Source organism: Cryptomeria japonica, chromosome 10, assembly GCF_030272615.1.
Source record: "Cryptomeria japonica chromosome 10, Sugi_1.0, whole genome shotgun sequence".
NCBI lineage: Eukaryota > Viridiplantae > Streptophyta > Pinopsida > Cupressales > Cupressaceae > Cryptomeria > Cryptomeria japonica.
In genome coordinates, this window is record NC_081414.1 from 55300082 (window position 1) to 55444260 (window position 144179).

The 144179-nt window shown below is 35.5% G+C and overlaps 1 protein-coding gene across 1 annotated transcript; it reads right to left on the reverse strand.

Moving 5' to 3' along the window:
• Window positions 1-132749: 132749 nt before the first annotated feature.
• Window positions 132750-136303, reverse strand: LOC131030013 (protein terminal ear1 homolog). Its single transcript, XM_057960696.2, has 7 exons — window positions 136026-136303; window positions 135037-135931; window positions 134532-134783; window positions 134189-134441; window positions 133838-133954; window positions 133593-133734; window positions 132750-133445 (listed from the first exon to the last, which is right to left on the reverse strand). Exons 2-7 carry the CDS (start codon window positions 135917-135919, stop codon window positions 133035-133037), a joined length of 2058 nt encoding a protein of 685 aa, XP_057816679.2. The 5' UTR covers window positions 135920-135931; window positions 136026-136303; the 3' UTR covers window positions 132750-133034.
• Between the last annotated feature and the right edge of the window lie 7876 nt (window positions 136304-144179).

Below are 144179 nucleotides of genomic sequence, written 5' to 3' on the forward strand. Positions count from 1 at the left end.
CATACATGTCTCTCCCCCTTTGACATCAAATGCCAAAGTTACAAAAATAAAGTTCATATACAAAATACCAATCAATTCAATATACCAACTACTCCCCCTGAGAAGTAGCTTCCTCTTCAAAGACCGGAGTAAAAGATTTGTCTTTTCATTCTACCGGTTGATGACAATCATCAACTGTCTAAGTCTATACCGGTGGTGGTATGACTCCAAGATGATCTCTGAGATATTCCAAAGTCTCCTTAGGCAAATTTTTTGTGAAAATATCTGCAAGTTGTTCTTTAGTATTCACATAAACCAGTTTTATCTCTTTTTCTTCAACTTTTTCCCTTAGAAAATTCAGTTTGATAGAAACATGTTTTGTTTTAGAGTGTAATACCAAATTCTTAGATATATCAATTGCTGCAGTGTTATCACAATATATAGTAATAGGTTCTTTCCATTTTACCTTTATGTCTTTCAACATTTTCTTAAGCCATGGTACCTATGTACAGTTAGTTGTTGCTATAACATATTCTGATTCTGCTATTCATAAATATGTACAACTTTGTTTCTTACTCAAACAAGAAAATAATCTCTTTCCAAGAAAGAATGCTCCACTGGTGGTGATTTTCCTATCATCCACATCTCCTACCCAATTTGCATCTGTGTATGCACATAGATCAAAATTTTCATCTCTAGGATACCATAATCCAAGATTTGCAGTGCCTTGTAAGTACCAAAAAATCCTTTTTACTGCTGATTCATGATTTTCCTTAGGATTACTTTGAAATCGTGAAACAATACATACTACATTCATAATATCAGGCCTGGTTTGTGTTAAATACAGTAAACCTCCTATCGTAGATTTGTATCTAGTTGGATTAACAGGTGTAGATTCATCCCTTTGAGATAATTTGTCATTTGTAGTCATAGGTGTGCTTACCAGTTTAGAGTTCTCCATCTCAAATTTCTTTAGTAACTCTTTTAGGTACTTGGATTGACTCAAAAATATACCTTTGTCAGTCTGTGAAATCTGCAATCCTAAAAAGAATTTTATTTCTCCAATCATAGACATTTCAAATTCTTGCTGCATTTTAATAGAAAATTCCTTACATAATCCATCTTCTCCTCGAAAGATTATATCATCAATGAATACTTCTATAATCAATATGTCATCATTAGTTATTTTGTAATATAAATTGGTGTTTGCATTTCCTTTAGTAAAACCAATCTTTAAAACATACTTATCCAACCTTGCATACCAAGCTCTTGGGGCTTGTTTTAATCCATACAAAGCTTTTCTTAATCTGCAAAAACCATATCATTGTCATTTGTCAAAGAAAATCCATCAGGTTGTTCAATATAGACTTCCTCTTCAAGATCTCCATTCAAGAATGCACATTTAATATCCATTTGATAAACTTTGTAGTTCTTGTGAGCTGCAACAACCAAGAATAATCTGACTGCCTCAATTCTAGCTACCGGTGCAAAGGTTTCATTGTAATCAACTCCTTCTTTATGAGAATATCCCTTACACACTAATCTTGCTTTATTTTTGACAACCTTACCATCTTCATTAAGTTTGTTTCTACATACCCATTTGGTTCCAATTACATTGTTATCCTTGGGCCGGGGAACTAATGTCCAAGTATTATTTTTCTCAATTTGTCCTAATTCTTCTTCCATAGCTTTAATCCAAAATTTATCTTCACATGCCTCATTAATAGATGATGGTTCAATTTGAGAAATAAGACATAACTCTTCATTTTCCAATCTTCCTCTTGTCATAACTCCTTTAAATTTGTTTCCAATTATTTGATGTTCAGAATGATTCAATCTTACATACCGAGGTGTCTTAGTTTGTTGTTGTTCTTCAATTATTGTGGAATCCTCTGATGGTACCAGGGTAACTGGATCTTCATTCTGTACTAATGGATTTATTGTAGGTTCATTTGTCACAACTTATGTTGCCAGTTTAGAGTCTATATACCTTGAAGTTCCTCTCAATTGTTCATCAATCTTTACATTTATGCTCTCAACAATTTTCTACAATCTCTTGTTAAAACATCTATATGCCTTGCTCTTAGACGAATAACCAAGAAATATTCCTTCATCACTTCTAGGATCAAATTTTCCAATGCACTCATCTCTTCTAATATAACATTTACTTCCAAAAATTTTGAAATACTTAAGAGTAGGAGTATTACCAAACCATAGTTCATGAGGGGTCTTAGCGGTTTCACCTTTGATGTGAACTTTGTTGAATGTATAGACGGCTATGCTGATTGCTTCTATCCAATACACATGTGGTAAATTTGCTTCAGATAACATACTTCTTGTTGCATCCAAGATACTTCTGTTTTTCCTTTCAACAACTCCATTCTGTTGTGGTGTCTGAGGTGCTGATAGCTATCTTTTGATTCCATTCACTTCACAAAATGTATTAAATTCCTTAGATGTGAATTCTCCCCCTTGATCTGATCTTAAACATTTGATTTTCTTACCGGTTTCATTTTCAACCATTGCTTTGAACAGTTTGAACTTTCCAACTTCTTTTGATTTTTCTCTGAGAAAAGTAACCCAACACATTCTAGAATAATCATCAATAATTAGCATGAAATGTCTATCGCCTTGTAAGCTTTTAGTTCTAGCAGGACCACATAAATTAGTGTGAATCAAATCAAGAGCATTATTGGATTTTTATGGAATACTTTTGAAACTAGCTCTAACTTGTTTTCCAAATTGACATTCCCTACATATTGTATTCTGAGGTTTCACAGTTTTGGGTAGATCTCTAACTACCTTAGAAGTACTGATCTTTACCATACAATCAAAGTTTACATGACATAGTCTCTTATGCCATAACCAACTTTCATGTATATGTGCAATCAAGCATGCCTTCTCACTATTATTCAAATGAAAGATATTACCTCTAGTCTGATTATCAGTTGCAATCTCTAAACCAGTTCTATTCATGATTTTGCATTTTCCATTCTTAAATTGTAACTAAAATCCCTTCTCAACCAATTGACGAACACTTAAAAGATTATGCTTTAATCCTTCAACATAGTAGACATTGTCAGTGTTATGCTTACCATCAAGAGATGTTGTACCCTTACCTTTAATTGAACAAGCTTTGTCATCTCCAAATCTTACTAAACCTTCATTGTATTCTTGAAAGTTCAAGAATTTACCTTTGTCTCCTGTCATATGATGTGAGCATCCCAAGTCAATGATCCATTCATCCTTTACTTCAACTTTGGCTACTCAGGCTTTTTCTACTAGTTGAGCAGTAAGTGTTGGTTTATCTTCTATTATAGCAACAAAAACCCATCCATTGTCTGTTGGATCCTCATCAGAATCATCAGTCACACCTTCATCAGCAATGTAACAAGTTTTGTCTTTGTTCTTCTTAAATCTATATCTCTGATATTTAGGATTAGGCTTGTATGTTCTTCTAGCTTCTTCTCTTAGTCTAGCATGTCTATCAGGGCATCTCGAAGCCATATGACCAATCTTATTGCAATTAAAACATTTAAAGGGTGCTTTACCTTCATACTTACTTCCAACTAGACCTTTTGGCATTTTCCTTGCAAATAGTGCTTCAAGTTCATCAAGCTCTTCATTCTCCTTCCTAGTTTCTTTAAGTTCTCTTGCATGAAAGGCTTTCCAATCTGATTTGTCAAATGATGGAGTAGATGATGTTGATGCTTTAAAGGCGAAATCTATCTTTATAGTAGCAATAGGACCAAATTCCTCAATTTCAAAAGCTGAAAGTTTTCCAATCAATGTATCCCTAGTTATTGATGTATTAGGCATTGTTCTCAACTCATTTATAGCAGTAACCTTCATTTTATATGCCAGTGGCAATCCTCTTAAGATTTTTGAAACAATTTCATCCTCACTCAAGGTTCCTCCACAACATTTAATACTCAAAACAATTTCATTTACTCTTTCCATAAAAGAAAAAATCCTTTCATCTTCTTCCATTTTCAGATGTTCATACCTGACTCGGAAGCTTTCAAGTTTTGCAATCTTGACTATGGAATCTCCTTCATTTAATGTTTCCAAATGATCCCAAATAGCTTTAGCAATAGACCTATCTGATAATCCCATGATTTGTTGATCTGATAAAGCACTTAAAAGTGCTTCTCTTGCACTGCAATCATTCTCCTCATCTTTAGATAAGGTAGTTGGAGTAGTCTGACCAGCTACAGCAGCAGTATAACCATTCTTTGTAACTTCTTAGATGTCCTTACCAATGCAATTTAGATGTGTCTCCATTCTGATCTTCCATATCCCATAGTTGGTTCCATCAAGTTTAGGAATGTCCTTCTTGAAATAATTAGTAGTCATTGGATCTCCTCAAGTTGTTAAACTTCTACAAAAAGAGGATGAGGCTCTGATACCAATTGTTAGGTCCTAGAGACAACTGAGAGGGGGGCGGGGTGAATCAATTATCTAACAAATTCAAATCAAATACCATTAAACCAATTTAATGCTTAATACCGGTAAACCAGTTAAGTATGCCGATAGACAGTGTTAATAGTAAATTGTTATATCGGTAAAGATTAATGCATGAAACATGAACATAAAGTCATCCACAATACATAACACCAATATTTGTATGTGGAAACCCTGTAAGGGGAAAAACCATGGTGGGAAACCTTACCCACAAGCAGATGACACTATTGCAAATAGCAAGTGTACATAAATGGGGTATGCACATGCAGAAAAACCAACAGCCTAGAGCTCACTGCTCAATCACACAATGGGAGTCACACTGACTACAGTTGGATGGTTAAATCCAATAAGAATGTACTGCACAAAATAACATCTTCATTTGCTGGATTCAGTACCAATGTAATGCTGATATGCTTCTACAAAAACCTAGCTTCACCTTCAAATAATGTCTTCATGTATACCTCTGCTTAATCTTGCATATAGCTTCTCACAATCCTTTTTTTGCATTCCATATTCGATCTTACATTTATACCATAACCTAAGACCAATTTTAGTAGGTCGGCTCCACAAGATATTACAATAAAATCATTTGTAACTAATATAATATCCAATGCAATAACCAATTAAACATGTCAGCTTAATGTATTTACAACAATAATAAATCATCTCTATAGCGTGCCATGCTGATCTGGAAAAGATAAACCTACCGATGTAACCCTAGGTAACCCTGGACCTATTTGCTGGTAACAACAAATATGTAAATATGAATATACCAATGATTAATTCTTCAAAACAAAGTGTCCACACAATGTCTTCAACATTACCAAGTGTCTTCTGTATCATTCCAAGTGCCGGTGATCATTATATCCTATCGATGAACATTATATCCTGGCGGTGAACATTATACCAATAATTGTACAATAGTTACTTGCTTGCCAGTGAATGCTGCTAGATCTCCAAAGTGCTAGTGTTTTAGTAGGTGTTGACATCAATGACAAAACCATACCAAAATACCAACATGAAGTAGTTACTTCCACCATATCATGGTGATCCTTGCACCTTCCTGTTGGCAATCGACACTCTATTAGTCGGTTTCACTATGTTGTCATTGATGGCAACATGATTTTGTGTTCCAGATTCATATGGTGTCCCGGAAGGTACTTCACAGATTCTACACTAGCACTGGCAAGTCAGAAAGATTTTTTTGGTCACTCGCAACATAGGGCGACATGGAATAGTAAAGGTCATCAATATTGGAGACCGGCATATCTTAGATCCCACATCGACAACTTGTTTTAATGTTTATACATTTATGTTATCTGGCCCACATGTAATATGATATTATATATATCTTTGTAAGCTGACATAAGGCATAAAAGTTGTATAGGGTATATAGGTTAGTTTGATTAGACCATTATGAATGGATGTAATGGATCATGATGCAAATGTAATATGATGCAAATTTTTTTAGAGAGATTATGTATGTGAGGAAATTATTGTAAGGGTTATTCTGGCAAAGGGATTTAGGGTTTCAAACCAGAACTATATTCTAGCATACAAGATGTTATCTTAGCAATTCACACTTCTCCAGATTGTTGTCTGGAATTTTATGTAGTCAGTGAGGCTCCTATTGTGATTGACCAGTGTGTTGTAGACTGTAAGCCTTCCTGCAAGTGCAGGCTCCTCATATTTTTTAATTTCTCTTTATATGGGAAGTTGATTGATATTGTGGGTGACAAATCCCACTGTGGTTTTTCCTCTTTAAGGTTTTCCATATATAAATTTGTCTTATGATTCTCATTTATGTGTTTATCTTATTGGTTGCTTTACTTCTTTCAATTCTGTTTATACTAGTATACCAGTTGGTGTATGAATGTTTTGTTAAAGATAAAATCTACTATTTCGGTATAACCCTGATTCACCCCCCTCATAGTGTTATTGGTTTCCAACAATTGGTATCACAACCTTGTGCCTTAGAGGAAGTTTAACATCTTGAGTAAGATCCTAAAACCGAAATCCATGAATATGGCTTTGGAGAAACAACTTGAGATGACATTTTAATATTATGATGCTGAAAGGTTGAAGAACTTAAACCTACAAGATGAATTGAATTATGGTAAGGAATTCATCCTTGTCTACAAGAGAGGCTATCATCTATTCAAGCTAGGAGGAATGAACTTTTGCAAAATCGGGATGATGATGAGAAAAATGCACTTAAGGAGAAATGTCTGAAGTTGAGTCAGGAGAACATGGTTATGAAGAATGAAATGTAAGTTATAACTATGAGGATGTCTAAGGAGATTGAGGACATAAAGACAAATGAATAAAATCTTCTTGTAGCCCTGAAGAACAAATTTGAAGAATTTGGTAGGTTGGTTCTGATAGTTCTGATACTTAATATAAGTACAGATTCAATAGCCAACAAGATGAGAGAGGGGGGTGAATCATACAAACTTAATCATCCATAAAAACATCAGATTCAACCTCAGTAACATATATTTCAGTAATATACCCAAAATTGTTAAACATGCAAACTCAAAAGCATATAAACATCATAAACCTCATAACACCAGATTTAGTGTGGAAACCCAAATAGGGAAAAACCACTATCGGATTTCAGACCCACGAAGAAATATACTCTTCTAGAGTATGCTCAGTTAAAAGAAAATCCTGTTAAAGATTACAAATACATTGCTAGATGTGACCCAGTTAAGGGATTTCCCTCAGATCTGTTAGGATCTTCACCTTGTTAGAAGTGACCTTGTTAAAGGATTTCAAACACTCAATCAGAATGTCACCTTGCTAGAGGGTTTTACAAATAAGATTGTTAAATCCACTCGGTTAAGAGATTTTCTATCACTTTCACAAAATAACAGTAATAAAATCTATCCGCAACTTCACATCTAAAAATGCTAAATCAGATTCTTATTTGTTCAATACAATCTGGACATAGAACTAATCTTGTCCATCTGCTAGGCTTCTATACTCTATTATTCAAATAGGTCTTCAAGCTTCTGTGCTTTGTAATCACTATATAGCATCCCTGTGCATACACTTGCCCACATACATTGTTTATCAACCGTTTCCTATTTATAAACAATTAGGTAACCGCATAATCTCCTTGATCACATTTCCCATGATCAATCATAGCCATCAAATATTTGATCTTGTCCAAGTTCAATGCATCTTTCAATCTGAAAACGTTTTACCCCACCTAGGAACCTACATACATTTCTTGGTACTTGTGCCAGGTTATTGCGATTCCATTTGTGCTATAGATCTTCATGCCAACTTTCCTTTGCCTTAGATTAATTAACAAACTATATTAATGACATACCAATCATTCAATCAGTTCCAGCTCATCAGCTTCCTTCATTAAATAACTCATGCAAACATTTAATGCATTCTGTTATAGCTCGGTTACAACTCGGTAACAACTTGGTGAATATTAAAATTTACTCGATAGACATTCCACCTTCATTAACCGATAGTGATAACCTTAGGGTTTACCGACTAGGTTCCTTAGGGTTTACAAACATCTAAAACATCATGATCTCATCATTGTCTGACTCGGTACTAGTTGCCCATTGAATACCTAATTCATCCCCTTATTCATCATATTCTTTCCTATGTCTTTTACCGACATCTTTATAATCTTCAAATCATACTTCTCAAGATATGGCAGCATCATACTGAATTATAAAATCAATTTCTTGACATCAATGACAAAATAATAATATCAAGACAGTGAACATCCTTAATCAGTTATATCCATAATCATCAACAACCTTCTCAATATCCTTATGAAATGCCAACAATCTTTTCATTGTCTGTTACAATGCAATATTGCCAACAATCTCCCCGTTTGGCATTGATGGAAAAAACAATTGATTTGACCTTAAAAGATTTGGATTGCTGTGATTCTGAAATGCTGAAATGCTCTCCCCCATACATTAGAATTTTCCTGTTTCTTCATTTTTCTTTCCAATTTGTAGTCTTCTCATTAGTCTTCTCCCCCTTTGACAATAATTCCAAAAAGTAAAGAACTAAAACATAATTTCTGTCTGTATGAAGTGATTTTCTGCTATTGTGTATCAATTCAGTCTTGGTCAAAGCATTTTGACTTCAATTCCTGTTCCCTGTATTTTTTCCTATACACCTTTAGAAAACATCCTAAAGTGTATAAATCAACATCAACTCCCAAAAGATATTTGATAGAGTCATCGAATTGATGCTTTCACTGAACTCGGTTAGTGAGTAGAAGATAGGGGTAGGACCCCTAACTTACTTCTGAGATATTCAAAAGTGTCCCTTGGTAGTGGCTTGGTGAAGATATCTGCTATTTGTTCCTTTATGCTAACATACTCCAACACCACTTTCTTCTCTTGAGCTTCTTCTCTAAGATAATGATATTTGATAGAGATGTGCTTTGTCTTAGAGTGCATAACATGATTCTTTGAAATATTAATGGCACTAGTATTGTCACAGAATATAGTTACTAGCTCGGTAACTTTCTCATTTATACCTTCCAACAATTGTTTGATCCATGCAATGTTGGTACAATTCAGTGTTGCAGTAACGTATTCAGCTTCTACTGTTAACTGTGAAGCACATCCTTGTTTATTGCTAAGCCAACTCACTAGTATTTCTCCTAAAAAGAAAGCTCCTCCACTTGTTCTTTTTCTGTCATCAATGTTGCCTACCCAATAAGCATCAGTATAAACTTTTAAATCAAAATCATTTCCTTTCTGATATACTAAGCCATAATCCTCTATCCCTTTCAAGTATCTAAAGATTATTTTGATTGCTGTCATGTGTGTTTCCTTAGGATCTGCAGACAATCTTGCAACTATACCTACTGCATGTACTATGTCTGGTCTATTGTGAACAACATATTGTAGCTTTCCAATCATGGATCGGTAAAGTGTCTCATCAATAGATGCAGATTCATCATTCTTTGATAATTTACAGTTGGTAGTCATAGGAGTACTTACTAGTTTTGAATCCTCCATTCCAAATTTCTTCAAGATTTCCTTTATGTACTTAGATTGAGTAATGAAAATCTCATTTTTCATTTGCAGTATCTATAAACCTATAAAATACTTTATCTCACCGATTAATGACATCTCAAATTCTTTTCTCATTGCATTTCCAAAGTTCTTGCATAAAGAGTCATTTCCACAAAATATAATATCATCAACAAATATGGCTGAGATCAGTATTCCATTATCATCATTCTTCATGTACATATTGTTGTTCTCACTTGTCCTTATAAAACCAATCTTAATCAAATAAGAGTCCAATCTTTCATACCATGCTCTAGGTGCTTGTTTCAAACCATATAAAGCTTTGTTCAATTTACATACCTGATCTTTATTATTGTCTTCAACAAATCCATCAGGTTGTTCAATAAAAACTTCTTCTTCTAATATACCATTCAGAAATGTAGATTTGACATCCATTTGATATACCTTGAAATTTTTGAAAGCAGCATATGCCAACAATGTTCTTACTCCTTCAAGTCTAGCAACAGGTGCAAACATTTCACCATAATCAATTCCTTCTTCCTGAGCATAACCTTTGCAAACTAGTCTTTCTTTGTTTCGAATGACCTCTCCTTTTTCATTTAGCTTGTTTTTGAAAATCCACTTTGTACTGATTACATTTTTGTCCTTTGGTCTTGGGATTAGTGTCCATGTGTCATTCTTCTTGATTTGATCAATCTCTTTTGTCATAGCATTTATCCAATCTTCATTGTTAAATGCGTCTTTCACTATTCTCGGTTCAAATTCAGATATCAAACATGTGTTCTGTCTCAGTTTGTTCCTTGTCATCACTGAATCCTCCTTATCTCATATAATCTGACTTGGTGCATGATGTCTTCTGACATACTTGGCTAATACAGGCTCGGTAGGCTCTGTATGATCTTCTTCATCACTAGGTAACTGAATATTCTCTTCATTTTCTTCAACAGTCTTCTTGGTAAGACTTCTCTGTTGAACATAGACAAATTCATCATAGTCTTCTGGTTCCTTGGAATTTCATTCATCATTTCTTTCTACAAATTCATCAATTTTCACATTTGCACTTTCTACTATTTTGTTAGATGATTTGATCAGACATTTAAATGCTTTGCTTCTACAAGAACAACCTAGAAATGTTCCTTCTTCACTTTTCTGATCAAACTTTCCATTTCTATCATCTTTATGAATATAACATCTCCTTCCAAAGATGTTAAAATAACTTACATTAGGTTTCTTATCATACCAAATTTCATATGGTGTCTTCAAAGTACCTTTCTTCTATTGAACTCAGTTCAAGGTGTAAACAGCAGTGCTTATTGCTTCTCTCCAAAATGTCTGTGGTACCTTCTTTTCAATCATCAGTGTTCTAGCACAATCCACAATAGATCTATTTCTTCTCTCAGCTATTCCATTCTACTGTGGAGTTCTCAGTGCATAGACTTGTCTTTTAATACCATGATCATTGTAGAATAAGTTGAATTCATCAGATGTGAACTCTCCTCCTCTATCTAATCTAAGACATTTCAGTTGTCTTCCTGTTTCATTTTCAACTCTTGCCTTGTACCATTTAAACATTTGAAAAGCTTTTGATTTTTCTTTTAGAAACATTACTGACATCATCCTTGAATAATCATCCACAAATAATATGAACTATTTATCACCATAATAACTTTGAACTTTCATAGGACCACAAAGATCAGTGTGCACTAGATCTAAAATTCCCTTATAAGTGTAAGACTTACTTGTAAAGCTTGATCTCATCATCTTACCCATCTAGCATCATCGAGACATAGCATTCACAAGTTTTTCAAGACTCGTTAGACCTCTTACTTGGTGCTTCTTTCTTAGTTTGATCAGATTATCAAAATTTACATGACAAAACCTTTTATGCCATAGCCAGGTATTATATATCTTTGCATGCAAACACTTATTCCGAGTTGAGTCAAGGTGAAATGTGTTACCTTTTGTTTGTGTCCCAGTAGCAGCTAACTTTCCATTCTTGTCAGGAACTTTGACAATTCCCTTCTAAAATTCTATTCGGTAACCTATGTTATTTAGCTGTGCTACTCTCAACAAATTGTATTTCAAACCTTCAACCCAATAAAAATGATTGCATCTTGCATTATCAAGAAGTGTTATAGATCCTTTACCTTTCACCGGACATGGTGCATCATTACCAAATCTGACATAGCCCCCATCATAATCTTCTAATATAACAAACTTGTGTTTATCTCCTATCATATGATGTGAGCATCCACTATCTATGATCCAAGAATCATTAGTGTTTATGTGAGATATTAGGGCTTTTTCTTCATATCTTTCTTCACCTGATCCATCTTTGATAGCCACATAAACTACTTCCTCTATATCAGTCTCAACTAATTTATCATCGTTAGATTCCTCATCAGCTATTAGGCATGTCTTTCTATCTCTTCTTCTGAAGTCTCAGTATCCTCTGTAATGTTTGTCTTTCTGTCTGTCATCTCAATAATCTCTCTTTTCAGTAAAATCTTTGTCAGGACAGTTAGAAGCCATATGTCCTATCTTATCATAATTGAAACATTTCAAAGGTAGTTTTCCTTTATACTTACCTTTGCCTCTCGGTAACCTTTTGGCTAATAGTGCTTCAAACTCTTCTTGCTTTCTGATTTCCTCATACAGTTTGTGTACTACCTCCATGTTCTTACGAAATCTTTCACTTGCTCCATTGTGATCTCCTTTAGAGTACTTATACTTTCTTTCATTGAAATCATTAGATTCATCAAGATGAAAAGAACTAAATGCAAATTCAACTTTATTTACCGAAGATCCACTATTATCAAAATTACTTAACTCAAATGCATGTAGCTTACCAATAGTAGCATTTAAAGAAACTGACATATTAGGTACAAACCTCAATTCATTGATTGCAGAGACTCGGATTGCATAAGCTGGTAGAAGTGTTCTTAACAACTTACTTGTTATATCCTTTTCTTCAATAGTTCAACCTGCTCCTTTGATTTGATTGACATTCTCCTTTAGTCTTGTACTATACTGTGTTATGTTCTCACCTTCATTCATCCTCATAGATTCAAGTTGTCCTCTTAGACTATCTACTTTTTCTCTTTGAACATTTTCATCTCCTCCATATACTGATATGAGCTTATCCCACATTGTCTTTGCATCATTGCAGCCTTCTAGATCGTTAAACTCTGAGCCGGTCAATGCAGATGTTTTTTCAATCATTGCTTGAATATGTTCTTGCTTTGCCTTTATCTCTTCCATAGTTAATGGATAGGTGCTCAGTGTAACAAAATCATTCTCCAAATAGTATACAACATATTTTCCAACTCCTAATAGATGTAGCTTCATCCTTTTCTGCCATGTAGAGAAACTTAACTTGTTTAGCTTCAGTGCACCCTCTTATACATCTTTGGATCTTTAACTCAAGTGCCTTTAAACTTTCCTTCTGGAGTCCAAAGCTTTGATACCAATTGATAGTTCTGATACTTAATATAAGTATAGATCCAATAGCCAACAAGATGAGAGGGGGGGGTGAATCATACAAACTTAATCATCCATAAAAACATCAGATTCAACCTCGATAACATATATTTCAGTAATATAACAAAAACTGTTAAACATGGAAACTCAAAAGCAAATAAACATCATAAACCTCATAACACCAGATTTAACGTGGAAACAAAAATAGGGAAAAACCATTGTGGGATTTTGGACCCACTAAGAAATATACTCTTCTAGAGTATGCTCGGTTAAAAATAAATCCTGTTAAAGATTACAAACACATTGCTAGATGTGACCCGGTTAAGGGATTTCCCTCAGATCTGTTAGGATCTTCACCTTGTTAGAAGTGACCTTGTTAAAGGATTTCAAACACTCAATCAGAATATCACCTTGCTAGAGGGTTTTACAAATAAGACTATTAAGTCCACTTGCTTAAGAGATTTTCTATCACTTTCACAAAATAACAGTAATAAAATCTATCTGCAACTTCACATCTAAAAATGCTAAAGCATATTCTTATTTGTTCAATACAATCTGGACATAGAACTAATCTTGTCCATCTTCTGGGCTTCTATACTCTATTATTCAAATAGGTCTTCAAGCTTCTGTGCTCGGTAATCACTATGTAGCATCCCTGTGCATACACTTGTCTGCATACATTGTTTATCAACAATTTCCTATTTATAAACAATTAGGTAACCTCATAATCTCCTTGATCACATTTCCCATGATCAATCATAGCCATCAGATCTTTGATCTTGTCTAGGTTCAATGCATCTTTCGATCTAAAAATGTTTTACCCCACCTAGGAACTTGTGCCAGGGTATTGTTGTTCAATCTGTGCTGTAGATCTTCATGCCAACTTTCCTTTGCCTTAGATTAATTAACAAACTATATTAATGACATACCAATCATTCATTCAGTTCCAACTCATCAGCTTCCTTCATTAAATAACTCATGCAAACATTTAATGCATTCTGTTATACCTCGGTTACAACTTGGTAACAACTCGATGAGTACTAAACTTTACTCGGTAGATATTCTGCCTTCATTAACCGATAGAGATAACCTAAGGGTTTACCGACTAGGTTCCTTAGAGTTTACTGACTAGGTTCTTTGCCTGATAACATAGTATAGTATTAACCTTTACATTTTACAACATATGTATGATGTTAAAACAATCTAAAACATCATGATCTCATCATTGTTTGACTCGGTACTAGTTGCCCATTAAATACCTTATTCATCCCCTTATTCATCATATTCTTTCATGTGTCTATTACCGACATCTTTATAATCTTCAAATCATACTTGTCAAGATATGGCAAAATCATACTAAATTAGAAAATAAATTTCTTGACATCAATGACAAAATAATAATATCAAGACAGTGAACATCCTTAATCAATTATATCCATAATCATCAACAACCTTCTTAATATCCTTATGAAATGCCACCAACCTTTTCATTGTCTGTTATAATGCAATATTGCCAATAGGTTCATGAAAATGACATGTTGAGAACTGATTTGGTACAATCCCAGAGTAATGAGCAAGAACTCAAGAGACAAATCATAATACTAAGAGAAGATTTAACTGCTGCAAGTCAATACAAAGAGAAATTCAAGATCAGCTCAACACAACTTGATGAGTTATTCAAGAGACAGAGGTAGATTGGAGATTCCAGTGGACTTGGATTTGAGAAAGGATAGAGTTCTGGTACTACTAATATAGATCAAAACCATAGGGCACTGGTAAGACAATTCAATGCTTATAAATTCAATGGTAGATGTTTTGTTTGCAATAGATTTGGTCACATGGCTAGGCAATGTAGAAATAGAGAAAATCAGAACCCTGATTCTACTCCCAATAAATGTTCTATCTGCAATAAGGTTGGTCATTAGATAGAAGATTGCAGAATGAATGTAAAATGCTATGCATGTGGAGAATTTGGACAAATGGCTAATCAGTGTAGGTCAAGCAATTTCACCAGTTTTAGTAAAGCACTGCAAAAGAACAATGTTACATGTTATGCATGTAATGAGGTTGGACATATTGCTAAGTTCTGCAGAAGCAGAAATTCACCAATTAGTAATGGAGGATCAAATGAAAAAGAAAAAGAGAAGGTTAGTGAAATCCGGAAAGATCATACTCAAAGATTGGTTAGGAAGATTGAAGAACAATCATCAGATGGTAATGTCTTAGTTACTTATCTAGCAGAAGTGGTTTCTCCTACACCGACATTGAGCTCATCCCATAACTAAGGTAGATGCCTTAGGGGTAGGAAAAATTCATGAAGATGTTCTAGATATTGGAGAAAATTATCCTGCATGGATATGTTCTGAGAAAGATTTGGTATCTTTCACCGACAACATTTATGTCAATGAAAGATTAGGGTATTTATTGAAGAATAAAAGGTTGAATACACTTAATTTTTAATCACCCTTTATTCAAAGTGATTTCAGAGTGATTTCAGAGAAATTCAGAGTGACTAAGTGGGATCATAGGCAATTCAGAGACAATCAGATTTCTTCTTGAGTGATTTCACTAGCATCTGAAAGAATTTATTGAATATTTTCACCAAGAATGATCAAAAGGTATTTTTCTTGAAACATGGAAGTGAGATAATCTTCTATTCCTATTTTTTTTTGTAAACCCAATTGTCATAGAGGTCAAGGACCACCCCAGGCTAATTTTCAAGTGGTATCCACATGCAGCTACTGTGGAAGACTTGGTTGAAGGGTTTTCTCGCATTTCAAGGGGACTACTATTTGTAGAAGATATTAGGGAATATATTCATTATCATATCAAGGACTTGGGAACTTTAGAAATTAAGGGAATGTATATGAGTGATCTAATAGGAGAATCTGGAAAGATTAAACTGACATATCAACATATTGAAGAACTAGGGTTTACATACATTCTTGATGTTCTGGAGTTTGAGGATGAGATAATTAGATATGTACTGAGCATACTGCATGGGGAATTCATATGGCTAAACATACATTAGAAAATCACCAAGGAAGCCATCTGGGCAATCACTGGTTTGCCATCGATAGGGAAACATCTAGACAAGAAAGTTTCAAACAACTTCATGAGGAAGATCACCGATGCTACATTTGATAAAAGATCCATGAAAGTGAGCACTATCATCGACATGGACATAAAATATGGTAGCATGATTATCAAATATAAGGTAACTCAGTCAAACTAACTGAATTCTATTTCTAGTTCCTGCATTTTGGCTACATACAAAATGATGAGAGATAATGTAAAGTTAGATCTATGTGGTTGGATGCTTGATGAGTTGTTAATCAAATTTGGAAAGATTAAAGGGGAGAAGAAGGGAACTTTCTAGTATGGGAACTTGTTATTCTTCTTGATGCTATATTTTCTAAATAATACACCCGGTTCTAGTAAGAGACAATGGGCTTTTGACATTCCACTAGGAAGACAATTGAAACAATAAATTTATGCATTAGGAAGCTAGATAGATGCTAAGATATGGGGGTATTTTAAGGCATTTCAAAAATATATGAGGTCTAGGGTAAGGGTACCTGATAATATAGTAGAAAAATACTTTACTGACATATGCTTCATGGTAAAGAAGGATGAGACTCTCATGGAAGCAATTAAGCCCCAAAAGATTTGGATTGAGGAAATGGGCTATGAGGTAAATGCACAGACTCTTAATGCCCTACGGTACTGCACAATAGAAAACTCAAGAGGTTGAAATAGAGTTCACCTGAAAGAAAAGAGAGAAGCAGGAAGGAAAAGAAAGTATGTTTGTGCAAGAGGTCTCAAAGGACATCAAGGCACTAACTGATGCTGTCTCAAAGAACAATACAGAGAATGAACAAGCTAACATTATATAGGATACTAATATTAAGGACAATTGTCCTCCTGATACAAATGTATAGGTTGAGGATACTGTTCCTACAAAGGAAGAAATAGTTACACAGACTGCACCGAGTGGCGAAGACACCAGTGCAAGTGAGGAGGTTATAAAGGATAAAACATCAGAGGACAAAATGGAGGAATCTGACAGGGAACCAAATTTTGGCCCATAATTATTGTCAATTGACACTTCTCACGTAAAAAAGAAAACCATCACACAGATGAGTCCTACTGAAGTAGTGATTATGGCTACTCAAAAGCTTATGAAGAAGGGATCCACATACAAGGGGATTATAGATCAATCAATCATTATTCTACATAGATTGGTCTCAGAGTGTAAGATTGAAAATGAATTGAGTCCTTTCGGAAAGCTTAAGGTAATCACTAAGCATATATCAAAAGAATTTCAATCCTTACAACAAATCTCAAACTGACAAGCACTAGAAAGGTTTACTCAGGCTAAGAGAGCTGCTTTCGATCAGCTAATTGAAACAAAGAAGAAAAAAATTGAGGAGAAGGTAATCCTAATAGATAATTCTTTGAAACAATGTACAAATATATATAGGGTATGTTGTAATACTGAAATACTTACAACAAATGTAGATAAAAAGATAAAAGAGATTCAGGAGAAAATTGCAAGTATTGCTAACTCTTTTGATGGTTAAATTTTTATTTTGGAAAACCAAATTTCTGTTGTTAAGAAGGAAAGAGATAAAATAATTTGAAGAGACAGAATTTTGAGAGGCCTGGTGAGTCCAGGATTGAATTAAATCTATATAAGCAAGAAAGAATGCACGCATATGGTAGAAAAGCCCACATTGACAGAGGTAAATGAGAAAGAGTCATTTGTATTTTTTTTGAGTGGACTTGTATCTATTTCCATCACATTCAAAATGGGCTCGGATACTTATGTGGAGTTACTGGATAAAGCTTATCCAAAAAAATTTAAAATTGGTCAAGCTCTGGTAAGACATTTTTAGAGGTATTCATTGTATAGATTTTATTCTTTGACATTTTTTAAATGGTATTGATGTCAAAGGGGGAGTAGTATAGATGCGAAAAAAGAAAAAGAGTTGTATACACTAGGGGGAGTTTTAGAGTTTTGGAGATATGGAGTATTTTGCATATTTAGCTCAGGGGGAGCAGGGCAGGATGAAACTGGAAGATGAAACCTTGACCATTTTTCACATGAGCATTGCCATAAATGCCAAAGGGGGATATTGTTGGCAATTGACACTCTATTGGTTGGTTTCACTATTTTTTCATTGATGGCAACATGATTTTGTGTTCCGGCTTCATATGGTGTATCGGGAGGAACTTCACAGATTCTTCACCAGCATCGGCACTGACAGGTCAGAAAGTTTCTTTGGTCACCAGCAACACAAGCCAACATGGTATAGTAAAGGTTATCAGTATTGGAGGCTGACATATATTAGATCCAACATCGGAAACTTGTTTTATTGTTCATACATTTATGTAATCTAGCCGACATGTAATCTAATATTGTATATATCTTTGTAAGCCGACATAAGGCATTAAAGTTGTATAGGGTATATAGGCTAGTTTGATTAGATTATTAGAAATGGATGTAATGGTCATGATGCAAATGTAATATGATGCAAAATTATTCAGAGAGATTATGTATGTGAGGAGATTATTGTAAGGGTTATTCCAGTAAAGGGGTTAAGGATTTCAAACTGGAACAGACAAAGCTTAAACTAGAATAGTATTCTGGCATAGAAAATGCTATCTTAGAAGTTCACACTTCTCTAGATTGTTGTCTAGAATTTTATGTCGTTAGTGAGGCTCCTATTGTGATTGAGTATTGTGCTCTAGGTTGTAAGCCTTCTTGCAAGTGCAGGCCCCTCATATTTTTTAATATCTCTTCATATGGCTAGTGGATTGATATTGTGGGTCACAAATCCCACTGTGGTTTTTCCTCTTTGAGTTTTTCCACATATAAATCTATGTGTTATGATTCTCATTTACGTGTTTGGATTATTGGTTGCTTTACTTCTTTCAAATCTATTTATACCGGTAATACCGGTTGGTGTATGAATGTTTTGTTAAAGCTAAATTCTACTATTCTCGTATAACACTAATTCATCTACCCCTCTCAATGTTATTGGTTTCCAACACTGCCTAACAATAAAATCTTGATGCAAATCATAGCTTGATTCATGAACTATCATGGAGGACATGCGACAACTCAGGGGGAACCAAAAATGACCGTAGAGACAACATCCGATCGTGCAACGTGGAGACACCAAGTGTCTTTACCTTTACGTGATGGATGGTGGGGTCGAGAGCAGTGAAATGCCCTAAAAACCAAAGCCATGCTACAACTATGCATTGTCTCAACTCAGAATGAGAAAAGCAAGCGATCAGAGGCAACGCAAAGATGATACCTGGATTGTGTGTTTTGTATGGGAAGCATAGCTAGAAAATCAAAAGGAATGGGTGCCACTCAATCAAAATGCTGGCTATGGACAAATCTGAAATAATGCTAATATTTCTTGGTGACTAAATGGGGAATTCTATTTGTGGAATGCTAGAACCCAAAATTTATGGTTCGGAGACTAGACTTCATGCCATAATAGGGTGGAGTAGATCGAAGACCTGCTGCAATACAAACCATTCATCCTCGGAGGGAAACACTCGCACTTCCAAATTTTGGTAGTATTGATCTAAGAAAATTATCTTGTGAAATGGCAAGCTTGCTGGTTCATCATGAACTAGATTCAAGAGTGCATAGAGCTAGGCTAGGGGATGCAAGAGATACTCGACCTCTTCCGCTAAAATGGGATTGTTCAGGCGCTGTATGAAGGTCCTATCTTTCTATAACTACTCTACCTAGTTTAACACTTTCTCAATTCCTAACACATAACCATCCACATGAAATGGAGAAGGGAGGGCCACTGAAACAAACCTTTCTATTAGTTGCTTGATGTCTAGAACTGAAATCTATAATGGCTCAAGCACTGTTGATACATGCATAATCACCCTATGTTGGTTGATGAATACATTGGTCTTCCTAATTAATTGTCTGTGATCTGCAATCCCTTTCTCTCTCAACTCTTCATCTTGAGCAACATACAACATCTGAATTAAGGCCTAGGCTATAGGGAGCTTGGGACCTATAACAAGCATAGAGTTGTTAATGAGGGCACCCACCTTAGTATAAAGGGATTGTGCTTCTTTGAGAAATCTTGAGAGACCTCCATGAGGAGAGGAATACTTAACAACCATGAGACTTCCTCATCCTTTTCTGTTATCTCATTTTGTAGTTCCCTACGCTTGTCTTGTTCAAGGACCACTTGACTCTCCAGAGCGAGGATTCAGGAACTTCCATCTTACACTATTTGTTGGAGTCATGACATGCGATCTCATTCTTGACACAAAAAACTTTCCATATCTAGGAATTTCCTTTCAGCTTTCTCTAGGCTACTCTCTTTTCCATGGAACGTTGTTTCAAACTTTTCTTTCTCTTTCGAAAGCATGACCTGTGCATCACTTAGCTGTCGAGCGTACACTTCTTTTAGGTGGATCTCCTCACACAGCTATGCATGCATTTGGGTGGGATCTCTGGAAGTTGCCTTTAGCTGCTGAATTTCTTGGTCCTTCTCCTACAATTCTTTCAAGGCCATATTTCTTGTTGGCTCTTGGTCTTTCACTAAGAACTCACATTGTTCAGGGTGGACTGCAACTTTCCTTTTTTAGAGTTAGCCTATGTTAACAATCCCTACAAGCGGTTGATTTCAACATTCCTAGCTTTGACTTCTTTTCTCTATTGGTCTAGGGATTCTTAGTGGTTTTCATTCTCCACTTGTATTTTCTCTAGACGAAGGCTCTTTTTGATGAAATCTAAAGACACGACCTTCAAAGTTTCTTCCATCATTTCAACCTTTTCAAATGTCATAGCATTTAGGAGGTTGACCCCGATAGTGTGCAAACTGTAATCATTGGGTCTCATTTGGGCTTCCAACTTGCCAATGTTAGAGAACATGGTCGCAAAGAAAAGACAATTATTCTCTTCACTGAAGTGTGTCTACAAATGTGGATGGGATGGCCTGGCACCATCTTTTTCCTTTCTCTTACTAGTCTTGCCAATACTAGAAGTCTTCAAATAGGTAACCTATTGTTGATAAGCATCTCGGTCGGTAATAGCTTGGCCTGAAAAATGCCGCACCAGGAGGGATTCCAAAAAGGAATTGGGAAAAAGAGCCACCAAAAGAGGCCTAAATACGGAGTGCAAGTGTGGTTGGAGAAAACAATGGGATGAAAGGAGAGGCTCCTAAATAAAATGGATCAGTGGACGCTACTCCAATATTTGGGGGAGGAGTGGACTCTCCAAAATCAAGCCTACACGAGACAATGGCTTCTTCAGGAATCTGTGAGGAAAATATTGGAGGAATGAAATCAAGGGTTAGCAACAAAATGGAGACCTGCATAAACACTTCTTGAGGGTCAACCGGTGCCCCAACATGCGCTAATGTAAGGGTGGTGGGAATTTGGGTATGCATAGATACAAAATGGGAAGCAACAAAAGAAACAAATTAAGGAGAGGGAAAAGGAAAAGAAGGGTGTACCTCAACTATGGAAGTCATTGGCTACTGAGGAACTGAGGGAACCTCTGGGACTTGAAAAGATGAACCTTTCTTTGTAGAACCTAGATATTGCTTCTTACTCAAAGGGGAGTCAGGTACCTGCTTCTTAGCTTGTCTCTTACTAGCTTGGGAATGGGGTCTTCGAACAGAACTGACAAGAGGAAGAAGAATATGAGGCTTGATTTCTTGCTTTTCTATACTTATAACTTCTATGTACTACTACTAGGCCACCTCAGGGGATAAGTATCCATGTGGGGAGTCATCGTCTGTCTCTTCATTAGACTTGTTGTACTGACACCATTCAAACTCAAAACGCTCGTCCAAAGGAGTGTTCCCAATGTTAGCCTTGGGCTGAATCACTTCTTGTCAGTAGATCAAGAAATCCTACCTCTTTTTCCTAGGTCATGAATCTAATATCATGGCTTCCAGCATACTCTGGGGGATGGGTTTCATGGGATTGTTGTTTTGCATGACAGAGTAAAAACTCAACCATGAGGGTCATTTTAGAACAGGAAAAGCATTGAGACCCACATCGAGATTTGGATCATCCACTTGTAGGTTAGTGCGCCCTTCCCACGATATTCATGGTTCATGTTTCACTACATTCTTTCTCTTAGAAGGGAACCCATCTAGGTCATAACTCCATGTATTGTCAATCCCTACTAAGTCGAGTTGCGCTAGCTTAGATGTCACAACACTTTCTATAATGTTTCTCCGAACAAGAGTGATGGGGCCAATAGCTTTGTGGTCCTCTATAATGGAAGTATCATGCTTCCCTTCTCCTATGGCTCTTTCAATTTTCACCAACTGTCATGAAAGTTTGAGGGTGAGGGTCCTTTCTGTGATATAGGTAGGTAGGTGGAAGGGCTCTTTTGCAAAGCCATGCACTCGGATAAAGTAAAAAATACTACCTAAGAACCAGTCACAAGGAGGGTGCTCATTGTACATCCAATTCATCTAAACTTGAGAAAAATGGGCAAGAGGCTCCTCAAGGATTGAACCGAGGTCTCTAAGGATGGGATCTAAGAAACAATCAAAAAAATGATAGGTGTCATAAGAAGCCAACATAATGGGTGTCCAGGCCGACACCGACATCTTGTTCCCTGACTCATCATAGATAGCCAATCGCATGAATTGGCTAAATAAAACCTCATTTTGATGTAGGAATAGGTGAACAAGTACTGGGGTGAATCTAAAATGCCTAAAATTCTCAAACTTGGTTAGCTACTTTACCATTTCTCTGGCTATGAAGATAAAAAAGTAAAAATTAAAAGACCCCTTTTGCTTCCGACATTTGAACAGGAAGCCCATCATGGTAGTAGTGATCTCTCGGTCATTGTCATGACTACATAACCATGAAAAAGTGGATGAAATATCCTTGAGGTCATCGTGTCTCAAGTCACTTTAAGGAAAGTGGAGTCTTGGGAGTCTGGTTGATTGACTTTGATTGAGTGCACCATGACAAAAATAGACATCACTTCTACTGTTCCAATATTCCTCCATGGCAGTTTCAGTGAACACCTCCATCCCTTCAAAAATGGGACAACACATCATGTCCCTTATGGCCTCTAGGGTTATCACCAATTTCAAGAAGGAGCCTTTAATTGAACAAGAGATGGGGTCGAATCTATTGGCACATGCACTCACAAACTCAGGACAGTGCGGGACTATTGGGACCACAAATTGAGGTGCACCACTATTCCAGAAATTAGTTGTCAGCTTTGCCCTATGATGAATCATCCTATTGCATGTGGCCTCTCTAAGGTTCTTGTGCTTCTTATGGACCTCGAGCTCAATAACACTCTCAAGAGAATCTATCACTGCAGATGTGTTGCAAGCGGCCATCTTAGACTTAGCTTTAATTCTCAGATATTCTGGCTTGGAAGAAATGGCATGAGAAGAATATGAGAGTTTGCCAAAAACATCCACCCATAATCTTCCCTGAATGGAACCTAAGGGAGTTACTTTTTCTTCCATTTTTTGCAAAATATCTTTTCTCTCTGACCCTTCTAAGTATTTTGGGTGCTTTAGGTTGCAAATGAGCAATAAGATGAACATATGGTGGCGGCCTTCTTTTAATGCACTGCATTCGTAGATCTTCGTGAAAGAAGGTGTTTAATGACAAGAACCCATTGCACATATGCCAATTTATTTTCTAGTCGTAATTAATCCTAAGGAGGACAAGATCTACCATCTATGTTTCCCAAGAGAAAACCTTTTCAATCCTTCATTAATTGGAGCCACTTGAGATGATTTTCTTGTCTAGATAGGTCTCCCTATAATGAAGAATATTAATAGCCAGCAGGGCTCACACAAGTTAAAATAGACTTGCAGGGATTATGGTTTAAATGCGATGTACCTATTCATATGCACAGGATATGAGGACATCGCCTCTTTCTTTGATGTATAGGGCAGGACGTTTGCCACCTTCAAACCAGACTTCGCCTACTTGTACGAATTGATGAGGAATGACAGATGCGTCGAAAATCAAGAGCACTGGCCTATTTCTTCAATTGTCACCTAGAGCTGAGAATTCATTATAAATATCTTTCTAAACATTCCTTTACATACTATCAGCTTCAACGATGGAGTTTCTCAAGGAAATGGATACTCTCGTCAGGCTCATCAGTAGTATGGCTCAGGTCACTTTCCTTGGAAATATTTTAGACCGGAGGCTACAAAGGATGATAAGATGAAAGAATCCCTTGATCATCGCTGCCATTAAATGGGTGCTTTACAAGGAATTTATCAACAATATGGACAAATACAATGTAAGCATGGACATCTGTTCATGCTTCATGGCTTTGTTGGTAGATTCTCTGATGACTAAGCTTTTGACTTCGGAGCTTACTAAAGCACTCTTCTCCCAGGATTATCTAGGGGTTTTGGAAGATGTCATGGCATACCACGTCCCTTTCAGAGGCCTACCTTTGGCCTTGGATTTGAGGTGTTTCATCACTTCTAGGGAGGAGGTGACCTAGCACCTACTTATCGACAGTCTAAAAACCATGTCATTGCCATCTCATTGCTTTTGAGTGGAGTTTGCTGCAAAGTTTCTCCTCCAAGTTCACCTGATAGTTTCCATTCCACATGGTGTTGGCATTTTTAGATTGTCAGCATTTTGCATGTAGATTGCATTAATGATATGTTCTGATTGATTTCAATTGAACTAGTGTAAAGGGTTAGACCTTTCTATATTATGTAACTAGTAAACTCTACCAGTTGTTTTCTATTAAACCTTAACTAATCAAGTTTGTTGGTTTAAGATCTAATGTTGAGCGATAATGATGGAGACACGTGTGACCATTGAATAAGGATTATTTTAGATTGATTTGGCATGTTTGTTTGTTATCTTGGAAAGGAGCAAGTAGATTGCATCTAATGCATTACGTGTGATGAGTTACAAAGTCTAATGAAGTGGTGATCATGGAGTGGTTGGAATTTTCTTGATTAATGTGAAGAGATTGTTATGATTTCTAATGGTCAAGATTTTAGCAACTTGTTTGTAATCTCGATGATGAGAATTAGGTTTTTGTTGTATTACCAACCTAGTTGATTTGTATTTAAGGTCAATGATATTGTTTTGTTAAGTGTTGACAAAGTTAACAAGATTGGTAGAAACCAGTTGAGTGTGTGGTTTCCTAACCAGTGGATGGATCTGCAGTTTGAGTAAAGGCAAATTGAAGCTTAAGAAGGATATGATCAAGGAGATGTAGTGCTATTCAGACAGATCAAGAAAACCTATTGTTTTCTAAAATTATAACATAAATTGAAATCCCCTAACCAAGTAAGCTCTAACAAGCTTGGTTAGTTTATAAATCCTCTAACAAGGTGGTCCATTAGTTTGGATTCTCAAATCCTCCAGCGAGGTTACTCCTAACAGGGTATCGTGCTTTTCATCAAGGCATATTTGTAAATCCCTTAACTAGGTGATTCCTTATCGGAATTAGTTCTTAACAGGACTTATTATAAAATATTTAATAGGCTTGGCTCCTAATAGGGTGAACTTCAAAAGAGTTCAAATTGCTATCCTTGTGAGTCTCATCTCACCATGGTTTTTACCTATTTGGGTTTTCCACGTATAAATATTTGTGTCAAGTGGTGAATTCTTTTTTGGTTATGATCTTATTTGTTGATTTGATTAACTACTTAACTACTTTGATAAGGCATGATAATTGGAAGCATTGAGAGATGAATATGTTGACATATGATTAAGCATTTTTAATGTTTACAAGATTGAAGTTGTTTACTGTTAAGTTGTCATAACAGTCAAACCGATTGATGTTGGTTAATGTTGAGTATTAATCTTGATAAGTGAAAGTTTACTTTGTGAGTTTGAATTTGAGTTTGGGAGTTTGTATCAGTTTTTTAGTATACTGATTCAACCCCCCCCTCTCAGTATTCTACCAGATACTTATTCTTTCATCATACCATCAATTGGTATCAGCACATCTCAGGTCCTCTTTAACCTAAAGCCTAACAACTTGAGGAAAAGATCTTGTAGATCATGATGAAGAAAGAAGGTCAAAACTTCAACAAAGATAACTATAAGGATGGAGAGACAAAATAAAGATTTACATTAAGAGTCTTGGTAGTCAGTATTAGGATCATATAGAAACTAAGTATACTACACCTACTAATGAGCAGAAGAAAGAACTTCAAGAGAATCATCAAGCATTAGAGGCTATTATCAGTTCCCCATCTAATGCTGATTATGTAGATGCATGGTCTTGAAACTGCATATGAAGTATGGAAAAAACTTGAAGAGATTTATAGCGATGATGAACATATCAAGATTGATAAAGAGGAGAGTTTAAGAGGAAAATTTGATGACATGAGAATGTTTGAAGGTGATAATATCCAACAGTATGGTCAAAGGATAAAAGAGATAGTTGGTGAAATAAAGAGTGTAGGAGGGAAAGTGGAAAATACCATAGTGATCAGTAAGGTACTAAGAACCCTTCTACTGGTCTATGCTATCAAAGTTGTAGCTATTCAAGAGCTGAAATCCATTGACAAAATAAAGGTAACTCTTGACTCTATCATTGGCAAACTTATTGGTTTTGAACTAAATAACTATGATGGTAGTGTACAAAAATCAGAATCTGCATTCAAAGCTTCTATTTCTAACTCATTTGTGAGAATAAGTAGAGATATCAACCATAGCTATGAATATAAATCCAATAGAGATACTAACGATGAAGACAGTTTAGTGGAGCTTGAAGCATTGTTGGCAAAACAACTACCTAGAGGCACTGGGAAATATAGAGGTAAGCTACTGTTGAAATGTTTTGCTTGCAGTAAGATTGGTCATATAGAAACTAATTGCCCTAATGGTAAAAATGAATACAAGAGAGACAAATTTAAGAAATATAAGGGTAAAGGCAAGAGAGATTATCTTGTTGCTATTGACAATGGTATTACTGATGATGATGCTAGTGAAGATATTGTGTTTGTAGCTATTACGGAAGAGATATCATATTAGAAGGCACTAGTGTCTATGATGGATAACTCTAATGATTGGATCATTGATAGTGGTTGTTCACATCACATGATCAATGATCAAAGCAAATTTCTTTCCTTGATGGAATTTGATGGCAGTGTTCTAAGATCTGGCAATGACTCACCCTGTATGGTTAAAAGTAAGGGATTTATTTCTCTTAATGGGAAGAGCAGTGCTGACGATGTCTATTGGGTTGAAGGCCTAAAGCACAATCTTCTAAGTGTGGCACAACTTAGTGATAGAGGATATCCACTGGATTTTATAAATGGTACGTGCAAAATATTTGACAACAAAGGTGAATTGATTGCAACAAGGAAACAAACTAGAGGTAATCTATTTCATCTTAATCTTAAAGTTAGAAACTATTTGATTGCGAAAATAGATGAGAGATGGCTTTCGTATAGGATATTTTGTCATATAAACTTTGATAACATTGTTAAAGTGAGCAAGTCTAAGACTGTAAGAGGTCTACCTCAGACAGACAAACTAGTTAATGCTCTTTGTAAAGAATATCAGTTAGGAAAGATGACTTCTTCAACTTTCTAGAGCAAGTCTTTCTCAGTAGAGCACTTATTGGTATTATGGATGAATTTGTCATGTGTTTCATTGGTTTTGTCATTTATTTCAACACTTGTCTTCTTGAAGGTTTACATTATGTTCACCGGTATGGTTAGTGGCTTAAGCACAGTCACCAACATATGGTCACCAACAGGTTATATGGTTCACCGAAAACAATGATAACTTGGAGACCATTTGGTTATATCGAAGACATGGATTAGAAGTTTGGTTTTGGTGTTTTTCTTATTGGTCTAATCGGGTTGACAAATTTGCCTTTACTGGCAGAGAAGTCTAAGTTATGGACCGATATATGTTATCTATTCCAGATCAGCTTGATACGTTATGGGGATTGTTTATTGATTAGATATTGTGGTAAATGTATTGAGCCGACATGTTGTATCGCATCAATAATTATTTGTATTTGATTTAAACATAATATTTTTAGTGAGCCGACCTATTCATTTGGTCTTAGGTTTTGTATATATGATCGTAAGATCTTATTGAAGATCTGAGATATGGTTATGGTATGAATGTGTTCAAATATTGAAGAGCGAAAATAAGCAAATCCTTGTGCAAATCACGCAGACATTATTTGAAGGTTGAAGGAAGGTTATGAACGTGTTTTCACACTCATGTTCAGAGCTTAACAGGTACTAAATCTAGCATTGGAGATGCTACTTTGAGCAGTACATTATCATTGGATTTAACCATCCAATTGTGTAGTTAGTGTGACTCCTAATTTGTGATTGAGCAGAGAGCTCTAGGTAGTTGGCCTTTCTGCATGTGTAGACCCCATTTGTATACACATACTATCTGCAGTAGTATCATCTATTTGTGGGTAAGGTTTCCCACCATGGTTTTTCCCTTACTATGTTTCCATGTCAAAATCTTTGCGTTATGTGTTGTGGATGCTGTTTTTGTTTCTATTTCATGCATTAAATTAAACTGGTACTGCTATAACTGTTAATTTGTTTTACTAGCATTAAAGTTAAATTGGAATAACTTACATTTGGATTACAATTTATTGACAACTGGTTCACAACTTATTCAACCCCCCCCCTCTCAGTTGTCCTTCTTGGGACCTAACGAGTGGTATCAGAGCCAGGTCCTCTTTTTGTAGAAGCCTAATAGCCCGAGGAGATCCTATGGCAACAAATATTTTTAGGAAGGACAATCTAAAGCTTGATGGAACTAACTATAGAATATTGAAGATCAGAATGGAAACACATCTAAACTGCATTGGAAGAGATATATGGGATGTTAGAAAGAATGGCTATGTTGCTCCTCTTCCAAATCAACCTCATCCACCAACATTGGCTAAGGATATGGACAATGATTGCAAAGCAAGAGAAGCACTTCTGAGCACATTATCAGATAAAAAAATCATGGGATTATTAGACCAATCTACTTCTAAAGCTATTTTGGATAAACTGCAGATATTGAATGAAGGAGATACCACTGCTAAAATTACAAAATTAGAATGTTACCAGGTCAGGTATGAAAATTTGAAAATGCAATAAGATAAAATAATTTCTGCATTTTTGGAAAGAGTTAATGAAATTTTTTTAGGAATACAATGTTGCGAGGGATCCTTAAGTGAAGATGAAATTGTGTCTAAAGTTTTAAGAGTATTGCCACTGAATTACAAAATGAAAGTGACTGCTATTAATGAAATGAGAACAATTCTTAATACTTTAGTTTCTCAAGATACTTTGGTTGGAAAACTTTTAGCATTTGAACTTCAAGAATTTGGTCCTATTGCTACTGTAAAGACTAAATTAGCTTTCAAAGCATCATCATCATCTTCATCTAATAGAACTGATTGGAAAGCACTTTATGCAAAAGAACTTGAAGATAGGAGGAGAGACAATGAAGAACTTGAAGAACTTCAAGCACTATTTGCAAGAAAAATGCCTAAAGGTCTAGTAGAAAGTAAGCATGAAGGTAAAGCACCTTTCAAATATTTTAATTGCAATAAAGTTGGTCATGTGGCATCTAGATGTCCTGATAGACATGCAAGATTAAGGGAGGAAGAAAAAATATCATATAAGCCTAACCTTGAATATCAGAGATATAGATATAAAGAAAACAAAGATAAATCATGTTACTATGCAGATGAAGGTGCTATAGATGACTCGGATGAAGATCCAATAGATAACAAATGGGATTTTGTTGCAATAAAGGAAGACTAATTGACACCTATTGTCAAACCAGTAGAGAAGGCACTGGCAACAAAAATTGAAGAAAAAGATGAATGGATTATAGACTTCGGATGCTTGCATCATATGACTAGTGATAAAAACAAATTCTTATCTTTTCAAGAAATTCATGGAGGTCTAGTAAGGTTTGGAGATGATAAAGCTTATTTAATCAAAGGAAAAGGCACTATATCTTTGGATGGTAAGCATAATACTAACAATGTTTATTATGTAGAAGGTTTAAAGCATAATCTTTTGAGTGTTGGTTAGTTAGTTGAGAAAGGATTTTAGTTATAGTTCAAGAATGGGAAATGCAAAATCATAAGCAAAATTGGATTAGAGATTGCAACTAGTAATCAGACTAAAGGTAATATCTTTCACTTGAATACCAGTGATAAAACATGTTTGATTGCACACATTGATGAAAGTTGGTTATGGCATAAAAGACTCTATCATGTAAATTTTGATTGCATTATAAAGATCAATTCAACGGAGGCAGTAAGAGATTTACCTAAGATTGTGAAACCTCATAATCCGATATGTAAGGAATGTCGAATGGGAAAGCAAGTTAGAACAACATTTAAGAGAATTGCTAAGAAGTCCAATAATATTCTTGATTTAAGTCATACTGATTTATGTGGTCTAGCAAGAACAAGAAGTCTACAAAGAGATAAATACTTTATGCTAATAATTGATGGTTATTCTAGAATGTGTTGGGTTACTTTTCTCAAGGAGAAATCAAAATCTTTTGGAAGATTCAAGATATTCAAGACAATGGTAGAGAATGGAACTGACAAGAAAATAAAATGTTTAAGATTAGATCAAGGAGGAGAATTTACATCAAGGGAATTTAATGTATTATGTGAAGTGAATGGAATCAAAAGACAATTATCAGCACCCCAGACACCCCATCAGAATGGAGTTGTAGAAAGGAAGAACAAAACTATTCTGGATGCAAAAAAAATAATGTTAATGGAAGCAAATCTACCTCATTTGTACTAGAGAGAAGCAGTGAATACAATGGTTTATACTTTCAACATAGCTCACATCAAAAGTGAAACCGGTAAGACCCCTTATGAAATATGGTTTGGTCATATTCCTACTCTAAAGTATTTTAGAATATTTGGAAGCAAATGTTATATTAGAAGAGATGAGTATGTTGGCAAGTTTGATCCTAGAAGTGATGTAGGAATATTTCTTGGTTATTCATCTAAAAGCAAGGCATATAGATGTTATAATAAAAGGTTACAAAAAATCATTGAGAGTACTAATGTGAAGATAGATGAACACTTTAGAGGAGATTCAAGATTTGTAGAACCCGTAGTTGAAATGATTATAAATAAACCGACATAGATTGTACCAGTACAGAATCAAGACCCGGTCACACCAACATCATCAGAAAACTCAATAGTGACTGAATAACAACAACTTGTGAATGTTAATTAGAACAAACCCAGGTATGTAAGATTGAATCATTCAGAGAATCAGATAATTGGAAACAAGAATCAAGGTGTTATAACTAGAGGAAGACTAGCAGATGAAGATGTATGTTTAATTTCTCAATTTGAACCAACATCTATTATTAAAGCATGTAAGGATGAACATTGGATACAAGAAATGCAAGATGAATTAGAACAAATTGAAATGAAAAAAACTTGGACATTGGTTCCCCGACCTAAAGACAAAAATGCAATTTGGACTAAATAGGTATATAGGAAAAAACTTAATAAAGATGGAGAAGTAATTAGAAATAGAAAGAATGAATTGATTATAATGAAACCTTTGCACCGGTAGCCAAAATTGAAGTAGATAGACTATTTCTTGCATTTGCAGCTCATAAGAACTATAAAGTTTATCAAATGGATGTAAAATGTACATTGTTGAATGAAGATCTTGAGGAGGAAGTTTACATTGAACAACCTGATGAATTTTCTTTGACAAATAATAAGGATATGGTTTGTAGGTTAAGGAAAGCTTTATATGGATTGAAGTAAGCTCCCAGAGCTTGGTATGCTAGACTGGATAAATATATTTTGAAGCTTGGTTACACAAAAGGTAATGTTGATAGAAATTTGTATTACAAAGTTACCAATGATGATATTTTGGTTATTGAAGTCTTTGTAGATGATATCATTTTTGGAGGTGAAGATGGATTATGTAAGGACTTTGCTAATCAGATGCAAAAAGAATTTGAAATGTGTATGATTGGAGAGATAAAAAAATTTCTAGGTTTGCAGATTTCACAAACAGATAAAGGTATATTCATATGTCAAACAAAGTACTTGAAGGAACCTATGAAGAAATTTGGTATGGAAAATTCCAAACCGGTAAGTACTCCTATGACTACAACTGATAAAATTGACATTGAAGGATGATTGAGCTCCTATTAATATGACAAGGTACAAATCTATGATTGGAGGTTTACTATATTTGACACAAACATGACCTAATGTAATGAATGTAGTATGTATTGTTTCAAGGTTTCAAAGAAATCCTAAAGAAAATAATAAATCAATAGTTAAAAAGATTTTCTGGTACCTACAAGGCACAATAAATTTTGGTTTATGACATCGTAAAGACGAAAATTTTGATTTATGTACATACACCGATGCAAATTGGGTAGGAGATGTAGATGAAAGAAAGAGTACCACTGGCGGTATATTATTTCTTGGTAGCAAATTGATTTCATGGATAAGTAAAAAGCAGACTTGTACATCATTATCAACAATAGAATCAGAATATGTTGCAGCAACAACTAATTGTACTCGGGTAATATGGATTAAGCAAATGTTGAAGGACATAAAGGTAAAATGCAAAGAACCAATAACCATTTATTATGATAATTCAACATCAATTGATATATCAAAGAATCCGGTGTTTCACTCTAAGACAAAGCATGTTTCTATTAATTATAATTTTCTGAAAGAGAATGTTGAAGCAAATGAAGTGAAATTGGTTTATGTGAATACTAAAGAGAAAATTGCAAATATCTTTACAAAGCCTTTTCCTAAGGAAACATTTGAATATCTCAGAGAGAAGCTTGGGGTAACTTCCCCATCGACAGAGACTTAGATGTTGAGATTGGCATCAAACCAACAAGAACCAACAAAAAAATATTTTTCCGCGTTTGATGGAGGAGAGCTACTTCTCAAGGGGAGTAGTTGGCACAATATTATATTTTGAATTCTTAACTACTTTGGCATTTGATGTCAAAGGGGTAGATATATCTATGTCAAAACATTATTCCTTGGGGGAGAGATTATTCATTAAGGAAGAGATATACTCTTTGGATATATGTATTTTTAGTTCTCTTTCCATCACAGAACTTTGTATTGATCTCTCTTTGGGTGATTGATTGGTTTACAGGTTTTGGCATTCTATTTTTGGTACTTAGATGTTTTTCCATCTAGTGTTGCCATCAATGCCAAATGGGGAGATTGTTGGCATTATGGATGACTTCATCATGTGTTGCATTGGTTTTGTCATTGATGTCAATAATTATCTTCTTGAAGGTGATGAATAATGATGAACATTAAATGCTCAACAGATACTAAGAGGGGGGGAGTGAATCAGTATAAACAAAAACTTATTTCTCAACTTAAGCACCAAAAACTGCACTAACTGGCAAACCGTACCACCGATCTAAATCATCGCACTATCGATAAAACACAGTGAGACTGTGAAAGACATAAACCGGTAACACTTATATCTTCACAAAATATAATGACCACTGGATCAACATGCTTTACCACTTAACAAAAATATAATGACCACTGGATCAACATGCTTTACCACTTAACAGAAATATAATGACCACTAGATCAACATGCTTTACCACTTAACAGAAAACACTAATCATGACATGAAAAAGCATCACACATGACGCACTAATTTTTCACATGGAAACCCAACTGGGAAAAACCATGGTGGGGATGAATACCCACAAGTTGTTCTTGAACTCTTCTGAAGTTCACTCTGTTAGGAGCCTAGTTTGGTTAAGGACTTTACAACAAGTTCTGCCAGGAACTGATCCTGCTAGGGATCACCCAGTTAAGGGATGGCAAAATATCCGGTTAAAGGTTAGAACCCCGTTAAAGGTTACCTTGCAAGAGGATTTGAAGAACTCAATGATTTTGAGTCACCCTATTAAAGGATTTATAGAAAGTCTATTAAAGCTACCCAATAAAGGGATTTTCAACTGCTAAAATGGTTAGAAGTCAACAGGTAATACACTGATTTGATAACAACACTTAATGCCAAGGCAGATCCACTTTAGTTCCTTCACACCTGCAACCACACTCTATAGATCTCAACTCACTGCACCGGTTTGGCAAGAATCAATTATCTCTACACTTGGATACACACATAACATTTGCCAACAACTTTACAATGCAAATCATGATTGACCTTATATACAACAATTAGGTCGGTAGCCAAAAACCTAAAACCCTAAGCATCTAGGTTATCAATACAGTCGGTCCAATCCTGATTGTTTAATCACATTGCATAGAGTAAAACAATCTTGAACAAATATTAAGATGTTCTCTATCATTTGTTCTTTTCTGCTTTTGGAAGCTGATAACCCATAACGCGTTCTTCACCCTTTATAGAGACTTCGCACATTCCCAAGGTAGATAGGATCAATCTTCTTCATGCAAGATCCTCAAAGAAATTCTTCACGCACATAAGGCTGACGTGGAAACATGATCTAATCTTTATTTTGATGCTAACTCATCACAAAATGTCATTGGTTGAATCACACAGACTTGGAATGCATCAACCAGAAACCCTGAAGCTGAGACTACCAATCGGTAGTCATATCAAATGACACCCCAATACAAATTTTGCATATACCGATTCACATTCCAACATACCGGTTCACCTTTCACATATACCGGTTCACATCCTCATACCGGTTCACTTCATACCATCATTTCGGTTCATACTTCAGAATATTGACATCAATAACAACATACAATATCATGATGTCATCAAACTCTGCACATATGCCAACAATCTCCCCTTTTGGCATTGATGGCAATATACAAAGATATTTCTTCGCTTCACATCTTATCCCCATATTATGTCTTCAAAACTATAGATATCTTCTCTGCTTCACATCTTCTCCCCCTTTGACAACAATGCCAAAGTGGAGGCACAAACATCTATGTCCCACTATGTTGCTCCCACTGAGGAGTAGCATCCTTCAACACGCCAAATGTGAAATGTTTTGACAATGGAATACCTGACTGATGTGGAGCACATACCTTTAGTTCACCTCTTGAAGGGGCAGCACCCCTAATTCACCTCTTAGATAGATGAATGTAGCCTTTGGAAGAGGCTTGGTGAATATATCTACTAATTGCTCCTTACTGGAAACATGTTCCAATACAACCTCTTTGTTTTGAACTTTCTCCCTCAAGAAATGATACTTGAGATCAAAGTGCTTGGTTCTAGCATGCAATACTAGATTTTTGGAAATATTAATTGCACTTGTGTTGTCACAAAATATACGCACCGGTTTAGATACAAGGACTTTGAAACCACTTAATACATGCTTCTTCCAAATTTTCTGAGTGTAGTTCATAAATGCCTCTACATAGTCTGGTTCTATTGTATACTGAGAGATACAACTCTGCTTCTTACTCATCCATGAGGCTAGTCTACCACCAAGAAAGAATGCACCACCAATTGTGCTCTTTCAGTCATCCACATTACTAGCCCAATCGGCATCGGTAAACACTTTAAGATTGAAATCTTTACTGTATGGATACCACAATCCATAATCTATAGTTCCCTTCATATATCTCAGAATCTGCTTGACTGCTACCAAGTGGGATTCTCTTGGACTTTTCTGAAAGCATGCAGCAATGCCCACTGCATGTGCTATGTCCGGTCTGCTGTTTTCTACATAGTGCAACTTACCAATCCTTGACTAGTAATCTTTCTCTTTCACCAATGTTGAGTCATCTTCTTTTGACAATTTACAGCTGCTCATCATTGGTGTACCAACTGGTTTTCTTTCTTCCATGCCAAAGGTCTTCAACACCTCTTTGACATACTTGGACTAAGTGATAAAGATTCCATCTTTCATTTGTTGAATCTGTAGTCCAATGAAGAACTTAATCTCTCCGATTAGTGACATCTCAAATTCCTTCTTCATTTCATCTGCAAATGCATGGCTCATCTTGTCATCTCCACAAAAAATTATGTCAGCAACAAACACTTCAGAGATCAGAATCTAATCTCCTTCTGACTTTCTGATTAGTGACATCTCAAATTCCTTCTTCATTTCATCTGCAAATGCATGGCTCATCTTGTCATCTCCACAAAAAATTATGTCAGCAACAAACACTTCAGAGATCAGAATCTAATCTCCTTCTGACTTTAGATAGATATTTCTATCTTCACTTGTTCTTTCAAATCCAGTCTTCACAAGATGTGAATGTAAATGTTCATACCATGCTCTAGGTGCTTGCTTCAATCCATACAAGGCTTTATGTAACCTGCAAACCATATCACTGTCTTCTGATAGGGAAAACCCATCTAGTTGCTCTATATACACTTCCTCTTCAAGTATTCCACTCACAAATGTAGATATCACATCCATCTGATATACTTTGAATCCCTTTAAGGCTGCATATGCAAGAATCATTCGAACTCCTTCCAATCTAGCTACTGGAGCAAAGGTTTCTACATAGTCTTCTCCTTCTTCTTGAGAATATCCCTTACATACCAATCTTGATTTATTTCTTACCACTATGCCATCTTCATTCAACTTGTTTCTAAAAACCCATTTGATGCCAATAACATTTTTATGCTCTGGTCTAGTACCAAAGACCATGTAACATTCTTTTCTATCGAGTCAAGTTCCTCTTCCATAGTCTTAATCCAGTCTTCATCTTTGTGTGACTCTTTAAATGTTTTGGGCTCAAATTTGAAAATCATGCAAGAACTTTTTCTGACCTTTCTTCTTGCAAGAATTCCTTCATCCTTATCTCCTATGATCTACTTTCGATCATGATGTAGCTTTACATACCTAGGAATGATCTTGGTTGATTCCTTTTGTTTTTCCTCTTCATCCTCATCTTCATCTTCATCTACATCAGTAGCTACTAGTGCAGAAGCACCGTTACTTGTACTTGGTTGTTTTGCAACCAATTCCCAGAAGGTTACAACCGGTTCATCTATCGCTTGCTCACTACCAGTTTCCTCAGGTTTCTTAGAGGTTTCACCAAATCTAACATTGATGCTTTCACGAATTCTCTGAGTCCTATTGTTAAAGCATTTGAGATCTTTGCTCTTGGTGGAGTATCCTAGGAATATTCCCTCATCACATTTTGCATCAAACTTGCTCTGGTGTTCACTCCTCAATATAACACTTTCTACCAAACACTCTAAAGTAGCTTACCAGTGGAGTTTTACCAGTCCAATACTCATAAGGAGTTTTATCCTTACCTTTCTTGATGAGTACTCGGTTCATAGTGTAGACTGCAGTGCTCACTGCTTCTCTCCAAAAAGTGTGAGCAACCTTCCCTTGAATCAACATTGTTTTGGCTACTTCAACTATAGTCCGATTGTTCCTTTCTGCTAGGCCATTCTACTATGGAGTCCAGGGGGCAGATAGTTGCCTCTTGATGCCATTCTCTTCATAGTACTTATTGAATTCTCCAGAGGTGAACTCACCTCCTTGATCGGTTTTAAGGCATTTGATCCTTTTACCACTTTCCTTTTCAACTGGTGCTCTGAAGGCTTTGAACTTTCCAAAAGCTTCAGATTTGTCTTTCAAGAATGTGACCCACATCATTCTTGAGAAATCATTAGTAAGAATCATAAAGTACCTATCTCCCTAAACACTCCTAGTTTTCATAGGACCACACAAATCAGTATGCACAAGATCAAGTAAATTATCTGCTATGAAAGATTTACCTTTGAAGATTGAGGAAGACATTTTCCCCAGTTGACATTCTCTGCACAAAGGATTCTCTGGTTTGTTCAACATAGGAAATCCTCTAACTGCCTTGATCTTACTGGCCTTCACAATGTTATCAAAATTAACATGGCAATGTCTCCTATGCCATATCCAACTGTCATCAAACTTAGCCATTAGACATTGATTGATATTTGTATTTAACTGAAATAGGTCACCTTTGGTCTGCATACTGGTGGCCATCAGTTCACCATTCTTTCCTTTGGTTTTGCATACTCCATCTTTGAATTCCAAAGTGAACCCTTTATCATTCAACTGAGCAACACTCAAAATGTTATTCCTGAGACCTTCTATCCAGTACACATTATCAACACTTCTTTTTCCATTTAAAGAGATGGACCCTTTGCCTTTTACCATACAAGGTGCATCATTACCAAATTGGACTACACCTCCATCATACTCTTCCAGAAATAGAAACTTTCTCCGGTCACTAGTCATGTAAGGAGACTAGCCACTGTCAATAATCCACTCATTAGAATTATCCAAGTGGGAGACAAGAGCCTTCTTGTCTGACACATCTTCCTTAACAGATACAAACACTATGTCTTCACTTTCTTCATCTTTTAATTCATCATCAGTGACATCTTCATCAACTGCAACAAGATAGTTTCTCCTATTTCCTCCTTTGAACTTTTTAAAATTCTCTAGTTTGTCCTTATTATCACTATTAGGACAATTTACAGCAATGTGTCCTATCCTATTGCAAGAAAAAAATTTCAAAGGGAGCTTACCTCTGTATTTTCCAGTTCCCTTAGGAAGTCTCTTGGCAAGAAAATCTTCAAATTCCATCAAGATCTCCTCATCATCCACATCTCTTCTTTGTCTTGGTTCACAACTGGTACTGGATTCTTTTCCCTTTCTAGATAGTGCAGCAGATTCTTTAAAGGCTGAATCAATCTTCTGAACACTGCCATCATAACTGTTTAGCTCATATGAGGTCAACATAGAAATGATAGAGTCAAGGGACACCTTTGTCTTGTCAATAGATCTCAACTCCTAAATAGCGGCAACCCTTATTGCATAGACCAGTAGTAAAGTTCTCAAAACTTTGCTAACAATGGTGGAATCATCCATTGTACCTCCTACACTCTTGATGTCTCCAACAAAAGTTTTAATCCTTATCCCATATTGTTGAATGGTCTCTCCTTCAACCATATGCATATCTTCAAACTTTCCTCTAAGGCTTTCTTCCTTAGCTTTCTTTACATGCTCATCACCGCCATAGATAGACTCCAGAGTATCCCATACATCTTTGGGATTGTCTTTTTCCTAAACATCTATAAACTCAACATCAGATTGACTGCTGATAAGAGCTTCCATGACTTGCCCATTCTCTTGAATTTATTTTCTTTGATCATCGGTGAGAGTGTCAGTAGGGATAACATAAGTATTCTCAACATAGTTCTAGTGTTGAGCACCCATGCTTTTAATGTATATCTTCATTCTGTCCTTCCATAGCTTAAAGTTATCTCTATTGAACTTAGAACCTTCCCTCTTCATCATTAGAGTAGGATCTTTTCCTCAAGTGGTTAAGCTTATAACACAGAGGACCTAGAGGATGCTCTGATACCAATTGATTAATAATGATGAACAATAAATGCTCAACAAATACTGAGAGGAGGGGGGTGAATCAGTATAGACAAAAACTTCTTTCTCAACTTAAGCTGCAAAAATTGCACTAACTGGCAAATAGTATCACCGATCTAAATCAAGGCACTACTGGTAAAACACAATGAGACTGTGAAAGACATAAACCGGTAACACTTAGATCTTCACAAAACCTAATATCTTATTACCACTTCACCCATATGCATTAACAAGTAATACATCATCATAAATATAATGACCACTAGATCAGCATTCTTTAGCACTTAACAGAAAACACTAATCATCACTTGAAAAAGCATCACACATGACACACTGATTTTTCACGTGGAAACCCAATTGGGAAAAACCACAGTGCGGATGAATACCCACAAGTTGTTCTTGAACTCTTCTGAAGTCCACTCTATTAGAATCCTAGTCCGGTTAAGGACTTTACAATAGGTTCTACTAGGAATTGATCCTACTAGGGATCACCCAGTTAAGGGATGGCTAAATACCCAGTTAAAGGTTAGAACCCTGTTAAAGGTTACCTCACAAGAGGATTTGAAGAACTCAATGATTTTGAGTCACCCTATTAAAGGATTTATAGAAAGCTTGTTAAAGCTACCTGGTAACGGGATTTTCAACTACTAAAATGGTTAGAAGTCAACAGGTAATACACTGATCTGATAACAACACTTAATGCCAAGGTAGATCCACTTTAGTTCCTTCACATCTACAATCACACTCTGTAGACCTCAACTCACTGCATCATTTTGGCAAGAATCAAGTATCTCTACACTTGGATACACACATAACATTTTCCAACAACTTTATAATGCAAATCATCATCGACCTTATAGACAACAATTAGGTCGGTAGCCAAAAACCTAAAACCCAAAGTCGGTCCAATCCTGACCATTTAATCACATTGCATAGAGTAAAAGAATCTTGAACAAATCTCAAGACATTCTCTATCATTCATTCTTTGTCACTTCTCCAATTTGATAACCCATCATGTGTTCTTCACCGTTTACAGAGACTTTGCACATTCTCGAGTTAGATAGGATCAATCTTCTTCATGCAAGATCCTCAAGGAAATTCTTCACGCATACAAGGCTGGCATGGAAACACGATCTGATCTTCATTTTGATGCTAACTCATCACAAAATGTCATCGGTCCAATCACACAGACTTTGAATGCATCAACCAGAAACCTTGAAGCTGAGACTACCAACTGGTAGTCATATCAAATGAAACCCCTATACAAACTTTGTATATATCGATTCACATTCCAACATACCAATTCACCTTTTTGTATATACCGGTTCACATCATCATAATGGTTCACTTCATACCATCATACTAGTTCATACTTCAACATATTAGCATCAATGACAACATAGAATATCATCATGTCATCAAACTCTGCATATATGACAATAAAAGGTTTACATTATGTTCACCGGTATGGTTAATGGGTTATTCACAGTGACTGGTATATGGTCACCAATAGGTTATATGGTTCACTGAGAACGATGATAACTTGGAGATCATTTGGTTATGTCAAAGACATGGATTGGAAGTTTAATTTTGATGTTTCCCTTATTGGTCTAATTGGGTTAACAAATTTGCCTTTACTAGCAAATAAGTCTAGGTTATGGACCGGTACATGTTATCTATTCCAGATTAACACAACACGTTATGGAGATTGTTTATTGATTAGATATTGTGGTAAATGTATTGAGCTGACATGTTGTATCACATCAAGACTTATTTGTAATTGAATTAAATGTAATATCTTTAGTGAGCTGACCTATTCATTTGGTCTTAGGTTTTGTATAAATGATTATAAGATCTTATTGAACATCAGAGATATGGTTATGGTATGAGTGTGTTTGAATATTGAAGAGAAAAAATAAGCAGATCCTTGTGCGAATCACACAGACATTATTCAAAGGTTCAAGGAAGGTTATGAAAGTGTTTTGACACTCATGTTCAGAGATTAACCGGTACTGAATCCAGCATTGGAGATGCTACTTTGAGCAGTACATTATCATTGGATTTAACCATCCAATTATGTACTTAGTGTGACTCCTAATATTTGATTGAGTAGTGAGCTCTAGGCAGTTGGCCTTTCTACATGTGCAGACCCCATTTGTATACACATACTATCTGTAGTAGTATGATCTGATTGTGGGTAAGGTTTCCCATCGTGGTTTTTCCCTTATTGGGTTTCCACGCCAAAATCTCTGTGTTATGTGTTGTGGATGTTGTTTTTGTTTCTGATTCATGAATTAAATTAAACTAGTACTGCTATAACTATTAATCTATTTTACCGACACTTAAGTTTGGTTTACTAGCATTAAGTTTACAACTGAATCACCCCCCTCCCCTCTCAGTTGTCCTTCCCAAGACCTAACACTTGTTAGATTTGATTCATACAAATCTATGTGGACCAATAATAACTAGAAGCATTTCAGCTGATAGATATTTCATGATCTTCACTGATGACTACTCAAGGATGATGTGGGTCACATTATTGAATGATAAGAATGAATATTTTGGTGAACTCAAGGCATTCAGACCCTTAGATGAGAAAGAGAGTGAAAAAAAGATTCAATGTCTGAAAACAAATCAAGGTGGTAAATTTACTTCTAAGGAATTCACTAAGTACTCTGATGAGAATAGTATCAAGTGGCAACTTTCTGCACCAAGGACACCACAATAGAATGGTATAGCAGAAAGGAACAATTGGTCAGTGGTTGAAGCAGCTAGAACTATGTTGATACAACGAAATGTAGAAAAAACATTTTGGAGAGAAGTTGTAAGTACAATGGTCTACACAATGAACCAAAATCTAGTGAAAGGAGGTAAGGACAAGACACCTTATGAGTACTAGTATGGAAGATCACCTGATGTTAGCTATTTTAAAATCTTTGGTAGTAAGTGTTTTATTAAAAGAGATGATATATAAGCAAGTTTGAAACTAACAGTGATGAAGGCATATTTCTTTTCTATTGCACCAAGAGTAAGGCCTACAAATATTTCAACAACCGGACACAAAGAATTGTTGAGAGTGTTGATGTTCGTGTAGATGAATGTCCTGAAATTTTAGATAGAACAGATTTAGACAGAAATGATGAATTACTTTCACTCGATCAGGATCAATGGAGACTCCTTCCTTGACACTACTTGCCCTAATAATTTTCCTTGTGAAACCCCAAAGATGCATTTCTTCAGGTTTAATGAGATGCCAAAATTCTAAGTGCATGTGTATGAAAAATGAATTGGTATCTAAAAGATATAAGACACAACACTTCAATAAACCATTATTTGCATGGGTTAGTTAATCAAAAACAACAAAATGAAATCCATTGCAAGTCAACTTATTGCCTTCTAGTAGATGCGAGTTTAGATTTCTCTCAGATTGCTAAGCTATCCAGTGACTAGACAACAACTAAACGAAGGATGTTTATCTATATGAGCATAAGATTGAGCTAAATGAATGCAAGATTTAAGCTAGATGAATGCATGATTTGCAAGAATTAATCTAACACGATTTAAGAAATAAATGAGATAAATGATCTAAATGTATGCAATAACTAATATATGAATATCTAAATGCACATATATCAATGAACCTAGAGCAAAAACAGCATGACAACAATATATTCTCTAAGATCTTTGATTAGGAGATGAGAGCCTGAATTTATAGAACATTTAGAAAGAAACCAACGGCTGAGATCAAATGCTAATGAGCGGTCAAGATTTTCCAAGAGGAAGCACAATTCAGGTGAATTGATGTGATTGGCTTCTTTTCTTAGTTTTAAAGGAAATTGAACTAAAATTTAAATAAAATCAGGAAAAAATTGATGTATTCTCTATTTCATTCAATTTTGAGATTTAATTGTTTTAATTGTTTTTTTAAGATTTTTAAGATTTTTAATTTGTTTTTCAATATTATCTCCAATTGATTTCTTTTCTCAAATTTTAATTCTTTTTTTCTAATTAATTTCTTTTTTTCTAATTCATTTCTTTTTTTTATTTGTTTCCTTTTTTGAAGATTTGTGCTCATAATTTCCAATTCCTTTTTCTTGATTTCTTTCCTTTTCTGAAGAATTATGGAAATTTTTATTTATTTGTCAAATTAATTCCTCTTTTGATGATTTAATGGCAAATTGATTTATTTAATTAAATATGCAAAAGATATTTAATTAAAATAAATAAGATAATTGTTTAAAATGATTTACTTGGAATAATTTAATTAATTAAATAAATATTTAATTAATATTGAGTGATTAATTTTGCCATGTGACATTGATGATTTTAGAAATTAAGTGTGTGCTCAAGATTTATTTAATTACCTTTGGTTAGGACCTCGGTGACATTGTTGAGATTAGGGGCTCATGGTTTAGATGACCATTTTTAGGGTATTACATTTGCCCCTCTTTGAATTAATGTGTGAGCAACGCGTTGGTTCAAAGAATAGTTGATGTCTACGAGATGTCAGTTTTGAACTTGATTGATCATGAACAAGATGAAGAGTGAGGTACTCAGTTTGCTTTGAAGTGATGAAACAAAACAGAGTTGATTAAAGCAAAACTGATCCTAAACTTGATTGAACTAGGACCAATGAAGAGCAAAGATACCAATCTTGAACTTGATTGAACTAGATATGATGAGCGAAGATAAACTATCTAGCTTGATTCGATGCAATGAAATTGAACACCTGCTTAGATTGAGTGTGTGAGGAAGATACTCTTTAAACCCTTGATTGAGTTTAAACGAATAATCAACTTGATGAAAAACTATGAAATTGATTAACGTTAAGAGACTAATTCAGACAAAGACAATGTCAGCTTGATATGAAGCAATAAAATTGATATGCCCCTAGCGATTGATTTGATGAAGCTTAGCTACTCGACTTGTAATGAAGATTTTTGAAAGAAATTCTCAACTTTGAGGTCATAAGTATGCCCCCTCGGGAGCGAAATCGAAAGATAGTGAGGGTTGCGCAATGATTTTAAGCATTTATTTTGAGTGATTATAAGTTATTTGAGCACAAAGACTAATGTTGAAGATTAAAATCAGAGTTAATGTGAGAATTAAATTGAAATTTAGCATTGATTAATGAGAAATTGAGCGCAAATTGAAGAAGAGAATGAGCAGTTGATGAAAGTGCTAAGTGGTCAACGTCATGAAATTTTGATGAGAGAATTGATGTCAAATTTCAATTTCGATCCCAAAAATGGACTTAGGACAACCGATTTATGAGCTCTTGATTTGATTTCATTGTACTTGTGTTGATTGATTATGAGATGTTCATCTAAATGCTTTATTCTATATGTATGCATATATTTTCAATATTGATGTATGTAATGCAGATGAATATGGATGTTTGTTGTTTTGTTTCTTTTTCATATGCAAATAAATGATGAAAATGAGTAATGATTAATGCAAATGTTTATTTTTCTTCATGCAATAGTATGAATGCAAATAAGTAATAATGAAATGCAGTGATAACTTTAAGAAAACCCATTGTAAAAAAAGCTATAAAGTATTGGTGAATATTTATTTATTTTGGATAAAAATAATAATTTTTATTGGCGAATCCTTCATTTTTTTAAAGAAAAATATTAATTTTATTGGCAATTTTTTTTACATCAAAATTTTTTGGTAGAAAATCTTGGCGAATCTTAGAAAATAATATGAGTATGCATTAATTACTATTGCAAATAATTTCATTTTAAATAAAAAATTATAGAAAAGTAGAGGCCTAAGGTGGAAATCATTAATGAGTTTAAAGGGTAGACACTACTTTATTTAGTTACTACCATTAATTTAAATTAATCTAATAGCCCTCTTTGTATTTTGTCAAATAAAATGTACTTAAAATTTGTAATACTCGTGGGGCCTAGATTTTTGTTTATACCATTGATTTCTATTGAGGTCAACAATTGAGAAGCAACTCAACCCTCATGAGCATTACAACTTGTAGGTGCAATTTACCTCATGGAATGCAATCATTAGATTATATTTTGAACCAATGGTGGCAACTAACGATTGCTAATAAAACCCTAAATTACCTAATAATTATGATGTATTATTGATGAATTAATTTAGTTTTTTATATTAATTTATAAAATTCTGGCAAATCTTTGAGTTCAAAAATTTAATAAAATAAATTCTATGGTGATTTAAATAAGACTAAAATAAAATTTTGTAAAAATTTGGCAATTTAGGTCACCTTAAAACTTGAAATATTAGCAAAATTTTGATTTCTAAATTTAAAAAAATAGCCAATTGGCGAATATTAGCCACTAAAAAATTCACTGATGAAATGTATGGATTTATATGAGATGCTTATGTATGCAACTAAAATCTCAATACACAAGTACTCGATTAGAGAAACAATGATGAAAAAGAGACCACTTAGCTAAGAAATGATGATGCTTTAAACTCTCATTCAAAAGATAAAGAGATCATTGTTAGCATGCCAAAATCACTTGAAATGCATAAAATTTAGGATGAATGCAACCTAAACCTAGTAAGTATATTTGGAATGCTTAATTTTCTTCACTGAGCATTTTACAAACATAGCAGGCAAAATAGAGTTCATTTCTTTGCATATCCAATATTATTTATCTTGTCCGCGATGACCCTTTTTTTGTTCATATCCTTGGATAGATTACGCATGCATCTGGATTGCACTTTAAAGAAATTCTCTCAAAGTAGTCAAAGAAATGACTCCAACCTCCCTGTAGCATACAAATAAGTGGAGTCAAGGTATGTGGAAATTTCACCTTGATGTGAAGGCACTTATCATAGACACCTAGTTGATTAGATATTTCTAGATCACCAAAATCATTCCTACAAGCAGAAAACAAAGAAAAGTATTATGCCCCAATCCTTGCTCCTCTTAGTCAAGATAGACTTCCTAGAGTTACTCAGAGGGAATAATAAGCAAAAGCCAATGTAAAAGACAACACACAAAGAAAATTTCATGCATATCTCAAACAGTTTAGTGATTGTTTTCAGTAGTCCTTTTTTGCTTGTGTACTCAGTGATAAAACTCTACAGTAGTTAGGAGATAGGTTACTAACTTAGAGTGGATGAATGGGTACCACTGACTAAAAGATGACTTGGTTGATATTGCTTAGGACATGTAAATTACTCAGTCGATTACCCTAAGACTAGGACATTGATTGGTTTCAAGCCACAAGAGTCCCAAAAGAACCAGGATGTCACGAAAGTGACTAAAAGATATGTACAAGCTAAAGAAAATGGTAGCATTTCACAAAGGGAGATTTTTGGCATTCTAGTAAGTTTGTTGGTATGAGGATATTGAGAAGGTTGTTGAAGATTATGGATATAACTGAGAAAGGATGATTACTGTCTCAATAATATTATTTTGTCATTGATGTCAAGCAATTGATTTTTTGATTCACTATGATGTTGCCATATCTTAATGAGTATCTTTTGATAAGTATAAAGATGTCGGTAAGTGACACAGAAAGAATGAAAATGAAGGGGAGTAATAAGTTATTTAATGGGCAACTATTACTGAGTTAGACAATGATGAGATTTTGTTGTTTTCATTATTTTGATATCCTATATATGAGTATTCTAAGAATGAGAAAAGATTTCATTCAATAGATGAGTTAAGGTTTGATAATGTTCTATGTTACCGAGCATGAAGCTAGTCAGTAAACACTAAGGTTATTGATATCAGTTAAAACAGGTAGAATATCTACTAAGTAAAGGTTAAGTATTTATTGAGTAACAACCGAGTAATAACAGAATGCATTGGATGGATAAAAGCATTATTAAATGAAGGATGCCAATGAGCTAGAGATGTATAGATGATTGGTATGTCATGCAAGAAGTTTGTTGAAGATCTACGACAATGAAAATACAGGAGTTAGATCTACAACATAGATTGAATGGTCATAACCTAGCACAAGTTCCAAGGAAGGAATACAAGTTCCAAGGTGAGATAAAATGTTTTCAGATCGAAGGATACAATAAACCTAGTCAAGTTTGAAGATCTGATGGCTAAGATTTATCATGGGAAATGTGATCAAGGAGATTAAGTGGTTAGGAATTGTTTATAAATAAGAAATTGTTGATGAACAATATATGTGGGCAAATAGAAGAACAATGATACTACAGTAGTGATCACCAAGCATAGAATATTGAATATCTAATTAAAGAACAGATTGAGAAGCCTAGCAAGGAGCAAGATAAGTCTTATCACAAGATTATTTTGAGCACATAGAGTTTGATTTAGCATTTCAGATGTGAAGTTGCAGATATATTTTATATTGTTATTTATTTTGTAAGTGATAGGAAATCTCTTAACCAAGTGGACCTAATAGTCTTATTTGTAAATCTTCTAGCAAGGTAACATTCTGAATGAGTGTTTGAAATCCTTTGACAAGGTCCCTTCTAACAAAGTCCAAGATTCTAACAAGTCTGAGGGGAAATCCCTTAACCGGGTCACATCTAGCAATGTGTTTATGTAATCTGTAATAGGATTGGCTTTTAACAGAACATACTCTAGAAGGGTATATTTCTTAGTGGGTCCGAAATCCCACAGTAGTTTTTCCCTATTTGGGTTTCCATGTTAAATCTGGTGTTAAATGTGTTATGATGTTTCAAGTGTATCTGTTTATGAGTTTGAATGATTTACAGTCATAGTTGCATATCAGTAAAGGCTACCGAGGTTGAATATGATGAATACATTGATTATTGAGTTTTTATGATTCACCCCCCCCCTCTCATCTTACTAACAAAAAAGATGTAGCATTTTAGTACAAGAGATAAGACTACCCTTGAAAAAATCCAATAGCCATATTGATCTATGGCATTGTTTTGATTTGTGTGATCAATGATAGGAATATCTAGTTTCAAAGAGTAAGTACCTTATACAAGACCGATCTGTCTGGTTTCAAAGAGTAAGTACCTTATACAAGACCGATCTATCTAGTTTCAAGTGTACCCTTCCTTGTATAAGACATGTTGATGTTTGATAGAGTTTGATAGATAGATTAAAAAGACATGAGATGAGTTTGATTGCAAACTTTGAGAGTTTTTCTGATGTTGATTTAGTTTGATGGATAGTCTATTCTTTCTTGCTTCGATTTTTTAGTTTTTTATTTTTATTTTATTTTGAGTTTTTTTTTTAGGATTTTGTTCAGGACATTTTATGATTTTTAGGAGTTTATTTAGAACATTTTATGATTTTTAGGAGTTTGTTCAGGACATTTAATGATATTTTTAAAAGAATTTTCTCAGTTATGCTCCCAGTATGTAGACCTATATGACATGATGATCTGTAGGATGCATGTGGAGACAATGAATTTTTGATATGACCTATGTTAATGCAATATGCATGATGAAGATGCATTTCCTATTCCAACAAGGATGATCGTGCTTGTTCATTATTTTGTAATACACCAATTGAATTGGAGGTACTAAACATTTTATAGATAAGTGGTCAATCAATCCTTAAGGTCCCTTGGAACATCCAAATTAACACACTTAGTGACTAGGATTTACAAATAGAGATGCAAAAAACTTCCGCATTGGTTCTTGAAACTTTGATCTTATTTTTCCCATGTGAGTGCAAATGAGTTAATTCCTACTCTTGTGTTCACTAAGGATCCTTAGCATCCTATATGACTAGCTACATGGATTATCCTAACTTCAAAAGCATCCCAAATAGAGTCTCACTGCAAGAAAGCTTTTAGAGCTTTGACAAGGTTATAGACCATAATTTCTTGAATATTTCTCCATTGCTAGTAGGCCTCCATAGCCCTGATGGAGTTACTTGCATGTTCCCATAGTCAAGCTTTTTGTCACACTTGTATGCATGATATTTCAATTATATATCATTTCCTTTTTGCCTTGAGATGAATATTTGGCATAACACTTTTCTTTTTCTTATTTTCTTTCCTTGACTTGTAAGTAATGAAACCTACTTGGGTGTGACAATTACAACGGTGCTAAAGTAGAATTTTTTATTTTTCACTAGTCATATGATCAACTAGGTATCTAGAATGAATTAGAGATTTTGTTAATGTGTTTGGGATATAGAAATTTATATATTTTGGGTTAGCAAGTCTCAAATAGTGAAATCACTACCCAACCATAAGTAAAGTGTCGTCACAGGGTAATGTTGAAAATGAATGACCTTAGGACCTCAAGGTCTTTATGTCTGAATATTTAAAAAAGGAGATGACCCTTGTTTGTATTGAATGCAAAATCATGATAAACTTGGACATTTTCCTTGTTTGATTAATGCTTCTATATGCAAATCCAAAATTTTGTGAATGTGATGCATTTGAAAAAGAAACTATATGCAATGCAGTGCTTTTAAAAAAATGATATACAGTGCAAAAAGAAAAACCAAAATGAACCCAACCCTTAGATATATATCATTTAAGGTGTATGTTGTTAATAGGGTCAGGGAGGTTTTTGTAGGTAGTTCATTGGTCAAGCATAAAGATGTATTTCCAAGAAGGACTCAGCTAAGTGTACATGTCCAACATCTCCAATGTTGATTTCCTTAGTTTTTGGATTTTGTGAGGAAACTAGGGTAAAGTCACATGCAAAGGATCAGATAAGCGGTATGGAAGGATGAAAATGAAGTGTTGGATGATGGATCAAATATTGAAAGTTTGGTACATGAGCGAATGGAAACATTTGCAGGATCACCATTGGCACATATCTTAAGGGATGGTGGATTGATGGAGGAAAAGTGGATCTCATATTTTGAGATTTGGATGGAGAAACAACTAGGGATTTTGGGACAAAAGGATCCAAAATGGATGAAGGAGCTGATGGAAGAATAGATTTGGAAGGTTTGGATGGAGGAACAACAATCTTGCTTGTTGATTTGGATTTTTCTTTAGACTATTGTGCTTCAAAGAGATGCTTAGGGATCCACATGGTTTTTTATTTTTCATGCTTTTGTAGTTTCTTGGAACACAATGCTTCTACAAGTTCCTTAGGAACCCATATAGATTTTATTTTTGCTTTATTTTTCTCAGCGAGCCTTTGTGTTCTTTAAGATGGATGGAAGGTATGTGAAGATGTATGCCTTTGTTGATCCTGCACAAGGGATGGAGGGATATAGGGTCCTAAAATGGATGAAAGAGATGAAGGAGAAGCTGTTGGTATTTTTAATGATTATGTTGTGATTGTCATTGATGGACACACACTTGCATTGAGATCATTTTTGTATGTATAAGTTAAAGCTCAACCAGTACCTGTTCCAACTAGTATGATGCACTATAGTCCTTAGACTATTGGTGTTTTGAAGAAAGTGATTACCGATCTGAATCGGTATGTTGACCCCAAGCAGTTTGAGGATCTCAAGTGGTACGAAGGATCAATGTGGTGGAACACATATTTCCCAGTCTTCATTTTGTCAAACTGGCAACTGGTATTTTGCTTAAACCGGTATTCTGTATGAACTGGTAATACTCTATGATGAGTTACCAACCGGAATTTTGTGATGAGTTACCATCCACCAATTGTTTGATGGTGCCGACACTTCAACGGTTCTTTTTGTGTCATGTCATAGAATATGTCTAGATGCATTGAACCTAGGAAATTGTATTGTAATCCTATTGGACCGACATGAAATCAGATTCCTTTATAAGGACATCATGTCTAGGGTTCTAAGTAGTTGATGTTGTTGCGAGGGTTTAAGGTGGCTGATGAGTTAGAGTATGAATGTGTAGAATACTAAAGTAATGCTGGAATGCATTAGGAATGAGCTATCAAGGATCTAACCAGGCAATCTGTGGTATTAGCTAGATCACTCACTTGTTGATTACTCACATCTTCGACAAGTCTGAAGCCCTTAATCGGGTAGGCCTAAAAATCCTTTTGTAAATCCTCTAACAAGGTGGTTCACATCTGTGGATCTAAAATCCACTAGCAAGATAGTCTTTAATCAGACTTATCTCCTAAACAGGATCTGTTTTGGTAAAGAACATTGTATGATCTTAACTGGTCTGGTTCCTATTCTGCAGATAGTTACTTGTGAGTTCCATCTCACCATGGTTTTTCCCATTTGGGTTTACACATCAAAATCTCCTATGTTATGGTGTTTGTGCTTCTGTGGGTGAATGCATTTTTTGCTATTTGGTTTGCATGTGTGCTAACGGGTTTGTCTACTAAACTATTTTACCGGTTTACTGTTAGTCTAGCAAGGTGTTTAAGTACAAATATTTTTGGCATACTAATTCATCCCCCCTCTTAGTATTCATCAAAGGCATGTACCTAGATTTTGGTTTAGTAGGGATACCACCATATTGAGGAATGTCACTGAGGCCATGACCCTTAATATTGTCTTTGACATGGAGGGGTTCTTTCTTGTGAAGGTCTACCCCTTTGCGTCTATAAATATTTTGACTTGTAGGATCATGAGAGGGCTTTGTAGGAATGATAGATCCTTGAGGTGAACATGGAGGATTATGACAAGAATATGAAGGGATACTTTGATCTTGACATGGAAGAGGACCATTGGATAGAGTAGGAAGGGTGTTTGACTCTGCATTTTGAATAGGATCATTTGAAAAGGTGGAAGAGGCATCATGATCCTGTTTAGGAAGGATGATTTCCTCTTGATATGGAAGGGGATCACCTTGGAAGGAATGGAAAGGTATAATGGGATCATCATAGGATTCTAGAAAGGTAAGATCCTTTTCAACCATTGGATGAGATGGCCTTTGAGATAGCCCTAGAGGATCAACATGAGAAGTTTCATCATTAGGTTCATTATTGGAGGGATATGATATGGACTAATGTTTCGATGACTGACAAAGAACAGTTTGGACATGGAAAGAGTTTTGATCACTGAGTTGTGGATTTTTTTTCTCTAGTTTTTGTATTTCAATTTCAGTTTCAGGGATGAAAACATAGAAAACATGCAAGATATATAATAATTCAATCATAGTATGCTAACCCTACAAAAGTTGGCTTAGAGAAGAAAATATTTTCTTGCTGACTTAGGTACACACCCAATAGATAATCAGAATATGGTCATTGAGTCTCATGAAATGGATTCTCAATGTCATATTAGCCAACTCCAAACACTGATGGGGGCACGATATGGCAAGTGTCTTGGGAGAGTTACTATCTCTCTTGCACAATGATTATCCCCCTTTCAGAGGTTAATCAGGTAGACTCTATCTTATAGTTCTTAGTAAGGGTTCTATTTGGAAGGATTGTCTGACTGTCACGCAAGCGTGATTTAGAAACAAAACCCAGCAGGATGTTGAAACCATGTAGTCACGCAAGCATGATTTAGACCGCAAGGGCCTACAAGATGCTCAAAATGAGACACTCCTCATAAATGAAGGAGTGCCACCAATTATTCCATCTCCCAGGACTTTCTCCCTAGAAGCATTTTATTATAGTGAGTTGGATTCCTAGCTTTGGTCGGACTCGTTTGGGTCATTCCCTCTCACCGAGCCTTAGGGGATTCTCGGGAGGCAGGCCCTCTAAAGGTATCAATAGATCTCAAACTCTAATAGAAAAAACCTCAAGGTCTGGATTTCTGATTGTCCAAATGGACAACAGCATACTCTCCTACTCTCGATTTCTCCCAAAAACAAAGATATCAGTAGTTCAAGTTTATAATCTTTGGCAAGCGTATGTTTAATGATTGAATTATTTGTCAAGCGAACTAGTAAACATTAAAAGCCCAAAATTAGTTAAAAAAATAGAATTTAAAAAAAAATCATCAAAATAAAATTCTAGCATGCAAACTATAAATTAAACTAATCTAACAAGAATTTCCATTTTTTATGACTATCCTAGTTATGACAGTTTTGATATTACTGTACTCTGTCATTTATAACTTTCAAACCAGACATAATTAGGAAAATCGCTTTAGTGGACATGTGGAAAACTTGGTTCTCAACAACATATAAATTTTTTGTTTAGCTCCAATAGTTCAATACCAAGTTATGGCCTCCGAATAGAGACCATTTTTTACTGTCACAGAAGAATAAGTAAAATGATAGTACTGCACTTTGTCATTCATTACTTTCCAAACAGAAGTATTTAGGAAAATCTCTTCTAGTTAAAATGTAGAAAACTTGGTTTTCAACACCATATCAAAAATTGGTTTAGATCCAATAGTTCAATAAAATGTTATGCCCTCCAAACAAAGAGCATTTTTTACTATCACAGAAGAACAAGCAAAAAGAAATATTTTTATTTGCAAATCTAACACATGTTTATTAGTTATAAAAAACAAACATTACATTTGTTTGAAGAAACATTAGAAATATTGTAGTCATGGGTTCAAGCCCCATGGTGGGCACCCAAAATGTGTGTGTGAAAAGTGAATTGGTATCTGCAAGCTGTAAGACACAACACTTCAATAAACCATTATTTGCAAGGATTAGCTAATAAAAAATGATAAAATGAAATCCATTGCAAGTTGGCTTGTTGCCTTCTAGTAGATGCAAGTTTAGATTCCTCTCAGATTGCTAAGCTATATAGTGACTAGACAATAACTAAATGAAGGATATTTATCTATATGAGCATAATATTGAACTAAATGAATGCAAGATTGAAGCTAGGTGAATGCATGATTTGAAAGATTTAATCTAGCATGAGTTAAGCAATAAATGAGATAAATGATCTAAATATGTATGCAATAACTAATATATCAATATCTGAATGCACAAATATCAATGAACCTAGAGCAAAAATAGCATGATAACAATATATTCTCCAAGATCTTTGGTTAGGAGATGAGAGCCTGAATTTATAGAAAATTCAGAAAGAAACTAATGACCGAGATCAAATGTTGATGAGCGGTCAAGATTTTCTTAGAGGAAGCACTATCCAAGTGAAATGATGTGATTGGCTGATTTTCAGAGTTTTAAAGGAAATTGAACTAAAATTAAGATAAAATCAAGAAAAAAATGATTTATTCTCTATTTCATTCAATTTTGAGATTTAATTGTTTTAATTTCTTTTCTCAATTTTTTTTCAATTTTTAATTTGTTTTTCAAGATTATCTCCAATTGATTTCTTTTCTCAATTTTTAATTCTTTTTTTCCAATTAATTTCTTTTTTTAATTGTTTCCTTTTTTGAAGATTTATGACAATTTTAATTTATTTTTCAAATTAATTCCTCTTTTTGATGATTTAATGGAAAATTGATTTATATAATTAAATATTCAAAAGATATTTAATTAAAATAAATAAGATAATTGTTTTAAATGATTTACTTAAAATAACTTAATTAATTAAATAAATATTTATTAATATTGAGTGATTAATTTTGCCATGTGACATTGATGATTTTAGAAATTAATTGTGTACTCAAGATTTATTTAGTTGCCTCTGGTTAGGACCTTGGTGACATTGTCGAGATTAGGGTCTCATGGTTTAGATTACCATTTTTAGGGTATTACACTAAGCACTTCTGAACACCAGTTCAAGATGGTTGAAATGATCTTCTTTGTGTGCTAAAAATATAGTCAAGTCATCCAAATATATGAGGATGATTTTGTTAATGAGCTCCCTAAAAGCCAGTTCCATCGCTCTCTAAAAAGTTGCACAGGCATTTGACAACACAAAAGGCATCTTCTGATAAGAAAATGTTCCCTATTTGGTCATAAAGGTTGTCTTATGTTGATTTTCTATCTTTACTATCACTTGGTTATAGCCTGAGAAACCATCCATAATTGAGAACATCTCTAACCCTTCCACCATACTCAACAACTGTTCCATTGGTGGTAATGGATAATGGTCCTTTAGAGATGCTTGGTTCAAATCTCGAAAGTCTACACAAAGTCGAATATCTCCATTTTTCATCCTGACTAGCACCAAATTAGACACCCATGTACTGTGCTTAATGGGATAGATGATTTTTTATTCCATCAGTTTCTTTAATTCCTATGCCACGAGGGACTCAATCTTGGGATTGATAGGTCTCGGCTTTTGTTGGACCAGCTTGGCTTCTAGAATCATTTCAAACCTTCATATGACCATGCTAGCATGCCCATATATTCATCACAATATCCAACCAATCTCTCTATCTTTTGAGTCAACTTCCTTCACAACTTTGAGTATTCTCCCATTTCCTATTGACATTTTCGCATAATCACCCTTATTAGCCGTAAGTTTTCATTTGTCATTCTTAACATCACCATGCTCAAACAAATTTTATAGGGTGATCAATCCATTTGAGATCTTATTGGATTTCAGTTGAATGATTTGATCTCTACAAGCTTATTTTACTTTAGGCTTCAATTGGTCAACAAACTCTCTTGAGTTTTGAATGAACAAAGCGATTTGCTCATTGCTTTCAAAAACTTTCTAGTGGGTATCATTATTAGGGATAGCTAGTCGAACGATCACACCAATCACGTGGGGATTGACGAGCAAGTCCACAACGGGGTCAAATTTTGATCTGATAGTGGCCATCTGATCAGCAGATGCATTTGTCTTTTGAGGAATCCTCTGGATGTTGAAAGCATCAAAGCTTTTGATTAGATCCCATGTCCTATGGTGGTAAGATCTCATTCATATGTGTTTGGCATTGGAGATCCCTTGAACCTGATGTACTATCAACTTGGAGTCACCTAAAAGTTTCAACTGCTTTATACCCAACCTTTCCGCTAAGCTTAGGCCTTGAATCAACCCTTCATATTCTGCTTCATTATTGTAGCAAGCAAAATGTAGGCAAAAAGACTTCAGAATCTGTTCACTCAAAGGTGAAGGCAAATCCCAACACCTGAACCTACTTTGCATCTTGTGCCATCAAAGTGCAAGGTCCAAAGTGCAGAGGACTAATCTTCTTGGGTCAAGAGGTCTTTAACTAGTTTCCGAATAACCCGACCTTCATAAAAATGCAATAGGTACCAAGATCTATGGCATGATAATTGGAGTACAAATCATAATCAATGAATTCATCAAGAAAAACCTCCTATTCTAGTGGGATATCTCCAGTTATCTCTTCATCTTCAAGAAACTCTATGATTCTTCTCTCTTTATTGGAGATGGAGGTATGAGTGGGATCAAAATTGAGCATGGCTTGAACCACTACTGATAACTCAATGATGAACAGTAAGTACCAAACCAGTACTGAGAAGGGGGGCGTGAATCAGTACAAGCACAAATTGTTTTCCTAAACTGGTTAATTGCAGACTATAAATTACTGGCAATCCCTAACACCAGTCCGAACCAAATTACTACTGGTTAAACACAGTGCAACTGTGAAAGACATGAACTAATCAATCTTCTTAACTTTCCATACAACCCACTCCCTCATTTCCACTTTGTCCTTATGCATAAACATATAATATATCCTTAGAGATACAATGATTTACCACTAAATAAGAAATAACAAAACATCACATGAAAGAGGCATCACACATGACACACATATTTTTTCACATGGAAATTCAACTAGGAAGAACCATGGTGGAGATGAATACCCACAAGCTGTTTTAAACTCTTTAGAAGTCTGCTATGTTAGGAGCCTAGTTTGGTTAAAGATTGTTACAATAGGTTATGTTAGGAATTGATCCTATTAGGGATCGCTCGGTTAAGGGATGGCTAGAATACCCGGTTAAGGGTTAAACCCTGTTAGAGGTTACCTTGTTAGAGGATTTTATGAACTCAATGGATTTGAGTCACCTTGTTAAATGATTTGCAACAAGCTGGTTAAAGCTACCCTATTAAGGGATTTTCCAACTGTTGAAGTGATTAGATATCAACAAGTATTACACTGATCTGGTAATAGCACTCAATGCCAATGCAGATCCATTTTAGTTCCTTCCTTCTGCACACACACTATGCAGGTATCAATCCTCTCAACTAGTTGATGCAGAGCATCTATCACAAACCATAAAACCTTCATTCAAGGGTAAACTTTAAACTTGAATCAAGAGACATATAAAAAGATAAATCACTCTTCTCACTTCAAAAGAATTTCAAATGTTATATTACATCCTTAAAACCCTTCATTCAATATATTAGATCATAACATTCACCATAAAATGAGAGAACAAATTCTTTATTCCCATGGAATACCCTAGTTTAGGGTTTCATCCCTTAACAACTATTTTCACAAAAATAATCACAAAATATTCAATTCTTAACCAAATAAAGTAAGACCAAAAGCAATAGAAAGAAGATTCAGAGACCTTTCCAACACATATATCCTTTCTTCAATATTATCCCTCATGTGACCACACCAAATGCTACAACTGGGTTGTTGCTGCCTTCACCAATTTGCTTTTCACCGTGAACTGTAACAAATAGTCATCCATAACATTTTACATATTTCTCATAAAGAAAATCGCTTTAGTTAGAATTTATATTACTGAGTTACACAAGTTATCTCAAAATTTCAGCCAGATCCAACTGTTTAATCAAAAGTTATGATCATTTTTCCAAAACTAGGTAACCCTTGGTAGGGTTTTGACAATCATTGAAAAAACAAACATATCTTGCCAAATACTCCACAAAAATGCACAAGAAAGGATTCATCTGAAAGATATTTCATCAATCTATCATTAAATAACATCTAAATATAAAAATTACATCAAATGTGATCCTCCATGGATCTATGACAGCCATAGATTCCTTAAAACCTCATGACAGTTTGAGGGTTTGATGGATAATCTTTGTCAAATCCCCTCCAAACTGATCTCCCCTCTTGATTTTGACCAAAAATGGTTTTATAAACCATTTCCAACTCCTTTCTAACTAATCCAACCACCTCATAACCAATGGATTTCATTTTTTTACACTTGTGTTGCACTTTTTGGCAATATTGCAACTTTGCAATTTTTACAATTTTTGACATAAATGACTTGAACTCTTACATGGACACTTTTAAAACTTCAATATGGACCAAATATGATATCTTTGGATAAAATGGCTCATTTATCCTTACATATTATGATTCAATTGACTCAAATAACCTTAATACATTATGAATGACTCAAATACAATAAATTGTTCATCTTATGACTTTTAACCTCCTGGTATGCTTGTGTGCTTAGGTGTCTCTGCACCACTAGTCTAGAAAGAATTGCATATCTCTGTACATAGATACACACACAACATTTTCCAACAACTTCAACATGAAACACAACATCGACCTTATAGGAAACAGATAGGTCGGTAGCATAAACCCTAAACCCTAAACACTTAGGTTGAGAAATTTAGTCGGTTCAATCCTGACCATTGAACACTTTGTATTTGAATACAATGGTCTTCAATAGATCTCAAGACATTCTCCATTGTTCGTTCTTCACCGCTTCTTGGAGGTGATAACCCATCACACGTTCTCCACCATTTGTAGAGACTTCGTACATTCTCAAGGTAGATAGGATTAATCTCCTACATGCAAGATCCTTCACACCCACAAGGCGCATGTGGCGACATGATCTGACCTCCATTACAATGCTCACTTCAAATAGAAACCCTAAGACTGAGACTGAGACTACCAACCAGTAGTCATGCCATATGAACCCTTGATACAAAACATTCTATATAGTAGTTCTTATTTCGACATACCAGTTCCAATTCATAATGTTGGCAAATGCACACTCCAATGAGATATTGTAGGTGATTCAAGTTTTTGTCATTGATGGCAACTTTACAATCCTATGACACCGGCAAGAAAATTTACTGGCACCAGTAATGATAGACTCTACACCAGCACATAGAACACTGGCAGTGAAAGGAAGTATACGAGCACCCAGACTGACAGGAATTTTGTTTATTATATAATTTATAATTAATTGTAAAATCATTATAAGATGACTTGGCAAGTTGTAAAATGACTCATATATGTATGAGATCATTATAGAACATTTTGTAAGAAAGAAGATAGGTGAAATAAGGCAGACCTATTATGTGAATTATAGGTTAAGGGTTTATGTATGAAGCAGAGCTAAAACCGGTACTAGATCTGGCATAGTAGATGCTATTTTGAAGCAATACAAGACATTGGATTTGCATAATCCATTTTGTAATTCAATGAGACTTCCCATTTTGTAATTGAGCACTGAGTTCTAGGCACTTGGCCTTCCTACATGTGCAGGCCCCTATTGTAGCAGTAATATTCTCTTATTGGCTAGTAAGTGAATATTGTGGGCCACAAATCCCACCGAGGTTTTTCCAACATAGGGTTTCCTCGTTAAACTACTATGTTATGGTGTGCTTTTCATGTGGTTGATGTCATCTCTGTTTATTGCATTACATTTGTTTACCGGTATACAGTATTGATATGCTTTACATGTTTTAAGTTAAGAAAATTATCTAACCGGTTAGATACTGATTTACCACCCCCCCCTCTCTCAGTATCTTTGGGAATCCTAAGAATTGGTATTAGAGCTTGGTCCTCTATTTTCAGAAGCCTAATAGCTTGAGGAAGATCTTGACACCGGTAGAGATGGAGAAATTGATGAAGCAATTAGAAGCAACTCTCTCAGACTATGATACAGAAAAGTTGAAAAATATCAAACTTGAAGATGATCTAAAAGCTGGACAGGACATTATTCAAGCACTTCAAGAAAATCTTACCATTGCAAGAAACAAGAGAAGAGAACTTTGTGAAAAGATGCAAAATGAGAATGATGAATAAGATGAAACAAGAAAACATGACAACAAAGAATGAGATGCAGGATATGACTATGAGATTTTGTAAAGAAATTGAAGATAGAAAGAAGAATGAAGAAAACTTGACTAGAAGAATGAATGATGCTTCAAATGAAAACACAAGACTTAGTTAGGAAAATGGTATGTTGAAGATAGATCTGATGCATGCACAAAATGACTAAAATGAACTTAAGAGACAGAAAGGTATCTTGGAAAGAGAACTGGCTACTGCAAATCAACACAAGGAAAATTCAAGAAAAGCTCAGAAGAACTTGGTAACTTGTTGAAAAAGCAGAAACCAAATGGTGATACTAATGGCCTTGGCTTTGAAACTGGTGAAAGCTCTAGTACTCCAAACACACATGATCATAGCAAACTGGTAAGGGAACCTACTGCTTATAAATTTAATGGAAAATGCTTTAACTATAACAAGTATGGTCATAGAGCAAATAAATGTAGATCTAGAAATTATCAGAGCACTAATGCACCCACCGGTCAATGCTCCAAATGCAAAAAAATTGGTCATAACTCAAAAAACTATAGAATGAATGTAAGATGTTATGTTTCTGGAAGATTTGGACACTTATCTAATTAGTGTAGAACACAAACCGACATAGGATATGGGAAAGCTATTCAGAAAAACAATGTGACCTGTTATGCTTGCAATAAGATAGGACATATTGCAAAATTCTACATAAGTTAGGCTTCATCGGCAAGTAATAATGGTGCTAGCTTGAAAGGTAAAGAAAAGGTTGAAGAGGTAAAGGAAGAATTCTCAAAACAATAGATCAGAAAGTTAGATCTAAATATTGATAGGAACACTCCTCCACTGGCAGAATAGAGTAACACTCCACCGACATGAGACTCTTCATCTAACTAAAGAAAATTCCTTTGAGGATTTAGCAACCAAATGTGAAACATGCTATTATTCCCTCAGTTGATGGTGAGAAGTTGAAATTACTTTTATATCAACAGATAAGTTAAGTCATTACTTAATCGAAAAGCATTAAATGTGGTGGTTGGCGGAATTAACATTATAAAACAAGTGTTTTGGCTCCATTTTCACTTCACTGAGCATTCAAATCTTTGAGAGCATGAAAATTCCCAAGTGAAGGAATTCCAAGCAAAGAAGTGAAGAAATTGATCAAGCAATCATTCGTTAAGGCAGATAAAGGCATTTATAATCATGGCTTCTTCATCTATTTTTGAATTCATTGCAAACCCTACTATTGTCAAAGTTATTAAATGCCCTAGACCCGTATTCCAATTAGTTCCTAAAATTGCCAAGAAAGATGATAATATTGGTGCATTTTCCCAAATCCCTAAGGGACTAGTTTTTGCTAAAAACCCTAGAATGTATATACATTGTCATATAGAGGAATTTGGTGATGAGGAAATTAAGAATATGTATAAATCTATAATTTGTGATGAATCCAAAAATATCAAACCTGAACACAAGATAGTAGAAACCCTAGGTTTCACTGAAATTCTCAGTATCCCAGATTTTCCCAAGGATGTTATAAGGATAGTACTAAGCAGGGTACATGGTGCATTCTTCTAGTTGGACTCAATTCACAAAATCACAAAAGAAGCAGTAAAGGCTGTGACAGGGTTACTTTCCACCAGTAACAAACCTAATAAAACAAAGAAGGTCTCAAATGACCTAGTGATTAACCTAAGTGGTGCAACATCTGATAAGAGATCCTTAAGGGTAAATGATGTAATAGATATCAATGTCAAATTCATCAGTATGATCTTAGGCTACAAAACCACACATGCAAATAGGTTAAACTCAGTCTCTAGCCTATGCATAAAGAGTGCCTATGACATGGTTAATGATAATGCAAAAATAGATGTGTGTGAATGGCTTAAAGATGAACTAATTGACAATTTGGGAAAGATAAATAAAGACAAAAAGGGGACATTCAGATTTGGAAACCTACTTGTCTGTCTAATGCTACACATAACCAAACAAGTACTCGATATCGGTAACAGAAATCTTGGTTTTGATATACTGGTAGGCAAACAATTGTCAAATTTACTAAAAAACATGGGAGAGAACAGAGAAAAGAACATAAATGAGTATTTTCAAGCACTGAAGGCCCAGATGAAGACCAGAGTCAAATTGTCACAAGCAATTGTGAACAAGTATAAGGATGAAATCTGTTTTGGTATAAAGAAGGATAAAATTTGGATGGAGGTAGTTATCCCAAGAACCATCTAAGTTATTGAAATGGGGTATGAAAATGATGAGCACATAATAGAAAGATATGCAAAATCCCTCCTAGAAGCACCTAAGGAACCCAAAGAAGAGGTATTTGGCAGTGCTGAGACTATTGAAAACCAAATTCAATCAAAGAAAAATGTTAAAAAGATTGAAGCAATAGTTAGAAAAGGATCCAGGCAAGCAAAAGCTATTAAGGAAGATGTACTTAAACAAACCAGTATTACTGAAGATGAGTTAGAAGCACTTCAACCAAAAATTCACCTTTCACCAGTTGGAACTTCTTTAGAAAGTGACATACTAGCTGCATTCAAAAGAGTTATGAGAAAAAGGAAATCTTCACCGATATCTTCACCTTCTCCTAGAAGAATAAGACAGAAACAATAGGCAGTAAGGCCCCCATTAAAGAAATTAACTCCAAAGAAGAAAAAGGTGATTCCTAAGAAGAAGTCCATAGCTCCTATTGATAAATTACTAGATGAAATTACTGAGGATTGTAAATTGAAAAATATTAGCAAAATGTATAACACATTATCAGATGATAACAAAGATAAAGTAGAGAACAATGTAATATTGCACTTAGATATTTTTAAGAAATTTTTGATGCAAGTTGTTGATGAAATACCGACAGATCTCTACAATAGACTTGAAGATAGGAGAGTAGGTATTATTGAACTTGATAAGAAAATAAAAATTGAAAAATTACTTGCTGTACATCCTGTCAACTCACTTGATGAGATAGATAAATTGATCTCAGAAGCTACCCAGTCAGTATTTTCAACTGCTCACTGACATGTAGCACTAATGGTAGGGAGAGTAAATGAGGTAACAGTAGAAACTGCTAATGCATGGGACATATTCCTTGTAGAGAAGGAAAAGCAGGAAGAGTATCGAATCCCTAAACCCATCAAGGTATATCAAAAGGATAAGGGAAAAGGTAAGGTTGGTGGACCCTCAACATAAAAATAACAGACAATTTATCCCCACCGCCTCTAGATACTCCACCAGTAGTTAGCACTGACAATCAACTGGCTAGTGAGAGTATGGACATACCACATGAGGATACACATCCTAATTCTGAAGTGTTATATACAATGAACATTGACACTCATAAAGTCAATGTTGTGGTAGATAAGGATTCAACAGGGAAAATAGATGTGGCAAATGTGCCACTAGCAACAGATAGCACAGAAGGTAAACCAACAGGTGACAACATTGAGAAATAGGCAAAGCAACAGGCTCCCTCACAACAATAGGTTCATACAGAGACAGTGCCACTGGTAATAGCTGAGCAATCCAAACCTTTTCTTAAAGAAATGCAAACACAAACTGACCTACCAGAGGTCACCACAAGAAAAGAAATTGCTCCCACTGGTGGAATACAGATTGTTGGTTCTTCCATTGCAGAAATCAGAGCAACAAATGTGACAAAAGTTCTTTTGGATTCTATCAGGAAAATAATAGAGTGTAGCTCACAAGCATACAAATCTATCGATGATACAATCCCTATTTTGAAAATGATAGCACCCAAATGTAATGTGGATAATAAAGATTCTTTGAATCAACTTGACACATTGTCTAAGTATATTACTGACAACATTGTGATAGTTGAACAAATAAATAAGGAAGCATTCCAAGAGAGACTAGAAAAGGAAAAACACAAATTCTTTGAAGAGGAAATAAAGAAGTGCATGAGACAATTTGACACTCTTTTACCGACACTATGTAATACACTAAAAGAATTTAAAACTTTGTATAGAGATACATGTAAAACAAACTTCTTGACAATAGATATAGACAAGAAGATCAACAAGGTACAAGAAGAAATAAATCAACTAGCTGATAATTTCATTAATTCATCTGAACCATTATCAGTTTTTGAGTAGAAAATAACAGGTTTTGAGGAGGAACTTCTAAAGTTGGAAAGAGAAAAGGAAAGAATAAAAGGAAAGGCAAAAGACCTAAAATGGAGACTTAGTCAAAAATTGGACTACCTCACCTCCTTAAGAAAAGAGATATCTGAGGCTTTAATTCAAGGATAGAAAACATCAGAACAACAAATGCAACACCTCACTGGTACAATTCAGAAAACAAAGGCCGCATTAAAGGATAGTGAACGGTTCACTCAGAGCTTGAATCTAGTATTGACAAACATTTTTCAAATTGTAACCAACCAGTTACAAGGATGAAGCTGGAAACCACACTCAATTGACACTTTGACAACCTTTGTCATTGATGCCAAAGGGGGAGTGGTGGTAATGAGAAAAATAATTAGCAAATGGATCATCACCTCAGGGGGAGCACATATTTTTTTGGTACACAATTTTTGGTAGGACAATTCGGGCAGATTATTTTTTATGACACTTTTTGGATTTTTCTCATGAGTGTTGCCATCAATGCCAAAGGGGGAGATTGTTGGCAAATGCACACTCCAATGAGATATTGTAGGTGATTGAAGGTTTTGCCATTGATGGAAACCTTAAAATCCTATGACACTGACAAGACAATTTATCGGCACCAGCAATGACAGACTCTACACCAGCACATAGAACACCGACAGTGAAAGGAAGTATATCGGCACCTAGGCCGACATGAATTTTGTTTATTATATAATTTATAATTAATTGTAAAATCATTATAAGCTGACTTGGCAAGTTGTAAAATGACTCATATATGTATGAGATCATTATAGAACATTTTGTAAGAAAGCAGATAGGCAGAATAAGGAAGACCTATTATGCAAATTATAGGTTAAGGGTTTATGTATGAAGCCGAGCTGAAACCGGTACTGGATCTGGTATAGTAGATGCTATTTTGAAGCTGTACAAGAAATTGGATTTGTATAATCCATTTTGTAAGTCAATGAGACTTCCCATTTTGTAATTGAGCAGTGAGCTCTAGGCACTTGGCCTTCCTACATGTGCAGGCCCCTATTGTAGTAGTAATATTCTCTTATTGGCTAGTAAGTGAATATTGTGGGTCACAAATCCCACCGATTTTTTTCCCACACCAGGTTTCCTCATTAAACTACTGTGTTATGTTGTGTTTTTCATGTGGTTGATGTTATCTCTATTTATTGCATTACTTTTGTTTACCGGTATACAGTATTGATATGCTTTACATATTTTAAGTTAAGAAAATTATCTAACCGGTTAGATACTGATTCACCCCCCCCCAAGTATCTTTGGGGATCCTAACACACAACATCATTCTAGTTCTCTTGTTCTCTTTGCGACATACCAGTTCACTTGGACAAGCATACCACTTCACTTTTTCACATATGCCCATTCACAACATCATACCGGTTCTCTTTGTGAGCTGCTTAGCTTTAATATACCGGTTGACTCATCATATTGACATCAATGATAACATACAATATTAACATGTCATCATGCTCTATACATATGCTGTATATTGGCATTGATGGCAATATACAAAGATATCTCTCTTTCTGCATCACATCTTCTTCTTAATATAGCAGATATCTTTTCCACTTCACATCTTCTCCCCCTTTGACAACAATGCCAAAGTTCCACTATGCTACTCCCCCTGAGGAGTATCATCCTTCAACACATAAATCCTGAAAAGATATAGTAGAGCAAGATCTAACTGATGTGGAGCACAAAGCTTTAGATTACCTCTTGAAGGGGCAACACCCCTAACTCACCTCTCAGATAGGTAAAATTAGCCTTCGGTAGAGGCTTGGTGAATATGTTTACGAACTGCTCCTTATTGGAAACATGTTCCAATACCACCTCTTTGTTTTGAACCTTTTCCCTCAAGAAATGATACTTGAGTTCAAAGTGCTTGGTTCTATCATGTAAAACTGGATTCTTGGAAATGTTAATTGCACTTGTATTGTCACAAAGTATACTTACCAGTTTAGATACAGGAACTTTGATGCCATTCAATACATGCTTCATCCAAATAGTCTGGATGCAGTTCATAAAAGCTACAACATACTCCGCTTCTACTATAGACTAAGAGATACAACTCTTCTTTTTACTCATCCATGAGACCAGTCTACCACCGAGAAAGAATGCACCATCGGTTGTGCTCTTCTGGTCATCTACATTACCATCCCAATCAGCATCTGTGAACACTTTCAGATTTAAATCATCATTTTATGTGTAGACGTCTAAAAATGGTCAACACTTGTGGAGTCATACTTTAACATTTGCGCATTGCCTTATTTTAGGGTTCTTGCATTGCATTAACATTTCCTCTATGTTGCGCACTTGGTCTTTATCATTTGCGAGCATCGAGTCCTTCTTCTGCATTCCTCATTTTTCTCGCTTTCGAATTAGGTCTTGTTGATAGCAATCTTCAGTCATGATTTTGGTCGATCTTATCCTGTCACATCATGGTGCGTGCTCATTTATCATCATTTTGGACATCGTCAATCCTTATCAATGATAGAATTAGGGTTTTGTCCTCTTGTCAATCTTTCAATCATCTTTAGCTTGTTAGTAATCATTTGTGATTATCAACTTGTCAATCTTGTCATTTTGCGATTGATTCATCATCGATCCTTGTCCTTTTCAATCACATCAATTTGGATCGATTAGTCATTGTTCCTCGTCAATTGGTGCCTATCAATTTGATCTCCTTGTCAATCTTGGTCAATTTGTCATTGATTTTTGTCAACAAATCTCAATCATTTATCAACATTGGTCCTTTGTCAATCAGAATCATTATCGAACCTACATTAATTTCTTGTTGTCTTGACCTAATTCCTTGTCCTCTTATTTCTTGGGTTTTAGGATTTGTTCATTTAATTATTTTCTTCTTCTTTGTGGGTTAAATAAATCTATTTATTTAGTCCTAGGTCTCTTTCATGAATTAATTAATGGATGAAAACCTATTAATTAATTCACTTAATTTCTATTTCATCTTTTTCCTCAATTTTCTAATTTGCTAATTTCTCTAATTCCTAATTTCTATTTCTCCTATTTTCTTTAATTTTTCTAATATTTCCCCTAATTTCATTCCCTCATTTTCTCCTATGTTTATGCTTCCATTTTTTGCAATCATGGAGGCTATTTTCTCTCTTTCCTTTTGTCATGGGAATGGCATTTCAATCTTGTCATAATTTGTCATAATTTTTCATACACCTTGCATAGAAATTGTCATACATTTGTCATAATTTTTCCATTCTTGATTTGAATTTCCTTTCAAATCTCTTCATGCTAATCTTGTCCTCTCTCCAATTTGTCTATAAATTGGATGATTTTCTTCAATGAAAGGGGAGATCAATCACATTTTCGAGTAACCTTATACTGCGAATTTCATCAACAACTTGCTTTCCACTCGCATTTTGCACTTGTAGGTGAGATCCACATAAAATTTGAAGGTGAAAGAAGAACAATGGAGCCACATGAAGGAGATATCTGCATAGGTTTGCTTCAATTTCATTTGATTTGAATATCTTGTCTTTATGTCTTCATTGATTGGATTGGGATTGCTTTCATAGCAGCTTTAGGTTTTGTGGCTATCCTAATTGCTATTGATTTGATGATTTTCAATTTCCTGATCTACAGTATGGATACCATAATCCATAGTCAATAGTTCACTTCAGATATATAAGAATCCTCTTGACTGCTACCAAGTGGGATTCTCTTGGGCTTTGGTGAAACCAAGCGATAATACCCACTGCATGTGCAATGTCCGGCCTGCTATGCACTACATAGTACAACTTGCCAATCATTAATCAGTATTCCTTCTCATTTACGAATGTCGAGTCATCTTCTTTTGATAGTTTACAACCAGTCACCATTGGTGTACCAACTGGTTTTCTATCTTCCATGCCAAAGGTCTTCAACACCTCTTTGACATACTTGGACTGAGTAATAAAGATTCCATCTTTCATTTGTTGAATTTGTAGTCTAATAAAGAACTTAATCTCCCCTATGAGTGATATTTCAAACTCCTTTTTCATGTCATCTGCACAGTCGTGACTCATCTTGTCATCTCCATCAAAGATTATGTCATCAACAAATACTTCACAAATCAAAATCTGATCTCATTTTGATTTTAAGTCGATATTGCTATCTTCACTTGTTCTTTCAAATCCAATCTTCACAAGATGGGAGTGCAAGCATTCATACCATGCTCTAGGTGCCTGCTTCAGTGCATACAAGGCCTTATGTAGCCTACACACCATGTCACTATCTTTTGATAGGGTAAACCCATCTGGTTGCTCTATATACACCTCCTCTTCAAGTATTCCATTTAGAAATGCAAATTTTACATACATTTGGTATACCTTGAATCCTTTAAAAGTTGCATATCCAAGAAGCATACAAACTCCTTCCAATCTTGCTACTAGAGCAAAGCTTTCTCCATAATCTTCTACTTCTTCTTGAGCATATCCTTTACATACTAGTCTGGCTTTGTTCCTTACCACTGTGCCATCCTTATTTAGCTTATTTCTAAAAACCCATTTGGTTCCAATGACATTTTTATGCTCTGGCCTGGGTACCAAAGACCATGTACCATTCTTTCCTATGTAGAAAAGTTCCTCCTCCATTGCCTTGATCTAGTCTGCATCTTTATGTGCCTCTTTGAATGATTTAGGCTCAAATTCAGAGATCATACATGAGCTTTCTCTGACCTTTCTTCTTTTAAGAATTCCTGCATCTTTGTATCCTATGACCTGCTTTGGATCATGATTGAGTTTGACATACCTAGGTATATTCTTAACATATTCCTCTTGCTTTTCTTTTTCATCCTCTTCTTCATCAACATCAGCATCCACTGGTGCAGGAGCACAATTACTGGTACTGGGCTGATTTGCAACCTATTCCTAGAAGGTTACTACTAGTTCATCTCCTACATGCTTATTGTTGATTCCCTCCAATTTCTCAGAGTTTTCAGCAACCCTAACATTGATGCTTTCAATGATTCTCTGAGTCCTATTATTATAACATTTGAGAGCTTTACTTTTTGTGGAATATACTAGGAATATTCCTTCATCACATTTTGCATCAAACTTGCTCTAATGTTCACTGCTATTGATATAGAATTTGCTACCAAATACTTTAAAGTAGCTTACCACAACTATCTTACCAGTCCAGTACTCATAAGGAGTCTTATCCTTTCCTTTCTTGATGACTACCCGGTTCATTGTGTAGACTGTAGTGCTAACTGCTTATCTCCAAAAGGTGTGAGCGACCTTTCCTTGGATCAACATAGTTCTAGCCACTTCAACCACAGTCCAGTTGTTTCTCTCTACTAGGCCATTCTATTGTGGAGTTTGACGAGTAGACAGTTGCCTCTTGATGCCATTTTCTTCACAATATTTGTTGAGTTCACCAGAAGTGAATTCCCCTCCTTGATCAGTTCTAAGGCATTTGATTCTTCTACCACTTTCCTTTTCTACCAGTGCTCTAAAAGTTTTAAACTTTCCAAAGGCTTGAAAATTGTCCTTCAAGAATGTGACCCACAACATTCTTGAGCAATCATTTGTAAGAATCATAAAATACCTATCTCCCTGCACACTCCTAGTTTTAATAGTACCACATAAATGAGTATGCACAAGATCAAGTAAGTTGTCAGCAGTGAACGATTTACCTTTGAAGGTTGAGGAAAACATTTTCCCTAGTTGACATTCTCTGCACAAAGGATTTTTCAATTTTCTCAACATCGGCAGTCCTCTAACTTCCTTGATCTTACTAGCATTTACTATGTTATCAAAGTTTACATGGCAAAGTCTCCTATGCCATATCCATCTATCATCAAACTTAAATTTAGGACATGTACTTATATTTGCATTCAGCTGAAATAAGTTACCTTTGGTCTGCATACAGGTGGCCATCAGTTCACCATTCTTTCCTTTGAATTTGCACACTCCATTTTTGAATTCCAGAGTGAGTCCACTTTCATTCAGTTGGGCAACACTCAATAGATTGTGTCTGAGACCTTCCATCCAATACACATTGTCAGCACAACTCTTTCCATTTAGAGAGATGGACCCTCTATCTTTGACCATACATGGTGAATCATTACCAAAATGTACCACACCACCATCATACTCTTCCAGAGATATAAACTTGCTCCGGTCACCAGTCATATGGTGAGAGAAACCACTATCAATAATCCACTCATTGGAATTATCAAAGCGGGAAACAAGAGCCTTCTTGTCTGACACATCCTCATTGATTGCAACAAACAAAATATCTTCATTTTCTTCATCTTTTGATTCCTCATCTGTGACACCTTCATCAACTGCTACAAAATAGTTTCTCCGGTTTCCTCCTTTGAATTTCTTTAACCTTTCTGGTTTGTCCTTGCTATCACCATTAGGACACTTTATAGCAATGTGTCCTATCTGATTACAAGAGAAGCATTTCAAAGGAAGCTTACCTCTGTATTTACCAGTTCCCTTAGGAAGTCTCTTGGCAAGAAGAGCTTCAAATTCCATTAGAATCTCCTCATCATCCATTTCTCTACTCTGTCTTGGTTCACCATTGGTGCTTGCTTCTTTTCCTTTTCTGGATGGTGCAAGAGATGCTCTAAAAGCTGATTAGTCTTTTGAGCACTGCCATCAAAACTATTTAGCTCATAGGCTATTAACTTTGCAATGATGGAGTCTAGGGACAACTTAGTCTTGTCTATTGACCTTAACTCCTGAATAGCAGCAACTCTTATTTCATAGACCGGTAATAAGGATCTCAAAAATTTGCTAACAATAGTGGAATCTTCCATTTTATCACCTGCACTCTTGATATCTCCAACAATAGTTTTGATTCTTATTTCATATTGTTGAATGGTCTCTCCTTCAACCATCCACATATCTTCAAACTTTCCTCTAAGGCTTTCTTCCTTAGCTTGTTTCACATGCTCATCACCTCCATAGATATTCTCAAGAGTATCCCATACTTCTTTTGGATTTTCATTATCCTGGACATCAATAAACTCAATGCCAAATAAACTACTAATTGGGGCTTCCATGACTTGCCCATTCTCCTGGATCTCTCTCTTTTTATCATCGGTGAGAGTACCAGTAGGAATGGCATAGGCATTTTCAACATAGATCCAGTGCTGAGTACCCATGCTTCTCATGTATATCTTCATTCTGTCTTTCCATATTTTAAAATTGTCTCTATTGAACATTGGACCTTCCCTCTTCATCATTACAATAGGATCTTTCCCTCAAGCGGTTAAGCTTACAACACAAAGGACCTAGAGGATGCTCTGATACCAATTGATAACTCAATAATGAATAGTAAGTAACAAACTAGTACTGAGGGGGGGGGTGTGAATCGGTACAGGCACAAAAACTTTTCCTGAACTGGTTTGATTGCAGACTGTAAACTACTAACAATCCCTACCACTGATCCAAACTTGATTACTACCAGTTCAACACAGTGCAAGTGTGATAGACATGACCTGGTCAATCTTCTTAACTTTCTATACAACCTACTCCCTCATTTCCACTTTGTCCTTATGCATAAACAAATAATCTATCATCAAAGATACAATGATTTACCACTAAATAAGAAATAACAAAACATCACATGAAAGAGGCATCACACATGACACACATATTTTTTCATGTGGAAACCCAACTAGGAAAAACCGTGGTGGGGATGAATACCCACAAGCTATTTTGAACTCTTTAGAATTCCAGTCTATTAGGAGCCTAGTCCAGTTAAAGATTGTTACAATAGGTTCTATTAGGAACCGATCTTGTTAGGGATCACCCGGTTAAGGGTTAAACCTTGTTAGAGGATTTTATGAACTGAATGGCTTTGAGTCACCCTGTTAAAGGATTTGCAACAAGTTGGTTAAAGCTACCCTGTTAAGGGATTTTCCAACTATTGAAGTTATTAGAAATCAATAGGTATTACAATGATCTTGTAATAACACTCAATGCCAATGCAGATCCATTTCAGTTCCTTCCTTCTATACACACACTATATAGGTATCAATCCTCTCAACTAGTCTGGCAAGAATCACGTATCTCTACACATAGATACACACACAACATTTTCCAAAAACTTCAACATGAAACACAACATAGACCTTATAGGATATAGATAGGTCAGTAGCATAAACCCTAAACCCTAAACACTTAGGTTGAGAAATTTAGTCAGTCCAATCCTGACCATTGAACACTTTGCATTTGAATACAACGGTCTTGAACAGACCTCAAGACATTCTCTATCATTCATTCCTCACTGCTTCTTGGAGGTGATAACCCATCACGTGTTCTCCACTGTTTGCAAAGACTTCGCACATTCCCAAGGTAGATAGGATCAATCTCCTACATGCAAGATCCTTCATGCGCACAAGGTAGATGTTGCGACACAATCTGACCTCCATTACAATTCTCACTTCAATGAGAAACCTTGAGACTGAGATTAATAATTGGTAGTCATGCCATATGAACCCTTGATACAAAACATTCCATATACAGGTTCTTGTTCTGACATACTAGTTCTGGTTCACAACATCATACCGGTTCTCTTGTTCTCTTTGCGACATACCAGTTTCCTTGGACAAGCATGCTGCTTCACTTTTTCACATATGCTGGTTCACAACATCATACCGATTCTCTTTGTTAGTTCCTTAGCCTCAATATACTGGTTCACTTAGCATATTGACATCAATGATAGCATATAGTATTAAAATGTTATCATGCTCTATACATATGCCAACAATCTCCCCCTTTGGCATTGATGGCAATATACAAAGATATCTCTCTTTCTACATTGCATCTTCTTCTTAATACTGCAGATATCTTTCCCACTTCACATCTTCTCTTCCTTTGACAACAATGCCAAAGTTCCACTATGCTACTCCCCCTAAGGAGTTGTATCCTTCAACACATCAATCCTGCAAAGATATAGAAGAGTAAGATCTGACTGATGTGGAGCACAACCCTTTATATTACCTCTTGAAGGGGCATCACCCCTAACTCACCTCTCAGATAGGTAAAAGTAGCCTTTGGTAGAGGCTTGGTGAATATGTCTACTAACTGCTCCTTACTGGAAACATGTTCCAATACCACCTCTTTGTTCTGAACCTTTCCCCTCAAGAAATGATACTTGAGTTCAAAGTGCTTGGTTCTAGCATGTAAAACCAGATTCTTGGAAATGTTAATTGCACTTGCATTGTCACAAAATATACTTATCAGTTCAGATATAGGAACTTTGAAGCCATTCAATACATGCTTCATCCAAAAATTTTGGGTACAATTCATAAAAGCTACAACATACTCTGCTTCTGCTATAGACTGAGAGATACAACTCTTCTTTTTACTCATCCATGAGACCAGTCTACCACCGAGAAAGAATGCACCACCAGTTGTGCTCTTCCGCTCATCCACATTACCAGCCCAATCAGCATCGGTGAACACTTTCAGATTGAAATCATCATTGTATGGATACCATAATCCATAGTCAATAGTTCCCTTCAGATATCTAGGAATCCTCTTGACTACTACCAAGTAGGATTCTCTTGGGCTTTGCTGAAACTGAGCTGTAATACCCACTGCATGTGCAATGTCTGGTCTACTATGCACTACATAATGCAACTTGGCAATCATTGATTAGTATTCCTTCTCATTTACCAATGCTGAGTCAGCCTCTTCTGATAGTTTACAATCAGTCACCATTGGTGTACCAACCAGTTTGTTGTCTTCCATGCCAAAGGTCTTCAACACCTCTTTGACATACTTGGACTAAGTAATAAAGATTCCATCTTTCATTTGCTGAATCTACAGTCTAATAAAGAACTTAATATCCCCTATGAGTGACATTTCAAACTCCTTTTTCATCTCATCTACAAAGTCATGACTCATCTTGTCATCTCCACTAAAGATTATGTGATCAAAAAATACTTCACAGATCAGAAACTGATCTCCTTCTGATTTTAAGTAGATATTGCTATCTTCACTTTTTCTTTCAAATCCAATCTTCACAAGATGAGCATGCAAGTGTTCATACCATGCTCTAGGTGCCCGCTTTAGTCCATACAAGGCTTTATGTAGCCTACACACCATGTCACTATCTTTTGATAGGGAAAACCCATCTGGTTGCTCTATACACACCTCCTCTTCAAGTATTCCATTTAGAAATGTAGATTTTACATCCATTTGGTATACCTTGAATCCTTTAAAAGTTGCATATGCAAGAAGAATACAAACTCCTTCCAATCTTGCTACTAGACCAAAGGTTTCTCCATAGTCTTCTCCTTCTTCTTGAGCATGTCCTTTACATACTAGTCTGGCTTTGTTCCTTACCACTATGCCATCCTCATTTATTTTATTTCTGAAAAACCCATTTGGTTCCAATGACATTTTTATGCTCTGGTTTGGGTACCAAAGACCATGTACCATTCTTTTCTATCTGGTCAAGTTCCTCCTCCATTGCCTTGATCCAATCTTCATCTTTATGTGCCTCTTTGAATGATTTAGGCTCAAATTTAGAGATCATACATGAGCTTTTTATGACCTTTCTTCTTGTAAGAATTCTCGCATCTTTTTCTCCTATGATCTACTTTGGATCATGATTGAGTTTGACATACCAAGGTATATTCTTAACATATTCCTCTTACTTTTCTTTTTCATCCTCATCTTCATCAGCATTAGCATCCACCGGTGCAGGAGCACAATTACTAGTACTAGGCTGATTTGCAATCGGTTCCCAGAAGGTTACTACTGGTTCATCTCCTACATGCTTACTATCGATTCCCTCCAATTTTGTAGAGTTTTCATCAACCCTAACATTGATGCTTTCAATGATTCTTTGAGTCCTATTATTGTAACATTTGAGAGCTTTACTTTTTGTGGAATATCCTAGGAATATTATTTCATCATATTTTGCATCGAATTTGTTCTGATGTTCACTCCTCTTGATATAGAATTTTCTACCAAATACTTTAAAGTAGCTTATCACAGGTGTCTTACTAGTCCAGTACTCATAAGGAGTCTTATCCTTTCCTTTCTTGATGAGTACCCAGTTCATTGTGCAGACTGCAGTGCTCACCACTTCTCTCGAAAAGGTGTGTGCAACCTTTCCTTGGATCAACATAGTTCTAGCCACTTCGACCATAGTTCGGTTGTTTCTCTCTGCTAGACCATTCTACTATGGATTCCGGGGGGCAAACAATTGCCTCTTGATGCCATTTTCTTCACAATATTTGTTGATTTCACCAGAAGTGAATTCTCCTCCTTGATCAGTTCTAAGGCATTTGATTCTTCTACCACTTTCCTTTTCTACCAGTGTTCTGAAAGCTTTGAACTTTCCAAACCCTTCAGACTTGTCCTTCAAGAATGTGACCCACATCATTCTTGAGCAGTCATCTGTAAGAATCATAAAATACCTATCTCCCTGCACACTCCTAGTTTTCATAGGACCACACAAATTAGTATGCACAAGATCAAGTAAGTTGTCAGCACTGAAAGATTTACCTTTGAAGGTTGAGGAAGACATTTTCCCCAGTTGACATTCTCTACACAAAGGATTTTCCAATTAGCTTAGCATCGATAGTCCTCTAATTGCCTTGATCTTACCGGCCTTTACTATGTTATCAAAGTTTACATGGTAGAGTCTCCTATGCCATATCCAGCTATCATCAAACTTAGCCATAACACATGTACTTATATTTGCATTCAACTGAAATAAGTTACCTTTGGTCTGCATACCGGTGGCCATCAGTTCACCATTCTTTCCTTTGAATTTGCACACTCCATTTTTGAATTCTAGAGTGAGTACACTGTCATTCAACTGGGCAACACTCAATAGATTGTGTCTAAGACCTTCCACCCAATACACATTGTCAACATTGATCTTTCCATTTAGAGAGATGGACCCTCTCCCTTTGACCATACATGGTGCATCATTACCAAATCGAACCACACCACCATCATACTCTTCTAGAGATATAAACTTGCTCCGATCATCAGTCATATGGTGAGAGAAACCATTGTCAATAATCCACTCATTGGAATTATCAAAGCAAGAAACAAGAGCCTTCTTGTCTGACACATCCTCCATGACTATAACAAACACAATATCTTCATTTTCTTCATCTTTTGATTCCTCATCTGTGACACCTTCATCAACTGCTACAAAATAGTGTCTCTGGTTTCCTCTTTTGAATTTCTTGAACCTTTTCAGTTTGTCCTTGCTATCACCATTAGGACAATTTATAGCAATGTGTCCTATCCGATTACAAGAGAAGCATTTCAAAGGAAGCTTACCTCTGTATTTACCGGTTCCCTTAGGAAGTCTCTTGTCAAGAAGAGCTTCAAATTCCATTAGAATCTCCTCATCATCCATTTCTCTGCTCTATCTTGGTTCACCACTAGTGCTTGCTTCTTTTCCTATTTTGGATGGTGTAGCAAATGCTATAAAAGATGATTTAGTCTTCTGAGCATTGCCATCAAAACTATTTAGCTCATAGGCTGTTAACTTTGTAATGATGGAGTCTAGGGACACCTTAGTCTTGTCTATTAACCTCAACTCTTGAATAGAAGAAACCCTTATTGCATAGACTGGTAATAAGGATCTCAAAAATTTGCTAACAATAGTGGAATCTTCTATTTTACCACCTGCACCCTTGATATCTCCAACAAAATTTTTGATTCTTATTCCATATTGTTGAATGGTCTCTCCTTCAACCATCTGCATATCTTCAAACTTTCCTCTAAGGCTTTCTTCCTTCGCTTGATTCACATGCTCATCACCTCCATGGATATTCTCAAGAGTATCCCATACTTCTTTGGGATTTTCTTTATCCTGGACATCAATAAACTCAATGTCAGTTAAACAACTGATTAGGGCTTGCATCTCTTGCCCATTCTCCTAGATCTCTCTCTTTTGATCATTGATGAGAGTACTAGTAGGAATGGCATAGGAATTTTCAACATAGCTCCAATGTTGAGCACCCATGCTTCTGATGTATATCTTCATTCTGTCTTTCCATATTTTAAAATTGTCTCTGTTGAACTTTGGACCTTCCCTCTTCATCATTACAATAGGATCTTTCCCTCAAGCGGTTAAGCTTACAACATAGAGGACCTGGAGGACACTTTGATACCAATTGATAACTCAATGATAAACAGTAAGTACCAAACCGGTATTGAGAGGGGGGGGTGAATCAGTAGAGGCACAAAAACTTTTCTGGAACTAGTTTGATTGCAGACTGTAAACTTCTGGCAATCCCTTACACTGGTCCGTACCATATTACTACCAGTTAAACACAGTGCAATTGTGAAAGACATGAACTGGTCAATCTTCTTAACTTTCCATACAACCTACTCCCTCATTTCCACTTTTTTTGTATGCATAATCAAATAATCTATCATCAGAGATACAATGATTTACCACTAAACAAGAAATAACAAAACATCACATGAAAGAGGCATCACACATGACACAGATATTTTTTCATGTGGAAACCCAGCTAGGAAAAACCATAATGGGGATGAATACCCACAAGCTGTTTTGAACTCTTTAGAAGTTCGTTGTGTTAGGAGCCTAGTCTAGTTAAAGACTATTACAACAAGTTCTATTAGGAATTGATCCTATTAGGGATCACCGGGTTAAGGAATGGCTAGAATACTCGGTTAAGGGTTAAACCCTATTAGAGGTTACCTTGTTAGATGATTTTATGAACTCAATGGCTTTGAGTCATCCTATTAAAGGATTTGCAACAAGATGGTTAAAGCTACCCTGTTAAGGAATTTTCCAACTGGTTAAGTGATTAGAAATCACCAGGTATTATAATGAACTGGTAATAGCACTCAATGCCAATGCAGATCCATTTTACTTCCTTCCTTCTACACACACACTATGCAGGTATCAATCCTCTCAACTGGTCTAGAAAGAATCACATATCTCTGCACATAGATACACACACAATATTTGCCAACAACTTCAACATGAAACACAACATCTACCTTATAGGAAATAGATAGGTCAGTAGAATAAACCCTAAACCCTAAACACTTAGGTTGAGAAATTTAATTGTTTCAATCCTGACCATTGAACACTTTGCATTTGAATAGAATGGTCTTGAATAGATCTCAAGATATTCTCCATCGTTCATTCTTCACCACTTCTTGGAGGCAATAACCCATCACGCGTTCGCCACCATTTGCAGAGACTTCGTAGATTCTCGAGGTAGATAGGATCAATCTCCTACATGCAAGATCCTTCACGCACACAAGGCAGAGGGGGCAACATGATCTGACCTCCATTAGAATGCTCACTTCAACCAGAAACCCTAAGACTAAGACTACCGACTGGTAGTCATGCCATATGAACCCTTAATAGAAAACATTCCATATACCAGTTCTTGTTCCGACATACCGGTTCTGGTTCACAACATCATACTGGTTCTCTTTGTCATTTGCTTAACTTAATTATACTAGTTCACTCAGCATATTGACATCAATGACAACATACAATATTAACATGTCATCATGCTTTGTACATATGCCAACAACTAAATGTTTGGTCTGAAGGGGTCCTGAAAGGATTTTGAGTTTGGAACCTCGTTGAGTACGAAGGATAAGGTGAGACTAGTATAAAAACCAATATATCTTGATGGTGAAGTCTTGAGAGGGGTAGCGGCCAAAAACGGGGTAAATGTCAATAATTACCACCTCTGGAGACACGGTGACACTAGGACACGTGAACAATGTTAGCGGAAGGTTCTTGATAAGACCCACAGTCTGAACCTTATTACCGTCTAGTTGAATAACACCCTAATTTAAAGGTTCCTATTTGATATTCAATCCCTCAGCAATTTGCTTAAGCATGACGATAGTGCTGGCACCAGAGTCTACCATATAGTTTTGTAAAATCTTATCCCCTAGTATGAGGGTCAAATAGAAAGGATTGGGCTTAGGATTACCCTCTGCTTGGGATTTCAAAGATATGGTCTCATTCATCAACACTATCAATGAGCATGATCTATCTATGAGAGGCTAAAATCTTTCTTCGCTGACCTGTGGAGAAGTAGTAGCATTTCCATCGAGAGGTTTACCCACCTCCAACAAAGCTTCTTCAAATGATTCTTCTGCTCTGGGATACTAAGGAGATCCCCTAAAGAAACATTGGTCATGGCTTTCCTTAACTTCTCCACCATGTTTAATACTGATGGCACTGACACCTTTGTCTCTCTTGGCTTATAGGGGAGAAATTCCTTCCTTGGATACCTAATAGCGGATGCAAGTTGTTCAGGAGCTTTATCTACAGAGAATATCCCTTGTGTGCCTACATTCTCTCTCGTGAAGTACATCTTTGACCAGAGGATGTATCCTGATTGCACTTGAGGATCCCTTGAGCTTGATGAGGCTCCACCATTGGTCAGCATGACATCTTCATCTTCCATCTAGGAGAATAGCACATGGTCTGGAGCTATCTCTGTTTCCTTCTCCACTAACATGCCTTGCATCTGTGCAATGAAAGATGTATTGTCCATGTCAAGGGGTGTGTAAGCTGAATCATCTGACACCATGCCCTGGCTATGTTGATCTGTAACCTTTTGATGTAAATTGCCTCTTAGACAATTCCTTGGGGCGTGGGCATTGTTACACAGAAAACACCAAGAATTGATATCATCTACCATATTATTTTATCCCACTATCAACTCTTTACCATTTTTAGGGTACACAGTCTGCAAAGGATTGGGTACCAGAAATATCTGGCCATTTGGATGGCCTAGGGAAGTTTAGCTACTTGCATATTGGTTTTGTTGATAAGGAGGTCTATTCCTTAAATAATTCTATTGGAAAGGGGGTCTAGCTAGTGGGATATGCGTACATGGATTGGGAAGAGGATAAGCTAGGCATGGCTGGTTCCGAGACTTGATTTGATATCTCTGGACAGACTGACATGAGTGGTCATGGCACGAGCTTCCCTACACCAGTCAGATTATTTTCTATAGAGATTGCCAAATCAAATGCTTCTGGGAGGGTATTTCCTCTTAGAGATTAAATCATCACTGATATGTCAGAGTTGAAGGCCTTCAGATAGAAAACATACACCATGCTAGCTAGGGGATGGGTGAACAATGGTATTCTTTGCCAAGTCCTCTGGAATCTTAAATTAAATTTTGTTACTGCTTCTTGAGGGGCTCTCTTTATAGTAATCAATTGATGCATCAAGGATGACCTATTAGCCTTGTCAGAGAAACTCTATAAAAAGCGGCTTCCTAGCTGATCCCAACCACCTATAGAACTTGGACCAAGGAATGTGTACAAGTCTAGAGCTATTCCTTTGAACAATGCTACAAGCAATCTCAAAGCTACATTTTTCTCAGTTATATGATGGACCGTGCAGACATTGGCTACATCTTGTAGGTGCTCCCCAAGGGTTTTGGGATATTCTTTAGCAAATTTAGGGACAAATTTCAACGTGGGAGAGGGAATCGCTCCCCATAGTATATGTAGGACTAGGGGAATGAGAGGGATTTTTTTATTCCATGTCACAAAATTTTTGGAAGGAATTTGAGCCATTATTATTATAGGAACAACCACAGGGAAGATAGGTGGGTTCCGAGAGGAGGAAGTGATAGGTTGATGGATGTTTACTAGGGGTGGAATAAACAAAATGGGATTCAATTCTATCTAACTCCTAGTAATGAATCTATACCTTATAAACTAGCTTAATCTTATTCAAGGTTCACGTCCCACCAGGCGTGCTAGAAAAAGAACTGTTGACTCTTAATTTTACCTTAAACTTGACCAACCTTATGGGAAATTCAGTGATGAGGGACCTATTGCGCAAAACTCACTGAATGACCTTTGGGTTTGAGAAGCCAACTCTTCATGTAATTGGGGGAGAAAAGGGGAAAGAGAAAACTTTAAAGAAAATGATCTACACTACTTAGGCAATATGCCAGAGCATTTCAGAACAATATTAATAGCATATAAAATCTAGAGATATGCAATTTTAAAGCTCATTCAACAATCTACATGCCTAGAACTATTTGAGAGAATAATTAAACAATAAATCACTTAACATTAAATTAAATTCAACCATTCATCCAACAGATAAAAAATCTCATGACATTGTCTAATCCACAAAGTCTCACGATAAATATCACAGAAGTTAATGAACTTGAAAATAGCACAAAAGTTGATATATTAAGCTTCAAATAAAATCATCACAATGGTCGTAGGCACAATTTGATATGATTATCATTCACCAAATTTAATTAACATAAAGGCTTCTTAATGAGCCAAAGTTTTAGAAAAATCTCTCTAAAAGTCTGAACCCTCTAAACCAAGAAAACCTAAAATAAATAGAGCCCTTGGAAAAACTAAGAGCTCACAAAATTTGCAACCTTCGAGCAATTGCCTCTGACAAGAAAACCTATCGTGGCACACTGCGAGATCATACCTAGCCAAATCACCCTCGAAGTTGTTATTTCCACCATATTGTGGTGATCCCTGCACCTTCCCAACAAGAAAATCATGATGCAAATCGTAGCCTGATTCATGAATTATCATGGAGGACACTCGACAGCTTGGGGGGAACCAAAAATGAGCACAGAGAGAGTATATGATCATGCCACATGGAGACACCAAGTGTCTTTACCTTAATGTGATGGATGGTGGGGTTGAGAGAGTGCAATGCCATAAAAACCCAGGCCATGCGGCAGCTCTGCATTCCCTCAACTCTGAATGAGAAAAGTGAGTGATCAAAGGCAACATCGAGATGACACCTAGCTCGTGTGTTTTGCACGAGAAGCATAGATGGAAATTAAAAAGGAACAGGTGCCACTCGATCAAAATTCCACCTACGAAAAACTCTGAAATAATGTTAACACAACCTTAGCAGCAAAAGCCTTCTTCCCAATAGTGGAGCAAGTGGAATCAACAAATACAGGATAATTTCTTCCATAAGACCTCAGATGATCCTTCTTAACAATAACACCTCGAGTTGCAATCTTAGATCTCCTCAAGAGATTAAGCTTCTATCGAAGGATCTAGCTTTGCTACCAATTGTTAGTAGCAACCAAGACAGAAGACTGAGAAGGTGGGGTGAATTAGTCTTCACAAGAATACAAAACTTAATCACAAAAATATAGATCTAATAAACTGCAACAATAAGACAGATAAGAAAAGTGAAGGCACCACACACAACACCGAGATTTTGATGTGGAAAACTAGTTAACGGAAAAACCATGGTAGAATCCTACCCACAGTAAGATGATACTTTGCAATAGTATGTGAAAATAATACAACGGGGAATGCACATGCATTCAGGCATACTCCTTAGAGCTCACTGCTCAAATATAATAGCCTGCAACGATACAACCCTTAAGGAAGTATCACTGACTTACAATAATATTCGAACCACAATCTAGAAGAAATGAACTAAAACAATAGCATCTCCAAATGCCCGATTACAATTCCGATTAAGCACAATTGTCTTCTCTACAACACCAATATCACCTCAACCTCAACACTAAATGATAAGTCACTTGTTCGCACATACAACTCTCTCTAATAATGCAGACACAATATCAACACCCAAACTACATGAATATATCACCTATATATACAATTCATCAACCTTGATAACAAGGTTGGCTAAACCCTAACCCTCAACTCATAAATACAAAATTACATCACATGATATAAATATCAACTACTAAAACAATATAATGATTTGTATGGTATATCATAGACCTAAATCAAATTCCCAAATGCACAACTCCACTAGAAATCACACCCAGATCAACCACATAACATGAAAACCATCACCGGTTCATATAAACCACCAAAATAAATAGAACATGAATAGAAAACACAAGCAAGCACATTAGAAACATCAGGAACAACTACACCAACAGCATTTATCAAATCTTCATCAAGCAATGTCTGAAAGCTCAAGAGCACAACCAATCGGAAACTGTCATGAAGAAAGATAACTTGTAGAGCACCAAATCATGAACCATCTAAATTGAAGATACACAAGACCATTCCAAACAATATCCCAAAGTCTCAGCACAAGATCTGATCACACCAGAATATACCGAAGGATATACTAAACTCTGCAAAACAATGATCAACAAAGCAATACTATTTGTTTGTCAAGTTTCACATGCTCCAAACAAGAATGTTCCAAAAATATAGGAACAAGAGAAAAGCAGAAGAAACATTGAAGCATGAAGAACCTGCAAACATTGTCGAAGAATAAATGTTGATCTGAAGAATCTCCACCAAAATAGAATATTATGAAGTAGAGAAGACTGTAATTTGCATGAGTACCCTCAAATAAAACTACTTGAATCAGATGGCAAACAAAGACAAACAAATGAACTAGAAGATACAAATAGCATAAAACACCAAAGCTTGAAGAGCTGATCCAATGAACCAAGGAAGCATTAGAACAATAGGAGAACCCCCCATAATGTGGACAAGGATGAGGGATAGGTACATTGAAAATGATGGCCAACAAGAACTACATGACGAAGAACTAGGAACATCAAAGGTGTAGAGAAAGTACATAGTGTCGTGGAAGGAACACTCACTTGACACGCATCATGAGGCTGATGTCGTGGAAGGAACACTCACATGACAAAGGTAGATGGAAAACATGACAAACATCAACCCCCCATGGCACTTTATAATGTAGTGCATGTACAATAAGGCACAAGATGTGCAAGATCCATACAATGCATAGTGGCACCTTATCTCAGTGCATTTGCATAAAGAAAATGCTTACAAAAAAAAAGTCTATAATGATCAGAAGAGACATAAGGCTGGAAATACAAAAGAAAATAGCCAAAAATGAGACATCCTACTCAAAGAAAGAGATCCCAGGACCTGAAACATCCAAGATAATCATCAGAGTGCTGAAACACAAAAAACTAAATAAAATATACCTGTAATAGAATCTGTTAAAAAAACTTATATGAATGGAAGGAAAATAGAACAAAATTTCCAACGATATAATTTTTTTGAAAAATGGAGTTTGAATGCTCAAGTTATGTCTCTCGGAGTGAAAAAAAGGAACTTCTAGATTTGATAGATAAAAATACCATCAATAAAGAAAAATCAGTAGATAAAACCTATAGATCTGAAGAGAGCTCAAAAATAGCTTTCCGACGATATAAAGTTTTTGAAAAAGCACCTTCGTATGACCAAGTTATGGCCAAAAGAAAAAAAATCCCTTTTAGGCCATAAAGAGGGTAAATTTTTTTTTAAAAAAATACTTTTTTTTTTTGATGAAATTTTTTGGACGCATTTGCAGGTATAGATTGCAGGTACAGACGTACGGATTTTTGTGCCTTGTAAAACATGCCAATGAAAAAATCAAGGCCCAGATGCCCTTGTCACCGAAATAGGTCAAATTATATATCAAAATGACTAGAAACGCCCTTAGGAAGCCAAGAGTGAGGTCTTTTTTGGCCCAAATTGCTCTTAAAAATTTTTTAATGATTTTTTTGACAAATTTCTCAAAATTCATGCAAAAAAAGGCAAAACCAAAAAAATGTCAAGAACCCAAATTTATCAAAATTTAATAAATTTAATATTGAAATGGGGGGTTTTAGATGTTCTAAGCTCAATGTTAAGGTTCGTTTGAGCCCAAAATGATCAGAAACAAAATAGCTACCCTAGATCCAATAAAAAACTCTAAAAAAGCTTGAAACCCTCCTCCAAAAAATCTTCTAAAAAATCAAGAACAAGAAGCAATAGATGTAGACTCTGATACCATGAAGAAGTTGAGAAAATACAACTTTAGATATCCTAAGAACACCTGCAAGCAAAATACCTTTCACAAGAGAAGAATGGAGGCAAAAAAATAATAATGGCTCTAAAGAAAAAGATTTTCATTTAGAGAGGGAATCAATTAATGAAAAAGTACAATATAATCCTTATAAAAGGAAATTAGCAACCCTAAAGGTGTGAAACTCTAAATATGTGCAACCCTAAAAAAAACCTAAAGGGATAATGTGTATTGAATAATTAGAAAAATTATTAAATACCTACAATATTATTAAATGCCTAAGTTTATCTTAAGCGTAGTGTATGATGTTAGGCCTCAGAGGCAACTAAGAGGGGGAGGGGTGAATCATTTGTCTATTAATTTCAATCCAAATATAACTTAACCAAACTTAATGTACGATACCGGTAAACCAAACTTTATGCTAGTTAATAGTTTAATAGTTAATTACAATACCGGTAAGTTTAATACATGAAATAGAAAGACAAATAACAACCACAACACATAACACAAAGATTTGTATGTGGAAATCCTGTTAGGGGAAAAACCATGGTGGGAAACCTTACGCACAATCAGATGATACTACTGTAGATAGTATGTGTGTATAATATGGGGTCTGCACATGCAGAAAGCCCAACTGCCTACAGCTCACTGCTCAATCACAAAATGGGAGTCACACTGGCTACAATTAGATGATTAAATCCAATGATAAAGTATTGCTCAAAATAGCATCTTCATTTGCTGGATTCAGTATCGGTTAAGCTCGGATTGCCTTCTTCAAACCTTCCTTGAATCTTGAATGATGTCTGCATGTATAGCTCTACTTATATTTGCATATACCTTATTATATTCCTCTTCCACACTCACACTAATCTCACAAATGAGATCTTACATATATACCAAAACCTAAGACCAAATGTGTAGGTCGACTTAAAAAGAATATTATAATTAAATCAATTACAAATGAATCAATATGTGATGCATCATGTCGACTTCATTCATTTACAATAATAATAAAGCATCTCCATAATGTGTTGTGATGATCTGAACTAGATAACGCTTGTTGGTCCATAACGTAGACCTATTTGCTGGTAACAACAAATATACAAACCTAATTAGATCAATAACCAAATTACCAAAACAAAGTGTCCAAACAATGTCTTCGACATTAACCAAGTAATCTCCAGATGATAACAGATCATCCTCAATGCTAGTGAATAATATAACTTGTTGATGAACCAGATATCGATAACTGTGCATAGGTCACTGAACATTTCAGTGAACATAACCAAAGATCTCCAAGTGCTGATAGGTGTTGATAAGTGTTGACATCAATGACAAAACCAGTGCAACACATCCAAAATACCAACAATCTCCCCCTTTGACATTGATGGCAACACAAGATGGAAAAACCATCTAAGTGCCAAAGCAAAAATGCCAAAAACCAAAAACCAACAATCTCCAAAAGAGATCTTTAACTAGAAATCAAAACATAGATATAGAGAGTAACAATATCCCAAATGAATAATCTCTCCCCAAAGTTTAATGTGTTTTTTCCATATATATCTCTCCCCCTTTGACATCAAATGCCAAAGCAATACAAAAACCAGATAAAACAGTTCATAGAACTTATTACAAAATACCAACTTATCAATTTATCCAACTACTTCCCCTGAGAAGTACCTGTCCTCATCAAAGCCAAAAAAATGATTTCTCAAAAGGAAGGAATTGATTATAATGAAACCTTTGCATCGGTAGCTAGAATTGAGGCAGTCAGACTATTCCTAACTTTTGCAACACATGAGAACTATAAAGTATATTAAATGGATGTTAAATGTGCATTTCTGAATGGTGATCTTGAAGAGGAAGTTTACATTGAACAACCTAATGGATTTTCTTTGACAGATGACAAAGATATGGTTTGCAGGTTAAGGAAAGCTTTATATGGATTAAAGCAGGCTCCTAGAGCTTGGTGTGCTAGATTGGACAAATATCTTTTGAAGCTTGGATACACTAAAGGTAATGCTGACAACAACTTATATTACAAAGTGACTAATGATGACATCTTGGTTATTGAAGTTTTTGTTGATGATATCATTTTTGGAGGAGAAGATGGATTGTGTAAAGACTTTTCTAATAAGATGCAGGAAGAATTTGAAATGTCTATGATTGGGGAGAAAATTCTTGTTAGGATTGCAAATTTCACAAACTGATAAAAGTATATTCATAAATCAATCAAAGTACTTGAAGGAATTACTAAAGAAATTTGGCATGGAAAACTCTAAACTGGTAAGTACACCTATTACTACAACTAACAAACTCTCTTTGAAAGATGAATCAACACCTATTAATCCGACAAGGTACAAATCTATGATTGGAGGTTTACTATATTTGACACAAACAAGACCTGATATTATGAATGCAGTATGTATTGTTTCAATATTTCAGAGTAATCCTACAGAAAATCATGTATCAGTAGTGAAAAGGATTTTTTGGTATCTACAAGGCACAACAAATCTTGGTTTATGGTATCCTAAAGATGAAAATTTTGATTTATGTGCATACACAGATGCAAATTGGGTAGGAGATGCAGATGAAAGAAAGAGAACCATCGGCAGAGCATTCTTTCTTGGTAGTAGACTAATTTCATGGTTGAGCAAGAAATAAAGTTGTACATCTTAATCAACAACAAAATTAGAATATGTTGCAGAAGCAACTAATTGTACACAGGTATTATGGATTAAGCAAATGTTGAAGGACATAAAGGTAAAATGGAAAGAACCTATAACCATTTACTATGATAATATGGTAGCAATTGATATATCTAAGAATCCGGTATTTCACTCTAAAACTAAACATGTTTCAATCAAATTCAATTTTCTTAAAGGAAATGTTGAAGCACAAGAAGTGAAGTTGGTTTATGTGAATACTAAAGAGTAGATTGTAGACATTTTTAGTAAGCCTTTGCCTAAGGAAACTTTTGAATATTTCAAAGAGAAGCTTGGAGTTATATCCTCACCGATAGAGACTTGGATAGTTTATGCTTGGCATAAAACCAACAGAATTAATAGAGAAATCTTTTTCTAGATTTGATGAGGAGAGCTACTTCTCAGGGGGAGTAGTTGGATAAATTGATAAGTTGGTATTTTGTAATAAGTTTTATGAACTGTTTTATCTGGTTTTTGTATTGTTTTAGCATTTGATGTCAAAGGGGGAGAGATATCTATGGAAAAACACATTAACTTTTGGGGAGAGATTATTCATTTGGGAGAGATTGTTACTCTATGTATCTGTATTTTGATTTTTGGTTAATGATCTCTTTGGGAGATTGTTGGTTTTTGGTTTTTGGCATTTCTGCTTTGGCACATATATGGTTTTTCCATTTTGTGTTTCCATCAATGCCAAAGGGGGAGATTGTTGGTATTTTGGATGTGTTACACTGGTTTTGTAATTGATGTCAACACTTATCAATACCTATCAACACTTGGAGATCTTTGGTTATGTTCACCGACATGTTTAGTGACTTATGCACAATCACTGGTATCTTATTCACCGACAGGTTATATTGTTCACCGACACTGAGGATGATTTGTTATCATCTAGAGATTACTTGGCTATGTTGAAGATATTGTTTGGACACTTTGTTTTGGTGATTTGGTTATTGATCTAATTAGGTTTGCATATTTGCTATTACTGGCAAATAGGTCTAGGTTATGGAACGACAAGCGTTATCTATTCCTGATCAACACAACATGTTATGGAGATAATTGGTTATCGTTGTAAATGCATTTAGCTAACATCATGAATTGCATATTGATTCATTTGTAATTGATTTAATTGTAATATTATTTGTTAGCCAACCTACACATTTGGTCTTAGGTTTTGGTATATATGTAAGATCTCATTTGTGAGATTAAGTAGAGAAGTGAGTGTGGAAGAGGAATATAGTAAGGTATATGCGAATATAAGCAGAGTTATACACATAGACATCATTCAAGATTCAAGGAAGGTTTGAAGAAGGCAATCTGAGATTGACCGGTACTGAATCCAACATATAAAGATGCTATTCTGAGAAATACTTTATCATTGGATTTAATCATCCGATTGTAGTCTTGGAATGCAAAATACTTAATAAGGTTAAAGAATCTGTTAACCGGTTAGATACCGATTCACCCCCCCTCTCAGTATCTTTGGAACTATCATTAATCCTAACATATGGTAGACTAATAATTAAATAATTATAAGATTAGAGATGTTCTTTAAACTGACATTCTTTTAATGAAATTAATATTCTTTCCTTAAAATATCATACCTATCTTTAGAGAAATATAGGTAAAGTACCTTGAAAGATATCATATTTTTTTATCATTATTCTATTTCAAAAATTATTATAGACATGTATCTTATCATTATTCTATGGTTGTGTTACTAATGTTTACCATGGACAGGTATCTTAATATTCTTTCATTAAAATATCATACCTGTCTATGGTATCTTATCATTATTCTATGGTTGCGTTAAGTAGGGCCATATCTAACGCTACATCATCTGGTTTATGGTCAGGTATTAAAATAGATGGCCTCCTTTCTCCACAATCCCATTGCTTGTTTGTAGATCATACGCTTCTATTTGGGGTAACCTCTCAAAGGGAGGCTCGAGTTATTAAGAAAATTATCAATGATTATGCAACTTTTTCTGGACAAAGTGAAAATAATCATAAGTCCAAAGTCTTTTTTGTGAATGTCTCCCCTCTAGTTAGAGATAGCCTCATCCACTTTTTGAATTTCCAAGTAGGGACCCTCCTGTGTGTATACCTAGGTATTCCTTTTTTTTAGGGTTGGAAAAGGCTTCCTTTTGGGACAAAATTGTTCATACAATATCCTCCCGAATCTCTTACTGGAATCACAAGTGGCTTATGATGGCTAGTAAAATTCTATTAATTAAGTCAGTCTTGAATGCCATCCCCACATATTTGATGTATGTTTTGTAGGCTCCCCCCCAAGTTATTAAGAGCATTAAGGTTTCCCTCAGGATCTTTTTTTGGAATGATAACTTGGGTGATAGGCCAAGGATCCTTCTCTTTGATTGGGACAATATTTATCATCCTAAAGAGTTGTGGGGGTGCAGGTATTCATAATTTAGCTGCTCAGAATAAGTCTTTGGGGGAAAAATTGGTATGGAAATTATATGCTGACCCTCATAGTAAATGGGCTGCCATCATGTTTATTAAGTATTTAAGGGGTGCTTCCAGAGAAATGATTTTTACTGCTTCATCTCTTCCAAAAGCTTCGGCATTTTAGAATTTTTGGGTATCTTATAGGATGGTTATTTTACTACATCTATCCTGGGTTGTCCATAATGGAAAGAAAGTCCAGTTTTGGGATGAAGTCTGGAATGGGCACTCTGCCCTTTCAGCTATCCAAGACTAGTCCCCTTTGTCTGGTATTCTATCAGAGCTTTGGGGGCCTTTTGTAGCAGATTATTTTGACATTGTCTCCACTGGTCCTTGTGTGATTGCAAAATGGAAGATTATCCCTCCCTTGTCTGTTGATAACAATCTTATACTGGCTTTTGTGGAAGAACTTCACAAAATACCCCTTGTTTTCCAAAATAAAGAGGATTCCTTGGTTTGGATTAAGAGTGTTGTTGGTTCATATTCAGTTGAAGATGGTTATAATTCTTTAGTTTAGACTTCACCATCCCCTTGCTGGCCTACTAAGCTTTTTTGGCATCTAGCTTGTCTTCCTAAAGTAGGGTCATTTCCTTGGCTGGAAGTCCAAGATAAGGTTCTCACTGGGATGCATTTGGATAGACTTGGGATTACAATTGTATTCTCTTGTGTTTTTTGTGGTCATTGTATGGAATCCATGGACCATCTTTTTTGGTTTTGTCCATTTGCTTATGAGTGCTAGTATTGGTTATTTGGCATGCTTGGCTGGTCTTCTACGATAGGTCCCAATCTACTTTCGCATTTCATGGCCCAACCCTTGTTGTTTTCCTCTTTGTTTATTCATCCCTTTGGGTTGTGGCCCCATCACTAGTGATTTGGAATCTTTGGCTCGAAATAAATTCTAGAATTTTTAATCATAAATATCTCACTTTGACTGAAGTAATTGGTAAAATTCAAACCTCCACCAGTGAGGTGGTACTTTCTTCATTCCATAAAAACTTAGATTATCTCAGTTCTTTCTCTCATTGGGATAATCAGGTCACTCGGAAATGGTCTGCACTTCGTTTGATGCCTTCCCATGGGGCTATATCAGGTGGCCTATCTTCTTTAGTTAAACAAAAATTGGCTAGATGGACTCCTCCTCCATTCCCTTCATTCAAACTTTAGTTTGATGGGGCTTCCAAGGGGAATCCGGGAAGGTCTGGTATTAGAGTAGTTATTTTTTATCATTCTTCAAAAATCATCTAAGTTGTGGGTAAACAAATTGGGCATGGTACCAAAAACGTGGCTGAGTTTCAGGGTTTATCATTTGGGCTTGATCTCACTCTTTCATTAAACATTAAAGATATTGTTATTGAAGGCGATTCCATGGTGGTGTTTCAGATGGTTGTAGCTAAGAAATGTCTATCTTGGCATCTACAATATTTCTTAGATCACATTCTTTAGCAGTTACAATGCTTTTCCACTTTTTCTATCTCACATTGTTATAGGGAGATCAACATCATTGCAGATTTTTTAGCAAATAAGGCTGTTGTTGAGGGTGTTGATTTCCTCAAGGTTTCTCCCTTAGACATCACTGCATCTTGCATGAAGATTCTTTTATAGTAGGTGGCCCTCCTTCTTAGAAACCTACTTCACTATATGCTTCGTTAGTATATGTAGTATAGGTGTTGATCTTCATGACAATATTTGTGGTATTGATATCTCATGTTAAATTTTCTTCATGGAGTAGGAAGTTTGTTGGGGTTTCTTCTATTGGTTTGAGATGCCTATTGTGTTAGTGCCTTCTCATGTCTCCTTGCTTTATGTGGTTGTTACTTCCCTAAATGGCTATAGGGGGGATGTTGTCCTACCTTATGGCAACATTCCTATTGTAGTCATATTTGGTAGTATCTCCGCACAAGGTCTAGGGGTAGGAGGGGTATCTTTTGGATTGGATGGTGGAGTTATTATTTCTCAGTTGAGTGGTTGCCTTTTGGTTATCTTGGTTGGCGGGCTTTATGAACTTCTTTCATAATTTTGGGATCTCTTTGGATTTCGGCAATCATTACATATTAGTCAGTATCTATACCATAGGGGCACTTGTATAGTATCTGTTTGATCCTTGAATTTTTGGTAATCATTTTTTCATTGTGACTAGTTGTTTGATGCCTTTCCATGAGGTTTTCATACCTTAAGCATTTTATTCTCTCTTCGTTTCATATGGCATCATGGTTGTGCTGCGATTCAGGGAGTTGTTTTAATGATTGGGGTTATTATGGTATCAACGGGCTTTATCATTGGGTGATCAACTTCACGTTAGTAGCTTTCTCTTATGATGGGATAATTATGATATGGTGATCTCATTCTCTGTTATATTGTTGTTGATGGGCACTTATGGCTTTCATTTGATCTTTGTCTTGCTTTTCACTCTAACATCATGTACTGTTTTCTATGGAGAATTCTTGCCAAATTTGGTGGATGGTGGCTTTTTCTAAGGAATTGGAAAGAGAAGTTAATGTGGTATTGCAAAGGGTTTCTTAGTCTGATATTACTCCTTTGGTTATTGCTTTGGATTATTCTTTGGATCGGTCTCATTCTTCTTCGTCAGGGTCTTCAATATCCTTCTCTGCTTCTTATTTGGATCTGTTTATGTTTGCTCACCATATTTGTGATGGCAAGATCTCTTATTCTTGGTTCTCTCATGGCTCTAAGTTTTGTTTTCTTCGGAGCTTTGGATTCTTGTGGTGTTTAGCCAAGTTGGATTTTGGGGTGATGGCACTGATTTTTGGTGGACATTCTTGACTCCATCTTCATATGCTCTATGCTAGTTTGATTCTTACAACTTCCTTTATATCTAATGTGGATGGAAATGTATTGAAATGTATATGGGGGTTTGATATGCCTATGGGCTTTTTGTAATGGGTAGATAGGATTATGTTCTCTTGAGCAATACTAAAGGGTTTTCTTACTGTTTCTTTCCCTTAAGTGCTCTTTGAACCAGACACGTGTAAAAAATTATATATAATCAAATATAAATTTAGTGGTCTCATCCACTTTTATCAATATATATATATATATATATATATATATATATATATATATATATATATATATATATATATATATATATATATGTATATATATATATCTATATATATATATATATATAGATATTTATATGTATATATATATATATAGATATCTATATATATATATATATATAAATTTATCATAAAAGGTGATTATTTTATTAATTTTTAATATATTCTTGTTATTATATTTCTATATTCCATTAAAATCTTTAAAAAAGAAAACAAAATTAGTACAAAATTATGATTATTATTATTTTATTAAGTTCTTGACAAAAGAAAAAAATCTATTAAGACTACATTATTGCTATATTATTATATTGGTGAATGAAAAAAAATAAAATAAAAAAACTATTGAAGTGGGAGGATGACATCCAAGAAGGATGTCAAATTTAATGCTTTGAGTTTTTATTTACTAAGTTTTTTGCATCCATTATGTGAGTGTGATATGCCTTTAGTGTAATTAATATGTTTTATTTAATACAAAATTTAATGTTATAAATATTTTCACATAGAAATATATTAATTTTACTACATTTAAATTCTACAATTATTTTTAAATAAAACATCATCAAATTAATTTTGGTAGTCATTTACATGTAAAATAATTAATATATAATCATTTTTGTTAGTGTGACTCTTAACATGGATCCTTACAAATCATTTAGAATTGTTTTTGGTAGAGTTAAAGATGTTGAAATAGGTTTTAACTAAGTTATATTGTAATTTTAGGTTGGCTTGAAATTAGTATATATATATATATATATATATATATATATATATATATATATATATATATATATATATATATATATATATATATATATATATATATATATATGAAAAATAGAGTAGATGAGATTAAGGGATGTATATATATATATATAAATATATACATTATTTTCTTTAAGTATTTGTAGTGCCATAAATTAAACCTCATGTAATTCCATGCAACATAAGTACCTTCATTTTATCCTGATTGGTAGTTTCCCTTCCCCTTTTGTCTTTTTGTCCATTTGTCTCACTCTGTCACCCTTTCATTTGCCAGTTTCCTTGTTGGCATATGCACACTCCAATGGGACATTGTAGGTGATTGAAGGTTTTGTCATTGATGGCAACCTTACAATCCTATGGCACCGGCAAGGCATTACACTAGCACTAGTAAGATCTGACTCTACACCGGCACTGGCAGAGAAAGGAAGCATACCAACACAGAGGCCGACAGGATTTTTGTTATATTATATTTTGTTTATTATTGTAAAATCTTTGTAAGCCGACTTGGCATCATTGTAAAATGACTCATATATATATATATACATATATATATATATATACATATATATATATGTATATATGTATATACATATATATATATGTATATATGTATATATATATATATATATATGTATATATATATATATATGTGTGTATATATATATATGTATATATATATACATATATATATATACATATATATATATATATATATATATATATATATATATATATATATATATATATATATATAAGAGATCATTGTAGGACATTTAATAACGAAAAGAAGAGGAATGGTAGAATGTAATTAGGCAGACCTATTATGCGAAATATATGTTAAAGGGTTTATGTAAGAAGTAGAGTAGAAACCGGTACTGGATCTGGCATTATAGATTCTATTCTAAAGCAGTACAAGATACTGGATTTATATAATCCATCATTTAGTCAATGAGACTTCCCATTGAGCAGTGAGCTCTAGGCACTTGGCCTTCCTGCATGTACAGGCCCCTCTTGTAAGTAATATTCTCTTATTGGCCAGTAAGTGAATATTGTGGGTCACAAATCCCACCAAGGTTTTTCTCACATCGGGTTTCCTCGTTAAAACATTGTGTTATGGTGTGTTTTTCATGTGGATGCTTTTAATTATGTTTATTGCATTATTTCTTGCATATCGGTACACTGCTATAATATGTTCTACATGTTTTAAGTTAAGAAATTCAATTCACTAATTAGATACTGATTCACCCCCCCTCTCAGTATCCATGGGAATCCTAATAATTTGTATCAGAGCTTGGTCCTCTATTTTCAAAAGCCTAACAAGTTGAGGAAGATCTTGACACCGATAGAGATGGAAAATCTGATGAAGCAACTAGAAGCAGGTCTCTCAGACTATGATGCAGAGAAATTGAAAAATATCAAACTTGAAGATGATCTAAAGGCTGCTCAGGATATTATTCAAGCAAATCAAGAAAATCTTACTATTTCAAGAAACAAGAGAAGAGAACTTTGTGAAAAGATGCAAAATGAGAATGATGAAAAAGAAACTCTTAATGACATGATAAACGAGCTGAAAGAAGAGAACATGACAACGAAGAATGAGATGCAGGATATGACTATGAGATTTTGTAAAGAAATTGAAGATAGAAAGAAGAATGAAGAAGATTTGACCAGAAGACTAAGTGATGCTGCAAATGAAAACACAAGACTTAGCTATGAAAATGATTTGTTGAAGATAGATATGTGGGAATCCTAACATTCCTAACCTTGTTGATTGTATTTCTCTAGGATACTTGCATGTCGTCAAGACGTCCATGCACCATGCTATCATCCCATGAATCTACAACCTATAGATGGTCATTTGAGGGTTACTCTTGTGATTTATAGAGTTCATAATGAATCTTTCTCTAGCCATGAACATCGGTTTCATTCCCAATATGCATATATTCCCTCTTTGAATTCATTGTGGCACTCTAGCAACTCATTCAAACTTCTTGAGAATTCTTAGAGCTTTCTACACAGCTTGCAACTTCTTGATCATTGGTCTTTTATTTCACCATTTTTGCACTTCATTCATTTTTTCACCATCGTCGCAACTATGTATTGGAGTATTCTTTGATCTCACCCTCACTCTAGTAGGCTCTTATTCTCTTTGTGTTTAAGGGGAGTCTCTTCATCTTTTTTTTCATTATAGAATTATATCTCCAATAGCATATTATTTATCTTGTTTATCTTGTGTAGTCACATACTAACTTCTTTATCCATTATCTATTATTTTGGCTATTTGTGGAGGTGAAAACAGCAAAGCAGGGGTCTGACTCTGGTAGACCTCTAAAACACAACCCCAATATTTTGTCTCCATTTCTCTTGTGTGTAGGTTATCGAAGGAGGTTCGTGAGCTAGATAGAGGCTTCAAGTGTAGGATTGTTGTAAGATTTTTAAGTTTCACTCCTTATTATTTTTGTTATTTTGTTCACTATCATATTATTAAGAATGTAAAAGAATGTCAACCTCTAGTAGTTTTCATGTTATTCTAATATTTCACTCTCTTATTTTACTTGGATATACTTGATGGGAGTGTGGCAATAACATCTTTCATCAACAAGAAGACACGTGAGTAATTTTAAGAGAGATCATTATACATTTGGACTTTACTTGTTACCAATTCCTATCCAAAATGGGAAGCCTACTTGCGTCTATATATGGGTTTATTTCTTCCTAAGGGGAGATAAGCTATTTGTAATAATTGTGTCTTCAAACACTTTCTATTCTTGTAGGAAATTATTCAGTATAGGGGGCACATGCTCATTTCCATTTCAATTTCAATTTCAATTCAATTATAGGGTTAGGTTCCAAACCCAGGGTTTGACTTAGGAAAACCCCTATGAACCTATATAGTATGAAAATAGAATCGGGTTGGACATAAGACCAAGATCTACTTTCATACCAACATTGAAATATGAAATCACCTAGAGGAGTGATCATATTTGACTAACTCTTGTAAAATAGAGTAAAATAACACTTCTAGGGTTTTTATTCCTTCACTACTATGGAATGTGAATGAACTATGGAGATATGTTGAAGTGATAAAAAAATATGGTTAATGAAAGAAGAAATTAAATACTTAAGTTGATGGAAATGATTGATAAATAACAAAAAATGCTATAAAAAATGCAGTTGAGCAAGAAATCTAATTGTGTACCTGTGACTAAAATCTGATGTTGGTCCAGCAGGACTAGGGCACCAGAATACCTTTTTCATATGAGGTTGAGGTACTATCAGAAGATTTATAACTTGAAGATATCTGGAATCCACTCTTGAAAACTACTGAGGACTAGAGCACCCCAACACCTTGGTCCTAGTACAAGGGCATCCTAGTTCCTTCATCCTTGAAAACCATGTCCAATTTATGGGAACAGGTCTGTATCAAGCTCCTAATGCCATCTAAGTTCTTCTGGCTCTGTCGAGTACTTGTAGCTACACACAAAATTTTCCATTTGATGTCTTTTGGCTCTATCGAGTACCTGTAGCTGCACACAAATGAACAAGAATGGGGTTGTGGATAGGGGTTTCCCTTAGGTTAAACCCAAGGTTTATAATTGACCCTAATTGAAACAAAAATTGAACTTGAACTAAATTAGAAAGATTTCCTTTTGAGGGAAAGATTCATTCAAATTTTTGAATGTAGATGATTACATTTCAATAGGTGATGTAATGTTCTTAAGATAAATCCTCCATGTGTTGGTGCAACATGATAAATCACATAAATCCATCATAAAATTATAAATAAAACATAAATGGAAGACGCCTTGATGTAGTTTTCTACTCCTTGAATCAAATCTACTCTTGAGGAAGAAGAATTGCCCTGAATTGGATGATAATGTTAAAATTTCTCTTGATTTGACTTTTAGAGTTAAAATTTAAAAAATATTCTAATTCTAACCTATAAATAAAATAAGGAACATAATGATAGTTGAAAAAATAAACTACTTGGAGGATATTATTATTCTTTTTATTAATATTAAAAACATCTAATAGGTTTTTTACATTAAAACATAAGAATTAAATGTTGTAGATCAAAGACACAAGATAAATATTTTATTGAGATTACAACATAAACCACTTTGATTAGAAAAAAATATTTATTTGAACCCAAGCTACCATGCAACTGAATGCCTTTCTTGCATTAAAATTAGAAGGCTGAATAACCAATAAAAAGTTGATGACACTACCTAAAAGCCTATCATTAACAAATCCCAAGACATAGTAGCAAACTAAAAGATTCAAAGACCAAGGACTTTATGGACATGAGCATATATCAAGGAAGAGTGATTACTAAATCATTGATATTTTGAATTAGCCAACCCATAATTTTTTTCAAATTTCATCATTTTGCCTTAGATATAACACTTAGTAAATATCATTTTACCATAGATACAACTTCCCCAAGACAAGTAACCAAGCATAAATGAAAATATTAAAAAACCATACCTTGATCGATTTAAATTTATATCATAAAATAAAATAAAGAAAATCCTCAATAGATATACATTTTAAATGAATATACAATTATAACAATCTATATAACTTAATAAAAAAATCCAAATAAGTATAATCATAATAATAAACTTAACCTCAAATCTAATATTTAATTATTATTATTTTAAATTTATATTTAATTTATTAATTATATTAATATAATATTAATTATAGACATAAATTTAATAGAATAATATTAACAATTATAATATAATATCATTAAAAAAACTAGAAAAATAAGGTTCTTTTGTTAAATAATAAAAAATACATATTTAGAACAAAGATGTCGTTGTCATTGCCCACTCTCGCACCTAGGGTTTCTATGTTAGCATAAGGCAAATCTATTGTTATGTATAGGGGAAGGGTAGGCGTTTCGTATACATAATCATAAGTTTTCATAGTGGATGGGGATTTCTTTTGGAGGTGGTAGAGAGGAGGGGAATGGATCGACAAAGGGAGGGGCAGATTCTTTTAATGGTTTTTGTGGATAACTACATCACCCCTGCAATCTTGAGCAAACAGGAAGGAAAAATTAGTGTTTTCCTACAGAAGAAGATAGTTCATAGTGGATGGGGATTTCTTTTGGAGGTGGTAGAGAGGAGGGGAATGGATCGACAAAGGGAGGGGCAGATTCTTTAAATGGTTTTTATGGATAACGACATCACCCCTACAATCTTGAGCAAACAGGAAGGAAAAATTAGTGTTTTCCTAGAGAAGAAGATAGCTCAAAGTGGGCATTGAGGGAAAGATCTAGAAAATGTAAGCTATATTTACTGGTAGGGTAGACTGATGAATTGATGGGGCAAAGGCTTTTTGGTGACAAAAAAAGGGTCATTTTAACGGTGATGTTGTGGGCTCTAAAAACACACTGCGAGTGTTGTAACAATTTCCTTAGATAGGGAGATGAAAAATGAAATGGTAGAAGATGAGAGGTTTTTTCGCATAGTAAGGCTTGATTAGGAGGTTTAAATGTTTGTGGCCGAGTCTATGTGAATTACATAAATATGGGGTCCCATATTCGAAGGGGATGTTCAAATATATCTAAGTGCTCGAGGATTTTTCGTGGTAGTCTTTGATAGTATGTAAGATAAGAACACAATTTTGTGTGACTACCAATAGAGCTAGAAAGATATGCACTTGCTTATGTCAAAAACATGGTACTAAACCTTCAACCCTATAATGGAATTGTTTGATAAAATACCAATCTAGGTAAAACAGTCAAATTTTTGTTTTTAGTATTGGTTTGAATCTTGCTTTCGAGCTATTGTTAATTCATTTGGTGCATGAGGATTGTTTAAAATTTTTACATACAACTTATGCTTGTGTTTTTGTGGAAATGGACAAGACATGAGATTTCGTAGAGGAGGTAATGTTTAAATTCCCAAAGGGTTGCTCGTGGCAACCAAATGATTATGAAGGGATTCTCTTCAAATATCACAAATGTTTCCAAATAAGGCATATTGTAGCCCAATGTGCCGAGAGCAAAATAGCTAAGCCTGCATCTTGGTGGAATGAGGTCTCTCCCCACCATAATTTGGTAGAAAAAGTAATTGAGGATCATGGGTGTATGCCAAAAGCAATGAAAAAAAAATGGAGAGTGCAATGGTACCACTCCAAAAATTCCAAAGGACTCAAGTGGAGAAGCACTTGTTAGCGTAAATACTAAGAATGGCTTGGTGCTAGAAAGTGGTAGTAGGTTGATGTCTTCAAATAGGGAGGAGATGAGGGAAAGAATGTAAGAACCTCGAAGGGGTGTAGTGAGAAATAAATGTTGCTTTCTCAAGAAAGACCTGAGGAGACTTAGAGTGTAGTAGTGTAGGATCCATAATTTGTAAATGAGTAAGAGTGATGGAATGTAGTGAATGGGAAGAGAGAAAATATTATAGAAACAAGGATCAAGTAATATAATTCCTCGATCTCATTCCAAAAGTAAGGAAAATATAATGATGTAACAATCTGGGGAGGCGGCTCCTCATATGTAGCGCCACCTAATTTGGCCTTGTTTAAAAATCTCAATATTTTAATAAAAACTAAAATCACTTTACCAATTTAAAAAAATACATATTTAAAATAAAACAAATCATAACATTATAAATTAAATTAAATTCTAATAGCATTTAACTAATGTTTATAATACCATAAGAAGACATAAATCATCAAAACAACTGTTTTGCTTAATGAAAATTAATCTTTAATTAAAATAAAATCAAAAATAAAATAAAAATATCTTAATAAAATGACATTAAAAGATATTCTTATCAAAATAAAATAGTAATGAAAGATGGATTTTTTAATTCAAAATATAACTATTCTACAATAATTAAAACTTGAATAAGACAAATAATTATAAATTAAATTAATTTAAATAAAATTTATCTATTATTTGTAATTTTATAAAAAGACATTAATAATTAAAATAAATTTTAAATCTATTGAAAAAATTAATTCTTAAAAGAAAAATTAAAGATTAAAATATAACTATTTTCTTTTTCTAATATTTTTTCCTTTTCTTTTTTGAAACTTAAAAAAAAAACATTAAAAGATATTCTTATGAAAATAAGATAATATAAAATAAAATATTTTCTAAATATAATCATACAATTGAATTTAATTCTATTATCTTACATCTTTTTTCAATTTAAACCTTGATATCATGGAGGTGAGTGAGAAATTTGGCATGATTTTTTCTTCAATGCTTCTTTTTTGTCGATATTTCATTTTCAACCTATTTGAAGAAGCTCGTGGAAGCCTCGACCTTGATATTTTGGTGGAGAGTGAGGAAAGGAGTATGGTGGTTACTTTATCATTTTATCTTTGACCTTGACCATTGTTTTCTTGTATGATATTTTCTTCATAAACCACTCAATGATGATACAAATAATAACAATTAATAGAAGGTATATCCATCCATCTTGCATATCCTATCATACCCTATCCATCTTGCACTTTTTCCTTTTCTTTTCATTATCCATTTGTATGCTTTACCTTACATTGGATCAAGTGTATAACTTGCATGTAGTTCCATCTAGCTAAATTTTCACACCTTTTGTACACACCTTTTTTTCACATCTATTTTCAAGAGTTTGACCCAAAGTCACTTTTCGATCAATCTCTCAAGGGGACATTCATCTATCATTCCATCCTTCTATTATATCACTAGACAATAATCATTCGTATCTTATTCATTGAAATGCCATTAAAATAATTACCTGAAAGAGGGACAAAAATGTAGACATCCAAAAATTACTCACATTTTCATCATGGCATGTCATCCCTAATATTGTTATTCTATCCATATTGGTTAAATAATTTAAACTTATTTAATCAAGCTAACATTTCGTCAATTAAATAATTTTTTTTTTAATTAATTCATGTTAGGCCCAATATGGAAAGCTAATGTACTGAGAGGGGAGGGGTGAATCAGTACTTCAAAACTTTTCTTCAACAATATCTTTACTGTTATGCATAAACCAAAAACTACTCTAACATAACATAAAGATAAAACAAATAAATAAAGATCATACATGATTCACTCCACAACACATGTGAGATTCTGTAAGAAGCGAGAATCGATCCAAGATCTGATGTCGGTCATAGATTACATGCAACTCCTCACACAACGGATGATCGAAGATCAAAATAGATGAATGAAGATAATTTCAATATGAGAGAGAAATAGAGACAAAGAGGAGAATTTGGAGAAGACTCTCACCTAGCTATCACTCCCTTAACTTGACTAGTGAAGGTGAGAGCATAGTGCTTATTATATAGAAAAATATAAGCATATACATCCAAGGGGTGCATTAACTCCTATTCCCCATAAAAAGTGAAAGGTTTTACCGTCTTGGTAAATGCCAAAACATGTGGCATAACCTCCTTACATGAAGACAAAAAAGGAGTTGAGAGAGTTGGCACATAAGGCCAAAAGAGGGTGTGAAACTCAACTACCCCATAACCCACTTAGGAAATGACAAAATAGTGGTTATGAGAGGTGGCACAACAAGCCAAAAGAGGGTGTGTAACTCAACTACCCATGTGAGGTGGAGAGTTACACATGTAACTGAAGTATTTCACCATGTGTCCTCATATAAACCACTCCTATTAACCTAAGCAAGCTTAAATAATATATGTGTAGGAAAAATAAATACCCCCTAGCATAAGGAAAATAAAAAACCTACACTAACAACACATATATTTTGGTTACGCAGAAACTCTTGGTTAGAGAGAAAAACTACAGTGGGGATGGCACCCACAACTTCACTACTGCAATAATAAAGAGTGCTCGGTTAGAGCTACATGTTCAACTATTTCTGATAGCTTAACCTGTTAGGAGTATCAAGATCGTTAGAGCTACCTTGCTAAAGGATAATACAACACTTATTCTAAATGTTGCACCTAGTTAAAGGCTTTACAATTTATAGACTTTGTTAGAGTCTTTTACCATGTTAAAGGTTTCTCTTGCAACTTCAAAATATTACAATAAAATCTTTACAAATATCTACAACTTTACATATGGAATGTTATAGCAGATTCTATGTGCTCAAAATGAGATTACCTTGCTTATAACATACCTTAGTAACCCATAAAGTAACTCGGTAAACCCTTCTATTTACTCTCTTCTTTGACTGTTCTCTGAAATCCTTCTCGGTGACCTTTGTGTCTCTGACAGTCTCAATACTCAATGCTTCCCCATGATTTTACTTTTCACATATGTCTGTCTTCACACTCATACACACATACCTCTATATATCTATATGTTCCCAATCCATGCCGTATAAATAGATCTCTTATGTCAGTGATCTGGTTCATTGCTTCGATCTTACAAACATGATTTATTGAATGAATAACCATACAAAATATTTCATTGGTTAGATGACCTCAAAATCATACACAATCCTTAAGTGCAATTTCCAATGTGATAACGGTTCTTTTGCTCCTCGATCTTGTAACATGTTTCCACACAAGTGTTTAGGTTCAATGAATCTGGTAAAACGTTTCACTCGGTGTATCATTATTGTGACTCGGTAGACATAGAATGTTACTCAATAGACAACTCGGTGTATACTACGCTCTGTGACTACTTTCTTCTATAACCAACTGCACTATGCTTACCGACTGAATATTTCGGTAGTAGTAATCGACTAGAGTATATAGAATGACTTTGGATATAAAACTAATGGCAACTTAATAAGTAGTAACAATCTCCCCTTTTGACATTAGTTGAGATGTTTGACAAAACTACTTTCAAAGTCATAACTCAAAAATCTATATACTTACAAAATTTGACTAAACAGATAGTATATACATTAGTCAACAAAATGCTATGTTTCAGATATACTCCCCTTATCAATATATTGTACAAAACTCTGATTTTGCATGCTCAATGATCACTATTCTGTGATAAGTGCTCAGTTGACACTGCTCGATTCATTGGTCGGTGCTATCAAAATTTTGTTTGGATACTCTGTTCTGCTTGGTATACTCCCCCTGTATACAACACTCCCTCTTTGATACTTTGATGCTATACTCACTTCCCCTTTTTGACAAACATCAAAAGTTAGTTACCATTCGGTGGTGGCAATTGGTCAAAAATGGATTTATACTTTGTCTTGGCATCGGTGAGAGCGGAAGAGAGGGCATCCTTGACACTATCCATGAGTGAATTCTGAGCTGTAATGTCAGCTAACAGTGAAATTAATCCATCTAAGGTGCTTCCCTCTTGCTGAGTGGATAGGGAGGTAGCCTTGTTGATATGCTCTTGGACGGATGAAAGATGAAGAATGAATAATGTCTGAAGAGTCATTATGTCCATCCTTATCTTGTGCTCTTCATTCCTAAGTTCCAATTGTTGAGCCATGAGCTGTTGTAACTTTGTATAAAAATGCTGAATAGAATTTGGCTCAGTGGTCAACTTATTTGAGAGATCGGTGATCTCTTTCTCAATCACTTCTATTTTATTTTTGATATCTTGAATGAATAAAGAAAATGTATAGAGTTTCTAAAATAAATAAAGAATGTGCTTGAGTTGAGGGGACAACTCAGCAATAAATTTGACAAGTTTTACTTTGCCAATAGCAATAGCCTCCTATACCTCTTCAATCATTTTAGCAGTGAGCTCTTTGTCCTTTAACTTGCTCAAATATTCAGATGCATCTACTCCAGATGTCTCTATTTTAGTTAGGAGTTCATCTAGTTGAATGTGGATGGTTGCATCTTTTGTCACTGTAGCCTCAGGTAGCATATCTATTAATAGTGCTTTCACCTTCTAAAGTACTTTGTTTTTCTTTTGAATAACCATTTGCTTCTCCTGTTTTGCTTTGGCTTTGCATAGTTCACCAAATTCAATGAGTGCTTGTCCTTTTAATTTGGAAATGTCTACATTCGGCAACACTATTGGCTTTGACAAATCTAATTTGAAACTATGCTTTTTAATTTTCTTTTCTTTACCTTTCACTAGTTGAACTAATACAATGGCTTGTGAGGCTTGTTGACCCTCGGTAGGTTGCTCGGTAGAGGCAATACTTTTATGAATTTCTTGAACCTCTGATGTAGCCTTTGTTGTGTCCTTCAGTGCTTCTGTGCTTGGGGTCTCAGATGTAACATTTTCAGTGCTAGAAGGAGGTTGAGAAGACTGTTCTTCGGTGGCCTGAGAAGTAGTTTCTCCTTTTGTAGACTTGTGACCCTCTGTTCCTTGCTCAGTATCTTGAGGTGCCTCTGTTGAAGCAGGTTGAGTGATTAGAGGATAGGGTTGAACTTGTTCCAAAAATGACTCACTGGATACCAGTTTGGCATATGCATTCCCTTCTATCATTTCCTGTTCAGGTGCCTCAGTGTCCATGATAACCTCATCAACTTGTATAGTGTCAGCAGGGTCTTGCTCGAAGATATCAAGATCTTGCTTGGTGACATCAACTATTTCAACTTCAGCTTGCTCACCAGCATTCTTGATTTGAAAGATTTCCTGCCATTTTTTTTTGGTCTCATTCTCTACATCCAAGTAAAGGCCATTCATCAATTTCAAGGCTCTTTGCTTGACTAGGAATTTTGTGTGGGATTTTTTCAGATGTTCAGTGATCTCATCTACCGACATGTCTAGAAAAAGATGCACCAGAATTCTTTCTCTCATCTGTTTCTCTAACTCCATGGCATACTTCCACCTATTATCAATATGCAAATATAATTCACTTGGAATAGACTTAGATACTTCCAATGGGACCAATCGGAATTTCAGAAGTGTGCAAATGATAGCTTCTTCTATTTGTCTCTTTTCATCAATAGATCTGGATTCATACTTAACATATCTGAATGCTCCAAATCCACCATATTGCTTCAAATTAGTACAAAAATTGTCAACACTATGTACATTTACCTTTTTAATCTTGACAATTTGAAATTTGTTTGCATCTTTGGATTCAGTGTCACTGGACTCTTTAGTCAAAATGAGTATCCGAGTAGATTTCTTGTAAGTTTTTGTTACCTTGGGTGTGACAACATTCTTTGGTTTCTTACTCGGTGATGCTGCAGATGATCTTGTGTTTGGGTGCTTTATTGAAGGAGTCAGTGATACCCTTGATGTATCCTGTTTCTTTCTTTTCAAAACTTTTCCTTTAGGCAATTCGGTGCTCAGTGTAATAGCCACCTCTTGAGCTTTAGATTCCTCCTCGGTGATTACTATAGTGCCCTTGACAAGTGTGGAGGAAGAACCTTCTCCAAATTTCTCCATTAATGCCTTGATCATTTTTGTTGCCTTCCTTGTAGCCTTGGGTACTACAATGCTCATCTTAACTTTTTCCTTCACTTCTTCATATGTTCCATATCTCAGCTCGATAGCATGCCTTGGTAATGTAAGAAAAGCATCTATCTGTTGTTTTGTGATGTCAAAATCAATCTCATAACCCATAGGTGGCAAAGATTGAGTTCTCGGTTCCACAGTATTAACATAGTAGTAGTCGGTGTCCACTTCAAAGCATATGTCATCCTTGTATTTCTCTACTAACTGGGGTGGAATTCTATACCTGTTATGCATCTTTTCTTGAAACTTGCTGATATAATCATCCATAATATCATTAAAGCTATCACCTAGTCTTTTGATGAAGTCATTAATTTGATGGGTGATTGGTCGGTGTAGCTCCCAAACTACGTTACCGACTGATGGAAAGAATTTCTCAAAATAGAAAAACATGCATGCCAGAAGTGATCCAAACTTCAGTGTATTAGCTAAGTTGTTCTTCTTTGGCTTCCTTATGGTGTTTAGATTCTCAAATAGGTTTTTCAACAATACTTCACAAAGATCAATTTTCATTCCTTTCTTCATAATTTTATATGCTAAATCGACTACTGCACAGGGTACACTGTTTTCCCTTGCCGAGTGGAAGAAACAATAACCTATTACTCTAATGACAAACTTTAGCTCTGCATCTGTTACATTGTTCAATTTCAGTCCTCTGCAATCTGATTCAACTCCAGTTAGAGTGATCAATTCCTTCTGTGATATCATTTTCTGAGCTCGGGCATGATCAAAAATAGGGTAACCGGTGATCAAATGAATGATTTCCTTGGTGATTTTGAATGGTTGCTCCACTAACCACATGAAATCATCATGAACTCTACTCAGAACAAACTTGACCCATTAGGGTTTGAAGACATCGGGATAGGTTTGGGCTTCGATCAATCCCTTGATTTTGAGGTGTTCATAATTGCTATCCAATTTCCCATCGCTACACAATTCATCATATGTGTCCTTGATTTCAACATGACCTAGTTCCTCAACATGACACTTAGTGAAGAATCTGACATCCTCAACTAGTAAAACCCTATCCGAAATGAGTGAAAATGCAGTTTTATCATCCGGTTCAGATGCTACTTTAGTAGTTAGAGAATATTTCAGTGAGGGCTTTTCAATGTTCTCAACAACAACAGGCTTTTGGATCTTAGGTGCCATTGCAAATTTCGGATAATCTCTTAACAAAAGATTCTTAGGGTTTGAAGACTTTCAAACAGAAAACAAATATAAACTAGATAATCACAACTGATATTTCCTGATAGCTAGCTCTAAGAAATGCTTGAGATCGATTTGTAAATACCTTGAAATTTGCTTGGGAGGTGGTTTGATCACCTTTGAATCGCTTTGCTCTGCTCTCTGAAAACTTGGTAAGTGAAAAATGACCACACAAAGTGCTTTAAGTACACAATATACCTTATCAGGCTTCGTCCAGTTAGGTTAGAAAACATTAAATGCACTCGATTCCCTTAAACCAATTTACCTTTCTTTTTGTGCTTTTCCCGAGTAGCCAGACTTCATGTATTTACCGACTAGATAGGCTTCCTGTATTTACTGACTTGACTAGTGCTAAAAAAGACTTGATAAAATTTCAAATTTCCTAATGCATCTTTAGCTATGCAGATTTTTGAATTAAGTACATGATAAAATAGGAACTGTTAAGATTTAACCTTTGAAAGAATGCAGTCCCTTCATACCTTTACCGATTAATTTGGAATAGGTGCACCTAACTCGGTAGGTAAGGTGCTTTCATCATTTGATACAATTTCCTTCTTTCTCCAAATCATCTTTAATTTGTCTTTTATTTCCTCAGTGTCTCCTCTAGGTTGATCTTTGCAATCTCTAGCCAAGTGTCCAACTTTGTGACAATGAAAACATGCCATACCAGGATTTCTCCATGATCTTCGGTTGTTCATTCCAAACCTTATAAAGCAGTTGGCACTTATATGTCCATATCTTCCATAGCATTCACACCATATCCTTGTATTGTAATCCCATGGTACTGCAGAATATTGTCAGTAAGGATTTGTGTGAGTTCGATAGCCTCTAGTATTTGCTCGGTGTGCAAACCGCATATAGTTCTTTTGCTTAAACCAACACTTCTCGGTACTATGTCCATATCTATTGCAGTTTTTACAAAACCCTTTGAATTTTGCCTTCTGATAATTGTTAACAAACTTTTTCCTACATTGGCTAGATGTGTGACCATATTTATTACTGTAGACACCCAAAATTGTCATGTCTAATTAAATAAATATTTTATTTATTTAATTATCTAAGCCTAATTCTTCTATTAATTAAATAAATCTTTATTTATTTAATTAATTCATTTATCCTCTTCTAGCCTTATTTCTCATTTAAATAAATACATTTATTTATTTAAATTATCATTTTCCTAAATTAAATAAATATCTTATTTATTTAATTATCCTACTTCTATTAATTAAATAAATCTTTATTTATTTAATTAATTCATTAGCCTTTTCTACCTATGACACATGTCATTCATCTCTTAATTCATACACTACCTACCCCTCTCATTATTTTATTATTTCTTTTACCTACCCTCTAATCATAGCCGACCTCCTTTTACACCTCTCAATCTTATCCCTCCATTTCATATAGTGTCTTCTATATAAGAAGATGCTTCCTTTATTATCAGACCCTAATCATTCTATGAATCCTAATCAATCACCCTAATCATTCTATGTATCCTAATCAATCACCCTAATCATTCTATTCATGCTAATCATCTTTTATGCAATTGACTATACTACGATCCTACTTGCAACCACATTCCATTCTTTGTTGAGCTCTTGTGCATATAAAATCTGAGAACAAATATATCAAGCAAGATCAATGGAGATAGGAAGAATGGAGATCAAAACCCTATAGGACATGTGATGGTATAATCTTTGTGATTTCATGTGATTTGCATTGTCTTAGGTAATCTTCATATGTTATGGTGGATCTTTGTTGATTGTTAGGCTAGGATTTTGTGGTTGAATTCATTTAGTCTTTCAATATTGTTATTATTGTTATCCATTTTCACCATATACATTTTGGCACGCCCGGTGGGACTCTTGTCCCTTTTACATTAACATCTTTGTTGCAGATTTTGTGTTTGAAGTTGCAGATCTGGCATTTTCCACAACATTTTCGACATTCCCGCATCTATGCACTTTCGGATCGTGTTTTTGTTTTTCTGGCGCATTTATGGTATTTGGAATCGCATTTGTGTTTTCAACAAATTTTATTTTGCAGGTTTCAGAAAGGGGCGTCTGTGTTTCAGAAATGCGTCTGTGTTATTTCTACCCACGTCTGTGTCGGAAAGGAGCGTCTGTGATTTTTAGGTGCATATGTGCATCACAGAACCGCGTCTGTGTTATCCAGACGCGTCTGTGTTGAGGGTAATAGCGTCTGTGTATTTACTATTTCGGAATTTTGAAGTTTTCATTGATTCAATTTTCAGATTTTGTACTTAGGGTTTTAGATCTGGTTTATTTTTGGACTAACACTTTCAGATCTAGCTAACTAAATTGGTGCAGCTTGTCTTGGAAGCAAAACATTTTGTTGAAGGCCCCTATGTCACAAAGTCTTTTGGGTTTTTAAAATGTACCTAACTTGTATGTTTGCAGGAAGGGGTGATTATGTCAAACAACCCAAACTACTAACAACTTTTGTTGCAGGTTCTTGGCTAGGGTTTTGAATTTTTATTGTGTGCCTTGTTTTCGTAGACTAGCAAACACTTCCATTGGTGCACTAAAATTGAATCATTGTCTTTTGTGTCTTGAGCAATAGGCTCTTTTTGTTTAATCTTTAGAGGGCCTGTCTTCCCGTGTGGTCATTAGGACTACTAGTGAGAAGAGGACGACCCAAGTGGTAGCGAGGAAAACCCACCTCATCCGAACCACTATAATCAAATGTATTCATGGTGAAAACTATGGATAACGTGTGTTGATTAGTTCATACCGACACTATGTCTCCCCATAAACCCGTTTGATCAAATTTATTTGATCATTTGTAGGGCGTAACCCCTACCAGCTGGGAGCCTTCTGTATTTACAGAGCTAAAAGTGCTGCATGTATGGCCACACGAGCGGATGCCCTTACTAGCACCATTTTGTTTTAGAGGCCCAAATCCTTCTAGTTGTTGGGGCAGGAGGTCAGACCTCTGGTAGCGGCCCACACACATACGGTTCTTAGTAGAGATACAAAGTTCGCCATGGGGAGTTTTCATGGGGACTGATGCTTGGCTGACCCGAGAAGTGAGTGCCGAGGGTGGAGCTAGTGAGGTCAAGCATCTAAGTATCCGCTCTAAATAGTGTAGCCTCGGGGGTAAAACCCCATGTGGGATCAACAACTATTGTCTTGGCCAGCCATAAGAATTGTGCTTGACTTATGTTAAACATTCAAAACATTCAAGACCAAATAGCAAAACATTGTGTCTTTTGTGTCTTCAAGTGTATGCAAAACATTTTACATCAAACAACACACTTTTCTTGGAGTCATTTTGGAGTCTAAAAACTTGCAAACATTGAGTCCTCATTAGCATTGTGTCCTCTTGTCACGAAAAACAGTCAAACAGTCAGATTTGGTCACAACAAAACGACTTCACAGATTGGAAAAAATTGCACAAATTTTACAGAAACGCGTCTGTGTCTGTTTTAACCGCATCTGAGTCATATAAACGCGTCTGTGAAGGGCAGAATAGCGTCTGTGTTTATAACAGCATCTATGTTGAATATAAACCCGTCTGTGTCGGATAACAGCGTCTGTGCAGTATACAGTCGCGTCTATGTCAAGAATTGCAAAAATCTTTACAGTCCAGCAAACATAAACAAGAAAATCTCAGAAGCGCATCTAGGTTAAACAGAGTAGCATCTATGTCTGGAAACTGCGTCTATGAAGTATACAGTTGCGTCTGTGTTCAAAATTGCAAGAAAATTTCACAGTCCAGCAAACAAAAGAAATTAGTTTTGGAATACTTGAGCTTCCTAGGTTGTTTCTTCAGGTTTCATCTAGCATTCAACCTGTCCTTGGGTCTCACATAGTCCATCATTGCTTCACATCTCATGTTACATTCATACTTGTCTAAACTTGAGTCAAAAGGTCACTTGCTTGTCCTCATCATACTTTGTCAACACACTACATACAACAACACTTTGCTAAGTGGTCCCTCATCAAGGTTTCTTACCTTTGGGTCTCATTTGGTTTTACTTAGAGTCAAGGTCAACTTACCTCATCAAGAGAAACTATCCTCTCTTTGGAAGTCACACCTACTCTACTACATACATACTTGGTCTTACACTTTGGACATTACAAGTACACTTCAGACTCATTTACATTTCATCCAACTCTTGGTCTTCCATACTCTTTCCATTTTTCATCTAGTCTCACACATCTTGGTCAATACCTAGTTCATGGTTGAAACCAGTCTTCAAAAATCTAGGAGAGAAACTAAAGAGGCTCAAGAGTACGCAAACATGAGTTCTTATGAGTATGACAATGAGATCTTTTTCAATTCTGATCATACTACGTTACCTGACATGGATGCCTATAGAAACAATCCAAATGTTGAGAACATGGACACTATCAACAACAATGCTACACAAAATGACAATGTGGACGACTTTTTAGTACATTCAGCAGATGTGGAAGAATCCATTATGAATCCCCATTTCAATCGATTGGTTGAGGAAATAATGAGGAGAGATAGACAATACTTCATACACATGATGGCACAAAGTGGAGCCAAGATACCTCATAATTTTGACATGTCTCAAATAATGGAACATAGACCTTTGCAACAACCTCACTCCAATATGGATGAAAGGACACCTAATAGTGGAGGAAATAGAGGACCACACATGGTACCTGAATCACCATCAGCTTTGCTTCAAAAACCAGAGGTCCCACATACACATGGTCAAACATATGATACTTACCTTCGTAGACCATTGTGGAAGTATTATGCAGACAAATATGCTCAATCACATACTAATGCTAAGGATCAACCACCAAAACAATTGGATGTTCAAAGGCATGCTCAAAATTTGGACACAAGGAAACCTCATGTGAAATTTGGGGGCAACACAATGGAACATGACATGCCTGTAGAATATGGTATACATGCACAAAATAGATATGGGGTTCCTCAACATGAATCTATACCAAGTGGTCCATATACGCAGCATCACTATAGACCTCCTCCATATGAACATGTGTATGATCAATATCATCCATATATGCAACATGCTCCTCCTCCAATTGGTGCCTCAAACATGGGGTATGGTCCAAGAAGTCAATCTCCACCTAAGAGCAATTTGGAGCAACAAATCAGGGACTTACAAAAGAAAATGGAGGACATAAATACACCAAAGCCAACATACACAATGAGAGACATATGTCCTTATCCATTTGACAAGAGCATTCCAATGCCTCCTTTTCCTACACACTTTGTGACACCTAAATTTGATAAGTATAGAGGAAAAGGGGATCCTAAGGCACACATAAGACAGTTTTTCACAGCTTGCATTGCAGTAGCAGCAGAAGAGACATGTTTGATGAGATTATTCCCACAAAGCTTAGGCGATCAAGCTATGGAATGGTTCTCCCAACTCCCACCTGGTATTAAGTCATGGGGTGACTTAGTAGAGGCATTTATTCAACATTTCTCCTACAACATAGAGACAGACATATCAGTCACTACTTTGTGCAACACCAAGCAAAAAGAGGGAGAATATTTTGCATCATTTTTACAAAGATGGAGAAATCTAGCCAGCAGATGCTCTTGTGAAATTCCACAAAAACAAATGGTAGAAATGTTCACCCAGAATGTTAATAAAGACATTGGCTATGATCTAAGGAAAGCTTGTTTGTCCACCTTCAAGGACATCATTGAAAAAGGCTTAGCAACAGAGAAGGTCCTAATTGAGCAAGGAGTCATTAAGATATTTAAGGAAAACAAAGATGACTTTAAAGGAAAAGATAAGCCAAGATTTTGGAATAAAAACAAGAACACAGTCAATGATGGTGTTGTTGATGCCAACACAGTGCGACCCAAAGTCATCTTTTCAAGATCAAGTTCTACAAGCAATCAAGTGAATACTCAAACAACTTCCAGGTCATGAAGGAAGTACACTCCTTTGGGAGAACCACTTGAGTCAGTCTTCAAAAAGCTGGTGGCAAACAAGGTGATCACAATTCCAGATTTCCCGCGATATGAACCAAAGGTCAAACCAAATTGGTGGAATGATGATGAGTATTGTGAATTTCATAAAAGCAAGGGTCATAAAACAGGTAATTGTCATCGACTGAAGAATATTGTGCAAGATCTCATTGATAGAGGTGATATTGAGATTGAGGGACACTCATCCAATCAAGAACATGAGATGTTTAAGGAACCATTCCCAAAGCACAACAATGGAAAAGCTAAAGTCACAGATGATCAAGCCAACTATACTAGAGCACCTTACAACTATGATTCAACTATCAATCATATCTCAATGGACAATCATATCTCTACTATTACCATCAAGAACAAAAACCCTGAGAATCCTCCTCAGCGACCCAAGATTGTCCTAAGAGGTGTTGGATCTTCTTCCGGACCTACCTCTGAATGTCATGTTACAACTCGTCGAGGTAAAATTATGTTGCCAAGTGCCTCCACTAAAAATACTGCTTCTTCATCTACCAAACCTGAGTATGACCTTGTAGAACAGTTAGGGAAGACACCCACGCTCATCTCCATCCTTGAGCTCTTACGCATATCCCCTTCTCATAAAGCTATTCTTGACAAAATCTTGAGAGACACCGCCGTTCCTACTGATCTGAACGTGGACCAGTTTCAAGCCATGGTGGGATACCTTTCCATTCCACATTCCCTAACATTCACAGAAGCCGATGACGCCTCAGTAAGTCAGCCACATAATGCACCATTACATATTGAAGCCTTCATACACAAACATTGAATAAAACAAGTCCTGATAGATGGAGGAGCTGGTCTAAATATCTGCACATTGAGCACCATTAAACAATTGGGATATTCCGATAAAGCTGTGAATTCAAAAAATCAAATCACCATCAAGGCATATGATGATGAAGAGCGCTCATCCAAGGGTACAGTCACCTTACCTCTAAGAATTGGGCCAGTTACAAAGGATGTGGTTTGTCAAGTCCTAGATTTAGATCTCACTTATAATATATTGCTAAGACGTCCTTGGATTCATGAAATGAGGGCAGTCCCATCGACATATCACCAATGCATTAAGTTTCCTCACAATGGAGTCGAGGTAACAGTTAACGACGATCCTAATCCATTCATATATTGCAATAACTTGAGATCACATACTGAGAACATCATTCCCAATAATCGTGAAACTGTTCCTTCTTCGGCATACATTAACCCTGAGTCGTTAAAACCTTCGACATCAAAACAAGGTGAACTTAAAGGCAAATTTTAGGACAAAGGCATGGGAGAATACACTTTAAATCAGACCATGTATTTACGACAAGTCATGAACTCTCCAAAAGAATATGGAAGGCCACATCCTAACAAGCAAATATCCATCATGCTATTCAAATGGGATCCTACTACCTTTCAAAGATGGGGTGAACTGGAAGAGGAAGGTTTATACAAAATGCTCTACAAAGACATTGAAGATGACACACAAGATCAGATCAATATACCCTGTGAGAAATATGGCAAAGGCTTCAAGATTCTACAAAAATTCGGGTATGATGGGAAAAGCCCTCTTGGGTTACGAAAAGAAGGCGTTATGGAGCCCTTACAACCTGAATTGACTGTAAAAAGGGAACGCTCAAAGGGACTTGGTTTTCTGACTTCCAAGATCCACACTAAAAGGACAGAAGAAGCATCACAAATCAAAATTGCCAAAATTCAACAAGAGGATCGCTATTCCACAGACTCCAACGAATGGGAATGGGGTTTAGACAAATCCTCCAGTGACTATGAGCTCACCGAGACATTCAGAGAGCCAGATGAACCCACAGAAGAGGAGGAATTTTATAACAAATTCAGAGTTGGTCAAGAAACAACCCATGAGGAGTCTATACAGTCCTTATCTCAAGGTTCTAGGTTGAAATCACATAGGATGAGAACACCTGTTCTGGAATGCGTAACTAGTGATGATAATTTGGATTCGTTCGCGATCGAGACTAATGAGGAGAGTGCCATCGATGACATCGATAATTACCTTGACATACTCGAATATAACCACATCTTCACTCTTAGCCCCGCTAACTTTGAAGACATTAACGGTCTTCCCCTTGTTCATCACCAACTCATTGACTGGGATAATGAAGGACCTCCACAGTTGGATACATTCCAAAATGATGAAGCTTTTATTGATTATCTAGGCATGCGAAACGATCTTCCCCCTGGAGACCATAAAGAGGGATACACCATAGAACTCAATAGTGTGGCATATTTTGGTGAGGGTGTCGGACCTTCCAGTCGCAAAAATGTGAAAATAAGAACAAATCAAGGGTCTTATGGCGAAAACCACACTGTGGCGCTATCTGACCCCAAAAAAGTAAAAAGAAAGGACGTATCTGAGGGTGAAAACCTCTCTGGGATGCCCGAAGATGGAAGGCTCGACATTCTCCCAGCATCATATGAGGAAAAATCATCCATGTTGGTAGAGGAGACTATCAAAACAAACATCGGTACAGAAGAGGTTCCACACAACATATTCCTAGCTCAATCACTGATAGAGTCTGAAAGGTCAAAATTCATAAGTTTCTTCAAAGAGAGACAAATCAACTTCGCCTGGTCATACACTGATATGCCTGGATTGGATCCAGATTTGGTAATGCATCATCTGACAGTCAAACCGGGGGCAAAACCAGTAAAACAGAAATTGAGAAAAATGCATCCACAAGTGGCATTACTAGTCAAAGTAGAGCTTGAGAAATTACTTGATGTCTGATTCATATGTCCAATTGATTATCCTGAATGGATCTCTAACTTGGTACCTGTCAGTAAACCAGATCGCAGCATCAGAATTTGCACAGATTTCAGAGACATCAATAAAGCCTGTCCAAAGGATGACTTCCCATTACCAAACATTGATTTGATTGTTGATCTCACAGTAGGTCATGAAATGCTATCGTTAATGGATGGATTCTCTGGCTATAATCAGATAAGAATTGCACCCGAGGATCAACATAAAGTAGCATTTACTTGTCTGTGGGGAACTTTCTGCTGGAATGTCATGCCTTTAGGGTTAAAGAATGCAGGTGCTACATATCAAAGAGCTATGACTACTATCTTTCATGATCTCATGCATGTAACTGTGGAAGATTATGTTGACGATCTCTTGGTCAAATCAATAGACAGAAATACACATTTGGACATACTCTCAGTTGCCTTTGATCGGTTGGAAAAATACAAAGTAAGATTAAACCCTAAGAAATGTGTCTTTGGAGTAACCTCCGGGAAGCTCCTAGGATTCATTGTATCCAAAAGAGGAATCGAAGCGGATCCAGCAAAAGTCAAAGCTATCTTAGAAATGCAACCACCAAGAAATATCAGTCAACTTTGATCCTTACAAGGTAGACTCCAGTCCATACGAAGATTCATAGCACAACTGGCAGATAAGTGTAATCCTTTTCAGCACCTGCTACATAAAAACATCAAATTCAAATGGGATGACAACTGTCAACAGGCTTTCCAGACGCTCAAAGACTATCTCCTAAATCCACTAGTTCTGATGCCACTAGTTCCAGATCAACCACTGCTACTATACATATCAGCTACTCCAACAGCACTGGGGGCACTCGTAGCGCAACAAATCGCTGAAGGCAAGGAAAAAGCAGTATACTATATCAGCCGCACATTGGTGGGATACGAGCTAAACTACACGCCAATTGAGCGCGCATGTCTTGCTATGGTCTTTGCTTCACAAAAATTACGACATTACATGCTTACTCATAAGACTAAGTTAGTTTCTAGGATAGATCCATTAAAATACCTTCTCAATAAAGCAACACTTACTGGGCGACTGGCCAAATGGGTAATGATCCTTAGTGAATTCGACATCGAGTATGTGGACAGAAAAGCAATAAAAGGACAAGCCATTGCGGATCAATTAGCAAATGCCCCCATGATTGATGATGTTCCTCTAAATTCAGAATTTCCAGATGAATCCATTTTGACAATGTCACATGCAAAGCCATGGCAACTATACTTTGACGGCTCATATACATAGCATGGGGCGGGAGATGGTATTCTCTTTATAACTCCTCAAGGCGATTCTATACCAAAATCATATCGCTTATCATTTCCTTGCACTAACAATATAGCAGAATATGAAGCATTAACAACTGGATTACGGATTGCAGTTCAATGGAAGATTCAGGAACTTTGTGTTTTTGGGGATTCTCAACTTGTCATCCGTCAAGCAACTAATAATTACCAAACAAAAGATGAAAAATTAATGCCTTACAAACAAATGGTGGATGATCTGAAACAATACTTCACAAGGATAGATTTTGAGCAGATACCAAGAGAGCAGAATCGCGCCACAGATGCCATGGCTACAATCGCTTCATTGATTGATCTACCTCAAAATGAGACCTGCTATGAGTTCTTGGTGGATAACCTGTTGGTTCCTTCATATGAGATTACTCCTACTGAAATGATATGTGTTGTTGGTCCGGAATCCCAGTTATATGGTTCCATCTTCACATACCTTCGCAACAATATCCTACCTCCTGATCTATCAAATAACCAACGCTGCACCTTCATTCGCCAATCCTCTCGATATGTCATTCTAGCTGATATCCTATACTGGCGAGGTCTAGATGGCACTCTTCTGAGATGTCTAGAAAGGGACGAAGCTCAGATTGCGTTACATGAAGTGCATGAAGGGATATGTGGTCCACATGCTAGTGGTCCTACCTTGGCCAAGAAACTCATCAGGACTGGATATTACTGGCCCAATATGGAAAAAGACTCATATCAGTTTGTCAAGAAATTTAAGCAATGTCAAATTCATGGAGACCTCATACATGCGCTAGCACAAGAACTTCAACCACTTGCGTCTCCTTGGCCCTTTTGTCAGTGGGGACTCGATCTCATAGGCAAGATTCACCCTCCTTCTTCCAATGGTCATAAATTCATTATCACAGCCACAGAGTATTTTACAAAATGGATTGAAGCCGTGCCTCTCACACAAGTTACTGGAAAACAAATTGCTACATTCATCCTTAACTATATCATTTGCTGATACGGTATTCCAGTTTCCATTATCACTGATAACGGGCATCCTTTCAAAAATCAGGATGTTCGTGAACTCTGTGATCGCTTCCATATTTCTCATCATTTTTCCATACCATATTACCCCCAAGGTAATGGCCAAGCTGAGGCATCTAATAAAACAATCCTTAAAATCCTCAAGAAGACAGTCAACGATGCTGGTCATAATTGGCATATTCAACTCAATCCTGCACTCTGGGCCTACCGCACAAGCGTCCGTACACCTACAGGAGCTACACCCTATTCACTAGTCTATGGTTCTGAAGCCATCTTGCCTATTGAGGTCGAGTTACCCTCTTTATGGGTCTCTTTGCAAAACATCATCACTGATGAAGACTACAGGGTCTCTCGCTTACAGGAACTAGAACTGCTGGATGAACGGAGACAAACTGCTTTTAATCACCTCAAGGCTTACCAACAACGAATGAGTCGCAGCTACAATCACAAGGTCAAGCCTCGCACATTTGAGGTAGGTGACTTGGTTCTCAGAGAAAACCCCAAGAATCAACAAGACAGAGAGAAGAAGGGCAAGTTCAAACCAAACTGGCTTGGTCCTTACATCATCACAGCAGTATATGGCTCTGGGGCATATCAGCTCTCAACTACAGAAGGTGAACCTTTGGAGGATCCTATCAACAGCATGCACCTTCGCAGGTTTTACACATAGCTCTTCAGAATATCCTAATTCAAAAATACAAAAAAATTATAAAACAAAAAAATTCGTTACTTGGTGAAAACCTAGCAAACAGGTGCCTTGTGACACAAAAAACATTGAAAAATCGAAAAAAGTAAAGAGAAACAATTTTGTCCAATGGTGAAAACCACTTCGGTGGCACCCTGGGCAAGTACCATGGTGAAAACTGGGTCACCAATGCCATGTGTAGAGACATTGCTCCTCCCTCCTTCAGGATTCTCTTCATCATTTCACTTTGCAGACACTCACAACCTATTCGTTCATAATAAACTTACCCATTCCCATCATGGCTTGTTATTGATCTACCTAAGATTGGCTAGCCATTCATAATAAACCTCCCTTTTCACATCCCTTTCCATCCATAATAAATCAGACCCTATCTGTGGCTAAGGCAAATCCTACGTCTAGTAATGGGGGTGGAACTAAGAACATCACATGTTTCGAGGAGTATAGTTTCTTCTAGCTTTCTTCAGTCTATTCGCACACAATCCGCAATAAAGCAACATTTGCATCACAGATCCGCAATAAAGTTTTATCTTCTCCGCAATAAGGTATCAGTTTCATGGATTCAGTCAGTTTTAGATGAGACACAGCAGCAACAATGGGCTTCAACAAATCAAATCTTTCAACAAACTCAGACAACATTATGGTTCAGTGCTATCTATCCTTTCTGTGAAAGTAAACATTGTGACCATAATCAAATAAGACTTATACAAGTGACAAGAGACACTAAACTTGAGGACTACAGTGGATGTTGGTGTCGAGTCTTGGTTTTCTTTTGATTTCATCTTTTTTTGGTGACATGTCTTTTAGCTTTTCCGGGATGTCTTTGACTAGAGATTCTATCTCCAGGATGTCTTTGACTAGAAAGGTGAGGATGGGGTATCGTCACCCATTTTCTTTTGCTGTCTGTGGATTGTCTCTTAGTAATGCTATGACTTGTCCAAGGATATGAGGACACTGTGAGTCTAGTATGAACTAGGGCATTCCTTGTTTGTGACTGTCTTATCTCCATGCAAACAGGTACAATGACTTTCTGGGTCGAACATATGCCTCGATTGTCATAACCTATTTTGCCATAATAAAGCTCAATGATGATAATGCACAAGAAGCTCTTTCACTTTCATATCTTCTATCTTTCATCCCCCTTTCTTTATTGACTTCCATCATCCTTCTCGAGTCCGTGTAGCCTGCTATCACATGACTGAGTATAATGACACACCAAAAACATTTGCATTTCATGTAGTTGCACCTACATTACCACATATAAGCATTTCATACATACATATAGATATCACAACTGCATCACATCCTGCACACAATACCTGTTAGCACAATTTACATTTGCATTATCATATTCATATGCATTATATACATTTACATTTGCATTGGGCATAACATTTTAAAACATAAAAGAACAAAAATATTGCATTACATACATATTTGCATCCATATCATAAGCATCACATAAGAACATCTCATCACATAGGTACACATGCATATAGCTGCCGCAAAGATGCATCATCCCATATATATATATAAAGTGTTATGATACAATGATGTCAAAATCATATGCCTACAATCACCCGCAGGTGTCTATAATACAAAAGAATGGTACAATACTGATACATAGGGAGCCCTCTGAGGCTATGATGAACTCCCTCCCTCGGAGCTGCCTGGCCTGGATGGAATCTAAGCCCCTGAAGGACCTACCCCAGGATCATCCTACCTGCCCCCTCTATCTGGTGGTGGTGGAGGACCCATGACCCCACCGCTAGATGCCTGCCTCCTCCGACTCCCTCCCGTAGCTGTCGCTGTACGCGACAGTCTATGGAAGCTCCTCGCCCGCTGATCTGCTGGCACTGCACCATAGTAGAGGTCCCTCCAATATCCTATCTCCTCTCTGGCCCGCAGGACATATGCATAGCCTGCCCCTATGTCCTCCGCTGCCTACCTCCCTGCCCTCAGCGCTGTCTCAGCCTCTGTGTAGCACTGAATCGCCTGATCTCTCTCCCGCTCAGTATCCCTGAGCCTTGTCCTGAGTCGGTCTCTCTCCCTCTCCAACTCCTATATCTCATCTACTTGGCCTTGGCAAATCTCCCTGAGCTCAATTAGCTCATCCTCCTCTGGATCCCCACCCTCTGCCTCTGCCTGTGGCTCCTCCTCTGCGGGTGCCTATCCCTGTACCTGTCCCTGCCTGGGACCCTGTGCTACTGGTACCTGTAGGGGCAATCCACCGTGACCCCTCACCACCCGAGCCTGCCTCTCCTCCCCACCCTCCCTTCGAGGTGCAACTCACCTCTCTCCCACTACTCCCCTCTGCCTCCGTCGGCCTCTACCCCCATCACCTCCACCATCATCATCATCATCTCCTCCTCCATCTCCCTCCAAAAGCTCCCCTGGATCTGTCAGTCGTGGGAATGGATGCTCCGCCCAATATGCTGAATACTCAGCATCCATCCCAGCATCATCGACCTCTGGCCACATGTCTCAGGGTAAGGGTACCATCTCTGCCAGTTGTGTGACCACCTGATCATACGACAGTAGCGGCCCAAACTGTGCCTGATCTCTGACTGTGCGGGCATACACGCTTGATCCCCGGGGCATCCTCTGAATTCGGCCAAACTGTCAGCCAACCCTGTCCACCAGCTGCCTCTCCAGTATATAGGGCGTCCGCCCAATTAGGTACCTACTCCAGAAGGTGTAGGGCAGCTCCACTGCATCATCCTCCCACTCCTCGCATCCTAGATACGGTTTCCAGATGACTACATCAATGTCATTTATCACTCGCCACCAATGCTCTAACCTGCCAATCCGCGGCTGCGAGGTGATCATGTCATATAAATGAACAAAGCTGCGTCCATGACCTCTACCCTTGAAGTGTATCGACTGGGTAATCGGTAGATGCTCATAAGCCCAAACCTGCAGTAGTGTCACCCCACAGCCCAATCCAACTGACCCATGGTATACAAACTGGTGAATCTCATAACATAAGTGGGCCAACACACATGGTCCCCAAGCATATCTAGTGTGCTGCGTCACCAGTGTCTCCAGTGCTCCGCCCCAGCCCATTGCCAATCCCTGTGTCGCCCTATCTGGACACAAGAACCCATGATAGCTCCTCCGATCACAGCTGGCAATGCTAACCCTGTGGTTGTCATGATGTCCCATGCCACATGACCACCCCTCATCTCTAGGCCGGGATCCTGAAACACCCGTCTCAATGCCTCTCTGTCACCATCTCGATCATATGGAATCGAATCTCCATCAATCGGTATATACAGAATCCTGTAGACATCCTCAAGGGTGACTGTCATCTCACCCATCGGCAAATGGAAAGTGCATGTCTCAGAATGCCATCTCTCGGCAAGTGCAGTCAACAGTCCCATGTTTGCCCAAAACTCAGGCAGATACAGAATATGTCTCAAACCCATGGCCTTAATAGCAGCTCTATCCTCGAAGGTCAGCTCAAGTCGCAATCTCTGCATCGACGGGAATCTCTCCCGTGACTCCAGCATAGGCAAGTACTCCTGCAATCAAGCAAATCAATCATGTCAGTTATAGTGGCATTCACTGTTCATCACAAAATGCTACTTTTTTATCTAAATGCATATGGTTATCTATCCTAGTAGTACTCCCTGTTCATCACAAAGTACTACGTGTGTGACACTCACTGTTCATCACAAAGTGTTACTCACATTTGCACTCCCTATTTATCACAAAGTGTTGCTCATACTTTGGGTACTCCCTGTTCATCACAAAGTACTCTATCTTGGTGCTCACTATTCATCACAAAGTGCCTTGATCTATCCTAGTCTTCCTAGAGGACCTGCTTGAGTGTATCCTCTCAGCAGCTTATCCAATCGACAGCGTATGTTCATCACAAAACTGCCGATTTGACTTAGAAGACACAACCTTGCATTTTCGGACATAAACGTGCTTTTAACTCACAAACGCGCCTACAGACTACACAGACGCGCCTGAACAACACAGACGTGCCTGTATGACATAAACGTGCCTATACTTTTCATAAACGCGACTTTGAAATGCAAACGCCTCTGCATGACATAAACACGCCCGCATTTGGCATAGATGCGGTTCCAGACACAAACGTGCCTGGCACCAACACAGACGCACCTATCGGACACAGACGTGCCTGGCACCGACGCAGACGCGGTTGCATGATTTTAGACTTTTCTGTACCCTATTCCTAAGCACATTTATTGCTCTAACTAGCATGCATTAATGACAAAATTAAATGCGTCAAAGTACGAGGAGGTTTGGTGGTACTTACCGGCTCTCCTACCTCTGCTGGCCTCTGGAATCGGCGAACGTGGTCGAATCTGTGAACCAAAGCCATCGCTGCTGACTGCTCCTGCTCTTTTCTCGCTTTGCACTTTGATCTCGTGATGGTGTAGATGACAATGAAGATGTCTTTTGCCCATGGTCTATCTTATAGACTACCCCTAGCCTTAGCCTTCATTTCCTGAGTCAGTCTTCCTCATCCCGTGACTTTGTCACTTTATTCAGTCAGTCCATTCTAGCCTTTCTTTCTTATCGAGAGATTGTCTGCAATCTTTTCAGACATTTTCATCCAATCTCTCGAGGGGGCATATCATTCCCATTCTGGGGCAACTCTGTATCAGTTCATCTTATCTTCTTTGAAACAACGCGACAAGCCGCATTATCTCAAAGAGGGGCAAAATGTAGACACCCAAAATTGTCATGTCTAATTAAATAAATATTTTATTTATTTAATTATCTAAGCCTAATTCTTCTATTAATTAAATAAATCTTTATTTATTTAATTAATTCATTTATCCTCTTCTAGCCTTATTTCTCATTTAAATAAATACATTTATTTATTTAAATTATCATTTTCCTAAATTAAATAAATATCTTATTTATTTAATTATCCTACTTCTTCTATTAATTAAATAAATCTTTATTTATTTAATTAATTCATTAGCCTTTTCTACCTATGACACATGTCATTCATCTCTTAATACATACACTACCTACCCCTCTCATTATTTTATTATTTCTTTTACCTACCCTCTAATCATAGCCGACCTCCTTTTACACCTCTCAATCTTATCCCTCCATTTCATATAGTGTCTTTTATATAAGGAGATGCTTCCTTTATTATCAGACCCTAATCATTCTATGCATCCTAATCAATCACCCTAATCGTTCTATTCATGCTAATCATCTTTTATGCAATTGACTATACTACGATCCTACTTGCAACCACATTCCATTCTTTGTTGAGCTCTTGTGCATATAAAATCTGAGAGCAAATATATCAAGCAAGATCAATGGAGATAGGAAGAATGGAGATCAAAACCCTATTGGACATGTGATGGTATAATCTTTGTGATTTCATGTGATTTGCATTGTCTTAGGTAATCTTCATATGTTATGGTGGATCTTTGTTGATTGTTAGGCTAGGATTTTGTGGTTGAATTCATTTAGTCTTTCAATATTGTTATTATTGTTATCCATTTTCACCATAGACAATTACAATTGTAATAGTAACCATTAGACCTAATGACATTGGGTTGCTTACCTTTTCTGATTTGGTACATATTAGCAGTATGTCCTTGTTTTCCACAGTAGTTGCAAATAGGCTTCTTTCCTTTGATGTTCTTCTTGTTTCCAGCTTGCCTTGATGATTCTCCTTTCTCGGTAGTGTGGATTCCCTTCTCAGTAGAGTCTTTTCCTTTGTAACCGAGTCCTACAACTTTTTTGGGTCTTTTTTGTATTTAGTTGCTCATCCAACGCCTTTGATGCTTCATAACTCTTCTTCAGTGTTTCTTTGGATTTCTTCTTTATTTCAAGTTCATTGGTCAACCTTGATACTTCAAGTTTCAATGCTTGATTCTCATCATCTTTTAGATTTTCTTCATGATGTGCATAACCCATTTGATCTGACAGATTACTTTAAATTCCAGTTAACCTTGTGATTCCATCATTCTTTTCAGATACTAATGCTTCAAGCTATTGTTTTTCTCTTTCTAGATCTCTTACTTTCTCCTCGATTGTCCTTAATGCATCAAGATTCTCAGTCATCTGTGTGCTGAAATATTCATGTCCTCTTTTCATTGCTTTTAGCTGATCAGCCAGTGCTTTGTTCTTTTCTTTTATTTCTCCAATCACCTCTTCAGTCTCTTCAGATATACTGTTCTCAGATGATGTTTCAATTTGTTCCACAAGCTCTTGAGAGTCCTGTAAATCATCAGATAATCTTCTTCTAACTTTTAATGATTTTTGCATTTGTCTTTGCATGTCTGCAATCACTTGATTAGCATGATCCAACTCTTCTTGCAGATACACAATTCTCCAAGATTGTTTATAGCCTTCCATTGATAAGACCTTTCTCTTTAGGCTGTTAAACCCTTTTCCAACATTCAAGCTCTGATACCAATTGTTAGGCCCAATATGGAAAGCTAATGTACTGAGAGGGGAGGGGTGAATCAGTACTTCAAAACTTTTCTTCAACAATATATTTACTGTTATGCATAAACCAAAAACTGTTGTAACATAACATAAAGCTAAAACAAATAAATAACAATCATACATGATTCACTCCATAACATATATATTTTGGTTATGCAGAAAGTCTTGGTTAGAGAGAAAAACTACGGTGGGAATGGCACCCACAACTTCACTAGTGCAATAATAAATAGTGCTTAGTTAGAGCTACATGTTCAGCTATTTATGATAGCTTACCCTGTTAGGAGTATCAAGATCATTAGCTCTACCTTGCTAAAGGATTTTAGAACACTTATTCTAAATGCTGCACCTGGTTAAAGGATTTACAATTTATATACTTTGTTAGAGTCTTTTACCCTGTTAAAGGTTTCTCTTACAACTTCAAAATATTACAATAAAATCTTTACAAATATTTGCAACTTTACATATGGAATGTTATAACAGATTCTATGTGCTCGAAATGAGATTACCTTACTTATAGCATACCTCGGTAACCCATAAAGTAACTCGGTAAACCCTTCTGTTTACTCTGTTCTTTGACTATTCTTTGAAATCCTTCTTAGTGACTTTTGTGTCTCTGACAGTCTCAATATTCAGTGCTTCCCCATGATTTTACTTTTCACATATGTCTATCTTCACACTCATACACACATACCTCTATATATCTATCTGATCCCAATCCATGTTGTATAAATAGATCTCTTATGTCGGTGATCTGGTTCATTGCTTCGATCTTACAAACATGATTTATTGAATGAATAACCATACAAAATATTTCATTGGTTAGATGACCTCAAAATCATACACAATCCTTAAGTGCAATTTCCAATGTGGTAACGATTCTTTTGCTCCTCAATCTTGTAACATGTTTCCACACAAGTGTCTACATTCAATGAATCTGGTAAAACATTTCACTCAATGTATATCAACTCGGTGTATCATTATTGCGACTCGGTAGACATAGAATGTTACTCGGTAGATTGCTCAGTGTATACTAGACTATGTGACTAGTTTCTTCTATAACCGACTGCACTGTGCTTACCGACTGAATATTTTGGTAGTAGTAACTGACTAGAGTATATAGAATGACTTTGGATATAAAAGTAATGGCAACTTAATAAGTAGTAACAATTCATAATCTTTTTTTTCTATTAATTAAATATTTTTTATTTTTTATTATTTAATTAGTTCATTATCCTTTTTCTTCCATTATTAATTAAACAATTTTTAATTATTCAATTAATTTCTTATTTCCCTCAATATTAATTAAATAATTTTATTTTTAATTGATTCATCTTTTGGGCCTCTATAATTAAATATTTTTTAAAAATTATTTAATTAGCTAACATTTCCTTATCAAGTTTAATAAATTCAAATAATTTATTTATTCCTTTATGCATTTACACTTTTACTTTATCCCTCCACTCCATCAATCCATGTGCATTATGTTTCTCACCCTCTCTCAAATTTTATCAACCATTAAACTTTCTAATTAATCTCTCCCATTGATCGAATGTTATGTGAGACATATAAATAAGACCTTCACCCCATTCATTTTCCTCCTAGAACTTTTGAATACCTACACTATCCTGAAATTATCAAGCACTCTCATTATCAAAAGTTGGCACAATTGTTATCAAACATCAAGCCTTCATATTATCATGATGCTACTGAAGTTACACCATAAAATTTGAGAGCTAATTCGCATCAAACATTCAAGAAAAGCTTAAGTAATAGTGGATTTTTCTAAGAACTCTATATTGGTATTGTCATTTATTAGTTAATTTTATGTATAGATCTTAGATTTTATTTTGTGTTTATGTAGATTACAAGTTTGTATATTTCATTGTATTGTTTCTATTATTTTTATTCACATTTTCATATCATTCATAGGTCCAAAAATTGAATACAATAGAAAAATATAATATCCAAGAAATCACACCAACAACTAGCAAATACAACCCTCGGAACATTATGTATCTACAACAAAATACCACTATACTTCTATGAAAGCTCTAGCTAATGGATGATACATTGGACTATAATTTAACAACCAACAACACATACAAAACATCCCAACAATAATAAAATAAAAGTATGGAATAAATATTTTTATTCTACACATATTGAATGAATTTTATACAATGAAATCTCTAAATACACTACTCAATATTTACACAAGCCATTACAAAGAAGTTCTATAGAAAAATTACTAATATATATTTTTCGAAAACAACAAAATCAGACTCACACAAAAAAGGAAAAAGGAAACTAATTGCAAACATTACAAGTGAAAACAATCACTTATATACCTTTAGTTGAGTCCCACTATCTGTTAAACATTCAATGCACTTACAAAGTTGGAATGTCCTCAAAGGTCATAGGGATTTTGTCCTATGACCCTCAAAAACATGAAACTTCATCCACAAAACGTAATCATCCATGAATTTTCTTTCACATAAGATAATTGTAAAAAATGGAAAGGATGTTATGACAATTTTGTTGATAAATTATGGCGTGCAAGCTCTATTTTTAGTATATTGCCTTTATTAAGATATGCTTTAAGTTTTTTTCATAATAAAGGGATATATATATATATATATAAAGCTTTCCTTGTAAGGAAGCGTTTTTTTTTTTTTTTTTAGTGGAGGTTACAATGTCTATAAATTAAAGTCTCCTTGTGTTGTTTATGTAAGATGGAATAAGTGTTATCTGAATTTGATGAAATAATTTGGTTTTTAATATTTGTTGATTTAGATTCAAATCTTTAATTGTAAGTCTATTGTTCTAATTTCTTGTTTATTAGTTTGTTGGGTTTGTTTAAAATCTTCATTTGGTATTAGAGGCTAGTATTTTCTTTTGGGTTAAATATTTAGTGTTTTTAATTTTAACAAAAAAATATCATGTTGCATTCTAACTCCTTGCCTAGTCCAAAATTTGATGGAATTGAGTATTGATTATTGGTCCATTAAAATGATGACATTTTTTATAGGAAAATATTTATGGGAGATTGTTGAATCTAGTTATGGAAAGCTATATTATTGGAATATCCTCACAACCACTCATAAAATAGCTAAACAGGAGGCTAAGAAGAAGAATGCTCAAGCCTTGTTTTATAATCAAATAGCTCTAGATAAAAGCCTATTTCTTAGAATTGCAAGAGCACAGATAGCTGAGGATGCCTAGAAGACTCTAAAAGAAACTTACCAAGGTAGTGATCAAGTCAAAGTTGTAAATCTATAGACATTGAACAAAGAATTCATGAATTTGAAGATGCAAAAAGTTGAAAGTCTGAGTGCCAATTGTATCAGAGTAAAAGATGTAGTCAATAAGATAGCTACGCTTGAAGAGTTAAAAATGAGCTTGTGATAAAAAATGGTGTTGAGAACTCTCACACCAAGGTGGAATCATGTTGCCATAATCATATATGAAAGAAAATAATTTGTCTACACTTCACTTTATCACCTAGTTGGATCTCTAATGTCTCATGAAGAAAAATTGAGAGATTCATTTGAAGAAAGTAGTGAGAAATTTTTTCCTCCAAACTACAAATCATAAAGAATGAAGATGCCAACAATAACTCCAAAAAAAATCAAGGCGAATGTAGAGGTCAAAATAAGAATTATTCAAGATGAAATAGAGGTAGAGATGGTTCATAAGGAAAAGGCGGTTCAAGAGGTAGAGATATATTTGATAAAATAAATATCCAATGTGACCATTGCAATAGGTATGACCACTTTGAAAGGGATTGCAAATTAAAAGAAGGTAAAAGTGTTCATTATGCTCAAGAAAGTGATGAAAATCCTCCAAATAGTTGATTTTTATCTTATGAAAGAGATAATAGTAAAGATGTTTGGTATTTAGATTTTTGGATATGCCAAGAAATGATAAGTTGTTTTCAACAATAGATGAAAGTTTCAAATCCAAGATCCAACTTGGTAATGTCAAATCATTGGAAATTATTGCAAAAGGAGTTATGGAAGTCAATAAAAAAGAAGATACAAAAAGTGTTAAAGACATTTACTACACTCCACAATTAAAGCAAAATTTATAGAGTGTTACACAATTGTGTGAGAATAATTATAAAGTGGTATTCAAAAATCAATAATGCATATTTTATGACAAGAATTAAGCCAATAGGGTTGTTAGTGTTGTGCCTATGAAAAAGAATAGGATGATCCTATTAAGGTTCAATGAACATGACAACAACCTTGTTAATATGACATATGAGGATACAAGTTGGTTGTGGTATCTCTTTATGAAGCCTATTATGAAAAAAGACTAATGTTAATCATTACAATATACCTGATTTAAAGATGCAAAAGTTAGATCCAAAAAGTGAGTCATATATTTTTGTTGGATATAGTAAGGAAAGTAAGCCTTATAGGTTATATAATCCTTTCACTAATAGGCTTATTGTGTCAAGAGATGTGATTTTTTATGAAGGGGGATTTTATGGTCATCAAAAAGGCCGTATTGAGAAGTCAAAATCTATTTTGATTGGTGTTATTATTGATGATATTGATCATGAGTAGCCCACTAATGTTTATGTTCCAAGTGTTATGAATCCATCAAGTAGCTTGTCATCTAGTTTTTCAATTCCAAGTGCAAGTCCAATTTCAAGTCCAAGTTCTACAGGGAAGATAAAAAGATTTAGTGACATTTATTAAAGGAGTACAAGTGAAGCACATTAAAAAAATCTAGGAGGTGAAATAGTGTTTTTTCTTTATTTACCAAGGTTGATTTTGAACCATCATATTTTGAAGATGCCTGTGCTAGTGAGGTTTGGGTGCAAGCAATGCAAGAAGAGAGATTATATTCATAAGAATGACACTTGGGAGCTTACAAAGCTTCCACGTGATAAAAAGAAGATTGACACCAAATGGATCAACAAGACTAAGTATAACAATGATGGAAGTGTTGAAAGGCATAAGGCAAGCTTAGTTGCTAAATGCTTTACATGGAAGTATGACATTGATTAATATGAAGATGCATTTGCCCTAGTAGCAAGACAAGAGAATATTAGAATTTTAATTTCATTAGAAACTCAAAAGAATCGGTGCATCCATCATATGCATGCGAAAAAATGTCTTCTTGAAACTTAAAAGAGGAAGTATATGTGGAACAACCACAAGGTTTTGAAGTGGAAATAAAAGAACATCATGTCTACAAGTTGAATATGGTTTTGTATGACTTCAAGCAAGCACCAAGAGTGTGGTTTGCTAGGGTAGATGGATAGGCTTCAAAATAAGTAAGAGTGAATCTACTGTTTATTATAAACAAAAAGGTAATGATATTCTTATCATAAATTTTTATGTTGATGATTTGGTGTATATGGATAACAATTCTAAGATAAAGGATGAGTTCAAAATTGTTATGATGAATAAATTTGAGATGAAAGATCTAGGTCTTATGAAATATTTTCTAAAAATGGAGATTTATCGAAGTAAGAAGGAAATTTTCATTTCTCAAACAAAGTATACAAAGGATATGTTGAAGAAATTTGATATGGTTGATTATAACTCATCTTCCACTCCAACTACTCATAGAGTTATAGTGTAGAGATTATGGTGATGAATTAGTTGATGAGACAACTTACAAAATCATTCTTGGGAGTTTGATGTTTCTAACTCACATGAGGTTTGATATTGCATATTAAATTTCATTTGTTTAGAGGTACATGATAGATCCATCAGAAATACACATAAATGCAACCAAGAGATTGAAACCTAAATTTTATTATTTGTTACTACTATAACATTCAATCTTGTTGGCTTTAGTGATTCAGACCGGAGAGGTAGTTTGGATGATCATAAGTCTACATTTTGAAAACTGTTTTTCTTTTGGTTATGGTTTGATTACTTGGAGTTCAAAAAAACAAGGCATGATTGCCCTCTCATCTACAAAAGCAAAGTGTATTGCAATCACCAGAGCAAATATACAAGCTCTTTGACTAGAAAATTTTTAGAAGACATTGGAGAAAAGCAAGTTCATCCTACAACGATTTTTTTAATGATAACGAGAGTGCCATCAAGTTAACAAAAATTCTAATCCATTATAGTAAGACAAAGCATTTTGATCTTAAGTATATCTTCACCAAAGTAGTTTCAAAAGTTTAGTCTTTGACACTTTTGAGATCAGATTTTGAACTCCCTCAATGATGCATGTGCAAGCTTTATCAATAGAATAGTAGCTTTATTAAGATATATTTAAGTTTTTTTGGTCATAAAAAAAATTTGTGAACAGTTTTCTTTTTTTGTTGGTTTAAAAGATTTCCAGGCATCATACTATTTTGTTTTGGAGGCTGCAATCTCTATAAAATACAGTCTCCTAGTATTGTTTATGTAATTTGGACTAAGTGTTGGCCTTAGAATTTCATGAAATTACATGGCTTTTAATCTTTGTTGATTTAGATTTAAATCTGATAATAAGTGTGTTGTTCTAATTTTTTTTTTATCAATTTGTTGGGTTTGTTTAAAATCTTCAAATTTAGATTAAGAATCAACATTTAGAAATTAATTGAGTTGTTAAAGATGACCATCATTATTCATTGTTGGCATAGTAATTTCTCAATTTACATGGGAAGAATTGTAGTTTGCTGGAGCTAAAAATAAGTGCTCTAAAAATATAATTTGCATATAATTGCCCACTACAACTGTACATGAATATGTGTGAAATTTATTAAGTATTCTTCAATGTTTTTGAGATCTCTATTTACTGAGGCAATTGTAATAAATTATTTATCTCAGATCTCTGATCAGATGATCAAGCAATTTAAATAGAGGCAATTGGAATAAATTATGTCAGATCATGTGATCAAGCAATTGTAATAAATTATTTGTCTCCAATCAAGTGATCAACCAAATGTAATAAATTATTCATCTAGAATCTTGATCAACCAATTGTAATAAATTATTCATCTACAATCTCTGATCAGCTGATTTTTGATCTTATGATCAAGAAGACTGTGTAATCTCATTTAAATGAATAGAAAGATTTCTTTTAAATTTCTTCATCTCAAACCTAAAGTAGGCTGATTATCAAAGGAAATTTCATTGGCAACAAAATCCAGACCACCTATTAAATAATGAACTGTCTTCATTGATAGATCTCTAAAGAAGATGATGGTCTAATTCGAACTTAACTACTTACAGTACTAAATATACGACAGCGTAAGGAGGAAACTCCGTTGGAGTAAAAAAGAACTGTCATCTAACAAAGCATAATATTCTACGCCTACTCTAAAATTCATCTGAAACGAAAACTCTCTATTTAAATTATTATTCAAACCCTGATTCTACTTCCATTGGACTTCTGTCCATTCAACTTTTAGTTGCTTAAGTCATCAACCTTCAACTTTTTTGCTGTCAGAATCGACAGCAGGTGCTGCATTCTTGGGCCTATAATAGGTTGTAATCTTAGGCTTATTATAGTTAAAGTTGTCATTTTGACCTTGCCAATTGGTACGATGGTGGTTACTTGGCCTCATTCTGTATTGATATGTGTGATCGAAAGCTGGGTTATGGCAATAAGAGGAGGAATAGCGGCTGTCAGCTGCAAATCTGTTCTGATTTTTTCCGCAGTATTCTGGCTTCTCCTTGTTGATGCTGCTTTCAGATTGCCTACGACCACCAACAACTTTGGCAAGGGTAACAACCTCCCCATTACGAGGAGGATCGAACACCAATGGCAAATAGTCGTCTGTATCACATTCAAAGCTGGACTTTTTGAAGTGTTCTTCCAGTGAGCTTCGACCCTGTAATGAAACCACCAACAACTATGTGAAACAATTGTAGGCAAGTATCAATGATACCCATGAGACATTGAGGGTAAAATTTAGAGTTACTGATAAGAAATCTGAATGGAGATTAGAAGTTTTATGCCTTGGGCTAAACAAACGCACCTGAAGCCTCGCATATGTGACTTTGCATATCTTTTTGGAGTTGGATATAGCCCAATGATGCCCATGGAACTCTTTATAAAGCTTCCATGTCGCTGTAGCAGATGTGAAATTTACAAATGCGTACCCCAGATTACATTTGTTTCTACATCAGAAAAACCTAAATTAGCATTTTGCAGCTCATGTAACCCACTAATTTGATGATAAAACTTCTGAAAAGATACATGCGAGCTTAATCTTGTTCGTACTTGAAATCTATGGGCAAGTACACAAAATCGTAGGCTGAGCGGGTTTCATCTGCATTTTGGATGCATTGGTTCCATAGCATGCAGTGACTGTCTAGCATTTTCAGGAGCATGTCGTGACTACAAAAATGGATAAGAATCAAATCATCAGCAGTCATTAATGAGGCACTTTTCACAGATTTTTAGTGACTAAGATTACCCTACTTTACTGCTGGATAATACATATCACTCCTATACTGATAGCGATGGCGAGCACAGAAAGTACACAAAATCTCACTATTTCTAGACTCACTGGCAATACGATCATCATAAAATAAAACAAAATAAAGGAATTGCATGGCAAGAACGACTAACTCGAATTGGTTTGGAATATTTTTTATCATGACAGTTGTCCTGGTCTCTTCACCATTCAATTTCGGTTGAGTCTCATCAAAAGCAAATTGGGATCTGGTTTCCTCTCCGATTGCATGGGTTGACTCTCTCTTCCAATTGTTTGTGGCAGCATCTCCTTCCCTGCCAAAACCACTTTCACGGCCTCGGCCTCTCTTCGTTACATTCGCAAATCGAGATGTGTTGCTCTTTTTGTGAATTTCACTCCAAAAAACACCTGAAGGGGTAACAGGATTTAAAAAACCTTAATCGATAAGCAATATTCATCTGTGTACACAATGAAGAAATCAATAACAGATATACTTGCCTCTATCACAGCTGAAATCGGTATGGTCTGAGTGCGGCCGTCGGTGGTGACGAGGGGGAATATTGTGAACGAAATTAGCAGAGTCTTTGTGAGTCCTACCATTCGAATGACTGAAATGGTTTTTTACTTGTTCTGACCCAATTTCCTTCCGGTCTAGCTCATTCCGAGTTCGCTCTGCATCCCTGATGTCGAAAAATTCTACAAACTTAGTTCGATTGTTAAATGGCGTCCCCCTCACCTCTTTCACAGCGCCTGCGTTTAAACAATAGAGAAATAAATGCTAAAAACTTACAGTATTCCAAGTTTTACACTTTTACTCAGTCGAGTAATAGATTCAAGCGCAAGGAACTCATGCTATTTCTAAGAATTTACTAATCCATTTAGAAGAGCAAAGCTCAATTTGACTTCAGTTTAAACACCCTGTAACACTCTCAAAAACCAACCTAATTCCTACAAAAATAGTCCTGGATTTAAACAATGAAATACAATATGTATGGGTACATACCATAGTGCTGGAAGATCGATAAAATGTTGTCATCGGATATGGCTGTATCCACATTAAAGATGACTAGCGTGCCTTGGTTCTCGGCGGTGGGCTCTGCATATTGGGCCCAAATAAGTCTTCCTTCCATGAATCTCCAGCAATAAGAAAACGGTTGTTGCAACGCTCCACTTTCCAGACTTTTAGAAAGCATCATGTACTGCTGCCTTATATCAAAAAGCGCCTGGTTAGCATGCCTAAGGTCATAAAAATCTACAGTCACCATACCGTCATGTTTTGCCTCAAGATGAAGCGCTCTAATAGGCCCCCACACCAGCAATTCCTGATGAATCTGATGATCACTGAACTCAGTAGGGACCAAACTCAGAAGCAGGCTTCGAGACTGGTACGCTTGCCGCCCGTCTGAGATCTGCGGAGAGACCATAAAACTCGGCTGGAAAGGAGGAGAAGTATGAGAGATCATGTTAGTGCAGGGCAAGTGCGTATTCGCGACAGGAATTGGAACAGGGTTGCACATAACAGGAATCTCTGGTGAACTCCATATTGTAGGAGGAGGAGGAAGCGGCGTCGGCGCAATGGGTAGGAGACAGTTCATCTGAATATGCGGCGCAATATATGCGTTGTATGTAATGGGTGGGGATCTGAATTCTGTTACAATGGGGACATTGAATACTGTTAAGGGAGAAACGGGCTGGGGAACTGGATATGCAATCCCGTAAGGTGTCTGTGGATGTGATTTCTCAAGCATCGGAGGAGTAAACTCCAGGGCAGATGGGTTCACAAACAGGCCTAACTGCGCCACTTTGTCATCAACACCCGTCTCCTCAGACTCCACCTTAACCTGCAAATCTCTCTGGGCTGCCATGACTTCACCGCCACCGCACATGACCGCAAGCAACTATACTACAGCCCCGAAAACAAAAGCTAATGAGTCCTGTATTCAGGAATACAGAAGAGGGAAAAAAAAGAGACAAGCCTGAAATTTTACTTACTCTGTTGAGAGATAGCGCAGAGGAATTGAACTTGAGGCCTTGACCTCCTTCTGAGCGTGCTGTTGAAAAAGTATGTGGATGAAATGCAGGGTTTTCCTGGGGTTTAAATTGGAATGGACAAGGGAGAGGCAGGTGACGGCCAAAACCACTTACCCCACTCCGGCGGCAGATCCACCAATCAGAAATGGTCGCGGATATCGAGGAGCCGTGCAGTGTGCAGAAGGAAAAAGGAAAAGGAAAAACCCCAATTGTGTTCCTATGACGATTCGGGTGATAATTATGGGTACTGGGGAAGGGCAAAGTTGGAAAGCGGCACCCAGGATTTAAGTGGCGGAAGGGTTTTGGTTCCACTTTAATTTTGAGGACTAGGGGGATTTACATTTTGAATCTTCAATCGATTTGAAGGGACCTTTCGTTTGGTGATTACAAGAATTTTTAAATACAGTTGTAAGGATTTTTTAATAAGTGCATTTGAGATTAAGCTTCGTTGAGCGCAACATTTTTATATTGTAAGGATAAGTTTCAGACGAATTTGACAGAATGGATACCTCTCAATGTTTATTATGTGAATATTTTTTAATGAGTTTATCAGAACAAGTCTCGTTGAACACAATATACTTCCATATTTTAAAGATGAATATTATAAAGATGACCAAACGAATATTTTTAAATGTAGTTAAAGATTTTTAATGAGCTTATCACAGTAAGTCTTGTTGAATGCAATACTTCCAGATTATAAACATGAACCCAGGCAAATAGCTTTAAATGTAGTTAAAGATTTTTAATGAGTTTATCAGAGTAAGTCTCGTTGAACGCAATACTTCCAGATTATAAACATGAACCCAGGTAAATATTTTTAAATGTGGTTAAAGATTTTTAATGAGTTTATCAGAGTAAGTCTCATTGAACGCAATACTTCCAGATTATAAACATGAACCCAGGCAAATAGCTTTAAATGTAGTTAAAGATTTTTAATGAGTTTATCAGAGTAAGTCTCGTTGAACGCAATACTTCCAGATTATAAACATGAACCCAGGCAAATATTTTTAAATGTAGTTAAAGATTTTTAATGAGTTTATCGGAGTAAGTCTCATTGAATGCAATACTTCCATATTATAAACATGAACCCAGGCAAATATTTTTAAATGTAGTTAAAGATTTTTAATAAGTTTCTCAAGTCAGTCTCGTTGAACGCAATACTTCCATATTATAAACATGAACCTATGCAAATATTTTTAAATGTAGTTAAAGATTTTTAATGAGTCAGACGAATTTTACAGAATGGATGCCCCTCAATTAACATATTTTAATACAGCGCAATACTCCCACATTATAAGGATAAACCCCAAGTAATTTGATAGAATGGATACCCCTCAATCCTTATTACAATAATATAAGAAGAGAATCAAGTAGAACAAATATTTTAATATTTACCATATGATTGCACTAAATAAGTTTGTACACCAATAAGGTTAAAAGAGCACTGCAATCATATCTCCCATTAAAATGATTGTATAAGAGAGGTGTGATCATTTTTAACTAGATGAGAGGAAAGAGAAAAATAAAATAAATACGTATATTATATTAAAAGGTGATTAATTATAAAGAAATTAATTAATTTTCTTTAAAACTAGTATATCTATGTTTAAAAAGATCTATGTAAAACATGTCTAGAGATTGGAATTATATCTAATTGTATTTTTCTTTATTTACATTTTTTTGTTTTTTAAATTATTAGATTTTTTTTTTAAATTACTTATAATCTAGGAAATGAATAAAAAATATAAATTAGTAAGTAATATATTTTAAATTTAAATGATATTTTTTGTCACATTATTTATGTAATATTTTATTAATTAGTTATTTTATTTTATAATAATAAGACAATAAATATAAAAAATATTGCATAAAAATAAATATTATTTTAATTTTTACTTTATCAGTTATTTTTTATTTTTCATTTTTCATGTGAATGCCATTTTTATTTTAAAACTTAAGTTATATTTTACTTTTACTTTTTAAAATAGTTTTTGTTAACACACTCAATACGAAATAAAATTCTAGATCTTATAATATAATATAATATGTATATAACATAATATAAAATAAAGATGTTAATTAATATATGAAAAAACATCTTTAAATTAATTAGTAGTGAGTGTGAGTGCTGACTTGCATTTTTATCTTATATTTTAAAACATCTTATTATAGGATAATGGGTTAAGAGAATGATATATAGAAAATATTTTAATATTTACTATGTGATTGCATGACACAAGTTAGCACATCAACATGTAATTTATATAATAGTATAGATATCTTAAATACATCTACATAAAAAATATCATCAACTATATGTTTTGAGTTATTTTATTTTCCTAAGAGTTAATTTTTTATTTTAAAATAATTTTATTTACTATATGCACACATAATTTTTATTTTTTAGTTAAGAATTATTATAATTAATCATTATTTATTTTATTTTATTTGAAGAGTTATTTTTATTTTATAACTTTTAATTTTATTTTTTTCTTGTGTAGGAAGGTTATATATCAAACCAACATAATTCTTTAGAATCATTCATTATTTTTTTAGTTTTCAGTCTCTAAAGTGTAGTAAGTACTATATACATATATGTTATATTTTCAATAGTTTCATTTGCAAATAATAATATATATTCTAATATTTAAAGGTCTTTATATTTAAAAATAAATAATAACATTTTTACTAAATAAAAATTTATTAGTTTATAATATATTTATTGTTATTATAGAACAAGTAAAATAATATATATATTTATTTTAATAACATTAATTTGAGCCATAGTCCATAATATATAAATGTATGAAATTTCTAGATTAAACTATGTCAAAAAAATTACATCAAAATTTTCACACAATTTGAATCCAAAAATTTCATTACATATTTCTTTTGTTTTATATATATGTTTATTTTATATTTACTTATAATGACTATTGTTAGTTAATAGTTTAAATAAATATTAAATGTGTTTTTGTTTTTATAATCTTGGGCTCAAGATGAGGTAATATTTCTATTAGAAAAATAGCCACTATGAAAAAATCAAAATCATGAGGTAATATTTCATATATGGGAGGGGAATCGGTCTACAACTAGGGCTTGATGTGGACCCTCTGTGCTAGAATTTGGGGTCCTCGCTCTTGCATGTGGAGGTGGTGGTAAGACCTCCTCCACGGTGGTAAACAACTCTCCCCTGCTTTCTTGTTTTAGTTTTTCTAACCCTTCGCCGAGGCTCTCTCCATGCAGTATTTGCAGTTATTGCAAGCGTGAGTGGAGGTGGGCACATTCAATGCTCGATGGAGGCAGATTCAAGTGGGCTGGACACGACCCGACTACCCTCCTTAAAAACTATGGAAGAAGGACTTATTGGAAAGTCCTTTCGAGATGCCATCATTGGTGATGTTGTGCAGGTTTTGCATGAGGCCAAATTCAATTTGGTAAGTGCTTCACCTTCTGGTTGTCATGGAGGAGATGGAGGATAAGGTAAGGACCCTTCCGTAGCTCCCTGTACCTTTTCTATTTCCCCTAATGATTCCATGGCCGAAGCCCTTGAACTAGAAAATAAGAGGCTCCATGACATTGCCAATATATTTGCAGTTACTAATGAAGATAAATGTCTAGCTAGGAAATTTCTTGATGATTGGATGAAAAATGTGTGGGTTAGAAAGCTAGGGCTTAATTTTTCTTTCTATAGAATGATTCAAAAGGGTTTATTTGTTATTTTCTTTAAGGATAATAAATCGTAGATAGAGGTCCTCCATAAATAGTTCTGGGACATTTGGCAAACCACCTTCAGAGCCCTCAAATGGTCCTTTGATGTGATTAACGAAGAAATTATGGCTATTTCATGCCCTCGTTGACTCCTAAATAAAAATTTACCCCCTATTTTTTGGAACTTCATACCTTAAATCTTTGAATCTATCGGTAAAGTGGTTAGGGTTGATCATTCTTCGAATCTTGTCCCCCACCTGGATGCCAGAGGCTTGATTTCCATTAATCCTGGCATTGATATCTTTAGATTTCTCAAAATTCAAATCCAAGATGATACCTTCACTTGCGTTTTGGAAACCCTAGGAGGGTTGAACTTGTTTTTCCTATGTAAATGGGAAGGTCGCATCAAATGATCATGCCCTATTCTCTTGGCTAGAAGTAAAAACAATGGTAACCTGTTGGAATCGCCACTAATAAAGATGGTTTTGCCCCCCCAATTCTTCCTCCAATAATTAAGATTCGTCGCCTGTCTGGGATAAAGTGGACTCTCTAAGTAAGGTCATTAATAATGCGATGGCTAGTCTCCCAAAATTTCAACTAGTTAAACCTTCTATTATTAGAAAAGATGTCAATTTCGGCTCCATTAATGCAATAGAGTTGTTTGGGTTACCTTCCAACATGGTGACTCTTCTTTTGGGTTGTGCACCATCTATGCCCCCAATGACTATAGGGATAGATCTGACCTCTGGCAATAGATTGCTTCACTCGCTAACATTCTGTGGATCCTGTGGGGAGATTTTAATATACTTGAGCATAAGGAAGACAATTCAAGAGGAGTTTCTATTGACTGGAAAGGTTGGGAGATAATGTTGGCATTACAATAGAAAGGAGATTGTTGACATTTCATTAAGGATATTGAGAAGGTTGTTGGAGATTAATGATATAACTAAAGAAGGATGATAACTATCTTTATAAAAATTATTTTATCATTGATGTCAAGAAATTGACTTTTTGATTCAGTATGATGTTGCCATATCTTGAGAAGTATGTATTGATGAGAATTAAGATGTCGGTAAGTGACACAGAAAGAATGTGATAATGAAGGGGAGAAATAAGTTATTCAATGGGAAACTATTACCGAGTTAGACAATGATGAGATCATGTTGTTTTGATTGTTTTGATATCCTATACATGTTGTTGATTGTAAGATTAATACTATACTATGTCACTGAGCAAAGAACCTAGTCGGTAAACCCTAAGGTTATTCATATTGGTTAATGAAGGCAGAATGTCTACCCAGTAAGGTTTAGTATTTATCGAGTAACAACTGAGTTATGACAAATCGCATTGGACAGATAAAAGCATTATTTAATGAAGGATGCTGATGAGTTGGAGATGAATAGATGATTGGTATGTCGTGCATGAAGTTTGTTAAGGATCTACGGTAATGAAAATCAAGAGGAAGATCTACAACAAAGATTGAACCGTAATAACCTAGCACAAGTTCTTAGGAAGGAATGCAAGTTCCAAGGCGAGGTAAAACATTTTCAAATCGAAGGATACATTGAACCTAATAAAGATTGATAATCTGATGGCCAAGATTGATCATGGGAAATGTGATCAAGGAGATTAAGTGGTTAGCAAATTGTTTATAAATAAGGAATTGTTGATAAACAATGGATGTGGGCAAGTGTAAGCATAGGGATGCTACATAGTGATTACCGAGCATAGAAGCTTGAAGACCTATTTGATTAATAGAGTAAGGAGCCCAGCAGAGGGACAAGATAAGTCCTATGACTAGATTGTTTTGAGCAAATAAGAATCTGCTTTAGCATTTTAGATGTGAAGTTGTAGATATATTTTTATTATTGTTATTTTGTAAAGTGACAGAAAATCTCTTAACCGAGTGGACTTAACAGTCTTATTTGTAAATCCTCTAGCAAGGTAACATTCTAAATGAGTGTTTGAAATCCTTTGACAAGGTCAATTCTAACAAAGTGAAGATCCTAACATATCTGAGGCAAATCCCTTAATTGGGTCACATCTAGCAATGTGTTTGTAATCTTTAACAGGATTTGCTTTTAACCAAGCATACTCTAGAAGAGTATATGTCTTAGTGGGTCCGAAAACCCACAGTGGTTTTTCCCTATTTGGGTTTCCACATTAAATCCATTGTTATATGTGTTATGATGACTATGTGTTTATGAGTTAACATGTTTAGCAATTTTTGGTTATATTGCTGAAGTATAAGTTACCAAGGCTGAATCTGTTGAGTTTATGGAAGATTAAGTTTGTATGATTCAACCCCCCCCTCTCATCTTGTTAGCTATTAGCATCAGTAGTTTACATTTAGTATCAGAACTTAATAATTGGTATCAGAGCTTTGGACTCTGGAAGAAAATTTTAAAGGTACTTGAGGCAAAGATCCGCAGATGTATAAAAGGGATGCACCAAAGCTAAACAAGTCAAGTTTCTCCACATTGCAAAAAAGGATGAAGTTGCACTTATCAGGAATTGGAGAATATGCAACATATTATTTGGAGAATGATTACATACCACCAAGCACCAACCCGATGACCTTGGAGGAGATAAAGGCAAAGCAAAAACATATTCAAGCTATGATTGAAATAACATCACCATTGACCGACTTAGAGTTTAATGATCTAGAAGGTTGTAATGATGCAAAAGTAATGTGGACCAAGCTCATATCTGTGTATGACGGTGATGAACATGTTCAGAGAGCAAAAGTAGATAGTCTAAGAGGTCAACTTGAATCCATGAGAATGAATGAAGGTGAGAACATAACCCAATACAGTACAAGGTTAAAGGAGACTGTCAATCAAATCAAAGGAGCAGGAAGAACTATTAAAGAAAAGGATGTCACAAGTAAGTTATTGAGAACCCTTCTACATGCTTATGCAATCTGAGTCTTTGCAATGAATGAACTAAGGTTTATACCAAATATGCCAGTTTCTTTGGATGTTACTATTGGTAAGCTACATGCATTTGAGTTAAGTAATTTTGATAACAGTGGGTCTTCGGTAAATAAAGTAGAATTTGCATTCAGTTCTTTTCATATTGGTGAATTTGATGATTACAATGATAAAATGAGTAAGTATTCTTAAGGGAATCACAATGGAGCAAGTGAAAGATTTCGTAAGAACATGGAAGAACTACACAAACTATATGAGGAAATCAAAAATCAAGAAGAGTTTGAAGCATTATTAGCCAGGAGGTTACTGAGAGGAAAAGGTAAGTACACAGGAAAGCTACCTTTAAAATGTTTCAATTGTGATAAAATAGGACATATGGCTTCTAACTGCCCTGACAAAGAATCTAGTGAAAAGAGAGAATACCGATATAACAGGTAGAAAGACAACCAATACAGAGGACATCGAGACTTTAGAAGGAGAGACAGAAAGAAATGCCTAGTAGTGGATGAGGAATCCAATGATGATAAATCTGATGAAACTGATACAGAGGAAGTTGTTTATGTGGCTATTAAAGATGGATTAGATGAAGAAACGTATGAAGAAAAAGCCCTAATATCTCACATAAATAATAATGATTCTTGGATCATAGATAGTGGATGCTCACATCACATGACATGTGATAAACACAAATTTGTTAAATTAGAAGATTATGATGGAGGCTATGTAAGATTTGGTAATGATGCACCATGTCCGATGAAAGATAAAGGCTCTATCACACTTCTTGACAATGCTAAATGTGACGATGTATACTGGGTTGAAGGTTTGAAATACAATTTGTTGAGTGTAGCACAACTAAACAATACAGGATACTGAATAGAACTCCAAAAGGGATGTGTCAAAGTTCATGACAAACATGGAAAGCTGGCTGCTACCAAGACACAAACAAAAGGTAATACATTTCATCTTGACTCAACTCAGAACAAATGTCTACATGCAAAAATAGAAGATACCTGGTTATGGCATAAAAGGTTTTGTCATGTAAATTTTGATAATCTGATCAAAATAAGTAAGAAGCACCGAGTAAGAGGTCTACCGAGCCTAGAAAAACCTGAGAATGCTATGTGCCAAGGATGCCAAATGGGTAAGATGACAAGATCAAGCTTTACAAGTAAGTCCTATACTTCTAAAGGAATTTTAGATCTAGTACACACTGATCTTTGTGGTCCCATGAAAGTTCAAAGTTATTAAGGTGATAAATATTTCATATTATTTGTGGATGATTACTCACGGATGATGTCAGTTATGTTTTTAAAAGAAAAATTAGAAGCTTTTCAAACATTTAAATGATACAAGGCAAGAGTTGAAAATGAAACAGGGAGACAGCTGAAATGTCTTAGATCTGATAGAGGAGGAGAGTTCACTTCTAATGAATTTAACTTATTCTGCAATGATCATGGTATAAAAAGGCAAG

Excerpts from the sequence above, each read along its gene's own strand:
- LOC131030013 (XM_057960696.2), bottom strand. The coding sequence starts at position 135,919 with ATGTGCGGTGGCGGTGAAGTCATGGCAGCCCAGAGAGATTTGCAGGTT. Across the intron at positions 134,442-134,531 it reads CGATTTCAGCTGTGATAGAG|GTGTTTTTTGGAGTGAAATT; the intron begins GCAAGTATATCT and ends TTACCCCTTCAG. Across the intron at positions 133,955-134,188 it reads AATATTCCAAACCAATTCGA|TCACGACATGCTCCTGAAAA; the intron begins GTTAGTCGTTCT and ends CCATTTTTGTAG.